This window comes from Oncorhynchus mykiss, chromosome 19, assembly GCF_057628025.1.
Source record: "Oncorhynchus mykiss isolate SJ-2025 chromosome 19, ASM5762802v1, whole genome shotgun sequence".
NCBI lineage: Eukaryota > Metazoa > Chordata > Actinopteri > Salmoniformes > Salmonidae > Oncorhynchus > Oncorhynchus mykiss.
Window position 1 is genome coordinate 55,581,279 of NC_143040.1, and position 121,896 is coordinate 55,703,174.

General features: G+C 44.5%; 1 protein-coding gene across 4 annotated transcripts; it reads left to right on the forward strand.

The window, feature by feature from the left end:
• Positions 1-28,129: 28,129 nt before the first annotated feature.
• Positions 28,130-112,902, forward strand: LOC110498012 (runt-related transcription factor 3). 4 transcript variants are annotated; one of them, XM_036954937.2, is made up of 8 exons: positions 28,130-28,833; positions 29,331-29,451; positions 66,310-66,551; positions 67,600-67,756; positions 69,051-69,155; positions 87,527-87,691; positions 97,824-97,895; positions 109,481-112,902. In XM_036954937.2, exons 2-8 carry the CDS (start codon positions 29,394-29,396, stop codon positions 109,987-109,989), a joined length of 1,308 nt encoding a protein of 435 aa, XP_036810832.1. In that variant the 5' UTR covers positions 28,130-28,833; positions 29,331-29,393; the 3' UTR covers positions 109,990-112,902. The 4 variants fall into 4 exon arrangements, with proteins under 4 accessions (XP_036810832.1, XP_036810831.1, XP_090067526.1 ...); XM_036954936.2 differs by having other exon boundaries at positions 28,141-28,833; positions 69,051-69,170; XM_090211400.1 differs by lacking the exon at positions 28,130-28,833 and having other exon boundaries at positions 29,186-29,451; positions 69,051-69,170.
• The last annotated feature ends 8,994 nt before the right edge of the window (positions 112,903-121,896 follow it).

Sequence of the window (121,896 nt, forward strand, 5' to 3'; positions counted from 1 at the left end):
GTATCACATCACAGAGTTTTGGAACGGGGTCAGTTTTTGGAATTAGCATAATGGAAACATACAGCTAACGACTGAGACATTCTGAAGATCACAAGTGTTGGATGCAGTCATTCATCATCTCTCTCTCTCATCTCGCTGTTGACCGTTTGGTCTTTCTAAGGTTATGTAAACCATGATTCATCCAGCTATACTGTAGTAAAAAGGCTTAAGATACAAGACATGATGGCCCAGTCATTTTTCTCTGGAGCCTCCCTAGTAGAAGAGTAAAGGCAGACTACAGTGTGTAATATGGCTGCTTCCTGTGAAAGTTGGACCTCATGATTGTGTGTTGGTCACCTACAGTAAGTAGTTGAATACCACAGGGAGAGGCACAGATAGAATACCTCTGGTGACAATCTTACTCAGGGAAGAGGTCAGTACTTCGTGGTGTGGTAAGCCCAGAAAGAGATTAGATGACCGAGAGCACAGCGAGAGCCTATTGATGGTCTGTGATTCCGTGTGACTGTGGATTCGTGTATGCACGTGTTTCTGTGTGTATGGACGTGTCAAAGAGAAGATTGGATGACTGTGAACTGGTAATGAGCAACACAATGTTTTGTGTCTGTTTTATACCAAAGTCAACCGATGAAAGCCATGTTGCAATACGTTTGATGCAACAGGCTGTATCATTATCATACCCACATGAATCACTGAGACTGATATATCTGTTGCAGTATAATGATTTGATTTTCCAATGGGTTTCACAGGGTATACTGTGGAAAGTTAGAGTGTGTGAACCAGAGTGTGTGTGAGTCTTTATGAGTGTGAGCAGGCTGAAGCACAGTGAGTCAGATAGTGAGCAGTGGTTTGTGTGGGGCTGAAGCCAGGCCTTTCAATGCGATTTCTACATGACTCATCGAAGCAGAATCTGGCCAGGACTTCTGGGTAACAGGGTTTCTAACGAACACTGTGTGAGGCTCATAATCTGCACTTCAGATAAATGTTGCCAAAATAGCATCCCACTGCAATTCTGATTCATATCATTGTGACGTAACAAAATCATCTTTCCATCATCATATTAGCCTCCAAGCTACTGTAACTACCCTTTTAATGGACCTACTATTGTTAATTCATGTCTTTTTATCTTGTGCCTTGGACAAACCCTACCTTGGCCCTGTTCTCATTCATCACTGGTATCTGTCACAATAAGTGGTGGCACACAGACTGGGTACCTTGAAACCTCCTATCTGTGGTTCACATTGTAGTGATTCTACAACAACAACAACAACAACAATAACAACAATGAAGCATCAATAATTCTATAGCAACAGAGTTCCAAGTGCTAAACCTCAGAGGCCCTTGAGTGTGTTTCTATTTTCTCCTATATGTAATGTCACTTGGCACATTTGGCTACATAATCAACAGCTCACATACCCACACATGCACGCACACACACATGCACACTCACACACATGCACGCAAACACACATGCACACTCACACACATGCACGCACACACACATGCACACTCACACACATGCACGCACACACACATGCACACTCACACACATGCACGCACACACACATGCACACTCACACACATGCACGCACACACACATGCACACTCACACACATGCACGCACACACACATGCACAAAAGCACCCACCCACGCACCAGTGGCGGAAACCAAACCTCTTGTCTGACAGTCAGGTGATGAAGAATGGAGTTTAGTGTACACTGCTAGCATTCTGTTACCGTCACACACACACACACACACACACACACACACACACACACACACACACACACACACACACACACACACACACACACACACACACACACACACACACACACAAAAGGTTAAGTAGAAAGACAAAAAGAGACGGTTCCCTCTGGGTTGTCTATAGAGCGGCTGAGCAGCCAGCAAGCCACCGACCGCAACTACAAAGCCCCAGAATGTCAGCAAGCACCTGGCTACAATTGCTCCCAAACAGACAGAAAAGCAACATACTGCACACAAGTTGCACATTTTTGCTCTTTCCTGAAATTGTGAGGAAGAAGATGCACCAAGTACCTGCTGCCATCAAGACAAGAGCATGAAGCATTTGAGGATAGAGTGTTGTAAGTGTCTGTGCTCAATGCTCCAGTTTCATGTGTGTGTGTGTGTATGTGTGAGTGTGTGTGTGTGTGTGTGTGTGTGTGTGTGTGTGTGTGTGTGTGTGTGTGTGTGTGTGTGTGTGTGTGTGTGTGTGTGTGTGTGTGTGTGTGTGTGCGTGTGTGTGTGCGTGTGTGTGTGTGTGTGTTTCAGTGGAACTCACAGGCTTGTAGGCATATTTAAAGAGGTGAGCGTGAGAAACTAACCCAAACGTGATGTTTGAAGTGAGAGAAGTGCTGTGAAGCACGTTACCCTGCATGCTCTGTTGCATAAATGTACATACAGTATATCTGTTCCTTCTCAAAGATTCGGTTTACATTTTAGGTGCTATTTTGATAAAAAGGTAATTAGAAAGAGAGAGAGACAGAGACAGAGACGGACAGAGACAGAGACAGAGACAGAGACAGAGACAGAGACAGACAGTGACAGAGACAGAGACACAAACAGAGACAGAGACAGAGACAGACAGAGACAGACAGAGACAGACAGAGACAGGCAGTGACAGAGACAGAGACAGACAGTGATAGAGACAGAGACAGACAGTGACAGAGACAGAGACAGAGACAGAGACAGATAGGCCCAGTGCCGTACAGGGGATATTAGAGAGGGGAGTCTGGGGAGTTGAAAGGCCTTAGAGAGCTGTTAGGGGCCAAGGAGCACCATCACCTCATAAACCATCCTAATGGATGCTGCTCCCATTTGTCAGAGAGAGAGACAAATAAAAGAGAGAGAGAGAGAATGAGGGAGAGAGAGAGGATGGGGTGAGAGAGAAAGTGAGAGAGAGAGAGAGAGAGAGAGAGAGAGAGAGAGAGAGAGGGAGGGAGGGAGGGAGGGAGGATGGGGTGAGAGAGAAAGTGAGAGAGAGAGAGAGGGAGGGAGGGAGGGAGGGAGGGAGGGAGGGAGGGAGGGAGGGAGGGAGGGAGGGAGGGAGGGAGGGAGGGAGGGAGGGAGGGAGGGAGGGAGGGAGGGAGGGAGAAAGTGAGAGAGAGAGAGAGAGAGAGAGAGAGAGAGAGAGAGAGAGAGAGAGAGGGAGGGAGGGAGGGAGGGAGGGAGAGAGAGAGGGAGGGAGGGAGGGAGGATGGGGTGAGAGAGAAAGTGAGAACGACATACAGATAAAAAGGGTGTGTGCTATTAACTAACTCTCTAATGGGACCTCGTCCCCTGATCTCAAGGCTCACACACTCTACCATACAACATACATTTTACCATATCATTTACACTTCATCATAGAACACACAGTCTACCATATAACATACATTTTTACCATATAACATACACTCTACCATATAACACACACTCTACCATATAACACACAGTCTACCATATAACATACATTTTTACCATATAACATACACTCTACCATATAACATACATTTTTACCATATAACATACACTCTACCATATAACACACACTCTACCATATAACACACAGTCTACCATATAACATACATTTTTACCATATAACATACACTCTACCATATAACACACACTCTACCATATAACATACACTCTACCATATAACACACACTCTACCATATAACATACACTCTACCATATAACACACACTCTACCATATAACACACACTCTACCATACAACATACATTTTACCATATAATTTACACTTCATCATATAACACACACTCTACCATATAACATACACTCTACCATATAACACACACTCTACCATATAACACACACTCTACCATATAACATACACTCTACCATATAACACACACTCTACCATATAACATACACTCTACCATAATAAACACACATTAACTTATAATATACACTCTACCATATATCATGCACTCTACCATATTACACACACTCTACCATATATCATGCACTCTACCATATAACACACACTCTACCATAATAAACACACATTACCATATAACATACACTTTACCATATAACATACACTTTACCATATAACACACACTCTACCATATAACATACACTCTACCATATAACACACACTCTACCATATAACACACACTCTACCATATAACATACACTCTACCATATAACACACACTCTACCATATAACACACACTCTACCATATAACATACACTCTACCATATAACACACACTCTACCATATAACATACACTCTACCATATAACATACACTCTACCATAATAAACACACATTAACTTATAATATACACTCTACCATATATCATGCACTCTACCATATTACACACACTCTACCATATATCATGCACTCTACCATATAACACACACTCTACCATAATAAACACACATTACCATATAACATACACTTTACCATATAACATACACTTTACCACAGAAAACACACTCTACCGTATAACACACACTTTATCAAACAATATACACTCTACCATATAACACACACTCAACCAAATAACACACACTTTACCATATAACACACACTCAACCAAATAACACACACTTTACCATATAACACACACTCAACCAAATAACATACACTCTACCATATAACACATTCTAGCGTAGAGTACACACTACCGTAGAACACACACTCTACAGTGGAAAACAGATCATCGCGCCCAACAACCTTCTCCGGCTGCCTCTGTGGTGAACACTGTGGTGACAGGATGATTCACAACTTTCTGACAAACAAAAACAAAAATACACTTTTAAAAATCGGAATTGTAATCTGTAAGACATACAGAGGGTAGCCTATGCTAAATGCAAGCAGTGACGTGACTTTCAAACTATTCCTACATAATATTACATTCTTCTGTGTGTCTGTCCTCCAAATCAAACCATATGCAGTGCAAGGCCGTTCAGGGCGGCTCAAGGCCGTTCAGGGCGGCTCAAGGCTGTTAAGGGAGGCTCAAGGCTGTTAAGGGAGGCTCAAGGCTTTTAAGGGAGGCTCAGGGCGGTTCAAGGGGGTTAAGGGAGGCTGATGGTGGTTCAGGGCAGTTCAAGGTGATTCAGGGCAGCTCAGGGGGGTCAAGGGCAGCTCAGGGAGGTTTAGGGCAGTTCAGGGCGGCTCAGGGCGGTCAGTGTTCCTGTAACAGAGAGACCGACATATGAATGAGCATTATTGTGCTTTGGAATCAGAACCATTATTTTAGTCCAGGAGTGGTGTTCATAGACTGGTCTCCATCTGCACATATTGAGTCAATAGTTTAAATGCATTTTGCTTTGTGAAAAAGTCCACTGTAAATGAGCTAATGGTTTGTCAGTATATGATGGAAAGCTGCTGTATACAATGTAGAAAGTCAAATGATGCCCCTGAACGATAATGGTGTTTGAGGTTTCAATACAAATGAGGATTCCCTGCAATAAAAGAGAAAAAGACAGAAGCCAACTGCCCCCACATGAAACAGGGAGAAGACACGGGTTTTCTCTAACACTCACAAACACACGCACAGTTGAGCAGTGTGTGCAGCCCTTGGCTAATAGCAACACGCAACGCCTCTGCAACAGTTTCCTGATGTTATCACCCTCTCCATCTCTCTCACAGAAGCTGGTGCGATGATCCACTGACACCCGCCTGTCTTCTTATCAGCCCTGCCTGAGTCTCAGCCACCATCAGATCTCTGCTCAGATAAACTGCCAACCAACTGCTTATGTTGTTTACACATGTTGTATAACTCACATCACATCTAATAAAGGAAATTGAGGCAGTAGCCTAATGTGATTCTGGAGTGGGCTGCAAGTTGTAAGAACAGCATGTTTTTGCCAGAGGGTATCACATTATCCGTTTTAGACTACACAGGTGTATATGAAAGTTAGTTTAGTGTGACTGCAGCTGAATGTCACAGAAGTCATATGTTGTCTCACACATCACTGTTGTGTAAATGGCAACAGGATATGCCATACATGTGAAAGATCATGGTATTCCCACGGTATGAACACAGTACACACACACGCACGCACACACACACACACACACGCACACACGCACGCACGCACACACACAGAGAGAGAGAGAGAGAGAGAGAGAGAGAGAGAGAGAGAGAGAGAGAGAGAGAGAGAGAGAGAGAGAGAGAGAGAGAGAGAGAAAGTAAGCCACCATGCGTCTGCCTGTGCTCTATTAGAGTAGCTAGAGGGGAGCAGCATCCTGCCCCACAGACAGAGTGTGATGCAGACCGGTCTATCACATCCAAACCTCTGTCTGAACCACAGGAAATACAGACACAGACACACAGTTGCTAACCGAATTCATTCAGACATTCAGGATTTCTTGTTTCTTGTTTTTTATGATTATTTGTGTACTTGTTTGTCATTTCTGCTGCGCTGTTAGAAGCTAGTAACACAAGCAGTTCACTGCTCCCGCTAAAATGTGTACCTGACCAATAAAAGTTGATTTGATTATTTGATTTTGACACACATCCACCCACACACACACACACACACACACACACACACACACACACACACACACACACACACAGGTAATTAAACATGGCAGGCCTAAATGACTTAGTAACTGTGTAAAGCAAATGCTCTGCCAAAACCTCCCTGCAAACAGACATAGAGTAAGCAATTAACATTATTTGCAGCCGCAAAGACAGAAACAACTATCATGAAGAAGAGGTGCTTTGATACAACATGCAAAATTGCAGTAACGTTTCCTCTGTTGTGAGTTTGGTGGAGAGCTGCTGGGTTGATAGTAGACGGTGTTCTGGTCTGGCTTAGGTCTGTTCTGGTCTGGGCTGGGCCCGGCCTGGTTGGGGGATTTATGCTGGGTGTTTGGAGTGTTTAAGGTCTCTGGGTTTCTGGTGGTTTTTGAGAGGCTCCAGTGTTTATCGACTGTGAGAGATGGAAACCCCACAAAAGGGAGCTCTACCCACTCAGTGCCCATCAATCACCGTTGCCACCAGTGAGGAGAAGCCTATGCTGACACACACAACCATTTGGTCTCCCACGTAAAGCTGAAGTGTTGCCATGAGCCCAGTAGTATGATACCACACGGTGTGTAACGATCCTCTTCATCTGAGGAACAGGAATATGAAAGATCGGACCAAACTGCAGCGTGGTTCGTGTCCATGTTAAATTATTTACAAAACTAAAATCGAAATAGTCCTTTCAGGTGACACAACACAAAACAGGAAACAACTACCCACAAACACAGGTGGGAACAGGCTACCTAAGTATGGTTCTCAATCAGAGACAACGATAGACAGCTGCCTCTGATAGGGAAACATACCAGGCCAAACTCAGAAATGCAAAACACAGAACAAAAACGTAGAATGCCCACCCCAACTCACGCTCTGACTAAACCAAAATAGAGACATAAAAAGGAACTAAGGTCAGGACGTGACAGTACCCCCTCCCCCCCAAAGGTGCGGACTCCGGCCGCAAAACCTGAGCCTATAGGGGAGGGTCTGGGTGGGCATTTCACCGCGGTGGCGGCTCTGATGCAGGATGTAGACCCCACTCCACCTTAGTCATGCCCTACCTCTGGAGTGGCAACCCTCGCCGCCGACCCCGGACCGGGGACCCTTACAGCGGGCCCCGAATAGGGGGGAGACACTGGCAGTGCCGGACAGGCGGGAGACTCCGGTCGCTCCGGAGTGAAGGGCGACTCCGGCGGCTCCGGTGTGAAGGGCAACTCCGGCGGCTCCGGTGTGAAGGGCAACTCCGGCGGGTCCGGAGTCAAGGGCGACTCTGGCGGCTCCGGAGTGAAGGGCAACTCTGGCGGCCCCAGACTGATGAGCGGCTCTGGCGGCTCAGCATAGACGGGCGGCTCTGGCAGCTCCGGATAGACGGGCGGCTCCGGACAGACGGGCGGTTCTGGCAGCTCCGGACAGACGGGCGGCTCTGGCAGCTCCGGACAGACGGGCTGCTCTGGCAGCTCCGGATAGAGGGGCGGCTCCGGACAGACGGGCAGTTCTGGCAGCTCCGGACAGACGGGCGGCTCTGGCAGCTCCGGACAGGCGGGCGGCTCTGGCAGCTCCGGACAGGCGGGCAGCTCAGGCAGCGCCGGACAGGCGGGAGAACCTGGAGGGAGGAGACAGAGAGACAGCCTGGTGCGTGGGGCTGCTACAGGACCCACCAGGCTGAGGAGACCTACAGGAGGCCTGGTGCGTGGAGGAGGCACCGGATAGACTGGGCTGTGGGGGAGATCTGGAGCTCTGGTGCGCAGCCTTGGCACCACTCCTCCAGGCTGGATGAACACTTTAGCCCGGACCCTCCAGAGTGCAGGCACAGGTTGAACCGAGCTGTGGGCGAGCACTGGAGATCTGGTGCATACCACTCTCACCTCTCCCTTAGGCTCACGGGCAGAGCGCAGGCATAGGGCGACCTGCACCCTTCCAGTGCTCCGGAGACACAGCACGCAGAGCCGGCGCAGGATACCCGGGGCCGAAACGGCGTACCGGAGACCAAACACGTTGAGTTGGCACAATACGCCCTGGCTGGATGCCCACTCTCGCATGGCACTTGCTGGGGGCTGGCCTATAGCGCACCGGGCTATGAGCGCGTACTGGCGACACCGTGCACTTGACCGCATAACACGGTGCCTGACCAGTACTACGCTTCTTCCGGTAAGCCCGGGGAGTTGGCTCAGGTCTATCGCCTGACTCCGCCAATCTCCCCGTGTGCCACCCCCCAAAAAATGTTGGGCTGCCTCTCGTGCCTGTTGCGCTGCCTTACCTCATATCGCCGCCACACAGCTTTCGCTGCCTCCAGTTCTGCCTTGGGGCTGCGATATTCCCCAGCCTGTGCCCAGGGTCCCTTGCCGTCCAATATCTCCTCCCAAGTCCAGGAGTCCTGAACCCTCTGCTCCCTGTTACCATGCTGCTTGGTCCGTTTGTGGGTAGTTCTGTAACGATCCTCTTCATCTGAGGAACAGGAATATGAAAGATTGGACCAAATTGCAGCGTGGTACATGTCCATGTTATATTATTTACAACTGAACACTGACTACAAAATAACAAAAGTGAAACAACGAAAATCAAAACAGTCCTATCAGGTGACACCACACAAAACAGGAAACAACTACCCACAAACACAGGTGGGAACAGGCTACCTAAGTATGGTTCTCAATCAGAGACAATGATAGACAGCTGCCTCTGATTGGGAACCATACCAGGCCAAACACAGAAATACAAAACATAGATCAAAAACATAGAATGCCCACCCCAACTCACGCCCTGACCAAACCAAAATAGAGACATAAAAAGGAACTAAGGTCAATATGTGACACGGTGTCCTTACCATCACACTGGTGACTGGTTCACACAGAGATCTATGGCAGGAGAAAAACTAAGACCGAGCCAAAACCAATCAAAAATAATTTCAAATACATGTGAGATAGCACAACATTATACAATGACAGCATTATCTTTTTTAAAGTCACAATCCAAAGTGTAAGCATACTGCAAATGCTTTGGTGGCTCATGAGACGCAGAGAGCTTAGTGTCTCGGTTGACACATGGTGTCTGAACAAGAGGAAGAGTTAGGGGCTAGGGAGGGGGGTGTATGCACCACAGAACCAGAAAATAGTGAAGAGATCTGTCTGCTTTACCAGAACTGGGTCACAAAGAGAACAAAGAAAACACAACTAATCTTCAAAACTCTGTTTCATAATCACCACTGTAGGTAATGTACAGTTCCGTACCTATTTTCAACATGAACAGTATCACCATGGAGCCTCTAAAGTTCACCTCTGCTAAGTCTTACTGCTCCACCACAACATAAAACCTGGCTTGTCTTTGAAGAGTTTCACCTTACATCCCTACAGTACGTTCCTCTGACAGTGGTCCCTGAGAGTTACATCACTACCTGCCTGGTCTGTTGTGTAGTGCAGGCCCAGCTGCCACAGTAGAGTGTGGCGACATAGAAGCCTGCTCTGCTCTCTGTGGCCTCACCACTGTCTCCATGTCTGCTAGAGCCAATAAATAAATAATGGGCAAAGTGATCACTTCCAACATTGATATTGTATACTCGGCCACTGCACTGCCTCTGGGAGTGCCTGGCATTCAACAACAACACAACAGGCCTGCAGGCCTAGGGATTCTGCTCAGTTTAGGATGGTCTACCTTCTTCAGTAATGAGGCTTCACAAGGCCCTCAGGAAATGAACAGCACGACAAGTTGGCTGTGTTTTTATAACACTGTTACTTTAGATGTGACAGGTCTGGAATTTTCACACATGTTATCGCTCATTTACACATGGTGACACACCAACTTTCCCCTGGTGAGGGTTTTGGAGGTGCTGCTGCTGTGCAAAGTGGAGAGAGAGACAGAGAGAGTATTTCCAGAAGAGAGTTCTTGGAATGAGTGTGTATCTTAGTAGGGGTGCCTACTTTACATAAGGACATGTGAGATCATGGAAATAACTGAATCTTTTATATTATATCAGCTCTAGTGGCAAAACATTTGAGCCAGATTCGATCTTGACAGCAGGCTGTATACAAAATGTACAGAAGTATTTAATTGTAAAAGTAACATCCGCTTATTTATTTTTCATAATTACAATTGGACAGTGTACATATAGCAACAGAAGACAAGGTGTTTATAAATAGTAAGTATACTAGACCTGTCTATTCCCCAAATCCAACCAATCCAAGCCCAGGACCAAAGGCAAAAGGGCGGCTCTTATCCTTGCCTTCCTGCCTGCGTTTGATGCAATGACGGCCTCCTCAAGTCCCACGCTGCATTCCACGTTTATGGGGAACATATGGGGAAGCCTGCAATTTTTAGACCACAAAATAAGACCCTTTGCAGCTGGACGCAGGACCGCACTCAGTCCTTTTTGCCTCCCGAGCCACACCCGAAAGGCGTAGGACCACTGACAGTGATTAAACCACCACAGTTTTCTCAGCAAAACAGGAGTTATATTGAGCTTAAATACAGGGGCTTGATAAACAAGGCATGGGCAGCAGAAAAAGAATCCAAAAGGCCACAATGATCTTCTGACTATTTCCCTCATGGTCATGGGCAGTGCAAGGGAGATGCATTTCAAAACATGAAGCAGATGTTTACCCTGACAAAGAGAAAATAAAGCAAGAGGAGGACAAAGAAAAGGCCTTGAATCCATTCAGTTAAATTCTATGACTTAAATAGGCCTAGATGGACAGATCCAATTCCCTTCATTGCTCTAGAACAATAACGGTCACATGATGTACAACTACAGAAACAGAAAGAATGGGGATGATACCATATTTGTTTTTGATTGTCTGTACTTAAATGTAATGGGATTGGATTGAGTAATGCAGGAGAGTGGATGGGGAGAGTAGAGAAGGAGAGTAGAGAAGGAGAGTAGATGAGGAGAGTAGAGGAGGAGAGTAGAGGAGAGTAGATGAGAGTAGAGGAGGAGGGTAGATGAGAGTAGAGGAGGAGAGTAGATGAGAGTAGAGGAGGAGAGTAGATGAGAGTAGAGGAGGAGAGTAGAGGAGGAGAGTAGATGAGAGTAGAATATGAGAGTAGAGGAGGAGAGTAGAGGAGGAGAGTAGATGAGAGGAGAAGATGGGAGTAGAGGAGGAGAGTAGAGGAGAGTAGATGAGAGTAGAGGCGGAGAGTAGAGAAGGAGAGTAGAGGAGGAGAGTAGTGGAGGAGAGCAGATGACGAGAGTCAAGGAAGAAAGTAAGAGAGGACAGCAGATAAGGAGAACAGTGGAGGAGAGTAGTGGAGGAGAGTACAGAAGGAGAATAGTGGAGGGGAGTAGAGAAGGAAAGTAGCTGAGAAGAGTAGTGGAGAGTAGTAGAGAGTAGTGGAGGAGAATAGAGGAGGAGAATAGAAGACAGAAGAGGAGGAGAGTAGAGGAGAGTAGAGGAGGAGAGTAGAGGAGAGTAGAGGAGGAGAGTATAAGAGAGTAGAGGAGGAGAGTAGAGGAGAGTAGATGAGAGTAGAGGAGGAGAGTAGAGGAGAGTAGATGAGAGTAGAATATGAGAGTAGAGGAGGAGAGTAGAGGAGGAGAGTAGATGAGAGTAGAAGATGGGAGTAGAGGAGGAGAGTAGAGGAGAAGAGTAGAGGAGAGTAGATGAGAGTAGAGGAGGAGAGTAGAGCAGGAGAGTAGAGGAGGAGAGTAGAGGAGGAGAGTAGAAGAGAGTAGATGAGAGAAGAGGAGAAGAGAAGAGGAGGAGAGTAGAGGAAGAGAGTAGAGGAGGAGAGTAGTGGAGGAGAGTAGAGGAGGACAGTAGTGGAGGACAGTATAGGAGGAGTGTAGTGGAGGAGAGTATGGGAGGAGAGTAGTGGAGGAGAGTAGAGGAGGAGAGTAGAGGAGGAGAGTAGAGGATGAGTGTAGAGGAGGAGTATAGAAGAGGAGAGTAGATGAGGACAGTAGAGGAGGAGTGTAGTGGAGGACAGTAGAGGAGGAGTGTAGTGGAGGAGAGTATGGGAGGAGAGTAGTGGAGGAGAGTAGAGGTGGAGAGTGGAGGAGAGTAGAGGATGGTAGAGGAGAAGAGTAAAGGAGGAGAACAGATGAGAAGAGTAGAGGGTAGAGGAGGAGAGTAAAGGAGGAGAGCAGACGAGGAGAGTAGATGAGGGTAGAGGAGGAGAGTAGAGGAGGAGAGTAGAGGAGGAGTGTAGAGGAGGAGAGTAGATGAGGAGAGTAGAGGAGGAGAGTATAAGAGGAGAGTAGTGGAGGAGAGTAGAGGAGGAGAGTAGAGGAGGAGAGTATAGGAGGAGTGTAGAGGAGGAGTATAGATGAGGAGAGTAGAGGAGGAGAGTAGAGGATGAGTGTAGAGGTGGGGAATAGAGGGGGATAGAGGTGGAGAGTAGCGGAGGAGTGGATATGAGAGTAGATGAGAGTAGAAGATGAGAGTAGAGGAGGAGAGTAGAAGAGGAGATTAGAGAAGGAGAGTAGAGGAGGAGAGTAGAGGCGGAGAGTAGAAGAGAGTAGATGAGAGTAGAGGAGGAGAGTAGAGGAGGAGAGTAGAGGAGGAGAGTAGTGGAGGAGAGTAGAGGAGGAGAGTAGTGGAGGACAGTAGAGGAGGAGTGTAGTGGAGGAGAGTATGGGAGGAGAGTAGTGGAGGAGAGTAGAGGTGGAGAGTGGAGGAGAGTAGAGGATGGTAGAGGAGAAGAGTAAAGGAGGAGAACAGATGAGAAGAGTAGAGGGTAGAGGAGGAGAGTAAAGGAGGAGAGCAGACGAGGAGAGTAGATGAGGGTAGAGGAGGAGAGTAGAGGAGGAGAGTAGAGGAGGAGTGTAGAGGAGGAGAGTAGAGGAGGAGAGTAGAGGAGGAGAGTATAGTAGGGTAGAGGAGGAGAGTAGAGGAGGAGAGTAGAGGAGGAGTGTAGAGGAGGAGAGTAGATGAGGAGAGTAGAGGAGGAGAGTATAGGAGGAGAGTAGAGGAGGAGAGTAGAGGAGGAGAGTAGAGGAGGAGTGTAGAGGAGGAGTATAGAAGAGGAGAGTAGATGAGGAGAGTATAGGAGGAGAGCAGACGAGGAGAGTAGATGAGGGTAGAGGAGGAGAGTAGAGGAGGAGAGTAGAGGAGGAGTGTAGAGGAGGAGAGTAGAGGAGGAGAGTAGAGGAGGAGAGTATAGTAGGGTAGAGGAGGAGAGTAGAGGAGGAGAGTAGAGGAGGAGTGTAGAGGAGGAGAGTAGATGAGGAGAGTAGAGGAGGAGAGTATAGGAGGAGAGTAGAGGAGGAGTGTAGAAGAGGAGAGTAGATGAGGAGAGTAGAGGAGGAGAGTAGAGGATGAGTGTAGAGGTGGGGAATAGAGGGGGATAGAGGTGGAGAGTAGAGGAGGAGAGGAAGAGTAGAGGAGGAGAGTAGAGGAGGAGAGCAGAGGGTGAGAGCAGTGGAGGAGAGCAGATGACGAGAGTCAAGGAAGAAAGTAAGAGAGGACAGCAGATAAGGAGAACAGTGGAGGAGAGTAGTGGAGGAGAGTACAGGAGGAGAATAGTGGAGTGGAGTAGAGAAGGAAAGTAGCTGAGAAGAGTAGTGGAGAGTAGTGGAGAGTAGTGGAGGAGAATAGAGGAGGAGAATAGAAGACAGAAGAGGAGGAGAGTAGAGGAGAGTAGAGGAGGAGAGGAGAGTAGAGGAGGAGAGTAGAGGAGAGTAGATGAGTGTAGAGGAGGAGAGTAGAGGAGAGTAGATGAGAGTAGAAGATGAGAGTAGAGGAGGAGAGTAGATGAGAGTAGAAGATGGGAGTAGAGGAGGAGAGTAGAGGAGAGTAGATGAGAGTAGAGGAGGAGAGTAGAGAAGGAGAGTAGAGGAGGAGAGTAGAGGAGGAGAGTAGAAGAGAGTAGATGAGAGAAGAGGAGGAGAGAAGAGGAGGAGAGTAGAGGAGGAGAGTAGAGGAGGGGAGTAGTGGAGGAGAGTAGAGGAGGAGAGTAGTGGAGGACAGTAGAGGAGGAGTGTAGTGGAGGAGTGTATGGGAGGAGAGTAGTGGAGGAGAGTAGAGGTGGAGAGTGGAGGAGAGTAGAGGAAGGAAGAGGAGAAGAGTAAAGGAGGAGAACAGATGAGAAGAGTAGAGGGTAGAGGAGGAGAGTAAAGGAGGAGAGCAGACGAGGAGAGTAGATGAGGGTAGAGGAGGAGAGTAGAGGAGGAGAGTAGAGGAGGAGTGTAGAGGAGGAGAGTAGATGAGGAGAGTAGAGGAGGAGAGTATAGGAGGAGAGTAGAGGAGGAGAGTATAGGAGGAGTGTAGAGGAGGAGTATAGAAGAGGAGAGTAGATGAGGAGAGTAGAGGAGGAGAGTAGAGGATGAGTGTAGAGGTGGGGAATATAGGGGGATAGAGGTGGAGAGTAGAGGAGGAGAGGATATGAGAGTAGATGAGAGTAGAAGATGAGAGTAGAGGAGGAGAGTAGAGGAGGAAATTAGAGAAGGAGAGTAGAGGAGGAGAGTAGAGGCGCAGAGTAGAAGAGAGTAGATGAGAGTAGAGGAGGAGAGTAGAGGAGGAGAGTAGAGGAGGAGAGTAGTGGAGGAGAGTAGAGGAGGAGAGTAGTGGAGGACAGTAGAGGAGGAGTGTAGTGTAGGAGAGTATGGGAGGAGAGTAGTGGAGGAGAGTAGAGGTGGAGAGTGGAGGAGAGTAGAGGATGGTAGAGGAGAAGAGTAAAGGAGGACAACAGATGAGAAGAGTTGAGGGTAGAGGAGGAGAGAGAGGAGGAGAGAATAGGAGGAGTGTAGAGGAGGAGAGTAGATGAGGAGAGTATAGGAGGAGAGTATAGGAGGAGAGTAGAGGAGGAGTGAGAAGAGGAGAGTAGATGAGGAGAGTAGAGGAGGAGAGTAGAGGATGAGTGTAAAGAGGGGAATAGAGGGGGATAGAGGTGGGGAGAGAGAGGAGGAGAGGAGAGGAGAGTAGATGAGAGTAGAAGATGAGAGTAGAGGAGGAGAGTAGAGGCGGAGAGTAGAAGAGAGTAGATGAGAGTAGAGGAGGAGAGTAGAGGAGGAGAGTAGAGGAGGAGAGTAGTGGAGGACAGAGAGGAGGACAGTAGAGGAGGAGTGTAGTGGAAGACAGTAGAGGAGGAGTGAGGTGGAGGAGAGTATGGGAGGAGAGTGGAGGAAGAGAGAGGTGGAGAGTGGGGAGGTAGAGAGAGGATGGTAGAGAGGAGAAGAGTAAAGGAGGAGAACAGATGAGAAGAGTTGAGGGTAGAGGAGGAGAAGAAGGAGGAGAGCAGACGAGGAGAGTAGATGAGGGTAGAGGAGGAGAGTAGAGGAGGGAGAGAGATAGGAGGAGTGTAGAGGAGGAGAGTAGATGAGGAGTAGTAGAGGAGGAGAGTATAGGAGGAGAGTAGAGGAGGAGAGTATAGGAGGAGTGTAGAGGAGGAGTATAGAAGAGGAGAGTAGATGAGGAGAGTAGAGGAGGAAGAGAGAGGATGAGTGTAGAGGTGGGGAATATAGGGGGATAGAGGTGAGAGAGAGGAGGGAGAGGATATGAGAGTAGATGAGAGAAGATGAGAGTAGAGGAGGAGAGTAGAGGAGGAAATTAGAGAAGGAAGAGTAGAGGAGGAAGAGAGGCGCAGAGTAGAAGAGAGTAGATGAGAAGTAGAGGAGGAGAGTAGAGGAGGAGAGTAGAGGAGGAGAGTAGTGGAGGAGAGTAGAGGAGGAGAGTAGTGGAGGACAGAGAGGAGGAGTGTAGTGTAGGAGACAATGGGAGGAGAGTAGTGGAGGAAGAGAGAGGTGGAGAGTGGGAGGAGAGTAGAGGATGGAAGAGGAGAAGAGAGAGAAAGGAGGACAACAGATGAGAAGAGTTGAGGGTAGAGGAGGAAGAGAGAGGAGGAGAGTAGAGGAGGAAGTGTGTGTAGAGGAGGGAAGTAGATGAGGAAGAGTATAGGAGGAGAGTATAGGAGGAGAGTAGAGGAGGAGTGTAGAAGAGGAGAGTAGATGAGGAGAGTAGAGGAGGAAGAAGAGAGGATGAGTGTAGAGGTGGCAGACAGGGGATAGAGGTGGGAGAGTAGAGGAGGAGAGGAGAGGAGAGTAGATGAGAGTAGAAGATGAGAGAAGAGGAGGAAGAAGCAGCGGAGAGAGAAGAGAGTAGATGAGAGTAGAGGAGGAGAGAGAAGAGGAGGAGAGTAGAGGAGGAGAGTAGTGGAGGACAGAAGAGGAGGACAGTAGGAAGGTAGTGTAGTGGAAGACAGTAGAGGAGGAGTGTAGTGGAGGAGAGTATGGGAGGAGAGTAGTGGAGGAGAGTAGAGGTGGAGAGTGGAGGAGAGTAGAGGATGGTAACAGGAAGAAGAGTAAAGGAGGAGAACAGATGAGAAGAGTTGAGGGTAGAGGAGGAGAGAAGAAGGAGGAGTGTAGAGGATGAGAGTAGATGAGGGGTAGAGGAGGAGAGAGAGGAGGGAGAGGAGAGGAGAGTAGATGAGAGAGTAGAAGATGAGAGAGATGAGGAGAGTATAGAAGGAGAGTATAGGAGGAGAGTAGAGGAGGAGTGTAGAAGAGGAGAGTAGATGAGGAGAGTAGAGGAGGAGAGGAGAGAGATGAGAGTAGAATATGAGAGTAGAGGAGGAAGAGAGAGGAGGAGAGGAGAGGAGAGTAGATGAGAGTAGAAGATGAGAGTAGAGGAGGAGAGTAGAGGAGGAGATTAGAGCAGGAGTCAATTAAGAACAAATTCTTATTGACAATGACGGCCTATCCAACCAACCAGGCTGACGCTTGGCCAATTGTGCTCCTGCCCTATGGGGATGAACAATCAAGACCCGATTTTTGATCGTAATCGGGGACTGAAGTGAACCGCCTCTGGCTGAGATGCAGTGCCTTAGACCGCTGCCTAACTCGGGAGCCCACGCGGAAGTAGAGGAGGAGAGCAGAGGGTGAGAGCAGTGGAGGAGAGCAGATGACGAGAGTCAAGGAAGAAAGTAAGAGAGGACAGCAGATAAGGAGAACAGTGGGAGGAGAGTAGTGGAGGAGAGTACAGGAGGAGAATAGAAGACAGAAGAGGAGGAAGAGAGAGGAGAGTAGTGGAGGAGAATAGAGGAGGAGAATAGAAGACAGAAGAGGAGGAGAGAGAGGAAGAGAGGAGGAGAGTAAGAAGAGGAGAGGAAATGAAAGGAGGAAAGAAGGAGATCAGAGGAGGAGAGTAGGTGAGAGTAGGGGGTGAGTAGTGTAGAGTGGTGGAGTAGAGAGAAAAGGATGATAGGAGAATAGAGTAGAAGAGGAAATTTGATGAGGAGAGGATAGGGAGGAGGAGAGAGAGAGTAGAGTAGAGTAGAGTAGAGTAGAGTAGAGAGAGAGAGGACAGGAGAGGACAGGAGAGGACAGGAGAGGAGAGGAGATTTGATGAGGAGAGGAGAGGAGGAGAGGGAGAGTAGAGTAGAGGAGGAGAATAGAGAGAGAGAGAGAGTAGAGTAGAGTAGAGTAGAGGAGAGGAGAGGAGAGGAGAGGAGAGGAGAGGAAGAGGAGAGGAGAGGAGAGGAGAGGAGAGGAGAGGAGAGGGAGAGGAGAGGAGAGGAGAGGACATTTGATGAGGAGAGTAGAGTAGAGTAGAGTTGAGTAGAGGAGGAGAGGAGAGGAGAGGAGAAGAGCAGATGAGGAGAGTAGATGAGAGAGAGGAGAGTGAAGTAGGAGAGTCGTGGAGGAGAGTAGGAGGAGAGTAGAGGAGGAGAGTGAAGTAGGAGAGAGTTGAGGAGAGTAGAGGAGGACAGAGAGGAGAGGAGAGTAGTGGAGGAGAGCAGAGGAGGAGAGTAGTGGAGGAGAGTAGAGGAGGAGAGTAGTGGAGGAGAGTAGGAGGGAGAGAGTAGTGGGGGAGAGTAGAGGAGGAGAGTAGAGGAGGACAGAGAGGGAGGAGAGTAGTGGAGGAGAGTAGAGGGGGAGAGTAGAGGAGGAGAGTAGAAGAGGAGAGTAGAGGAGGAGTGTAGTGGAGGAGAGAGTAGAGGAGGAGAGTAGTGGAGGAGAGTAGATGAGGAGATACAAGCAGGAGAGTAGAGGAGGATAAAAAGATGGAGAGAGAGGTGGATAAAGAGGTGGAGCGTAGAGGAGGGAATAGAGGGTGGAGAGTAGAGGAGGATAATAGAGGAGGAAGAGTAGAGGAGGATAGTAGGGGAGGAAAGAAGAAGAGGATAATAGAGGTGGAGAGTAGAGTAGGAGAGTAGAGGAGGAGAGTAGTGGAGGATAGTAGAGGAGGAGAGTAGTGGAGGACAGTCGAGGAGGAGTGTAGTGGAGGAAGAGTATAAGAGGAGAGTAGTGGAGGAGAGTAGAGGTGGAGAGTGGGGAGAGAGAGGATGGTAGAGGAAGAAGAGTAAAGGAGGAGAACAGATGAGAAGAGAGAGGGTAGAGGAGAAGAGTAAAGGAGGAGAGCAGACGAGGAGAGTAGATGAGGGTAGGGAGGAAGAGAAGAGGAGGAGAGAGAGGAGGAGTGTAGAGGAGGAGAGTAGAGGAGGAGAGTAGAGGAGGAAGAGAGAGGAGGTAGAGTATAGGAGGAGTGTAGAGGAGGAGTGTAGAAGAGGAGAGTATTTGAGGAGAGAGAGGAGAGGATGTGTGTACAGGTGGGGAATAGAGGGGGATAGAGGTGGGAGAGAGAGGAGGAGAGGAGAGGAGAGTAGATGAGAGTAGAAGATGAGAGTAGAGGAGGAAGAGAGAGGAGATTAGAGAAGGAGAGTAGAGGAGGAGAGTAGAGGAGAGTAGAAGAGAGTAGATGAGAGTAGAGGAGGAGAGAAGAGGAGGAGAGTAGAGGAGGAGAGTGGTGGAGGAGAGAGAGGAAGAGAGTAGTGGAGGACAGTAGAGGAGGAGTGTAGTGGAGGAGAGTATGGGAGGAGAGTAGTGGAGGAAGAGAGAGGTGGAGAGTGGAGGAGAGTAGAGGATGTTAGAGGAGAAGAGTAAAGGAGGAGAACAGATGAGAAGAGTAGAGGGAGAGGGAGGAGAGAAAGGAGGAGAGCAGACGAGGAGAGAGATGAGGGGTAGAGGAGGATAATAGAGGTGGGGAGTAGAGGAGGAATAGAGGAGGAGAGTAGAGGAAGACAGAGGTGGGGAGAGAGGAGGAGATTAGAGGAGGAGAGTAGAGGAGGAGATTAGAGGAGGAGAGTAGAGGAGGACAATAGAGGTGGAGAGTAGAGGAGGAGATTAGAGGTGGAGAGTAGAGGAGGAGATTAGAGGAGGAGAGTAGAGGAGGATAATAGGAGGAGAGTAGAGAGGAGGAGAGCAAAGGTGGAGAGTAGAGGAGGAGATTAGAGGAGAGTAGAGGAGGAGATTAGAGAGGGGAGTTGAGGATGAGACAGAGGTGGGGAGTAGAGGAGGATAATAGAGGAGGAGAGTATGATAATAGAGGTGGAGAGTAGAGGAGGATAATAGAGGGTGACTCTCCACCTCTATTATCCTCCTCTACTCTCCACCTAGAGGAGGAGATTAGAGGTGGAGAGTAGAGGAGGATAATAGAGGAGGAAAGTAGAGGAGGATAAAGATATGTTGAGTAGAGGAGGATAATAGAGGAGGAGATTAGAGGAGGAGATTAGAGGAGGAGAAGAGGAGGATAGAATAGGAGGAAGAGAGGAGGATAAAAATATGTTGAGTAGAGGAGGATAATAGAGGAGGAGAGTCGAGGAGGATAGAGAGGAAGTATAATAGAGGAGGAAGTAGAGGAAGGACAGAGGTGGATAGCAGAGGAGGATAAAGATATGTTGAGTAGAGGAGGAATAGAGGAGGAGATTAGAGGAGGAGATTAGAGGAGGAGAGAGAGGAGGATAATACAGGTGGAGAGTAGAGGAGGAGATTAGAGGTGGAGAGTAGAGGAGGATAATAGAGGAGGAAAGAGAGGAGGATAAAGATATGTTGAGTAGAGGAGGATAGAGAGGAGGAGAGTAGAGGAGGATAGTAGAGGAGTATAATAGAGGAGGAAAGAAGAGGAGGATAATAGGTGGATAGCAGAGGAGGATAAAGATATGTTGAGTAGAGGAGGATAATAGAGGAGGAGATTAGAGGAGGAGATTAGAGGAGGAGAGAGAGAGGAGGAGATAGGTGGAGAGTAGAGGAGGAGATTAGAGGAGGAGAGAGAGGAGGAGATTAGAGGAGGAAGAGTAGAGGAGGATAATAGAGGTGGGGAGTAGAGGAGGAGAGAGAGGAGGAGATTAGAGGAGGGAGAGTAGAGGAGATTAGAGGAGGAGAAGAGGGAGGATAATAGAGGGTGGAGAGAGAGGAGGAGATAGAGGTGGAGAGAGGAGGAGATTACAGGTGGAGAAGAGGAGGATAATAGAGGAGGAAAGTAGAGGAGGATAAAAGATATGTTGAGTAGAGGAGGATAATAGAGGAGGAAGAGAGAGGAGTATAATAGAGGAGGAAAGTAGAGGAGGATAATAGAGGTGGATAGCAGAGGAGGATAAAGATATGTTGAGTAGAGGAGGAGAGAGAGGAGGAGATTAGAGGAGATTAGAGGAGGAGAGAGAGGAGGATAATAGAGGTGGAGAGTAGAAGAGGAGATTAGAGGCTGAAGAGTAGAGGAGGATAGAATAGGAGGAAAGTAGAGGAGGGTATAAGAATATGTTGAGTAGAGGAGGATAATAGAGGAGGAGAGAATAGGTAGGAGAGCAGAGGTGGATAGAATAGGTAGGAGAGGTAGAGGTGCAGAGTAAAGGAGGAAAATAGAGGAGGAGAGTAGAGGAGGACAATAGAGGAGGAAGAGAGAGGAGGAAATAGAGGTGGAGAGTGGAGGAGGAGAGAAGAGGTGGAAGAGAGGAGGAGAGAGAGAGGCTGGAGAGAGAGGAGGAGATTAGAGGAGGAGAGAGAGGAGGAGATTAGAGGAGGAGAGAAGAGGAGGATAAGATAGGTGGGGAGTAGAGGAGGAGAGTAGAGGAGGAGATTAGAGGAGGAGAGTAGAGGAGGAGATTAGAGGAGGAGAGTAGAGGAGGATAGGTGGGAGAGTAGGAGGAGAGACAGGTGGAGAGTAGAGGAGGAGATTAGAGGTGGAGAGAAGAGGAGGATAATAGAGGAGGGGAGTAGAGGAGGATAAAGATATGTTGAGTAGAGGAGGATAGAGAGGAGGAGAGTAGAGGAGTATAGAGGAGGAAGAGAGGAGGATAATAGAGGTGGGATAGCAGAGGAGGATAAAGATATGTTGAGTAGAGGAGGAGAGGAGGAGATTAGAGGAGGAGATTAGAGGAGGAGAGTAGAGGAGGATAATAGAGGTGGAGAGAGAGGAGGAGATTAGAGGTGGAGAGTAGAGGAGGAGGAGGAAAGTAGAGGAGGATAAGATATGTTGAGTAGAGGAGGAGAGAGAGGAGGGAGAGAGAGGAGGATAATAGAGGTGGATAGGAGGAGAGTAGAGGAGGAGAGACAGAGGTGGATAGAGAGGTAGGAGAGTAGAGGGTGCAGAGTAAAGGAGGAAAATAGAGAGGAGAGTAGAGGAGGATAATAGAGGAGGAAGAGAAGAGGAGTATAATAGAGGAGGAAAGAGAGGAGGATAATAGAGGTGGAAAGTAGAGGAGGATAGTAGAGGAGGAGAGTAGAGGAGGATAATAGAGGGTGGAATAGAAGAGGTAGGTAGAGAGAGGTGCAGAGTAAAGGAGGAAAATAGAGGAGGAGAAGTAGAGGAGGAGAGAGAGGATGGAGGAGAGTAGAGGAGGAGAGTAGAGGAGGATAATAGAGGTGGAGAGTGGAGGAGGAGAGTAGAGGAGGAGTTGGATGAGGAGGGAGAGGATGAGAGGAGAGGAGGAGAGTGGAGGAGGATGAGATTAGAGGAGGAGAGTGGAGCAGGAGAGTGGAGGAGGGGAGTGGAACAGGGGAGTGGAGGAGGATAGTAGAGGAAGAGAGTGGAGGAGGAGTGTGGAGGATGAGAGGAGAGAAGGAGAGCAGAGGAAGATAATAGAGGTGCAGAGTTGGGGAGGATAATAGAGGTGGAGAGTTGGGGGGGAGAATAGTGGAGGATAGTAGAGGAGGATAATAGAAGTGGAGAGTTGGGGAGGATAATAGAGGTGGAGAGTAGAGGAGGATAATAGAGGTGGGGAGTAGAGGAGGATAATAGAGGTGGAGAGTAGAGGAGGATAATAGAGGAGGAGATTAGAGGAGGGGAGTAGAGGAGGATAAAAGAGGTGGAGAGTGGAGGATGATAATAGAGGTGTAGAGTAGAGGAGGAGAGTAGAGTAGGATAATAGAGGTGGAGTGTAGAGGAGGAGAGTAGTGGAGGATAATAGAGGTGGAGAGTAGAGTAGGATAATAGAGGTGGAGTGTAGAGGAGGAGAGTAGTGGAGGATAATAGAGGTGGAGAGCGGATGAGGATAATAGAGGTGGAGAGTAGAGGAGGAGAGTAGAGGAGCATAATAGAGGTGGAGAGTGGCTGAGGATAATTGAGGTGGAGAGTAGAGGAGGAGATTAGAGGAGGAGAGTAGAGGAGGATAATAGAGGTGGAGAATGGAGGAGGATAATAGAGGTGGAGAGTAGAGGAGGATAATAGAGGTGGAGAGTGGAGGAGGAGAGTAGATGAGGATAATAGAGGTGAAGAGTGGAGGAGGATAATAGAGGTGGAGAGTAGAGGAGGAGAGTAGAGGAGGAGAGTAGAGGAGGATAATAGAGGTGGAGAGTGGAGGAGGGTAATAGTTGTGGAGAGTAGAGGAGGAGAGTAGAGGAGGAGAGTAGAGGAGGATATAGAGGAGGAGTGTGGAGGAGGATGATAGAGGTGGAGAGTAGAGGAGGAGAGTAGAGGAGTATAATAGAGGTGGAGAGTAAAGGAGGATAATAGAGGAGGATAATAGAGGTGGAGAGTAGAAGAGGAGAGTAGAGGAGTATTATAGAGGTGGAGAGTAAAGGAGGATAATAGAGGAGGATAATAGAGGTGGAGAGTAGAAGAGGAGAGTAGAGGAGTATAATAGAGGTGGAGAGTAGAGGTGGATAATAGAGGAGGATAATAGAGGTGGAGAGTAGAAGAGGAGAGTAGAGGAGGTGAATAGAGGAGGATACATAAGGAGGAGAGTAGAGGAGGAGAGTAGATGAGGAGTGTCTTGGAGGAGAGTAGAGTAGGATTGTAAAGGAGGATTGTCTTGGAGGAGAGTAGGGGAGGAGTGTAGAGGAGGAGAGTAGAGGTGATTAGAGTAGGAGAGTAAAGGAGTAGTATATCAATCTAGACTGTAACTGGAAGTGGCACCACAACTCTGTGTTCTGGGCTGAGTAGAGGAGGAGAGTGGATGAGGAGATTAGAGGAGAAGAGTAGAGGAGGAGAGGAGAGAGGAGAGGAGAGGAGGAGATTAGATTAGGAGGGTATTGGAGGAGAGAAGAGGAGTGTAGAGGAGAGGAGAGGAGAGGAGAGGAGAGGAGAGGAGAGGAGAGGAGAGGAGGATTGTAGAGGAGGAGAGGAGAGGAGGAGACTATTGGAGGAGAGTAGAGGAGAAAGTGTAGAGGAGGAGAGGAGAGGAGGAGACTTTTGCAGGAGAGTAGAGGAGTAGAGGTCAGGAGGGTAGTGTAGGAGGAGATTAGAGTAGGTTAGTAGACGAGAAGAGGAAAGGATTAGAGTGGAGGAGGGTGGAGGGGGAAGAGTGGTGGAGGAGGGTAGAAGAGGAGGAGAGTGGAGGAGGATAATAGAGGTGGAGAGTAGCGGAGGAGAGTAGAGGAGGATAATAGAGGAGGAGAGTAGAGTGGTTGAGTAGAGGAGGATAATAGAGGTGGAGAGTAGAGGAGGATAATACAGGTGGAGAGTAGAGGAGGAGAGTGGAGAAGGATAATATAGGTGGAGAGTAGAGGAGGAGAATAGAGGAGGTGAATAGAGGAGAATAATAGAGGTGGGGAATAGAGGAGGATAATAGAGGTGGAGAGTAGAGGAGGATAATAGAGGTGGGGAGTAGAGGAGGAGAGAGAGGAGGATAATAGAGGTGGAGAGTAGAGGAGGATAATAGAGGTGGGGAGTAGAGGAGGAGAGTAGAGGAGGATAATAGAGGTGGAGAGTAGAGGAGGATAATAGAGGTGGGGAGTAGAGGAGGATAATAGAGGTGGAGAGTAGAGGAGGATAATAGAGGAGGAGAGTAGAGGAGGGGAGTAGATGAGGATAAAAGAGGTGGAGAGTGGAGGATGATAATAGAGGTGGAGAATAGAGGAGGAGAGGAGTAGAGTAGGATAATAGAGGTGGAGTGTAGAGGAGGAGAGTAGTGGAGGAGAGTAGTGGAGGATAATAGAGGTGGAGAATGGAGGAGGAGAGTAGAGGAGGATATTAGAGGAGGAGAGTAGAGGAGGATAATAGAGGTGAAGAGTGGAGGAGGATAATAGAGGTGGAGAGTAGAGGAGGAGAATGGAGGAGGATAATAGAGGTGGAGAGTAGAGGAGGATAATAGAGGTGGAGAGTGGAGGAGGTGAGTAGAGGTGGAGAGTGGAGGAGGAGAGTAGAGGAGGAGAGTGGAGGAGGATAATAGAGGTGGAGAGTAGAGGAGGAGATTAGAGGAGTATAATAGAGGTGGATAATAGAGGTGGAGAGTAGAGGAGGATAATAGAGGTGGAGAGTGGAGGAGGAGAGTAGAGGAGGATAATAGAGGTGAAGAGTGGAGGAGGATAATAGAGGTGGAGAATAGAGGAGGATAATAGAGGTGGAGAGTGGAGGAGGATAATAGAGGTGGGGAGTAGAGGAGGATAATAGAGGTGGAGAGTAGAGGAGGATAATAGAGGAGGAGTGTAGAGGAGGGGAGTAGAGGAGGATAAAAGAGGTGGAGAGTGGAGGATGATAATAGAGGTGGAGAGTAGAGGAGGAGAGTAGAGTAGGATAATAGAGGTGGAGTGTAGAGGAGGAGAGTAGTGGAGGAGAGTAGTGGAGGATAATAGAGGTGGAGAATGGAGGAGGATAATAGAGGTGGAGAGTAGAGGAGGAGAATGGAGGAGGATAATAGAGGTGGAGAGTAGAGGAGGATAATAGAGGTGAAGAGTGGAGGAGGATAATAGAGGTGGAGAGTAGAGGAGGAGAATGGAGGAGGATAATAGAGGTGGAGAGTAGAGGAGGATAATAGAGGTGGAGAGTGGAGGAGGTGAGTAGAGGTGGAGAGTGGAGGAGGATAATAGAGGTGGAGAGTAGAGGAGGAGAATGGAGGAGGATAATAGAGGTGGAGAGTAGAGGAGGATAATAGAGGTGGAGAGTGGAGGAGGAGAGTAGAGGAGGAGAATGGAGGAGGATAATAGAGGTGGAGAGTAGAGGAGGATAATAGAGGTGGAGAGTGGAGGAGGAGAGTAGAGGAGGATAATAGAGGTGAAGAGTGGAGGAGGATAATAGAGTTGGAGAATAGAGGAGGATAATAGAGGTGGAGAGTGGAGGAGGAGAGTAGAGGAGGATAATAGAGGTGGAGAATGGAGGAGGATAATAGAGGTGGAGAATAGAGGAGGATAATAGAGGTGGAGAGTGGAGGAGGAGAGTAGAGGAGGATAATAGAGGTGAAGAGTGGAGGAGGATAATAGAGGTGGAGAGTGGAGGAGGAGAGTAGAGGAGGATAATAGAGGTGGAGAGTGGAGGAGGGTAATAGTTGTGGAGAGTAGAGGAGGAGAGTAGAGGAGGAGAGTAGAGGAGGATAATAGAGGAGGAGTGTGGAGGAGGATAATAGAGGTGGGGAGTAGAGGAGGAGAGTAGAGGAGTATAATAGAGATGGAGAGTAAAGGAGGATAATAGAGGAGGATAATAGAGGTGGAGAGTAGAAGAGGAGAGTAGAGGAGTATAATAGAGGTTGAGAGTAGAGGTGGATAATAGAGGAGGAGAGTAGAGGAGGAGAGTAGATGAGGAGTGTCTTGGAGGAGAGTAGAGGAGGATTGTAAAGGAGGATTGTCTTGGAGGAGAGTAGGGGAGGAGTGTAGAGGAGGAGAGTAGAGGAGATTAGAGTAGGAGAGTAAAGGAGTAGTGTATCAATCTAGACTGTAAACTGGAAGTGGCACCACAACTCTGTGTTCTGGGCTGGTTAAAAACTCTTCACTAGAGTAACATCTCTACATATCAAACATGTCCCACTTCAACCCATGTTTTAACCAGGCTCTCTGGTACAGTAAATTATAGTTCCACTGAGAGCTGTCATCTCCTGGTCTCCTGGCGATGTGCGGGAAGCGCGGGCTGCGGAGGTGTGAACAGGGTGCTGTGAGTTGTGTGAGGTCAAGTCAGAGGCCTGTAGTGGCCCAGGAGATGGACTGATCAAAGCTTTGGGGACTGTTGTGACCTCAGCCTTTGGTCACACTCCCGATACCGTGTCTTCCCACGTCCCCACGTTGTCGCCTAACCAAAGGAAACTGCTATTTTACAGGCCAGTGTGGGCTCTGAGGCACACATACACACACACACAGACCAGAACATGGAGCACACAGTTCTGTCCAGCAATTAGCACACAAGCACGTGAGGGTCAGGAGTCACACGCTACACATACAGAAACACGTGTGAAAGGATAATAGATTTGCTAAAAGATACACAACAATATTCACAAATGCATAAAATTCCCAAGTAGCACACACATATACATGCATGCACACGCACACGCACACACACACACACACACACACACATACACATACAAACACGCACACGCACACGTGCACACACACACACACACACACACACACACACACACACACACACATACACACACGCACACGCACACGTGCACACACACACACACACACACACACACACACACACACACACACACACACACAGGTTGCCAAGGGTCACATGACTGTCCAGACAGTGGTTGTGGGTCGTGTTGTCCCATGGCCAGACATGGTTAGGATGACTGGGAGAGAGAGCGAGGAGACGGGGGACATTTGGCAGCTTGGCTGGCTAACCCACCCCCACCTACAGTATGACTCGCACATGCAGTGTCTAGTACCTCAGAGGGCAATGTCTGTCTGTCTATACTCTTAGAAAAAGGGTTGCAAAAGTTTTTGGTTCCAGGTAGAAAGCTTCAGGGTTCCATGTTGGGTTCTACCTGGAACCAAAAGGGGTTATTCAAAGGGTTCTCCTACAGTATGGGGGCAATCAGAAAAAACAAACATTTATGATCTAGGTAACACCTTTTTTTCTAAGAGTGTATTTGTCTGTCTCTCTGGTTTGCTTACATTTTTAAATGGTAAATTATAAATTATCATATGACTCTACAGAGCCCTGCCCAGAGTATGAGCTTTCTGAAAGTGTCAAAACCACAATCAGGTTAAGTCCGGTTTAGATATTTGAGGGGGGTGGGGGGAATTCACAGTCATGTTTTGCTCAAAATCATAATGCATTTTAGTAAATTATGTAGTAGTGGATCTATGTTTATACATTTTCTAAATATTTAATAAATTTGTTGATTTCTCCTTTGTCCTGTACTACAGGAAATAAATATCCCTAAATAATTATATTGTGTGACAGAAAGTAGAAAAGAATAGTGAAAGGGATAGTGTGAGAGAGAAATACTAATACCTGAGAGGAAAGGAGAGGAGAGGAGAGGAGAGGAGAGGAGAGGAGAGGAGAGGAGAGGAGAGGAGAGGAGAGGAGAGGAGAGGAGAGGAGAGGAGAGGAGAGGAGAGGAGAGGAGAGGAGAGGAGAGGAGAGGAGAGGAGACAATAACAACAAGGAGAGGGTAAACTGAAGTGCTGGAACTGCCTCTTCTAATGAGGCTAAGATTAGGATCCTATCAAGTGGTAAGTGAGGGTGGAGGGTTGGTTTTGTAGGCCCAAAACCACCAGTTCTTACAAACACAGATGTGCAGTGAGTCAGACATATATACAGAAACACACAGTCTCTCTCTGAAGGAGCTCAGAGACAGAACCCTCTCTGCTTTGCTCTGCTTCTTTCCTCTCTCCTTGCGGCAGCAAACCCCACTCATCTCCCTACACTATACAGCCCTCTCTCTCTCTCTCTTATGATCTCTGCCTCTCGCTAACGCTTTCTTATTTCTGTTTCTCTTAATGTGTGTTTAATGTTTTTCTGGTTGTTCACATTGGGTTTCGGCACCCTCTGATAAAGTGGCGTAGGCTGCTGCCTGGTTTGAACTTAAAAGAAAGTAGAACATTCCAAACTTGGCCAATCTTTGACCAATCAAAAGACAGAGAGAAATGATAGAGGGAAAGAGAGAGCTGTGGAAAGTAAAAGCAAAGAGGAAAAAAAGAAGCTACACAGAGTAAGAACGAAAATAAGAGAGAGAGGAGGGGAGGAGAGGCCCTGTGACCTCACGTGACATGTGACGCGGGCTCCACCACTCAAGGAGGGGAGCTGGAGGATGGCGAGGATACAGAGAGAGCTGTGGCTTTAGCCGGCGCTAGTAAACACTGACGCTCCAGTCAGGTCACCACCGTGGGACACCACGTCTCCTGACAGAGAGAGAGAACCTAGGTAACCTCAGAGCCACTGCCCACTGACGGACCGGACCAGCACCACACCACACCTCCCTGCCACCCTACCCCAAGCCGCTAACAGGACGTTCAGATCTGATACAGCAACGGTGAGTCCACTGGAAGGCCAGAGTCCTGGAGGGGGACGGTACCACTGCACCTCAGTATAGCCACACTCTCCCTCACTCTCCCAGACTATCATTCTCTCTCTCACTCTCACTCTCCCTCACCTTATCATTCTCTCTCCCTCTCTCTCTCTCTCACTCTCCCTCACCTTATCATTCTCTCTCCCTCTCTCTCTCTCTCACTCTCTCTCTCACTCTCCCTCACCTTATCATTCTCTCTCCCTCTCTCTCTCTCACTCTCTCCCTCTCACTCTCCCTCACCTTATCACTCTCTCTTCCTCTCTCTCTTTCTTAATGCCTTATACCCCTGGTGCAGCAAACATATGCTGCTCTCTTTGCAGGCTTGTGGCTAGGGATTCCTGCGGTAGTCACAAACCCCAAATTCTTGGTAGCAAACGGGCTCTGAGTTCCAGGATCTGTCCTCTCTTGCTCTCCTCTCTCTCACTCTTTCATTCTCTCTTTCAACCCCTGTGTCTCTCCAGGGTTGATCATTATCAACTGTAGAGGGCTGGCGACGACTCTGGCACCACTTCAGGCACGAGGACATGGCTTCTAACAGCATCTTTGATTCCTTCGGCAACTACGGCCCCACTCTACTGAGAGGTAAGAACTCTTTCCTTCTCTCTATTCTCTCTCTCTCTCTCTCCTCTGTCACGTCTGTGGCTTGAGGTGTCAGAGAGAGAATGATATTGGCGGCTCTGGCGGTCCCCTCGTTCCCAGTTGTTTAAAATGTCTGTTTGGCAGCAGAAGGAGTGTGAGGGTTTGTGTGTGTGTGTGTGTGTGTGTGTGTGCGTGCGTGCGTGCGTGCGTGTGCGCACGCGCGTGCGTGTGTGTGTGTGTGTGTGTGTGTGTGTGTGTGTGCGTGCGTGCGTGCGTGCATGCGTGCGTGCGTGCGTGCGTGTGTGTGTGTGTGTGTGTGTGTGTGTGTGTGTGTGCGAGTTTACTTCCAAAACAAAAAGGGACAGCAACACCTCTGAAAGAGAAACTTTATTTTGGTGTTTGAGTAGACCCTCTGTGGTATCCTTCCACCACACGAATGTCCTTAACGTTCCTATTTAATGGGATGAAAGGAGGCACGGGTCAGTACAGTAGCTGAGGCCGTTAGACAGGGTTGTTACAGCTTTGGGCCTCAGTGCTGTGTTTTATGTAGTCTTGATGGTGCACACCGTAATGGGCTTCTTACCACAGGCATCAAGTGAGAGATGTTCTAGCTCTCTGGGAGAGTAAGAGGAAGACTGACCGGCCTTTACTGGAACACAGCAATACAATAAAACAGAAAGAGAAGAAACATTGGTCTGTCTCCTACACTACTTACAAGAGGTACTCTTGGCCTGTGTGGTGAGGTGAGTGCATTACACTCATGCTGAAGACTGCTCTTAATGAAGGAGCCATTTGTTTCCATGGTTACCTCAATCCAGCAGCCCTTACTTGGAAGTACATCCTACCTTGACTTCAAGTTAAGAGAGAATTGTTCAGCTGTTATAATAAAACAATAAATTATAAGATTATTTGATAATAATGTAGTAAAATTATATTACATGTAGTGATAGATGATTCAATTAGGTTTTTAAGTGAGTGTTGTTGTGAGAGAACCTCAGCCAACACCTTGCACAGTTATTTCAAACACTCTCAACCTTTAGATTTAGACAAGTCAGATATTCTGCTATGACAACCATACACTCCCTTACTTGCACTCCCCTACATACACTACCCTAAATACACTCCCCTACATACACTCCCCTACATACACTCCCTTACTTGCACTCCCCTATTTGCATTCCCCTACATACACTCCCCTACATACACTCCCCTACGTGTATATTTGGACAGTGAAGCTAAAACTTTTAATTTGGTTCTATACTTCAGCATTTTAGATTTGAGATCAAATACTTTATATGAGGCAACAGTACAGAATGTCACCTTTTATTTCAGGATGTTTTAATACAACACTGTTTTACCATTTAGAAAGCACTTTGTGAATCTACTCCCTCCATTTGAAGGTGTCATAAGTATTGGGACAAATTCACTTATAGTGTATTACATTTAGTCAGAAGTTCAGTATTTGGTTGCACATTCCTAGCACGCAAAGTCTCTCACCATTACCAATAACAATGGAAGTTAGGGTTTTCTTGGGAGCATGGTAATTATGCATCTGTAACTTTCTCACTCATTATTATTCACGATTTATTCATGATTATCCATAATAATGGTAGCATTCACGTCAATGTAAAAGTATTCAGAAACATATTCTATTATTATTTACAATAAAAGTGACTCCAAAATGACATAATACATTATTTCCCATTAATTTCTATTGGGCACAAGATAAACTAAAACACAACCAAACAAACTGAAATTGCATCCAACAATTTTGTAAAGTCACAAGCTTAACCTTCATTGCATGCTAGGACAGGACAAAATGCACTGTACATTAATGCACTGTAAGTGAATTTGTCTAAATACTTATGACACTTTCAAATGGGGGGATGAGATACATAAAGTGCTTTCATTTCTAAACGGTAAAAAAACAGGTATAAAAATACCCTCAAATAAAAGGTGACATTCTGTACTGTCGCCTCACATAGAACTCTGCTCTACAATCCAAAATGCTTGAGTATAGAGCCAAATTAAAAGTTTTAGCTTCACTGTCCAAATAAATACAGTTGAAGTCGGAAGTTTACATACACTTAGGTTGGAGTCATTAAAACTCGTTTTTCAACCACTCCACAAATTTCTTGTTAACAAACTATAGTTTTGGCAAGTCGGTGCATGACACAAGGAATTTTGCCAACAATTGTTTACAGACAGATTATTTTACTTATAATTCACTGTATCACAATTCCAGTGGATCAGAAGTTTACATACACAAAGTTGAACATTCCATGGCTTTAGAAGCTTCTGATAGGCTAATTGACATCATTTGAGTCAATTGGAGGTGTACCTGTGGATATATTTCAAGGCCTACCTTTAAACGCAGTGCCTCTTTGCTTGACATCATGGGAAAATCAAAAGAAATCAGCCAAGACCTCAGAAAAACATTGTAGACCTCCACAGGTCTGGGTCATCCTTGGGAGCAATTTCCAAACACCTGAAGGTACCAAGTTAATCTGTACAAACAATAGTACGCAAGTATAAACACCATGGGACCACGCAGCCGCCATACCGCTCAGGAAGGAGATGTGTTCTGTATCCTAGAGATGAACGTAATTTGGAGCGAATAGTGCAAATCAATCCCAGAACAACAGCAAAGGACCTTGTGAAGATGCTGGAGGAAACAGGTACAAAAGTATCTATATCCACAGTAAAACGAGTCCTGTATCGACATAACCTGAAAGGCCACTCAGCAAGGAAGAAGCAACTGCTCCAAAACCTCCATAAAAAAGACAGACTATGGTTTGTAACTGCACATGGGGACAAAGATCATTGTTATGTTTGGAGGATAAAGAGGGATGCTTGCAAGCCAGAGAACACCATCCCATTTGTGAAGCACGGGGGTGGCAGCATCATGTTGTGGGGGTTCTTTGCTGCAGGAGGGACTGGTGCACTTCACAAAATAGATGGCATCATGAGGGAGGAAAATTATGTGGATATAGTGAATCAACATCTCAAGACATCAGTCAGGAAGTTAAAGCTTGGTCGCAAATGGGTCTTCCAAATGGATAATAACCCAAGCGTACTTCCAAAATTGTGGCAAAATGGCATAAGGACAACAAAGTCACGGTATTGGAGTGTCCATCAAAAAGCCCTGACCTCAATCCTATAGAAAATTTGTGGGCAGAACTGAAAAAGCGTGTGTGAGCAAGGAGGCCTACAAACCTGACTCAGTTACACCAGCTCTGTCAGGAGGAATGAGCCAAAATTCACCCAACTTATGGTGCGAAGCTTGTGAAAGGCTACCCGAAATGTTTGACCCAAGTTGAACAATTTAAAGGCAATGCTACCAAATACTAATTGAGTGTAACTTCTTACCCACTGGGAATGTGATGAAAGAAATAAAATTTGAAAGAAATAATTCTCTCTACTAGTATTCTGACATTTCACATTCGTAATATAAAGTGGTGATCCTAACTGACCTAAGACAGGGATTTTTAAATGTTTAAATGTTAAATGTTAGGCATTGTGAAAGAGTGAGTTTAAATGTATTTGGCTAAGATGTATGTAAACTTCCGACTTCAACTGTATGTAGGGGAGTGTAAGTAAGGGAGTGTAAGTGGGGGAATATAAGTAGGGGAGTGTAAGTAGGGAAATGTAAGTAGGGGAGTGTAAATAGGGGCTATGTAAGTAAGGGAGTGTAAATAGGGGCTATGTAAGTAGGGGAGTGTAAGCAGGGGAATGTAAGTAGGGGAATGTAAATATGGGCTATGTAAGTAAGGGAGTGTAAATAGGGGCTATGTAAGTAGGGGAGTGTAAATAGGGGCTATGTAAGTAGGGGAGTGTAAGCAGGGGAATGTAAGTAGGGGAATGTAAGTAGGGGAGTGTAAGTAGGGGAGTGTAAGTAGGGAGAATGTAAGTAGGGGAGTGTAAGTAGGGGCTATGTAAGTAAGGGAGTGTAAATAGGGGCTATGTAAGTAGGGGAGTGTAAATAGGGGCTATGTAAGTAGGGGAGTGTAAGCAGGGGAATGTAAGTAGGGGAATGTAAGTAGGGGAGTGTAAGCAGGGGAATGTAAGTAGGGGAGTGTAAATAGGGGCTATGTAAGTAGGGGAGTGTAAGTAGGGAGAATGTAAGTAGGGGAGTGAAAGTAGGGGCTATGTAAGCAGGGGAGTGTAAGTAGGGGCTATGTAAGCAGGGGAGTGTAAGTAGGGGAGTGTAAGTAGGGGAGTGTAAGTAGGGGCTATGTAAGTAGGGGAGTGTAAGTAGGGGCTATGTAAGCAGGGGAGTGTAAGTAGGGGAGTGTAAGTAGGGGCTATGTAAGTAGGGGAGTGTAAGTAGGGGCTATGTAAGTAGGGGAGTGTAAGTAGGGGCTATGTAAGTAGGGGAGTGTAAGTAGGAGCTATGTAAGTAGGGGAGTGTAAGTAGGGGCTATGTAAGTAGGGGAGTGTAAGTAGGGGAATGTAAGTAGGGGAGTGTAAGTAGGGGAGTGTAAGTAGGAGCTATGTAAGTAGGGGCTATGTAAGTAGGGGAGTGTAAGTAGGGGCTATGTAAGTAGGGAAGTGTAAGTAGGGGCTATGTAAGCAGGGGAGTGTAAGTAGGGGAGTGTAAGTATTACATAGTTTCCTCTCTTTCTAGCTGCTTCAAAATTTGATTCGTATTATTTTGCTATCAATCTAAAAAGTCCCTAACATGCCATTTTAACGAGAGCACGTCGCTGTGAGAGTCACTGAGCCATTAATCTGAGGAGGTCTGGGAGATTGGTTCCCACTGTTTCTGCTACAACAAAAAATGGCAAAAAAATCTCCACTTTATTGATGCCTGGTTGTTGTGTTAATTAGAGACAGCCACAGGAGAAGTACTACCAGCTCCTAATTGTTTGCAGAATATATCTTAACATTTCTGGAGCCCCGGTTCCCCCGCTACCCACACAAACTCACACACACACACACACACACATACACACATACACTCCCATCTGCCGCTCATATGAAAACAAGCCTCTGATATCCCAACTGGAACCACAGTACAGTGAGCAGAGTGACAGAGGATGGTGTTCTAGTGTTCTCACAGCTCAGACAGCTACTCAGTCATTTATAGTTTCCTCTTGACAAAGCCGCATCTCTGCACCATATCTTTCTCTCTCTCTCCTTCGTCCTCTTTCTCTGCATCACTAAGTATGCCTCTCTCTCTTATTCCTCCTCTCTCTCTCCATCCCTCTCATCTCTTCATTGTTGATTATCATGCAGTCGTGAGGTTGTAGTTGTTGGTTGATTATCCTCCATTCAAGTATTAGCATGTTACTCTCTAATGTCTGAATAAGATCTGACTTGGGATCAGATCTCATACTTAGTAGGGTTCTTTTGTAATGCGATTCGGATGCTTGATTTAGTTTTTCAGCAGTATTACTGTAGCGAGAAGGGAAACTGATGTGCATGCGAAAGATAGACTGGAAACAAAGAGAACATTTAAAGCTGTAATCGCCATTGGAAATCATTAGTGAATATGCAATATCCTTTTACAATTCGTTCAGTCTAGAAAATGAAACCAAACTGTAACAGAACAAAGGCCAAAAGTCATTAAATCCTCCAGTTCAATTTGAAAGCATTTCAAATAAAGACTACCTCATGTAAGCAAAATACTCTGGCGGTTAGTTTAACAACTTGCATTACACAGGCGTAGCGATTTGGCCAAGATCTTCTTTTTTCTGATTGAAATCAAACTGTAATTAGGAGGAACGGTTTAAAAAAAATCAAGGAGACTGCTTAATGTTTGTGGATAACTTCATGCTTCCAAGTCCTGACTTTAATCCTATGATACATGAATCCTAAATGGAAATGTGGCTGTACAGTGCATTCGGAAAGTATTCATACCCCTTCCCTTTTTCCATTTTTTTTTTTACGTTAAACCCTTATTCTAAAATGTATTAAATAAATGTTTTTTTTCTCATCAATCTACACACAAACCCCACAATGACAAAGCGAAAACAGGTTTTTAGACATTTTTGCAAATGCATTAAAAAAAAACTGAAATACCTTATTTACACAAGCATTCAGACCCTTTGCTATGAGACTCGAAATTGAGCTCAGGTGCATCCTGTTTCCATTGATCATCCTTGAGATGTTTCTACAACTTGATTGGAGTCCACCTGTGGTAAGTTCAATTGATTGGACATGATTTGACAAGGCACACACCAGTCTTTATAAGGTCCCACAGTTGACAGCGCATGTCAGAACAAAAACCAAGCCATGAGGTTGAAGGAATTGTCTGTAGAGCTCTGAGACACGATTGTGTCAATGCACAGATCTGGGGAAGGGTACCAAAAATGTCTGCAGCATTGAAGGTCCCCAAGAACCACAAAGACTCTACCTAGAGCTGGCCGCCCATCCAAGCCTAGCAATCGGGGGAGAAGGGCCTTGGTCACCTTTCCACAGAAGTGACCAAGAACCCGATGGTCACTCTGACAGAGCTCCAGAGTTCCTCTGTGGAGATGGAAGAACCTTCCAGAAGGACAACCATCTCTGCAGCACTCCACCAATCAGGCCTTTATGGTAGAGTGGCCAGACGGAAGCCACTCCTCAGTAAAAGGCACATGACAGCTCGCTTGGAGTTTGCCAAAAGGTACCCAAAGGACTCTCAGACCATGAGTTGAGTTGAGTTGAGTTTATTTTTATTTTTACAGGGACAGTGCACATTAATCAACATTTCAGTAAAAGTGCCAGTTTTAGCCACCCAGCTCATTTTCAACCGCAGTCCCTGGGCAGGTTATTCGAAATAATTACAATAACAATACAGACAATCAATGAGCAGTGAGCACAGTCAGAGCAACATAGGACAAGCAAGACGTAACATGCAGACAGAACAACATAGCACAAAAAGCAACAAGAAAAAATCCATAAAAGCAACAGTGTTTCCACACCTCACAAGCTACAGACAACAGACAACATGGAAAGCGGCAATACACAACTAGGGATTATGGCCTTTAGCCATGTTCATTTTTTTTGTGAAAGTGTGATCGGTGGTGCAGTTGTGTGTGTCTGATGGCAGTGTATTCCAAACATGGGAAGCTCTCATAGAGAAATCAGATTGACTAAAGGTGCTTTTCCTTAAGGGAACTATACCATGAGAAACGAGAGAAACAAGAGTCATTGGTACGAAACCTGACACCATCCCTACGGTGGGGGGTGGCAGCATCATGCTGTGGAGATGTTTTCCAGCGGCAGGGACTGGGAGACTAGTCAGGATCGAGGGAAAGATGAACGGAGCAAAGTACAAAGAGATCCTTGATGGAAAAGCTGCTTCAGAACACTCAGGACTTCAGACTGAGGCGAAGGTTCACCTTCCAACAGGAACTTGGCACACTACCAAGACAATGCAGGAGTGGCTTCGGGACAAGTCTCTAAATGTCCTTGAGGGGCCCAGCCAGAGCCCGGATTTGAACCCAATCGAATGTCTCTGGAGAGACCTCAAAATAACTCTGTAGCGATGCTCCCCATCCAACCTGACAGAGCTTGAGAGGATCTGCAGAGAAGAATGGGAGAAACTCCCCAAATATAGATGTGCCAAGCTTGTACTGTTATACCCAAGAAGACTCAAGGCTGTAATCGCTGCCAAAGTTACTTCAACAAAGTACTGAGTAAAGGGTCTGAATACTTATGCAAATGTGATTAAATTTTTTTTTTTTAAATACGTTAGCAAAAATGTCTAAATACCTGGGGTATTGTGTTTAGATTGATTGAAATATTTTATCAATTTTAGGCTGTAACATGTAACAAAAAGTCAAGGGGTCTGAATACTTTCCAAATGCACTGTATACATCTTATCAGAAGTCATTAACTTTTTAACTTGGCTAGTTCAGAAAATTGTCAACATCAAAAGTTCTTCAGAATTGTTTCAATATCTATCTCTATTGATTAGCAACTCAAGAGAGATCCTGTATAGCTTACACATTGATTAATGTGTTCAGGGATGTTCTGAATATATAAATAAAAGCACGCGCAGAAACCCTGTCCACAAGCAAGTATAGAATGATATTCTTAGTTCCATCACATTAAGCAGCAGCATATCTCAAGCTGAGACGTGAACACATATGAGCATGTGATGTGCAACATCTGATGCGCTTTGCGTGAGAAAAGAATGTGCTTCACCTCAAAAACCTCACTCCTGTAGCACAGAGAAGGGGAGAGAGAAAAGAGAAAGAAAAGAGCGAAGAGAAGTGAGAGAGGGACACTGAAGCTCTTACGGTATTTATAATACTAGGTCAGTTAGTACACTATGGCTGAGTGTAAGTGTGCGAGATGGAGAGGCTCTCTAAAGGCGCTAATCTGATACAGACGAACAGCTCGTGTCGTTCTCCGATAATAACCACAATGAGGTTACACCTGCTCCTCTCTCTGATCCTCTCTCACAACAGACCTGTTATCCAGAGACACACCAAGCATCCAACCATTACTGGAGATATAACCATCTGAGGTATGCTAAATACTCACAGAACTAACATTAATAGCTTGGTATCTCAAATTCTGGAAATCTTGTCAATACGAGTAGGGAAAAAAAGCCCACACTCACTTTCTTTATTGACTTTTATTGGGTTACAAACCTTCCACTTTGGCTGTATTCAGTGTTTGAGCCAGGTGATGTACCTAGTTTACAGTGAGTCGGATTGGGCATAGGCACTGGGTCATATACTTGGTTTGGTTCCCTGACTACTTTTCCTCCTAGTTGTTTTCCTCCTAGTTGGGAAGCTTGTTTTCCCAGCAGGCCCTTTAGACAGGAGGACGTTTAGACTGTAACGCCAGTTCCTTTGTGTCAGAAAAAAGGCCCCAGTTTATTAGGGTGGGAATGGTTTTATATGTTTGGCTTGTTGCACTGTATGAATGAAAGTTCATTTCTGTGTGAGAAAAAATGTACAATGCTTCGCCACGGTAGTAGTGGGGTTATTTTGGTGGATTCTGGGAGGTGGTCTGGTTAGTTCTACAACTCGGAAATTAAAAGCTGAAGGAGTCATGACTGTTAGAATTGTGTGAGAAACTTTGGGTAAAACCCTCAAATGAATTCTTTAACATTACGGAAAATCCTCAAGATGAATTTAACGTAAGGATCAGATCTTTGATGCCAAAAACATTACAACAAAGTTATTGTGGCAGTGTCATAAGTTACTAGACAGTAGCTTACTATCAAAAGTGTAGAAATCTGCAGTGAGGAAGAATGGCCCCCGGGGAATTTATTAATCACTTAGACATGTGGTGTGTTTTTTCCTCCCTCCTAAATGAATAATATACTTAATTGGAAGCCAGTCAAAGCCTTTCTGCCGAGCGTCAGGCCTTCAAAGCCAAAACATGGAGATTGGCTGAGTGAGCTGAAATCTGTAACCAGATATTAAGAGTTTCAATATTCGAAAGCTAGGCAAATAATGAAAAACTCACAACGGCCACCGAGTAGCGGAATCCTGTCTCCAATTTAGCCGAGTATAATATCTATTTATAAAACTCTGAGGGCATATTGGATGGGAGCAACGCTCTGGACTTGATTAGTGTTGTAAACGTTTGAGGTACTTATTTACTTTTTGGACTGTCTCATCGTTTTCACTGTCTGTCAATACCCATTGATGGGAAACGCCTTCAGGGATCGCCAACAAGATGGCTTCCAGGTAGAGGAAGGGAGGAGGCGTTTGCTGATTTTGTGGTCAATCAACCCCCAAACCCCATCTCCCCTAAATTGTTTGGCTGAGCATGTTAAACTATATAATGTTGGTCAAGGTTAAAGTTGTGCTAAGTGTTAACAATAACATTTTCTGGTGGTCAACTAGCAACCACAAGGCTCCAAGTTGAACCCTTTTGGGTTCTGTGGAAAGGGTTGTACATGGAACGCAATAGGGTTCTACCTTGGACCAAATAGGGTTCTTCAAAGGGTTCTCCAATGGGGACAGCTGAAGAATATTTTTTGTTTGGACAAGTAAGTATTTTGGAAAGGCGAACAACTTATATTTCCATCAACAAACATCACTGGAGGGGTGACCAACATGTTTCTGAAATGAATCTTGAAAACAAACTACAGATAGACTTTGCATTGCATGGCATGGCTGGTGTGTACTGTGAATATGATCTGATGCTGGTTCCCGGCCAGTGGGCCATTGTGACAGACTGGATGAGGAATGAAGAAAGCTGTATGTGGAGTCTCAGCCCCTTTAGCACAGTTCATCCAGAGTTAGACTGCACGTTACGAGCAGCTCTCTGATTGTCTATGGCAGTTCTGAGGAGACTGAACGCTGTGAATGTATGCTAAATACATTACCACACCACCCTCAGACGAACAAAAAGGAGAAAATATGTATTATACCCTTCCATAATAATTACAGAATGAAATAATTGGTATGGTGAGAGACACAAATGTTCAAGTCTGTCATGATACAATGCACTGGGATGTCAGCGCAATTTATAACGTCTAGACAAGTTATTTAAACTGGGACCCTTCGATGTGGAAAATAAATATCGGAACAGGAACACTAGCAAGCAGGCAGGAAATTATTCAGACGACGACAATATGTGGATAACTGGATAATGAGATAGAAATGATCACAATATAGTTTTTTATTTGATATTTTAAAGTCTCCCATCTACTACATATGGCTGCTATATTCAGACAAATCATTTCTTTAAGTTTAATCACCTTCTCTTATGAGCTGATAATATTTCATTAGGCCCTTATGATGCTGTTGGTTAAATCCACATCATTACTATCGTGCTCTTCATGACCTCATCCCTTTCGTCTGAGAGACAGTTGAATTATGAACAAACCCAGGCTGTTAATGTTTTATTTCACTTATTATGCAGTTGTATAACATATGCCCTAAGCTACAGCTGGTTTCATGCAATGAGGCAGCTGACATTTAGGGACAAGCAACAGTCTAATACCACCAGTGATTATGGTATAGTGACCTAAGTGTGGCAATAATTAAGTTACAGGAAGATGATATAAGTACTATTAAGTCTTAATTGCCATGTCATTAAGTGTGTATTACCGTGTAATTAACTATGATTTCAACATTTCCCAAACAAGTCCCTAGTTAGAAGTGTTGGGCTAGTGAAGGAGAAATTAGATCAGAACCAACAACTAATTTAAAGGAAGTTAAAGAGTGAAAATGAAGATACTTCTTGAATATGAATTCATTATATGTAGTTTGTAAGGCTATCTTGTGAACAAGTTTAAACAAACCTAGACAATAATTGGAGTCCATATGACCTGAATTTGAAACTTCGAGAGCATGTTGTTGATTTTCAGAAGGCATGACCCCTCCCTGCATGCTTAGTGAATACCGTGAAACAGATGGTTTGAAAAACATCCTATCTGTAGCCACAACATAAAGACAAATCAGCCCATTTCGGATAGTGTATGACAACTATTGCGGCTTTTAGTTTATTTTCACATTCAGCTCATTTCAGTTGCCTATGTACAGTATGACACATCTGGTCATCTGGTTTTAATGTGGAGACATGGAGCAATTCAACAGCAAAAACAGGTCAAACTGAACGTTAAGACTGAAGCCTTTTTTCCCTTCATTACAAGAAATCTTTAATCTTGCTCAAAACATCCATCGCCCATCCCTCTTCCCAAAAGCAATAAAAAAAAAAGTTAATTACGGAGGAGGAAAAATGCAGATAATGATAGGATATAGAAGCTGTAGGCTATGAAATTGTTTTTTATACTTTTTTCTCGGTTTTTCAAAGAAATATCTCAAGTTGTTTACGTTTAGTTAATTGTCTTTGGTGCAATAAAATGCATGATTTAGGGATGTGACAACCTGCCCAAAAAAGTATAAAAAGTTATTTCAAGAGACGAACATTTCAGAAATGGGAATTTTTACTTCTTGACTTTTTGGACACAATATTAGTCATAGTGAAACTACCCTCTGTGAACTGAACCTTCTTTAATGTTCTGTACTTTAAGACTTTACGTTATGTTTGGCAGATATAAGGGATTTGGCTTTTACATTAATGTCTTCAAGCAAATGCCAGTCAATTGAGTGTTGGTGGTCATAATGTATTTTACCGGTCATTCAGCTTTACCAGTCACAGGATTTGGGGAATTTCAACTTGTATAGTATGTAGATACCATAGCGAGGCGCAGTGTTTTGTCAAATGGGTAGCTAAAAATGAACAACGTTTGTATACTGAAACTCAATACTGAAAAGGTCATTCTACAACGGGTTAGTCAAAACTAACAGTGTGTTGAGACTCTAAGCCATACTTAAAATTCAGTTTAGCACAGGTAAGCCGATGACGGAAAAATGGGAATCTTGTTTTCTGTTCCATCTGAGGAATCCCTGCTCATTCACTGTCCCATCAGCCAAGCCAGCCAATTAATTTACTGGATCTCCACTGTGAAAGGCATCTAAACATTATTCCCCTTGCTTCTAGCCTAACATTTGCAACAATGGGGGTTTGTACAAACGTTTGCTGTCTGTCTCTCGATATTTGCAACATGGATTCAATTTTGGACATCTTTTCTCAGCCAGTCGAAATCATGAATCAGCATAATTTTTATGGATATATACAAAAAATTGTCAACTAGAAAAAAGTCTTAAAAAAACTAAATGAAATGCAGCTACTTTTCTGTTATTCTAGCTGCACGGTTTGACGCAACTGTGTTAGCAGTAGTTGGCTAGCTAGCAAGCAAGAGATAAGAATGTTGCCAGCCCGCATGGCAACGGAACATTTAGAATGAACGACTGGATATAGACTGGGTCGCATCTCTGGCAACCTAACTGATAGAATGAATGGCCAGTCAGCTTGACTAGCAAACAAACTGTAGGTAGATGTGTCGGGACTAGGCTGAGGAATGAAACAGTAGCCTATGAATACATTTATCAAAATAACGTTTAAAAAAAAATGTAGTAACCCTCAAGGTTGTGCAAAACGACAAAACAACTTGGCTGTGCTGATTTACGGTACCCAGTTCAGCCTCGTACCTACAGTATGAATGCAGCACAACCGTGCTAAAAAAGTTGTTTAGCTTGCCCTCTCGTGTACAATTGCTTTATTGATAGTGAACATGACAAGAATACTAAGAATGAAAAGAATGCTACAAAAAAACTATGTAAGAAGAAGTATTTTCCCCCTATGAGACTGACCTGAGGTAACCTTGGTGTGGATCTGTACCTTCTCTCCAGCTGCTCAGTTCTGTAATCCCTCAGCAGAAAGCCCTACACGGGGGAATACCCCCCCTAGCTATGGAGCAGAAGTGGTCCCTCTATCCCTTCCCATTCTCTCTCCCTTCTCTGTCTAGTGCTAGGTCACTCCATCTGGCTCTGAAACTCTTCTCACAGACAGGACACAGACAATCACGCACATCGCACACACCCATCACACACGGACGCTGCACACACACATCACACACGCAGCCCTCTCCACACACACACATACAGACACACACATGTCCAGACAGCTGACTGTGAGTATCTCTGTGTGCTGAGTCAGAGAGAAGTACTGTACAGTGTGTCAACATGATGACCATGTCATTCTCTCCCTCTCAATCCTGTCTGTCCTCAGTGTAATAGTCAGTAAGAGGTCACAGATGGCCTCCTGTTGATTTTATAACAGTCTAGGAAAACCCACATTTGGGGTAAACGCTGACTTGTCTAAAAATACTGTGTTGTAAACCATCCTCCCTGGCCGTGGTGATGAATCATTTATCCTCACCGTCTCCCCCATACTGTCAAACACCAACACACCATCAGCTGAAAGGTAAACCACTGTGATTAAAATCCTCACAAACCAGACTCCGCTCTTCGCGGCCACACAGCCTACACTGAACCTGAATGTTACCATCAACAAGAAACCTCTTATCTTCACACCATCTCATCCACCATCCCTTTGGCATTGAGACAGGATGTAGACTACAGGGCTACCGTTGCTAACGTAACCAACCAATAACCAAGCCAACAGAAAGACTTGTGTGTTACATGTAGCTAGGGGCCAACCAACGCTCCTTTAATCAGCATCATTTCACAGCAAACAGTCAGTCAGTCAGTAGACTAGAAGCCTGTTATGGGTTTGATCAGGCTAATCACCACACAACCAGCCAGACTCCATCCTCCTGATTGGATTTATAAACGCTTGTTTGTTGTCATCGTCGTTAGCCTGGCCCGCCCCGGCACTGAGGAGCCCGAGTGGCCGAACACAGCAATCAGAGGATTTCAGATGTAGGATCTTCATTTGAGCCAGTTTGCTACAACAGGAAAGTAATCCTGCAGCAACAGGACATATTAATTATTATGTGGGTTATAATGAATGGACATTTTTGTAGGGCTTGATACATTTTTCGTAAGGGAAAACATAGTTGGAAATGTCTAAGTGGAAATTGCAAACTTCAGAAGCCATTTTAAACCTCAATTACACTACAAGTTGTACATGTACTGCATTGCAGGAAGGTTCTCCCACAACAGGGTGATCAAATTAAGATCCTACATCTGTAGTGATCAGTTAGGTCTTCTCAGAGGCTCTGAGTCACAGAGAGAGAGGAAAGGTAAGTACGCTACACTACATGGGGCAAGATGCTAACTACGCATGGGCAATGCCACTAGGGATTAGTCACAAAGATTATGAGAGGAAACACTGCGTCACTACGGAGCTCATAGAGAGGCAGAGACAGAGAGAGATGCATGGAATGGAGAAAGAGAGTCTCCATCTGTCCGGACACTGTGAAAGTTCAGAGAAGAGACAAGAATTCAATGATAATCACAGCGATGATGCTGATGAGATCATGCTGATCCCTTCACTTATTATGATTGAATTCAAACTCAGTTGGGTTCAATTTGATGATTGACAGTAATAATTTTGTGCACAAAAGACAAGAGTAGTTTTATTGCAGGTGATAAAAGGATTTACTGTATGTCTGTGAGTCTCTTGAGCTCTTGAAACTCTCTGGCGGAGAGGAGGAGCCTCACCCTTCCTGCATCGGGATGAAAGCCTTCAGGCCCATTGCAGGAGCTCGCTGCTTCCAAGAGTTGTCTCACGTCTGCAATGGAAAGTGCCATGGACAGTTGTCAGGAAACAGGCCCTGGGTCACTGTTTGATTCTAGTCTTGCTCTGTGGTGAGCCAGACAGGGCCGGCGAGATTGAAGTACAGTGAAGATGGAAATAAATGGGATTTCAATATATGGAAATGCTTTTAGGCATCTTTACACTTGAAAGAGTGTGACAGAACCTGGGATGACCGTTGTTTAAATACCCAAACAAGGACGAAAGAAGTTTAACGGGGCAGGATAGCTGCATAGACAACAGATGAGATAGTGACTAAGTGAGTAAGTGTGTGTGTGTGTGTGTGTGTGTGTGTGTGTGTGTGTGTGTGTGTGTGTGTGTGTGTGTGTGTGTGTGTGTGTGTGTGTGTGTGTGTGTGTGTGTGTGTGTGTGTGTGTGTGTGTGTGTGTGTGTGTATGTGTGTGTGTGTGTGGCACATTGGCACAGTCAGGGATTAGGGATTGTTTGGTGAATTCCTTACCGGCTAGCCTTTTCTTCTTAGCAGTCATACCACTCATACGTGACATACCTTGTCTTGTTTCTTCATATTTCCAGAGGGAAGGGGCCCTATGCTCTACAAAAAAATAAAAACATGTGGCTTTTGTTGCAGGAAGGAATGAACAACAGCATTCCGTGAGCAACCACATGAAAGGTCCCTCTCGCCACGAGGCTAAACGAGGGCAGGCTCCCCTGCCTCCTTCTCCTGACGCGACTGTGACTAATTAACTAGAGAACAGAACTGACACTCCAGTCTATACATCTTCTCTTCTCCTCTCTCCTCTCTTCTACTCCAACTCTCTCCTCCCCTCTGTTTAGCTTTCCTCCTCTCTCTCCCTCTCCATTCTCTTCTCCTCTCTGCTGCTCTGCTCTGCTCTCTGCTCTCCTCATCCACACTGTTTAATTGTATAGGGCTCCACTCTGTGTTACGGCAGAGGGGACAGCCACACACGAGCACAAAGGGGCATTGTCTGCTGGTGAAAATGTGGTTTACAGGCCCAGCTATAATGGCTTGGCGGTTGCTGGCAGCCATGCGTGCTTCCTAATATTCGGTTCACATGCGATTTCATTTTGGGAAAACACTGAGTTATGGGGCTTTGCCTTTGTGCAAGAGGGACGCCTCGCCTCACAACTTATTTTTGGAGCCGGCGGGCTCGGGACTCAGCCAGCCTGGCCTCAAAGACTAGACGTAACATAGTAGACGTAAATCTCTGACAGACAGTTTAGGATGATATGTTATGTTTGGTATTGTTACATATGACAGAAGGTTAGGGGAGAGTGGAATAAGTTGAGCCAAAGAGTTAGTTGAGCCACCCATTGTTTCTAGGAAAGCATACACAAAACGAATCATGTGACCAAATATTTAAGAAGAGGTCATCATTTCAAAAGTTAGAAGAAAAAAAAAGGTTGATTGAATACCCCATGCAAATGATGATTACATTTTGTCAGTTTTATGCATAATATGCAGAGTATTTTTGCAATGTGTCATGCATATGAACTCAAGATGGAGCAGACATCATCATGCCCTGTATATACAAATGTAAAACAAGCACGGGTCTATCCCCTCTTGAGGTTCTTTAGTGAGCAACCAAGGAAGGGAGAGAAGGGGAGAAGTTCAGTAACAAGGGAGGAAATTGTTTTACCTTATGACACTTAAGAGGTATATTGACAAATAAGAAAACAAACGTGTATCTGTGTGAAAGAGAGGCTGTGACAGAGTAGCAGAGGAACACAAGGTCTCATCTGATGACATGGAGTCTGAGCTGTATAAAGAGAGGCTGTGACAGAGTAGCAGAGGAACACAAGGTCTCATCTGATGACATGGAGTCTGAGCTGTATAAAGAGAGGCTGTAACAGAGTAGCAGAGGAACACAAGGTCTCATCTGATGACATGGAGTCTGAGCTTGATAGAGGCAATGACAGAGTAGCAGAGGCACACAAGGTCTCATCTGATGACATGGAGTCTGAACTGTATAAAGAGAGGCTGTGACAGAGTAGCAGAGGAACACAAGGTCTCATCTGATGACATGGAGTCTGAGCTTGATAGAGGCGATGACAGAGTAGCAGAGGCACACAAGGTCTCATCTGATGACATGGAGTCTGAGCTTGATAGAGGCGATGACAGAGTAGCAGAGGCAAACAAGGTCTCATCTGATGACATGGAGTCTGAGCTGTATAAAGAGAGGCTGTGACAGAGTAGCAGAGGAACACAAGGTCTCATCTGATGACAGAGTAGCAGAGGAACACAAGGTCTCATCTGATGACATGGAGTCTGAACTTGCTAAACGTATCAAGAATCTCATGGACCAGTTTAATAGGCTTAGTAGCCTCAAATGCAGAGAATTTGCTCTACAATTTGACACATCAAAACAACATCTCTGGCCTAGAAAACTGGTGAAGAAATGGAAGGGTAAGTGATATTGTCGAATCAAATCAAAATGTATTTGTCACATGCTTCGTAAACAACAGGTGTAGACTAACTGTAAAAATGCCAATTTACGGGTCCTTATCCAACAATGCAGAGTTGGCTATATACAGGAATTATCAGTACTGAGTTGTTGTGCAGGGTACTAGGTAATAACATGGCTATATACAGGAAGTATCAGTACTGAGTCATTGTGCAGGGTACAGGTAATAACATGGCTATATACAGGAAGTATCCGTACTGAGTCATTGTGCATGGTACTAGGTAATAACATGGCTATATACAGGAAGTATCAGTACTGAGTCATTGTGCAGGGTACAGGTAATAACATGGCTATATTCAGGAAGTATCAATACTGAGTCATTGTGCAGGGTACTAGGTAATAACATGGCTATATACAGGAAGTATCAGTACTGAGTTGTTGTGCAGGGTACTAGGTAATAACATGGCTATATACAGGAAGTATCAGTACTGAGTTGTTGTGCAGGGTACTAGGTAATAACATGGCTATATACAGGAAGTATCAGTACTGAGTTGTTGTGCAGGGTACTAGGTAATAACATGGCTATATACAGGAAGTATCAGTACTGAGTCGTTGTGCAGGGTACTAGGTAATAACATGGCTATATACAGGAAGTATCAGTACTGAGTCGTTGTGCAGGGTACTAGGTAATAACATGGCTATATACAGGAAGTATCAGTACTGAGTCGTTGTGCAGGGTACTAGGTAATTAAAGTAGTTATGTACATATATAGTAGGGGTGAAGTGACTAGGCAACAGGATAGATAATAGACAGTAGTAGCAGTGTGTGAGGTGTGTGTGTGTGTGTGTGTGTGTGTGTGTGTGTGTGTGTGTGTGTGTGTGTGTGTGTGTGTGTGTGTGTGTGTGTGTGTGTGTGTGTGTGTGTGTGTGTGTGTGTGTGGCATCAGTATGCATGTGTGTGGGCCGCTCGTTCAGATTTCAAGCGTTCAGGTTTCAGGTGTTCAGGCTTCAAACATTGAAGTATATGTTTTCAAAATGTTTCAAACAATGAAGTATATGTTTTCAAAATGCTTCAAATAATTAAGTATATGTTTTCAAAATGTTTCAAACAATGAAGTATATGTTTTCAAAATGTTTCAAACAATGAAGTATATGTTTTCAAAATGCTTCAAATAATGAAGTATATGTTTTCAAAATGTTTCAAACAATTAAGTATATGTTTTCAAAATGTTTCAAATAATTAAGTATATGTTTTCAAAATGTTTCAAACAATTAAGTATATGTTTTCAAAATGCTTCAAATAATGAAGTATATGTTTTCAAAATGTTTCAAATAATTAAGTATATGTTTTCAAAATGTTTCAAACAATTAAGTATATGTTTTCAAAATGTTTCAAATAATTAAGTATATGTTTTCAAAATGTTTCAAACAATTAAGTATATGTTTTCAAAATGCTTCAAACAATTAAGTATATGTTTTCAAAATGTTTCAAACAATTAAGTATATGTTTTCAAAATGCATGCTGCCTCCAGCTCACGTTGCAAAGTGGTGTGTGACACGCTGATAGCCTGCCTACTGTTGCCTATGCACTTGAATGGCGAATGGGAGGGGCGCTTAAATTACCAGCTAAGAAATACACATATGAACTATTTTTTATCGTGCCAATCAAAATGGTTTGAACATGCAATTGCATTTAGAGCTGTTGAGCAAAATGACTGGGCTTATAACAGCATGTTTCACTCCAGCAGAAACAAGTTGAGGAGCTGCAGCAGCTCCACCGTTGTCTGGCAAGTGATATTCTGCTCCAAACAGGTTCTGTATTCTGTGCCCGTGTGATAGGATACATAACAACGCCCCAATTTAATTCCCACAAATGTAGCTAAATAATCTAGTGGGTGGATGTGTGTGTGTGTGTTAGTGCTGAGCAATTAACCACATTTTTTTTTAACCGAAATTGGTTAAATGATTTGAATTCCATTTTGTTACATTTTTTTTCTGCGAGCTTGATGTGCAGTTTCTGCAGAGATAAATTAGATCAAGTCTGAACTGTGCAATATATTAGTGAGTTGTCGTTTCCAACAGGCCAAAATACTGCATTGTTTATTGCAGAAAACGTGGTAATTACAATGACCATAATCCATTACACCCCCGCTTAAACTTATCCGGTCTGTGGACAGAGAGAAGAGAGAACATGCGATCGAGAGGGATAGAAGCAGTTGCTTTGCAAGCCTGAAAATACGTGATCTAAGTCATGATTCGTAGCTGGTATTCAGCAGTCATGAAGCCTTATTTACATTGAAGAACTACTAAAATTGTGATTTTGTCAGACAGCATAGGCAGCAACTCTATAGAGATGTGATAATGACTTGGAATTAAATAATAAAACAGATAAAACAAATATTTTGTTCAAGAAATGTGGATAAATTATGGTTAATTCATTTTGTGTTGATACGGCATTCAACCCACATAATGCATAGTGCATTTCATTTAAAAACCGAGATCTGTGATTATTTCATAATAATCTAACTGAAACCGAACCGACCTCAAAAAGCACTAATCCCTCAACACTATACTTACACCCCAACACACACACACACACACACACACACACACACACACACACACACACACATACACACACACACACACACACACACACACACACACACACACACACACACACACACACACACACACACACACACACACACACACACACATACAGACAGCATATGTGTGTGTGTGTGTGTGTGTGTGTTGGGGTGTAACTATAGTGTTGAGGGGTTAGTGCTTTCACCCCAACACACACACACACACACACACACACACACACATATGCTGTATGTATGCGTGTGTGTGTGTGTGTGTGTGTGTGTGTGTGTGTGTGTGTGTGTGTGTGTGTGTGTGTGTGTGTGTGTGTTTGTGTGTGTGTGTGGTGTCAGTATGCATGTATGTGTGTTTGGGTAGAGTCCAGTGTGTGCACATAGTAAGTGTAAGAAAGTTAGTGCAAAAAAGAGTCAATGCAGGTAGTCCAGGTAGCCATTTGATTAGCTATTCAGCAGTCTTATGGCTTGGTGGTAGAAGCTGTTCAGGGTCCTGTTGGTTCCAGACTATTACCGCTTGCCATGCTGTAGCAGAGAGAACAGACTATGGCTTAGGTGGGTGGAATCTTTGACAATTGTTTGGGCCTTCCTCTGACACCTTCTGGTATAGAGGGCCTGGATGGCAGGGAGCTTAGCCGCAATGATGTACTGATATAGAACAGAGAGATCTATATCTGAATGTAAGAATACAGTTCAGATAAGCAATATATCACACCCCTATTCCACCCATGCCTTTACTTTGCCCTGTGTTAAAGATTCTAGAGGAGCAGTGACATACATGTACACTCTAAAATGGTAAATCACATATTGGACTTTCATTGTCAGACCAACCCAAGCTGTACTGTGCAAGTAGGCTGATAGTAGGCCTACTATTGAAACAGATACATTTGTCTTTTTTAACATAAAAACAACACAATTGTATGTTCTAAGTCCATAGCAAACCACATCAGGAGACCACTTTTGATGTCTGGGAAAAATCTAAGAAATGTAGATGTTTAGTGTAGTTCAGGCGTGCAGGCACCTAGCACTGTTGTTTAGTTAGTGGTGTTTCTGTAGCACATGAGATGGAGTTTTCAAAAGAAATGGCCACTGATAGTCTGACAAATAGTCTGACAGGCTACTTTGTAGCTAGTTAACATTTTTTTGGAAAGACTTTTCATCTACCAGACAGTTAGGCCTATATCATTAGCATCGCTATATTTTTCATGCTCCTTCATTGTTTGAGGCCTGGACATTTTACTTCTCATTACAAGTCTCTCAAAGTAGCATATAGCCAAAATCCCACCATAGAAATGACTTCCTCATACAATTAATGACTTCCTCATATTTATGCCATCTTTCTTTCATTAAATAAGGGGGATACCTGGTCAGTTGTACAACTGAATGCCTTCAACTGAAATGTGTCTTCTGCATTTAACCCTCTGAATCAGAGAGGTGCTGCCTCAATCGTCATCCACGTCTTCAGCGCCCAGGGAACAGTGGGTTAACTGCCTTGCTCAGGACAACAGATGTTTACCTTGTCAGCTTTGGGATTCGATCCAGCAACCTGGCCCAACTCTCTAACCACTAGGCTACCTGCCGCCCCAACGTCTAGCAGCCAAAGGCATCATCCTAATAGCATTAGCAACCCATGACAGTTGTTGCATCTTTAAATCCCCCTCTTTCTAACAGATATTTCCATCTCTGTCCATGAAATCGCTCCCATGTGCGGTGCGCATTTTAGAACAGGGTTTTCCGCATTTTGGAACATTCAGGCATACTGCCATGTGTACACCGCTGCACCGAAAATGGGAAGAAATAAGAGTTTTAAGCTAAACATTCTGATCTGTTCCATCAGTCCTATTAATTGATATGGCGTATACCCCCACTACACTTCTTTGATACGTTTCAGTGGAGATTAAGAAGTGAGTATATGCAATGATCACTGAAAAATAAGTGGGTATAGAGCGAATAGCTGCGTATACCCTCCACTACGCCACTGCACAGGACACCATCATCCACAGGACACCATCATCCACAGGACACCATCATCCACGGGACACCATCATCCACAGGACACCATCATCCACTTACCCCAAGGCAGCTCAGCTTACCCTGTCCCTATGCTCAACTTACCCTGTCCCTATGCTCAACTTACCCTGTCCCTATGCTCAACTTACCCTGTCCCCATGCTCAACTTACCCTGTCCCCATGCTCAACTTACCCTGTCCCTAAGCTCAACTTACCCTGCCCCCATGCTCAACTTACCCTGTCCCTATGCTCAACTTACCCTGTCCCTATGCTCAACTTACCCTGTCCCTATGCTCAACTTACCCTGTCCCTATGCTCAATTTACCCTGTCCCCATGCTCAATTTACCCTGCCCCCATGCTCAACTTACCCTGTCCCTATGCTCAACTTACCCTGTCCCTATGCTCAATTTACCCTGTCCCCATGCTCAACTTACCCTGTCATACTAAATGGAGGGAGACAGATAAAGGTTTACTATGTTACGTCTATGCCAGAGTCCAGGTTGGCTCAGCCAAACCACCCCTTGCTGGGTCCCTCAATTCGGTTCTATATTTGTGTGAGATGTCGAGGGAGAGGATCACAGGCAGACTCCCATTTTGGCAGAGTGAAGGGAATGAGGATCTGTAAATGTCCCTGCCCACCGTAGGTGTGTGGTTACCCAGTGTGGAGTGTGCGGAAGTGCAACGTCAGTGAGCTAACATGTCTTGGGGCTGTGTTGGGCACAGGGGTGGTGATGCGGTGCGTAATGACTTCATAAACCTGCGCCACAGTCGAGCCACAGTTACACACTGAGAAGCTGTTTGTTGAAGTGGTGGAGTAGTGAAATGGTGGACGAGGACTTCATCAACTCACTCCACAGTTTGACCACAGTCTCACAGAACAGTGTGTCTGGGACATCGGGCGAATCGATTTGGGGACCTCATAACCATGTGCCACAATCACACATAGCAAACCAGTGTTAACGAGTGGTGGAGTGGTGGACAAAGGCTTAATAAACATGCATCAACAGTCCAGCCACAGACCGACACAGCAGCCTTACCTACCTTGAGCTGAGCTTCATTTAACCACATTCACAGAATTCCTCACCAGTGGCTCAATTATGTTGCCTGATGACTCAAACTTAATACTTCCGCTGCTCTATGTTTGCTACATAGAGTACTTCAGTGAGACTGCCATTGTTTAAGTCATTTGTGGTGATGTCAAAATGAGGGGTGTTGTACAAATCAGTCATCAGTGATTGGATCATCTCTAACCAATCAAGAGTATCAAAGCCAATGATGAATTTTCAAAACCCCTCTTTACCCACATGTGTTCTTGGCTCTGGCCCAACCCATTGGTTTCTGGGACCAATCAGAATGGTTAGAATGTGTTTGTGTTCTAGAAATTCTTGGGGAGGAACTCAGATCCAGACTCATTGCTGAGAAGAAACTAATGTCCGTGGGTGTGGCATAGCGTTTGGCTGGAACAAGGAGATTGGGTAGCCAGGCAATCAATTATTCCTAATAATAGTAATTTAGTAAATTTAATTTTACACAAGGAAAGTAACAAAAGGGAATTTGATCACAATTAATAATTGTTAAAGAAACAGAATATCGACCTAAAATTAACGTGTTTAGACAGCAACCCAATTCTGATATTAATTCCACTAATTGGTCTTTTGACAGGGCCCGTTTTCCCAAAAGCATCCTAAACATAGAATCACAGTGTTCATCCATCTCGCCTTGACCTCTGATCATTTCACAGCAAAGTTGACTACAAATACAAAGTTGACTACAAATACAAAGTTGACAACAAATACAAAGTTGACAACAAATACAAAGTTGACAACAAATACAAAGTTGACTACAAATACAAAGTTGACAACAAATACAAAGTTGACTACAAATACAAAGTTGACAACAAATGCAAAGTTGACTACAAATACAAAGTTGACAACAAATACAAAGTTGACTACAAATACAAAGTTGACTACAAATACAAAGTTGTCAATGTCTTTGCAGTTCTTACAAATAAGCAAAGGATAAAAAGATGCCTCAAATGACTGTATTAAAAAAGAAAAAGCCTACCTACAGTATGGCTATAGGTCTATATATTTCAATGATGTTGAAATCAATTTCATATTCATTCAATTGAGTTTTATTTGGCTATTTGGCTACTGTCTAATCTTTGCCTCAATTTTTTTATGATGTGTAGCCTGACGTGTGAAATTATGCCAAATTTAGATTTTGTGCATTATTTAGGGTAAGCATTAGCCACCTCCATATTTGCTGCCATACTGTAGGTGATAATATTTCTCTAGGAGCTGATCCTTCGTCAGTAATGTGGGATAATTACAACGTTAATGTAAGATTTGAATGGAGAAAGCTGACCCGAGAGCAGCGCTGTCAAAAATATACTGTACGTTCATAATACCGTTTAAGTCTAGTTGTGCAATGCATGACAGTAACAAAACATATTTTGAATGTGAATACTAGCTGTGACTAGCTGTAGCTGTGATCTGGCTCTGGCAGGGCTCTGAAGTGGTGTGGTACAGCAGTTAAACTGTCACTGGGGGGGAACTATAAATCTGCTGCTAAAGGTGAATGTAGCATGATGTTGCTGCTGCCACAGGTGTGTTGTCTGTCCATTAGTTCCTCTGTATTCTACAGCCGTCTGTCTACCGTATCTCACCCATCCAGAGGAGGCTGGGTCTACGACTCTTGTAGCCGGACACAGTTGGCTGAGGCTAGGCAGAGTGAGTCAGCCAGTCGGGGATGTGTGTGTGTCTGTGTGTTGGGGGTGGGGGTGCTGTCACTTTGGCAACGCCGAGGCACATATTGCAGCAATTACCACAGCGGAAAAATGTTTTTCTGCAACATGCAATTACTACAGATTAAAGATTGCCTTCCTAGCATCAGAAGAACTCGCCAGAGAGAGGAAAATGGGTCTGTGTGTGTGTGTGCGCGTGTGTGCGTGCGTGAGTGTGCGTGTGTGTGCGTGTGTGTGCGTGTGTGTGCGTGTGTGTGCGTGTGTGTGTGTGTGTGTGTGAGTGTGTGTGTGTGTGTGTGTGTGTGTGTGTGTGTGTGTGTGTCTGGGCATGTAGACTTGCCTGTGTGTGAGACATACAAAGAGACAAAGAAAGTAGATACATGATTATAAGTCATACTAAAAACCTCAAAGATGAATGAGTTGGTGCATTTATAAGGCCCAATAGAGACTAAGGTCATGGACAGTTATGTCCCTCTTCCTCACCATGAAGCTAAATATTCATATTAGACGATAAACAAGTCTCGTGTTAAAGTGTATGATTTACCAACAACTAATAACAATATGATGTCAATGTATATTGCCAAACAAGGTTCAAAGCCAAATCAGACATGGCAGTATAAGGGAGTTGATGAAGCAACCTTCAGGTCAGGTCAGTAGTCCTCAACAGGTCAGCAGCCCTCAACAATATATCATACTGGTTCCCCTAACTCTGCAAGACAGGACCCACAACACACACGCAACCAACTAGATCAGATCTCAACCAACTAGATCAGATCTCAACCAACTAGATCAGAACTCAACCAACTACATCAGAACTCAACCAACTACATCAGAACTCAACCAACTAGATCAGAACTCAACCAACTAGATCAGATCTCAACCAACTAGATCAGATCTCAATCAACTAGATCAGAACTCAACCAACTAGATCAGATCTCAACCAACTAGATCAGATCTCAACCAACTAGATCAGATCTCAACCAACTAGATCAGATCTCAACCAACTAGATAAGAACTCAACCAACTACATCAGAACTCAACCAACTACTTCAGAACTCAACCAACTACATCAGAACTCAACCAACTAGATCAGAACTCAACCAACTAGATTAGATCTCAACCAACTAGATCCGATCTCAACCAACTAGATCAGAACTCAACCAAATGTGCTCATATAATAACACAGCTCTGTTTGTGACTTTACCATCAATAGTACTCTTAGTGGCTTTCCAATGAATAAACACCACACACAACCACATCACAGCCTTCTGACTGTCATTGTGGGGCGAGCGTACCCGATAGATGATGTGAGGGCGGACCGATGGTGACATGGGAGTTCACAGAGAGAGACCCCAGGGCAGGCCCCGGAGGTGTCCCCTTGAACTGCAACTAAAAGACAGGGGTGACAGGGGTGGGGTCTGACCATGGGGTTAACCTTACACCCTGATCAGATCTAAAACTTTAAATCAAATTCATACGACTTTAAACTATTTCTTACACAACTATTTATTTGATCGGGTTTTGATATAGCATGTCAATGTGAGGTCACACTACAGAAAAGTCTATTGATCTTTGAATAAGTATAGTTTTCATATTTCATGTTTCATCTAATTTAATTGCATTATTATGCAATTATTCCTATGTAGTACTTCACATTGTCTGGTTTATAACAGCCTTTATAAGAGCCTGACACATACTAGGGAGTATCAGAAAGAGAGTATATGAGTGCTACTACAGAACATACAGCACAATCACCCCTAGTCCTGTCTGCAGCAGCCCCCTCTAGAGGAGAGGGACACATAACCCTCTCTCTCTCTCTCTCTCTCTCTCTCTCTCTCTGTCTGTCTCTCTGTGTCTGTCTGTCTGTCTGTCTGTCTGTCTGTCTGTCTGTCTGTCTGTCTCTCTCTCTCTGTCTCTGTCTGTCTCTCTCTCTCTGTCTCTGTCTGTCTGTCTGTCTCTCTCTCGGTCTGTCTATCTGTCTGTCTGTTTGTCTGTCTCACTCTCTCTCTCTCACTCTCTGTCTGTCTGTCTCTCTCGCGCTCTCTCGCTTTCTGTCTCTCCATCTGTCTCTATCTCTCTCTCTCTCACACACTTTCTCTCTCTCCGTCTGTCTCTCTCTCTTTCACTTACTGCCTCTATCTCTCTCTTCTTTTCTCTTTCTTCGTCTGTCTCTGTCTCTCTCTCTAGCTTTCTCTCTCTCCGTCTGTCTCTCTCTCTCTTTCTCTCTCTGTGTCTGTCTCTGCCTTTCTCTCTGTGTCTGTCTCTCTCTGTGGGTGTGTCTGTCTCTCTGTGTCTCTGTGTCTGTCTCTGTCTCTCGATCTCTCTCTCTCTCTGTGTCTCTCTCTCTGTCTCTCTCTATCTCTCCGCCTCTCTCTATCTCCGCCTCTCTCTGTCTCTCTATCTTTCTCTGAAACACAAAACGTGTGATCATAATCAGTATCTTCATGTACACACTGTACATTATTTGATACATGATGTGTAAAACAAGGGAAGGGGGACACGTTAATTGTCTCTGAGTGTGTTGATAACAGTGATAATAACAGTCATCTGACTTGAAGGCCTCTTCGTTATGACTAATGTCTTTACTCAGTTAGTTACTGTATAGCTAGCTGTCCTTTAGTGTGCATGAATAAAGTGTTGAGGCACCCAGAGACAAGACAGAGACATCCCCCAACAGCCATTATTTTACTCAATTGATTCAGAGGCCTTTAATAAGCCCTTGGCTACACTCTGCACCTTTTAAAACATGTAGGCTGTGGATTAAAGATGCATGAGCTGAATATGCTCATTGTCTGAGTCTACAACTGCACTATTTCACCTGATCACACTTACATAGTAATTAGCTGCTGGTTTTGGAGATGTTACAGATTCTTTCATCATTGTATGTGATATATATTTTATATCTGCTTATATTTATTTAACTTTAATTTAACCAAGGAGACACATTGAGACCTAGGTCTCATTCACAAGTGTGCCCTGGGAACAACAGTCATATCAGCACACACACAATTATATACAAAATGCACAAAATATACACAATATATACATACATGATACACTATAGCCATTATAATCTAATAAAACACATTCATCACTGTAAAAATCCTTAACCTGTTCCCTAAATTGACCCAGGGACACCAAATCATCCAAATGAAGTGCGAACTGGAGACTGTTCAACATATGATATGATATGAAATAACAGATCTCTCGAACTCTGTGGATAACGTGAAATTCTACATTTCAACAAAGATGTTAAGTATGTTGGAAGCTTGTGGAGTATATGGAGTATATGGAGTATATGGAGTATATGGAGTATATGGAGTATATGGAGTATATGGAGTATGTGGGGTATATGGAGTATGTGGGGTATATGGAGTATATGGAGTATATAGAGTATGTGGAGTATGTGGAGTATATGGAGTATATGGAGTATGTGGGGTATATGGAGTATATGGAGTATATAGAGTATGTGGAGTATGTGGAGTATATGGAGTATGTGGAGTATATGGAGTATGTGGAGTATATGGAGTATGTGGAGTATGTGGAGTATATGGAGTATGTGGAGTATATGGAGTATGTGGAGTATATGGAGTATATGGAGTATGTGGAGTATATGGAGTATGTGGAGTATATGGAGTATGTGGAGTATATGGAGTATGTGGAGTATATGGAGTATATGGAGTATGTGGGGTATATGGAGTATATGGAGTATATAGAGTATGTGGAGTATGTGGAGTATATGGAGTATATGGAGTATGTGGGGTATATGGAGTATATGGAGTATATAGAGTATGTGGAGTATGTGGAGTATATGGAGTATGTGGAGTATATGGAGTATGTGGAGTATGTGGAGTATATGGAGTATGTGGAGTATATGGAGTATGTGGAGTATATGGAGTATATGGAGTATGTGGAGTATGTGGAGTATATGGAGTATATGGAGTATGTGGGGTATATGGAGTATATGGAGTATATAGAGTATGTGGAGTATGTGGAGTATATGGAGTATGTGGAGTATATGGAGTATGTGGAGTATATGGAGTATGTGGAGTATGTGGAGTATATGGAGTATGTGGAGTATATGGAGTATGTGGAGTATATGGAGTATATGGAGTATGTGGAGTATATGGAGTATGTGGAGTATATGGAGTATGTGGAGTATGTGGAGTATATGGAGTATGTGGAGTATATGGAGTATGTGGAGTATATGGAGTATATGGAGTATGTGGAGTATATGGAGTATGTGGAGTATATGGAGTATGTGGAGTATATGGAGTATGTGGAGTATATGGAGTATATGGAGTATGTGGGGTATATGGAGTATATGGAGTATATAGAGTATATGGAGTATGTGGAGTATATGGAGTATATGGAGTATGTGGGGTATGTGGAGTATGTGGAGTATATGGAGTATATGGAGTATGTGGGGTATATGGAGTATATGGAGTATATAGAGTATGTGGAGTATGTGGAGTATATGGAGTATGTGGAGTATATGGAGTATGTGGAGTATATGGAGTATGTGGAGTATGTGGAGTATATGGAGTATGTGGAGTATATGGAGTATGTGGAGTATATGGAGTATATGGAGTATGTGGAGTATATGGAGTATGTGGAGTATATGGAGTATGTGGAGTATATGGAGTATGTGGAGTATATGGAGTATATGGAGTATGTGGGGTATATGGAGTATATGGAGTATATAGAGTATGTGGAGTATGTGGAGTATATGGAGTATATGGAGTATGTGGGGTATATGGAGTATATGGAGTATATAGAGTATGTGGAGTATGTGGAGTATATGGAGTATGTGGAGTATATGGAGTATGTGGAGTATATGGAGTATGTGGAGTATGTGGAGTATATGGAGTATGTGGAGTATATGGAGTATGTGGAGTATATGGAGTATATGGAGTATGTGGAGTATATGGAGTATGTGGAGTATATGGAGTATGTGGAGTATATGGAGTATGTGGAGTATATGGAGTATATGGAGTATGTGGGGTATATGGAGTATATGGAGTATATAGAGTATATGGAGTATGTGGAGTATATGGAGTATATGGAGTATGTGGGGTATATGGAGTATATGGAGTATATGGAGTATGTGGAGTATATGGAGTATATGGAGTATGTGGAGTATATGGAGTATGTGGAGTATATGGAGTATGTGGAGTATATGGAGTATATGGAGTATGTGGGGTATATGGAGTATATGGAGTATATAGAGTATGTGGAGTATGTGGAGTATATGGAGTATGTGGAGTATATGGAGTATGTGGAGTATATGGAGTATGTGGAGTATGTGGAGTATATGGAGTATGTGGAGTATATGGAGTATGTGGAGTATATGGAGTATATGGAGTATGTGGAGTATATGGAGTATATGGAGTATGTGGAGTATATGGAGTATGTGGAGTATATGGAGTATGTGGAGTATGTGGAGTATATGGAGTATGTGGAGTATATGGAGTATGTGGAGTATATGGAGTATGTGGAGTATATGGAGTATATGGAGTATGTGGAGTATATGGAGTATATGGAGTATGTGGAGTATATGGAGTATATGGAGTATGTGGAGTATATGGAGTATGTGGAGTATATGGAGTATGTGGAGTATGTGGAGTATATGGAGTATGTGGAGTATATGGAGTATATGGAGTATGTGGAGTATATGGATCCCAAACTTTCTCAAGAATCACAGGGACACACTGTTTTCATGCCACTTTGATACAGCTACGACCAGAAGTGATTTTCTTAGCAGGTTAGGAGAGCATTTTCTCTGATCATAACCCTTTTCCTAATCTTAACCTTATTCTCCTAACCTGCTACGTTAATTCTCCTAACCTACTATGGAAAAAGTCACGTCCGGTCATAGCTGTATCCCAAATTAGTTTTAAGTCTTTAAAAAAGAAAGATCAAAAGTTAAAGTGTTTAATCTCATTATTAAGCGAGTAGCCTGGTGCTCATATCTGAATCAGCTAACTGGAAGTTGATAAGATGAGGATTAATTGGCTTTAGATCAATTAAGGACACATAAATATGCTATGATAAAAACTGCCAATGTGGTTTTTCATGGTCTACATCAAAACGGACAACAATGACCACCAACTGCGATGTGCTGACACATTATGTAATCATGGTTTGAGAAAGCATCAGCAAACGGAGCTTAGAACCCCCATACAAAATGAAACAATCTTTACCCAGTCTCTCTGAAGCATTACTTTTCAAAGTCTCTCTATAGTCTGTGTGTAAACATCCAAATGCTAGAATATGATTTGGCTTTGGGACGAGGGACAGAATGCTTTGATGACTTACGTCATGCTTGGAATACTAACCACTGACACTCTTGTCATATCAAGCAGCAGAAGTCCATTTCATAGCAAACTGCATTTCAAAAAATATAGCAGCATTTTAAGTCCACCACAGAATTCACCATCGATAATGTACATAAAAAATATCCTGAGCACAGTTGCAAAGCTCGTTTAATCCAAGAGAAATAAAAGTCCATTTCATAGGAGTCTTCCATTCAGAACACTCATATTTCCACTGAGCAGAAAACCCCCGGCTGAAATAGGATTCGGAAGGAATGCGTTCGGTGGGTTGAGGGTCAGGCTTGTCCTGTAATTTGTGAATGTACAGAAATGTGCGACCGCCGCAGCCACTAAAGATAGAAATCTTTGTCTTATGTCATCGTTTAACCTCAAACTATTTCTGATTGCTCCATAGCCCCATTTTTCTAATGAAAAGCACCCCTCCAATGGCACACGTACACACGTCTGTAAATATCTCATGGGTTTATGGGGTTATTGGGGTTCATATTGAGAATTAACATTTCACATTTGTATCTCCTCACATATCTGAAAGTGTCTCCCCATCCATCAAAACCTGTTTGAAGTGACATTAGACATATGAAATATGATGGGTGGTGGGCATGGTGGGCATGGTGGGTATGGTGGGCATGGTGGAGTCAGGGGTAGGTTTACAACTAACAGGCTTGTTGTGGGTTTCTCAGCGAATGGGGATGATATTCTAACTATTAGCTTTTACATTCTGCTTCATTATCAGCCAAACCATATGAAAATGGAGAGGAAGAAAACGTTGATAGTCTCTTTGCTATGTCATGATTTGGGGTGTTGGTTGGCCTCTGCAAGGCAGAGGCTCATTTTAAACCAGGCCTCAAGTGGGAAAGAAAAGGCAAATGCTCTTTCTTTTGAAAACCTTTAGTTCTTCACGACAGAGAGATAGCATGGCTGGAGGTGTATATGCCAGCGCACAGGTCATAGTAAGAGTTAATGTGATTTTGAGAAGGAAACTTCTCATATTCATAAGGAATCTATTAATTTTGGTTGGAGCACTCTGTATCCTTTCTTACTCCAACCCTCCAAACTCTTTCCATACTGGAGGCCTGTAGTGTTTAGACTGGGCCTATAGAGACTATAGCTGAAACCTCTGTGTTTTAAAAGTAGAGGGTAAAACGTCTAGTACGTGAGGTTGGCCTGGGGTATCAGATATCCTCCTGGAGTTCTGCATTCGGTTGAGCTGAACCCACTCGAATCATTAAAAATCGTTCAGGGGCACGATGGGCTCCGTCCTTAGTCTCTGTGCGGCTGAAACCGTAGAAACTGTCTGTTGAAACGTAGGAGTCTAAATAAGACCGGCGCCCGAAGCGCGCATTACCGCTGCGCAGGGTTTTTTGTCGGTCATGTGGTCGGATATTAATAATGAACAGAGGCAGGAGGACGACTGAAAAATCCCCGATGTATTTGTCATACTCTAGTTGTTTCATTGTCTCAAAATAGCGGACAATGATAGGTGATACTTTTGAAGACATTAGGTCCTGAAAATGCGCCCTGCAGCTTCAGCTAACAGCATATACATTTTATGATAATTGCATTATTATAAGTTTACAACAGTTGGTTGAATAGTTACTCTCTAATTACTTAGATATAAACTCGGAAGATTTTAGGCATGGGAATTTATAATCAGAAGAACGATCTGTTTTAGACACATGTCCAGTGTTCTCCAAAAGGCACATGCCTTGATATTTGCGGTCATTCAGTGCGGTTGTAGCAATTAAGAATTTCACATTCTCTCCTCATAAAGAAACAGGCTTGCTGACAGCTCGCCTAGTTGAGGTCTCACCCCACCATGGAGTCTGCACTCTACAGACAAGAGCCTAGCAAATACACGTATAGACTATGGCTGTGATAATTGTTATCAATACGTTTGGCGCCAATTCGTGTTGTTAAAATATGATTTAAAATGGCTTCCCTCCTAACAGTCTCCGCAGGCGTGAAGAGTGTATAATCTTCTCATCCACTCTCCCCACAAGACTCTGGCTTAATCTGTCTGAACGACATCAGTATAATAAAGAAAATGAAGGGTAAATCTAAACCCACTCCCGTCCCTACCCTACCCACTCCCTTCCTATCTAAAATAAACAAAAGCACACGTACACACACACACTTTGCATATTCAGTAGAAATAGGGGGGAAATATATAAGGGTATTTTTTTTCCCCCAGGACCGTCGACTAATGATTGTCAATCAGGTATAATTAAATATCAAACACTTACCTAAATGAATAATCCCAATGGGCATTAACTTCAATAAGGCATTATAGACTTCGATAGCGCACCAATGCAATTTTGGGGAAAATTGAAGACAAATAAATAAGTACCCCACACGTAGGTAAGTTATAACATTTTACTTCAATGACTTTCAAGGCATTATACGATCCCATGATGTGTTTTATGTTATTAATTTCTGACAATAAGGTCTAATTCTGACGAGAGCGGTTTTTAATGGGCTTGTGCATCTCACCACAAAAAAAAAAAAAAAAAAATAACCCCAAGAATCAAATGCCTCTTGATTCAATAAACAAGTCATCCACAAATATTTGACATTTGAAACGTCCCCCCCCCCCCCCCCTCTTTTTTCCCCCACAATTAATATGTAGGCTAATCTATAACGAATGTGATTGTAGATAGCCTAATCTTCTAGATGATTTTCTGGGCCTTTACTTTTATATATTTACTAAATAACTGCTCTTCGATATATAGACGGGCTATCCAGTATGTCATGTATTTGTTTATTCAATAATTTATTGTGTGTTGGACAAAACAGCAAATATATAACAATAATAATAAATCATTTACATTTGTTAGGCGCTATTGTCACACCCAAGACGTGATGTAATGTCTCCATACAACTGTGGAAAAAAGATATATAAATGATTTCCTAATCGAGGCTATATAAGAGTAAAACAGTGCATGGTATATTTATTCGTAACTTGTTAAGCACCTAAAAGGTGGCATTAAACGAATACAAAATTGAGTGGTTTTTATTTTGCATTTTAAGCCTACTTCAATGCAGAAAATAATGGAACGGACGAGCAGAATTCCAGCACATGGGTCAATTGACTAAAAAACCTTTACGCTCGACACAGGTAGGCCTAATAATTGTCGTCTAGGACCCACGTTTTGTCGTCTTGGAGCAAGCTAGTATCTAGTATATATGTTACTTTTTCAGATTTTCCCTGATGGTACAAATGCCGTTTCTCCCTCCCATACCCCTTCTGTACTAAGGCAGGTCCATTTGGCAAAGACAAATGCGCCAACTAGCGTCTGTGGGCCCTCATTGCATGGGAACGAGTAAACGGGGTGTGCCGTTTCATGTGCAATACACTGACTAACCTATTAAATGATGGAATTCCAATTAATATTTGCCTGTGGTTAATGTATTTTGGCAAAATTGTAGTTGTTATGTAAGCCTACGGGGGCTTTAATTCGTTTTCATTTGGTCTGATCGAATCATGGTGATAGCACAATTATATATAATTATAAATATTAACTAATATGCACCAATGCATATTACGTCAAATGTATAGGCCTATATTATTAATGTATACGCATCCTTAGCCTAATTTATTCTATATCCTTGGATATAGGAACAAATAACATATTAAAAAGAAAATAAAAAATAAAAATAACAAAAGCATATTGCTAAATATGTATTCACATATTTTGTGAGTAGGTCTTTAACGCAGCAGCACTACAGTTAATGTAATGTAGCCTAAGCCTATTGGGCCTACTGTCAATTACGTGATACTAAACAACAACAACATCATCCGGTAGATGCCTTTGGCTTTGACGTTCTCTGAAAAGTCAAGGGTGAATTGCATATGGGACAATAATGGGAAAAATCATAATAAATTCACAACTCATATTGATAAATAAACCATAGTCATGTCATTTGAAAGGTGCATGAACCCCTAAAATGATCAATAGCTCATTACAGTTGATTGACAATTCTGCATTCAGAAATAGCCTATTGCTTTTAGTAAAAACAAATAGGCTAAGGGTATAGGCCCATAATAAGATCGTGTAGCTGCATTATATGACTGGCCTATTTTCCCTACAGACGTTGATCTCTTCTGCAGTCACCAAATACATGTGTATGCTTTGAATTATTGTTTATTTTCACTCTGTGTGTAAGCGCACTGCGGTGATGTACTAATATAGGCAGAATGTATTATGTGATTATTTTTCTTCAAAAAGTGGTTGCCTATATTAATTTGCTGATGTCATATAAAGAAGGAAGAGGGATCAGTCATAACACGAAATGTATTTTTTTTTTTATCTTCAATTAACAAATAACTTTTTGGGGGAATAATAACTGGTTCACCATTCAGGTGAGAACAGTTGCTATAACTTTAAGTATAAATATAGTCTAACTGTGCAAATCATTATAACATCTAAGCACATAATGTAGAAAAGCACAAATACATAGTATATTATTAATAATGTATCGTGTGTGTATGGCAGAATAAGCAGAGAGCGCTTTCACTTCGCCTATATTCCAAAGACTTTGATTGGTCTATGAAAGCCCAACCCAGGCGACTCATTGGTGGAAGTTATCGCCACACTCGAAACACTAAACACTAAAATGACTTGAGTAAATAATATCACAGCACTCTTCACTCTCGCACCACCACTCACTCAAGCGCTTCTTTGTTACCTTCAACTGCGTTAACCACAGCAAAAGGACTACATTTATACAGATATTCAAGATTATTTCAACGTAGAGACAGAATAGTTTCAAGAAAATAGTTTTTGGATCTCGACTTACTTTTTAGTTTCATTAAGGATAACCGGTGGCAGGACATGTGATACGGATGAACAAAAAACACTGAATATAAAGAAACTTTACATGAAACATCGGACTTCTGCGTCTTGTACTTCGCGTTGAGAACTGTGAATTGCCGAGTAGCCTCCATACTCTGATTATAGCTAGCCTACTTTGTTGAGTAGGCAACATCTTTCAGTGTGTGCGGTGAGGTCTGGCGAGATCCAAAAGCCCAATTCAATCGAAGGAGCTCATTCAGTCACCGAAGGTGAAACAAGATATTTGGACAATTCTGCTATAAAGTTGAAGCAAGCAAGGAGCACTCGACTCGTCAGCTTCCGTGAATATTGCAAAAAATATTGGATTTCATAGTTTTCCTTTTCACTGGACGTTATTAATAATTGTATATGTTAGTGTTTATCGATCAGTCGATAGATTGTTATTAATGTTTCTCACTGTATAGATATTTATTTTGTAATATGAGGCCAAAATCTTATTGCGGATGGGCATCGTATTAAATGCTGAATAGTGCAGATAGAATATAAGCCTTATAGGCAACCAGAACAGAGCACTGTGGAAAAGAGGTCAGATCTAAGTTTGTGGTTTCGTGGTTTTGCTGTAGTCAGTGAGAAGCAGAAATCAACTCGATGTTTCTCATGCAGCTACATCCTGAGCAGATGATATAACACGCAAACATTCAACTTTATCGTGTCTGCAAGATAAAAAAAAAAGTATCTTCACTCACTGGACAGTTCAGGATTTATTGTGATAGATTAACCGGGGGAGCTGCGTGCGCTCAGCTCCATCATCGCGTAAACCGCTGGACTTGACCGAGACCAAAGGAACAAGTGTCAGAGAGCGGGAAAATACATATATTCTCCAAAAAAAGAGCCCCGAACACTCGTCAAAACCCCTCGAGAAGTGGTCTTGACCAAAGCTGTTGTGATGCATATTCCCGTAGACCCTAACACCACCAGACGGTTCACACCGCCCTCCACGTCGTTCCCCTGCAGCAAGATTGGAGACGGCAGCGGGACCATGGGCACCCCTGGACCACTGAGGACACGACCCGAGGCCAGGAATGTGGTGGACGTCCTGTCAGACCACGCTGGCGAGCTGGTCCGTACAGACAGCCCAAACTTCCTCTGCTCGGTGCTGCCCTCACACTGGAGGTGCAACAAGACACTCCCTGTGGCTTTCAAGGTAAGGTAAATTATGCCTAATTACAAATGGGCACTTATGAACTAATGACCGACCTAATGATGTATTACTGTAGGCTACTGCAGAAAAAGCGTAAAATATATTTTTTAAAAGCTTTCTTGAGTAGGCTTCATTTCGCTAACAAGGCAGTTACTGACATTAGTATGTCTATTACAATTACTTTTACACAGAGCCCTTTTCTGTAATATAGGCCTAAATAATTGAATTAAATAAAGTTGTCAAAATTATAGTGGCCTGCCAAAGTGATAACTTGGCATAATTATCTTGTTTCTTTTTTGCATTGGACTTACTTGAATGTGAGATTTAGAAAAGTGGATTTGCATGAACTGCAATGACATACAATTAATCAACAATTAACCAACAATATAGGCCCTAATACAAATAATGATAATTTAATAACAATAATTCTAATGATAACATATATTATTATACCTGGTAAGCTAGTTATTTTTTAATTGCTATTTTGAAAGATTTTGCAATGCAGAAAAACATATTTAGGCCTATATTACGTAGCAATGAAATTATGCTACATTGAATGTTATCAATTATATGTATACACCAGGACGTGAATAGAATTTGTGGACTAAAAGTGTAATATTTAGAAAAATAGACAAGCCTATATCTATTTGATTTAAATCATATCCAAATGTTAAAAATGCTTGTTTAGATCGCATAGGCCTACTTATTTAATGAGGAGTATTTGCAAAAATTATTTGGGAGTGATTTGGATATAGGCCTATCAAATGTCAAAGTCATTTACATAGCTTTAAAATATTAGTGTTTGAATTGCAAGCTTGCTTCAAGAAAGCATCTTACCATGTAGTTGTAACCTAATAGCACAATAGGCCTATATATTTTGATCAAAATATTTGCTAACAATATCTAAAGGGCACTTTTTGGGGGGGGATTTTAAATCAGGTCTAATATTTATGTTTTATGGTGCGTTTTTTGATTCCACCGGATGCGGTTTGTTGCAGTCTGTATTTGGTTTAGCATGGTGACCCCGGTTGACCGCGTTGAGTTCTCACAGGTTGTTGCACTCGGTGATGTACCCGACGGGACTCTGGTCACTGTGATGGCGGGGAACGACGAGAACTTCTCTGCGGAGCTGAGGAACGCGTCTGCGGTGATGAAGAACCAGGTCGCCCGCTTCAACGACCTGCGGTTTGTGGGCAGAAGCGGACGAGGTGAGCAGAGGGAGTCACGCACTTATATCCTTAAACCATGAATAGTATTTGGCCTACTAAATGAAATCAATAACTAACATCGCATACAAAACACCTGCCTGCATGCGTCATAATTGCACTGATTTGCAAAACTTTAGCCTGAGTAGACCTACTTTTGGTAATCTATTTTTTAACAGATAAAATAAAAGTGTTAGGGAATGTGAGAATCAGATGAATTCATCTCCCGGGCCAATTATAGCTGCAAGACCGCACCAGCATTGCGCAGGTATAATTATGGGGATTATCAATGTTTATTGGAACAAAATAAAATCCCGAACACAATATGATTATTACATATTTTAAGATGTGGTTTGAACATTCTTTATCGACAAAGAGCAAAGCCCAATTTTAAATTATAGCCTAATGCTCAGCCAAGCATTGCCACAAGTTATTTTTATAGGACGAGTCCTAATTGACCATCACGCACGCCCCCTTCAAAAGATGATCCGGATAGTAGCAGCATCATATATTCTACGAACATTGCACCAGTGTCCAAATAAACAAATCGCCTGGATCAGAATATTCAGTTCAAGGCTTGGCATTTCTAAAAGCCTGCCTGTTTACACTTCTAAAAACTAGTTCTCACATAGCTGACATTCCACCAGAACCTTCTCGTATCCCTCTCCTTCCTCCTGGCCCTAGCGCTCACATATTTCCCTTAAATGTTACACTTTAAATAGTTGCAGACTGATGAATGGAAAACGCTCTAGTCTCTGAATTAAACGTACCTTTCATTTCTGTAGTCAATTACCCCACCCCAGGATTCCTTTCCCCCCACCGTCTCTTTAACAAGAGATGCCTTTTTTATGAAAGCGCTGCTTCATAGCCTGGGTCGAAAAACGGACCATTGCACGATCTCCCTCTCTCCTCTTTCATGCAGATGGCAGAGCTCGAGGAAGCTCGTGCAAGAATCTGCCTTGTTGAACAATAAACTGTCGCTGTAAGCCTTTTGGACAATCTGGAATAGATTCTCTCAATAATTCAAATCATGCCCACATTTCAGCCCATCAAAGTGGTGGTCCCTTTAATTTACAAACTTAAAAGGGAGCCATATCAGGAGGCAATTTTAATTCAGCAAGCTGACTGTGGTGGTTATGAACAAAGTGTGTATGTTCCACAAAAATCTGTTTATTTCCACAATGAATTAACCAAGCCAGGAAACCCTCACACATGCTCTGGTTTGATGTTCCTCCTCAAACTCTGTGTTACTGATGCCCTTCCCTAACCAATGCCTTCTGTATTCTGTCTACCCTAGGAAAGAGCTTCACTCTGACCATCACAGTCTTCTCTGGTCCCCCTCAGGTGGCCACCTACCACCGTGCCATTAAAGTGACAGTGGATGGGCCCAGGGAACCCAGACGTGAGTACTTACAGGGTACATGAGAATATTTGTCTTGTCTTGTCAGAAATCAAATGTACTGCTCTCATGAGCTGTGTGTAGAGGGATTCACAGAGAGAGAGAGAGAAAGAGAGCGAGAGAGAGAGAGGCTATTCTTGGCGTAGGGGGTGAGAGAAGGGGGTGCAACCATTGCAGACTAAAAGAGATACATGAGTCATATGCAGATGATACAAGAAAATGTAGCCGTGTGTGTTCATGAGTATGTGTGTGTACTGTCAGTGTATGTGGGCGGATCAACAACAGTTGACCAGCAATTGCAATCAATGGGAGACAATGTGGTATGTTTGGTGGTGCAGCAGTGTGTGTGTGGTATTAGGGGGTGGCGAGGGGCACTGTCAGAGGAAACTGTAAAGCGTATTAAGGCATAACCCGAGACCGCTAAGAGGAGCTGTGTCTCCAAGCCGCAAATACCAAACGCTTGTGGCCTCACCCTGCTGCCTCTGGTCAGAGGGTCGTACCTGGTTGACCACATAAGTGGATCGTTGACTTAACACTCTAAAGAGATGGTGAGCTGCCTGCTGTGAGCTGTGCCAGTGAGGTCCAATAGGCTAAAGCTGTTAGCTCCATCATTTGGGCAGTGATGCATATATTTGTGGTTTAATGTATGATCATGTGAAAGACTGTGGAGGATTGTGTTACAAGGATGAGTCAACCGCTACAGACTGCTTGTGTGTGTCTGCCCATGCTGGCTAGGAGCAGTCAGACCAGAGCATTGGGATTAATAGGGATTAATGATCACTCCTGTTGAGATATCATGTCCCCTATGGTTATACTGTGCAGGTTTATAGTGGCTGCCGTGGATGGCTTGATTGCTATGCTCTGTTCTCATGTCTCTTAAGTGTTTTATTTGGGATAGGGTGGATTTAGCCCAGTCAAAACAGACCAACTGGCCAATGCAGGTAGGCAGGGGGTTCAGGGTGCCACATGGAGGGGGTATGGGGTTCCTAGCGAGGGGCCGAAGGGCGAGGGCGAGGGGGCGAATGGCGAGGAGGCGAAGGGCGAGGAGGCGAAGGATGAGGAGGCGAAGGGTGGTGCATCGCCCCCCTGTGACGCTGGAGGCTATTTAAGGAGGTGTTGGAAATGGAGGAGAACAGTGTGGAAAATGGGAGGAATAGATCATAATATCCACTGTGTGTGTGTGTGTCTGCGCGTGCGTGTGCTTGTGCTTGTGCGTATGTGTGAAATGTGATAGAGTTGCTGGCTATGTCTATGTGTGTAGTAAAGGACATTTTGTCTGTGTCTGCATGCACTGCTGAAGAAAAATAGGCACTCAAGCTGTGTGTCTGTGTGTGTTCCTGAATGCATGCACAAGTCAGTGTGTTGGCTTCCTGTAGTTGGAAATAACCCTGCACATACCGTAAAGCTGTCTCCTCTCTGTCTCTGTCTACATGTCATGTCTGCACTGAAGGCGTCAGTGTGGCCACGCTTATTTAATATACACTCCGGTGGCCAGGCCCCATCCTGCTATAAAGAGACATTGTTTAATTTAGGGAAGGGGAATTTTGCTTTAAAAGAGTGGACTCTTAAATCGAGAACAGCACCACCACATTTGTACTTGATAATGAGAATCTTTATATTTTTTCCTCCTAAAGATTTGAGTATTTAAAAACACACAACACAGATTGCTTCCCGACGATATCCTCAGCTAAAGTACGCACTGCATGAGTTTAAGTGTACCATATGACTATCCCTCTATCCCATTGTGAGATGAGCGCCCCCACCTTGGTTGGCCTGCAAACGTTCACCTGTCAGCTGGCTGGCTGGCAGAGAGGAGTGGGCTGGGCTGCTCAGGGCTTTACTGTAGGGCCTGCATTTGCATGGCTGCCAGGAGAGAAGCTGGCAGAGCAGGAGGGAAGTGCTTTTTTAATGTTTAACCTGACGGACAGGACTGAATCTCCCCTGCGGCAAAGATCTGCCAAACACATAGCCCTCATCTCACTCACTGATGAAAAACACATTCACACGTATGCACTTCGTCCCAAACACTGCCCTTGTTGTACAATAGGCCTTCAAGCTAAATCGTACAACGTGAACCAGTCTCTTTGATTAGAGCTCACCACCCTGTGCTTTCTGAGAAGCAGCTTTGTGTACGTCAATGCTCTGCATCAGAGAGAGAGAGAGAGAGAGAGAGAAGACTGCATCAGAGAGAGAGAGAGAGAGAGAGAGAGAGAGAGAGAGAGAGAGAGAGAGAGAGAGAGAGAGAGAGAGAGAGAGAGAAAATCTACATGAGAGAAAGAAGACTGCATCAGAGAGAGAAGACTGCATCAGAGGGAGAGAGAAGACTGCATCAGTGAGAGAGAGAGAGAGAGAGAGAGAGAGAGAGAGACTACATCAGAGAGAGAGAAGACTGCATCAAAGAGAGAGAGAAGACTGCATCAGAGAGAGAGAGAAGACTACATCAAAGAGAGAGAAGACTGCATCAGAGAGAGAGAGAATACTGCATCAGAGAGAGCGAGAAGATTTGTGATAGAAAGAGAGCAAAAAGAGGAGATGACTGAAGTGTTGAGACCTGTCGCTGTCCCCCCACCCAACTCTCCCTCCCCCATCTCTCCCCTCTCCTCCCTGGGGATTTCAGCTGAATTCATCTCCTAACTGTATTTAGCGTCCATTGTCTCTGTCTCTGTGATGACATCACCAGTCACATATCCTCAGAGGGGGAGGGGCTGCTAGTATTTATCTCACCCAGAACGAATCCGTTCCTGAGAAAGATGAACTCACCAGATACAAGGCACACAGGGCTGGGCTGAGAACATACACGCCTGTGAAAAAACAGAGAAAAATGCCTGTTTGTTTGTAGCTCAACCCTAGGTGAAACTACTCCCCAACACTGTCAGTCATAGCAGGCCCTACTACTGCATATCCTGTCTTTGTGATACTATCACACTCTTTCCCACACTCAGTATTGTAGAACTTCTATGCTCTTAAAAAAGGGGTTCCAAAAGGGTTCTTTGGCTGTCCCCATATGAGAACCCTTTTAAGAACCCTTCTTGGTTGCAGGTAGAACCCTTTTGAGTTCCATGTAAAACCCTTTCTACAGAGGGTTCTACTGTACATGGAATCCAAAAGGGTTCTACCTAGAACCAAAAGGGTTATCCTATGGGCACAGCCGAATAACTCTTTTGGGACCCCTTTTTCGAAGAGTGTACAGAATCCACATGAGCATTATTGTGTTTTGTTGCCTATATTTACTCTGTTGGGGTTCAGAAGGTTGGGGGAGGGGTGTGGAGAGGGGGCGGGGAGAGGGGGTTTGATTTGGATGTGGCACGCAGACTGTACAAAGTATGCAAATAGACAAACAATGACATTGGCTGTGTTATTTTTCTTCATGGCGCAATCTCTCCTCATAGTAAACAAAGAGAGGTGTGTGTTAATGTATGTATGTGCACACAGCTGTTTGTGTGTGTGTGTGTGTGTGTGTGTGTGTGTGTGTGTGTGTGTGTGTGTGTGTGTGTGTGTGTGTGTGTGTGTGTGTGTGTGTGTGTGTGTGTGTGTGTGTGTGTGTGTGTGTGTGTGTGTGTGTGTGTGCACCTGCCAGGTGTGTCCATCCCTTAAGTCAGCAGCTCGGCCACGCCTATGCTCCACAAATCACATGAAAGGCACGCCCTCGATGCCAATTGCTCTCTCGAAGGCCACTTTGATGTTGAAACGGAGACGGGTGTTTTTGAAAAAGCCTACAGCGTATCAGTGCCAAAAAAGAAAAAAGTGTCACGTCTGCCTGACGTGGGGTGCTTTCCTGTCTAACCACCTAGCCAGCCCAGCCATCCATCCTCACTTCAACTCCCTGATGCATAACCTGCAGACATGGAGACATAGCAGCAGAGCTGATGTCAAAGAGGAAGACTTCAGAGAAAAACACCTAATTAAAGATGTGATGTGGAATTGGACATGAGCCGTTAAAAGATATAAAGGACGCATATTTATGAGGCAAATCGTGAGATCTTATGGTTTCCCAAAAATGTCACTATGTTGTTTGGATGACCTGAGGCGACGGCGAGGGTTCTCTCTGGGCTCAGTCTCTCCGTCACACTTGGCTTCTGCGATTAGAAACTGAGCAAATATTGTCTGACTGATAAATCCCCTGGAATGTGGTCTGTAAGTTGAATACGTTTGATTGGTTTCAGAGGAAACGTATGTTCTGGGATAAACATTCACATTAGTCTGACTAGGTATAGGAGTGTAGCAAGAGGGAGCTGTACTGCCATGTACACAGTGACTCTGCTATATTACTTCAGTCTGCTAGGGTCCTCAGTCATCCAGGTAGAGGTGAGCTGAGGTGAGGTGAGGCCTGTAGAGCCATGGCATGATTAGGACCTTCATTAGTGGAGAGGTAGGGCTGAGAAGGCAGAAGTGATTACTCTTTGACCCTGGCTGCTGTGACCCATAGCCCCATCAGCACCCTGTACAACGCCCTAAAGGGAAACACTAGGCCTCAGCTCCCCCCAAACCGCTCACCTACCCCAAATTCCTCAACTACCCCAAACCCCTCATCTACCCCAAACCCCTCACCTACCCCAAACCTCTCAACCTACCCCAAACCTCTCAGTTACCCCAAACCCCTCAGCTACCCAAACCCCTCAGCTATCCCCAAACCCCTCAACTACCCCAAACCCCTCAACTACCCCAAACCCCTCAACTCCCCAAACCCCTCAGCTATCCCCAAACCCCTCAGCTACCCCCAAACCCCTCAACTATCCCCAAACCCCTCAACTACCCATAAATCCTCAACTACCCCAAACCCCTCACCTACCCCAAACCCCTCACCTACCCCAAACCCCTCACCTACCCCAAACCTCTCAACCTACCCCAAACCTCTCAACCTACCCCAAACCCCTCAACTACCCCAACCTCCTAACTACCCCAAACCACTCAAATACCCCAACCTCCTAACTACCCCAAACCCCTCAGCTACCCACACACCCCCACACCCCTAACTACCCCAAACCCCTCAGCTACCCACAAACCCCTAACTACCCCAAACCCCTCAGCTATCCCCAAACCCCTCAGCTATCCCCAAACCCTCAACTACCCCAAACCCCTCAACTACCCCAAACCCCTCAGCTAGCCCCAAACACTAACTACCCCAAACCCCTCAGCTATCCCCAAACCCCTCAACTACCCCAAACCCCTCAACTACCCCAAACCCCTCACCTACCCCAAACCTCTCAACCTACCCCAAACCTCTCAACCTACCCCAAACCCCTCAACTACCCAAACCCCTCAGCTATCCCCAAACCCCTCAGCTATCCCCAAACCCCTCAACTACCCCAACCTCCTAACTACCCCAAACCACTCAACTACCCCAACCTCCTAACTACCCCAAACCCCTCAGCTACCCCCACACCCCTAATTACCCCAAACCCCTCAGGTACCCACAAACCCCTAACTACCCCAAACCCCTCAGCTATCCCCAAACCCCTCAGCTATCCCCAAACCCTCAATGACCCCAAACCCCTCAACTACCCCAAACCCCTCAGCTATCCCCAAACCCCTCAGCTATCCCATAACCCCTCAGCTACCCAAACCCCTCAGCTACCCCCAAACCCCTCAACTACCCCAAACCCCTCAACTACCCCAAACCCCTCAACTACCTCCAAACCCCTCAACTACCTCCAAACCCCTCAGCTACCCAAACCCCTCAGCTACCCCCAAACCCCTCAACTACCCCAAACCCCTCAACTACCTCCAAACCCCTCAACTACCTCCAAACCCCTCAACTACCTCCAAACCCCTCAACTACCTCCAAACCCCTCAGCTACCCAAACCCCTCAGCTACCCCCAAACCCCTCAACTACCCCAAACCCCTCAACTATCCCCAAACCGCTCAGCTATCCCCAAACCCCTCAGCTACCCAAACCCCTCAGCTACCCCCAAACCCCTCAACTACCCCAAACCCCTCAACTACCTCCAAACCCCTCAGCTACCCAAACCCCTCAACTACCCCAAACCCCTCAGCTACCCAAACCCCTCAGCTACCCCCAAACCCCTCAACTACCCCAAACCCCTCAGCTACCCAAACCCCTCAGCTACCCCCAAACCCCTCAACTACCCCAAACCCCTCAGCTACCCAAACCCCTCAGCTACCTCCAAACCCCTCAGCTATCCCCAAACCCCTCAGCTACCCAAACCCCTCAGCTACCCCCAAACCCCTCAACTACCCCAAACCCATAACCCCTCAGCTACCCAAACCCCTCAGCTACCTCCAAACCCCTCAGCTACCCCAAACCCCTCAACTACCTCCAAACCCCTCAGCTATCCCCAAACCCCTCAACTACCCCAAACCGCTCAGCTATCCCCAAACCCCTCAGCTACCCCAAACCCCTCAACTACCTCCAAACCCCTCAGCTATCCCCAAACCCCTCAACTACCCCAAACCGCTCAGCTATCCCCAAACCCCTCAGCTACCCCCAAACCCCTCAACTACCCCAAACCCATAACCCCTCAGCTACCCAAACCCCTCAGCTACCTCCAAACCCCTCAGCTACCCCAAACCCCTCAACTACCTCCAAACCCCTCAGCTATCCCCAAACCCCTCAACTACCCCAAACCGCTCAGCTATCCCCAAACCCCTCAGCTACCCAAACCCCTCAACTACCCCAAACCCCTCAGCTACCCAAACCCCTCAGCTACCCCCAAACCCCTCAACTACCCCAAACCCCTCAGCTACCCAAACCCCTCAGCTACCCCCAAACCCCTCAACTACCCCAAACCCCTCAGCTACCCAAACCCCTCAGCTACCTCCAAACCCCTCAGCTATCCCCAAACCCCTCAGCTACCCAAACCCCTCAGCTACCCCCAAACCCCTCAACTACCCCAAACCCATAACCCCTCAGCTACCCAAACCCCTCAGCTACCTCCAAACCCCTCAGCTACCCCAAACCCCTCAACTACCTCCAAACCCCTCAGCTATCCCCAAACCCCTCAACTACCCCAAACCGCTCAGCTATCCCCAAACCCCTCAGCTACCCCCAAACCCCTCAACTACCCCAAACCCATAACCCCTCAGCTACCCAAACCCCTCAGCTACCTCCAAACCCCTCAGCTACCCCAAACCCCTCAACTACCCCCAAACCCCTCAACTACCCCAAACCCCTCAACTATCCCCAAACCGCTCAGCTATCCCCAAACCCCTCAGCTACCCAAACCCCTCAGCTACCCCCAAACCCCTCAACTACCCCAAACCCCTCAACTACCTCCAAACCCCTCAGCTACCCAAACCCCTCAACTACCCCAAACCCCTCAGCTACCCAAACCCCTCAGCTACCCCCAAACCCCTCAACTACCCCAAACCCCTCAGCTACCCAAACCCCTCAGCTACCCCCAAACCCCTCAACTACCCCAAACCCCTCAGCTACCCAAACCCCTCAGCTACCTCCAAACCCCTCAGCTATCCCCAAACCCCTCAGCTACCCAAACCCCTCAGCTACCCCCAAACCCCTCAACTACCCCAAACCCATAACCCCTCAGCTACCCAAACCCCTCAGCTACCTCCAAACCCCTCAGCTACCCCAAACCCCTCAACTACCTCCAAACCCCTCAGCTATCCCCAAACCCCTCAACTACCCCAAACCGCTCAGCTATCCCCAAACCCCTCAGCTACCCCAAACCCCTCAACTACCTCCAAACCCCTCAGCTATCCCCAAACCCCTCAACTACCCCAAACCGCTCAGCTATCCCCAAACCCCTCAGCTACCCCCAAACCCCTCAACTACCCCAAACCCATAACCCCTCAGCTACCCAAACCCCTCAGCTACCTCCAAACCCCTCAGCTACCCCAAACCCCTCAACTACCTCCAAACCCCTCAGCTATCCCCAAACCCCTCAACTACCCCAAACCGCTCAGCTATCCCCAAACCCCTCAGCTACCCAAACCCCTCAACTACCCCAAACCCCTCAGCTACCCAAACCCCTCAGCTACCCCCAAACCCCTCAACTACCCCAAACCCCTCAGCTACCCAAACCCCTCAGCTACCCCCAAACCCCTCAACTACCCCAAACCCCTCAGCTACCCAAACCCCTCAGCTACCTCCAAACCCCTCAGCTATCCCCAAACCCCTCAGCTACCCAAACCCCTCAGCTACCCCCAAACCCCTCAACTACCCCAAACCCATAACCCCTCAGCTACCCAAACCCCTCAGCTACCTCCAAACCCCTCAGCTACCCCAAACCCCTCAACTACCTCCAAACCCCTCAGCTATCCCCAAACCCCTCAACTACCCCAAACCGCTCAGCTATCCCCAAACCCCTCAGCTACCCCCAAACCCCTCAACTACCCCAAACCCATAACCCCTCAGCTACCCAAACCCCTCAGCTACCTCCAAACCCCTCAGCTACCCCAAACCCCTCAACTACCTCCAAACCCCTCAGCTATCCCCAAACCCCTCAACTACCCCAAACCGCTCAGCTATCCCCAAACCCCTCAGCTACCTCCAAACCCCTCAACTACCCCAAACCCCTCAGCTACCCAAACCCCTCAGCTATCCCCAAACCCCTCAACTACCCGGTCCCATAGGATAACTGTTTTTGGTTCCAGGTAGAACCCTTTTTGGTTCCAGGTAGAACCCTTTTTGGTTCCATGTAGAACACGCTGTAGAAAGTGGAACCAAACTTGGGACCAAAAGGTTTCTACCTGCAACCAAAAAGGGTTCTTCAAAGCGATCTCCTATGGGGACAGCCGAAGAACCCTACAAGGTTCTAGATAGCACTAATTTTTCTATGAGTGAACTGTAGATAATGCCACTTAAGCCCAAGCACTGCAAATGAGCCTAAATACCGCAGACAAGGAATTTAGACAGAGAGGGAGAGAGAAAGAGCTAAACCATTCAGTTAGCCCATCACTTTTTCTTCTCATCACGGTTTACTGTGTCTCTGTTTGCTGTTCTGAAAGTCCTTGTGACATGAATGCAGAAGTTTCTATCAAGGAGGAAAAAAGGACGAGCATAGCATTGTCTACTGCTTTGTTGTGCCCCCTTTCTACTCCTCAGGTTAGTCATATAGGCTCCTGTCTGCTCCTGTCTGGTTGGACAAACACACACAAACATGCAGGGGGTGGAGGGGGGTGGGGGATAGAATGCGCTCAACAACATTTGAACTTGATATTCGCTGATGTCATACGCAGCAAGTGGACACACAAACAATTACAGAATTCTATAAAGAGACCTCAGCAAGTGCTTTTAATTCTCCCTGATGATGGAAGTGAGGCTGCCAGGGGACTTTTTCTCAGAAACACAGAAAAGCCAATTTCATACCCAAACTCAGCTCCCCTTCCTCCCCCAAACTCACAGCCCAAACGTCTTTCCTGTTTACCTACCAGTGGAGAGAAGTATAAGCCCACTCTATGTACTGCTTCTTCCTTATTTACTCTCACCCATACAAGAGGGAGCCATTACCACCTTTTAGACCTCATTTAATAAAGGTTCAGATCTCCATTTAGAAAAATAAATGTCCCATGAGTTGGAATATTTACTCCCTTACTGCATTATGACAATAAACCGTTTTTCTATGGCGAGGGGTGTTTGGGAGGGGGTGGATAGTGGGAAGAAGTATCTGTGGCTTACTGGAAACCCATGGGGTTGACATGTTTATTTTTCTGGGACTTCATATTAAGGAACAGGCAGCAAATAATAGGTGTTTGGAGATGTAATGTTGGTTCCAGAGCTGGAGGACTGAGTAATCCCATGGGCAAACATGGAGGAGAGAAGCTTCTTCAACCTGTGGTTCAAACATCAGTTTATACTAACCACTGAATTTGAATGTCTGGTCTGTACTATGAGAATGTGACCAGGGCTTCTTCCTGTGGCACTCTGCTGACCTTGATCATATTCAAGATTAAAGTGTACAACATCATTTCTATTTGTATTTATTAGGGATCCCCATGCTGCCAAGGCAGCAGCTACTCTTCCTGGCGTCCAAACCCATTAAGACACTTAGATATTGCAACAATAAAAATATATATTCTTGTACACATTCAGCGCTACCAGTCCCCTGTTTAAATGCTGTTTATGGACAGACCTTGGAACCCCATCACTGGAAACTGACATACATTTACACAGCAACCTCCTCATACACACACTTACCCACAAGAACACACACACTTTTACTTTTCCAGTTCTAATTTTGCCAGTCTGGCTAAACCTGTCTGGATGAGTCTGAATCACGAATGCAGACATCTTCCACTCTCCCCGCTAATCACTCACTCACACACACACACACACACACACACACACACACACACACACACACACACACACACACACACACACACACACACACACACACACACACACACACACACACACACACACACACACACACACAAATACAGAGGAAAAGTTACACCTGCCCATTGACACAGCCGGAGTCTTTCTTCCTGTCAGTTGTTACTCTGAGCGGTATGTGTGTGTGTGTGTGTGTGCCAAAATGGCCTTTGCATGCTCGTAGCTATACGTGCGTAGGTGTTTGTGTTTAAGTTTATGCGCACCGAGGTGTGAAACCTTTGACACGTCTGCTAGCGTTGCGTTGACACGTGACAACGATGGTTGCTTTCCTTTCCAACAGATCTGCGAGGACACCTCACTGCTTAGCACACCCTGGCTACCCCTGTACACACAGCCTTGCAACCCCTACAACCTCTCACCAGAGCTAAAACAACACTCTCAGAGCAGCTTGTTTCTTTAATATGATCTGTCACTGGGGTGAAAAAGGGCCCTCTCTGTTCAGCAGGCTGAGTCTGCAGCATGGGAAGGGTTGTGCTCAGGCAACCATCCAAAGAGGTGCTGAAAAACAACCTCCTTCACCCTGTACTCTCCTCACCGGCTACCTCACCCTCTCCTCACCCTCTCCCTCACCCTCTCCTCACCCCCTCCCTCACCCACCTTTACTGCCTCCCTCCTACTAACACACATCACCCCTCCCCTCCACCAGAGGAAATACATACATAGTATGGTGGAACAACAGAGAGATGATTGCTCAGTGCTACGGGCCTCTCTGTATTGTTAGTGGATGTGGGTGGGCCTGCACCCCTCCACTCATACTGCCTGCCCTGACCTGCCCCAGGCATAGCCCCTATTCCTTTCTAATCACACACACACACACACACACACACACACACACACACACACACACACACACACACACACACACACACACACACACACACACACACACACACACACACACACATCTAACTACACTCCTGCTACGCAGCCTTATCCCTTCATCAAGACAGGAAGGCTGGATCTGTGCTCACACACACAGTCTCACATTTTCTCCCCTGCTGTGAGTGGGTTTTCAGCCCTGCTGTAGACAGGGGGATTTCAGGCTGAGTATGGTCCCCAGGGGAAGCCTAGCTAACATCTGCCTCTGAGACAGACAGACATGCATGCATGCATACAGACAGGCAGCAGTAACAGGTTGGGGAGAGAGCCAGGCTTAGCTAAACCTCCCCTGATAGATTGGTGTAGGCTGTGGAAATCCCACCGGTACATTACCTATCAAAATATTACAGAGAGAAATAAAAAAGCACAGGCATCATCAAGCAGCAGTGTCCCACATTCAGGTTAAAAAAAACATGAGGGCAGTGTACTAGTCACAGCCACATAAGTATTATGGAATACTAAAGGTAGTCCGTCTCATGGTGATAGTTTACAGTGAAATACTGCATCCATTCAGTTCATGACATGGACATCAATATATAACAAGATACATTCATTGCATTGAAAGAGTTCATTGCTTGTGTGGTGTTTCTGTGTGTCTGTGTGTTTTTGAGACTAATTTAGAGCCAGACTATAAACAGACTAAACACAAACACTATTCAATAATAAAACCCACATCCTTCTGGGTCAGCCTCAAACTGATCTATGATTGGACAGCCTCTAAAGCCCAACTCTGTCATTGGTTGCATTGCTGTGGCAGTGTAATCGCTAATGCCTCAGGCATCTTGATGGTACCAGTGATAGTGAAAAGGGAAGTAAGAGAGGGTAGGGGAAAGGGGGAGGCAAAATAGTCAAGATAGGAGGAAGAGGAAGACAGGTGTGCAACGCTTCGCTCAACAGATGTTGAAACGTATTCGAGCTCCAATACAAAGCGGAAGTTTGCTAGCAACCCAGCCAACGCCACTACAACAAACTCTCAACTGTCGTTCTCAAGCAGGTTGACGTTTCTGACTGACGAAGAAACAGTTAAGAGAGCTTATAGTTCAGGATAGAAACAGTCAGAGAGTTTACAGTTCAGTATAGAAAGTATAGGGCCTATTGCCTTGAAATATTCCTCCCTAATACACACACTCACACACACGTCCCTCAACACACTCAACAGCAGCATGTTAGTCGAATGTGTTGTTTTTGTCAAGCTGTGAATCAGACAGGGAGAGGCTGGCATCAACATGTCCTAATAATAGAGCTAAACAAACCCAGAACTCTGCACTACAGCTATTGGTGTAGGACTGACACATAATCCCTCTCACTTACTATGTACACCTATTCTGTATACAGGCAGAGTGCACAGTCCTTATAGACGTGTTATAGTTTTCAGTCTGATACAGGCACTCAACCAATTCTAGTCTGTTATCAAGGGCCTACCAAGTCCATTTATACGACGAATACAAATATTTACACTTCAAATATATTCAGCACAGATCTGGGTCCGGGCCAAGGCACGTATTGCCATTTGCAGTCCAGATAGAGTTTCACTTTGCCCCTGAAAGCACGCCCAGCCCTTTACTAAAAAGAGCTTGTGTTTAATGTGTCTCTCATTGGAAGGGAACATATGTTTCTTTCTTTCAATGTTAGAAAAAAAGGAGCGGCACAGGGGTGAGGGAGGAAAGGGGCCATATCGGGTGATCATTCAGCTGGACCCGTCAGCGTTTAGGAGCTGTCATTAGCACCCTCTGAGCAAACACTGTCTCTGTGTTCCACTGATATGGGCTTTAGGGGGTTAGGGTGGGACTCGCTGAGATTGGCACGTCTGGTCTGAAGGGGTTGGTCAGCTCTTGGTAAGAGTTGCCCGTTGGCACAGGTCTACGTTCCATAAGTACTAACCTTAATCATTCTGCTCCTTGTGGCTCAATGTCATTTTGTAGGCGATCAGGGTTGATCATTTTGCTCTTCAGTGTTTCAATTCAAAGGGACCAGTCACATGGTCAGTTTCCCACACGGATGTATCTTATCTGTTACACTTGAACCTATCTACATATTCTGAAGAGCACAAAAAAACATGGGGGGCATCAAGGCCCTCTGTCTTCAGTTAATCTGCTGATAAATGGTATTGTATTGGCCAAAGAAAACAGAAACGGTGGGTGGGAAAAGCACAGCCATTATTCCTACAGAGATTTTCAGTGAAATGGATTTTCAGTACATCATTAATACCAGACATTTTATATCAACCTTTTTATTTGGTCCTCACAGTCCTTATAATGCTGTAAGATGATGCAACAGCCATCTAGAGAGGAAGCTAGTAAATCTACAGCTTCTGGCATCCATTTTACCTCTTCCATGTATTGAGCGCTGGTGTTTGAACCACATCATCCCTGCCTCCCTGTTGGCCTCCATCTCCCAGCTCTATCTTGTGGTTATGATATCATAGAGAAACAACTGGGCATTCTTTCCTAAGTGCACCCTGACACATAAAATATTCATCCACCACAGAATCCCCTCCGAAATGGGTCCGTGGTGCACAGAGAACCCTGGTCGAGACCCTACAGAGTGGGAGTCAACCTCTGGCGTTCTACCAGACACATGGATGAGCGGGGTCAGGCCTAAAAAGATGTTTAAACACTGCATTGAACAGCATCAGGCAAAGGGCTCTGTCTGTCTCTTAACCTAGAGTCGATATACGTGCCCCTGTGGGAATCTAATTAGCATAATACAAAAATCCCCATAAAAATCTTTCTGTTTAAACTCAAGATATGTTTTTTTAATTTGCATTGGATGTGTCTCAATTCACTGCATCCACCTATGTAACACTGACACATCCCGAAAATCTGTCTTCCCACAGAATTGTCTGTAGCGTCCGAATGGCCTAAACTAAATGAGACTCTCACGACCATGTCGGTTGTATTTCTCTACAAGACCCGCCACCATTGCACCAATCCATTTCCTCTCTATGAGGCTTAGAAGGGTGATGTCTAAGAGAAGACAAGAGGAGGAAGGTTGTATATACTGTAAATGCTGTATGTTAGCTTCCACATGGAAAACTGTTGAAGTCTTCTCTTATATATAAAAAAGGGAGGGACAGAGAGGGAAGGGGAGAAAGACGGGGGAGAGAGAGAGAGAGAAGGGGGTAAAGAGGGGGGAGAGAGAGAGAGAAGGGGGTAAAGAGGGGGGAGAGAGGAGAGCTATAGTCAACCATGTGAGTTGACTTGTAGTGTTAACAGTAACTGTGGGGTTTGGGGTAATGAGCACCAGGCCGGATCCTAATGAAGCCTCTGTCTGCTCTGCTCCTATGGTTCTCTCTCATGGTAACATTGGCTGGCCAACCCCTACTGGAAGTACAGAACAGTGTGTCATCACCACACTCCCTGCCAGCTGGACCTGAGCTACTGCTGTGTGTGTGTGTGTGTGTGTGTGTGTGTGTGTGTGTGTGTGTGTGTGTGTGTGTGTGTGTGTGTGTGTGTGTGTGTGTGTGTGTGTGTGTGTGTGTGTGTGTGTGTGCGTGCGTGCGTGCGTGCGTGCGTGCGTGCGCGTGCATTTGTGTGTGTGTGTGTGCGTGTACACACGTGGGTGATCAAGCGGTATGATCTCTTTCATCACCAAAGCACCAGCCAGTTCATCCCAGACCAACACAGGCCACAGAAAAAAGTTAACAATGATTCATTTTTCCCCTGGTTGTTTTTGCCTGGTTGTTGTCTTCTTCCACAGAGCTGTGGGATGTATCATTTTCCTGACCTGGTGTTCACCTCTTAATAACTGCACTAGGGGACACACATGGGTCTATATTTGGAGGGCCGTTTCCCCCAGACTGTGTCCCTGTGTCATAGTGAGATGGTTGGTTTATAGGTGGGGTCACTCACTATTACTACATCCTTCTGCGTTTTTTACGTCTGACTCCCAACACAGACAGCTGGACATGTTGAGCAGTCAAACAGCCCACATTCAGACATTACTTATATATACACACACACACACACACACACACGCACGCAGCAACACACACACACACACACACACACACACACACACACACACACACACACACACACACACACACACACACACACACACACACACACGCATGCAGCAACACACACACACACACACACACACGCATGCAGCAACACACACACACACACACACACACACACACACACACACACACACACACACACACACACACGCATGCAGCAACACACACACACACACACACACACACACACACACACACACACACACACACACACACACACACACACACACACACACACACACACACACACACACACACACACACACAAACCGTCACACTCCTATACTCACATACTCACACTGAGAGGGTGTTGATCCCAGTGTGAGTATTCATGTGTTTGGTGTGTTTGTTACTGGTCATGTGGTGGTGTGTTTGTTACTGGTCATGTGGTGGTGTGTTTGTTACTGGTCATGTGGTGTGTTTGTTACTGGTCATGTGGTCGTGTGTTTGTTACTGGTCATGTGGTGTGTTTGATGGGCCTGTGTTGGTGTGTTTGTTACTGGTCATGTGGTGTGTTTGAGGGGCCTATGTTGGTGTGTTTGAGGGGCCTGTGTTGGTGTGTTTGTTACTGGTCATGTGGTGGTGTGTTTGTTACTGGTCATGTGGTGTGTTTGATGGGCCTGTGTTGGTGTGTTTGTTACTGGTCATGTGGTGTGTTTGTTACTGGTCATGTGGTGGTGTGTTTGTTACTGGTCATGTGGTGGTGTGTTTGTTACTGGTCATGTGGTGTGTTTGATGGGCCTGTGTTGGTGTGTTTGTTACTGGTCATTTGGTGTGTTTGAGGGGCCTATGTTGGTGTGTTTGAGGGGCCTGTGTTGGTGTGTTTGTTACTGGTCATGTGGTGTGTTTGAGGGGCCTGTGTTGGTGTGTTTGTTACTGGTCATGTGGTGTGTTTGTTACTGGTCATGTGGTGTGTTTGTTACTGGTCATGTGGTGTGTTTGAGGGGCCGATGTTGTAGTTTGGGTGATGGTTATTTATCTACAGTATGTTTGCATTTGAGAGCGATGACTTGAATGTGTCTGTGTCTAGTCGTGGCACCATTGTAATGTAGACTATTCTACTTGGGAGTCAAGCTCAATCCACATAATTGTTATGTGTATGTCTGTGTGTGAAAGGGTGTGTGTTGGGGGGGGGGATAGAGAATACTACATTTTATGTAAAGAGAGGGAGTGATCTCTACCAAATGGACAGAGCGGTAAACGGCAGGATATATTACCCATGGGTCAAGTCGCAGGAGGGAAGATATATTGCCCATGGGTCAGTCTGGAGAGAGGGCGGGCAAAATCCATATCAGTCCGTCTGCTGGCCCCCTTTATATAGTGATAAAATATTCAAATCTAGCCATTACTTCACATTAGAGATGCCAGGGAGAAAACCACAGAATGTATACATGTTCTTTCAGACATGTGTTTGTTGCATTGATAGTTACATTAAAAGCCCTTCCTCCATTAGAGGAGTCCCTCATCCGGACTCACGTATGGCATTTAGGTGTGTGTGTGTGTGTGTGTGTGTGTGTGTGTGTGTGTGTGTGTGTGTGTGTGTGTGTGTGTGTGTGTGTGTGTGTGACATCACATGTTAAATATGATTGAGAAAGATTGCATTGAATTAGCCTTGTACTGTAAGTATGCCTTTTATGGAAAGCTTTTCAGTGGAAGAGATATTAAAGTGATAAGGGTTTGCTTGTAGAATTTGGTCTTTCTGCGTCGTCTTCAGATCGGATGTATGCGAGGTGTCAAATATGCTTTAATTCATACATTCCAATCTTTCTCATCACACACACCTCCACGAACATGCACACATGTGCAACACGTCCACACAGTGTGTTCCAGTATGAGTGCTATAGTCTAGGAGGGATGTCTGGGTGTTTCCCTCACTGAGTGACTGCTTTGTCAGCCCTGAGTCGCTGTGAGACGTACAGTATAGTCACTATTTGGACAAGTAGACCCAGTCTGTGGTGTTGTACTGGGGTTATACTGAGGTTGTACTGAGGTTATACTGGGTTTATACTGAGGTTGTACTGGCGTTATACTGAGGTTGTACTGGCATTATACTGAGGTTGTACTGGGGTTATACTGCCGTTATACTGGGGTTGTACTGGGGTTATACTGCCGTTATACTGGGGTTGTACTGGCTTTATACTGGGGTTGTACTGGTGTTATACTGAGGTTGTACTGGGGTTATACTGGCGTTATACTGGGGTTGTACTCGGGTTATACTGGCGTTATACTGAGGTTGTACTGAGGTTATACTGGGGTTGTACTGGCGTTATACTGGGGTTGTACTGAGGTTATACTGGGGTTGTACTGTGGTTATACTGTGGTTGTAATGGGGTTGTACTGGGGTTGTGCTGGGGCTGTGCTGGGTTATACCGGGGTTATACTGGGGTTGTACTGGGGTTATACTGGGGATGTTTTGGGGTTGTATTGAGTTATACTGGGGTTGTAATGGGGTTGTACTGGGGTTGTGCTGGGGCTGTGCTGGGTTATACCGGGGTTATACTGGGGTTGTACTGGGGTTGTACTGGGGTTGTACTGTTGAGTCGACAAGTTAGGGGATAAGGGGATAGATTCGCAGTATTTTCTGTTGCTGTAATTATAACCTATTTCATACTATCCTTATCATGTAATTATTGTATTATTAAGCTAGTACTATTGTTATACACTAGATAGAGTATTAGTGGTATTCCATGTATCTGATTATAACACAAAGGCAGGTGCAGGTTTAGCCCAACCACAACACCACTGCCTGTCAACATTCTATTCATATGTTTCTATTTCTAAGTAAACTTGGCTACTGTTCTTTTCTATAATCCGATTTAAATAGATTAGTTGGTGGAGAACAGAGGGCTTTATTCATATAATATGATTATGTCACTGTACTATCCCCTATCGCCAATATATACCCTCCCACTTCAAAACAGACTCACAAGGCCTAGTAAACTGTTGGTGCCATGGAGAGATCTGAGGAAAGAAAAACTGAAATATTACAGCAGACATAACATTTGGATGTACTGTTGTTTTTTCTATTTTTGACTATTTACTACCGCTGTGGAAAATGAATAAAGTGCCATGATTTCCCGGCTGTGTAGGTGGTAACTTGGGTCTCCTCTCTCTCTCATTTTCTCTCTCTGTGTCCTTCTCTCATCCTCCCTCAGGACACAGGGTGAAGCTAGAGGATCCCCAGAAGATGCAGTTCTCTGATAGGCTGACAGAGATTGAGCGCTACCAGCGGGCCAGCCTGAGGATGGGGCCTGGTAACCCCCAGCCCCGGCCCATGCACCAGAGCCACCTGGGGCCCTCCACCCAGTCCCAGATACAAGGTAGGACCACTGACCACACAGGAACCCCTATCACACTGACTCTTTCACTCTGTCTGTCCCAATTCAGAGCTGCTCACTCATCACAAACACTCCACGTTCTGCTACAGTACTGTATAGAGGTTTGGTCTACAAATGCCTCTCCCTAACTGTGACACATAATGAACTGACAGTGTTGCTCTAACTTTATCTCTATGGGCTGAGTTAGTCTGTATGTGGCAGGCTGAGGCCCCAGGTTGAGTTAGTCTGTATGTGGCAGGCTGAGGCCCCAGGTTGAGTTAGTCTGTATGTGGCAGGCTGAGGCCCCAGGTTGAGTTAGTTTTATGTGGCAGGCTGAGGCCCCATGTTGAGTTAGTCTGTATTTGGCAGGCTGAGGCCCCATGTTGAGTTAGTCTGTATGTGGCAGGCTGAGGCCCCATGTTGAGTTAGTCTGTAAGTGGCAGGCTGAGGCCCCCATGTTGAGTTAGTCTGTATGTGGCAGGCTGAGGCCCCAGGTTGAGTTAGTCTGTATGTGGCATGCTGAGGCCCCAGGTTGAGTTAGTCTGTACGTGGCAGGATGAGGCCTCAGGTTGAGTTAGTTTTATGTGGCAGGCTGAGGCCCCGGGTTGAGTTAGTCTGTACGTGGCAGGCTGAGGCCTCAGGTTGAGTTAGTTTTATGTGGCAGGCTGAGGCCCCAGGTTGAGTTAGTCTGTACGTGGCAGGCTGAGGCCTCAGGTTGAGTTAGTTTTATGTGGCAGGCTGAGGCCCCAGGTTGAGTTAGTTTTATGTGGCAGGCTGAGGCCCAAGGTTGAGTTAGTTTTATGTGGCAGGCTGAGGCCCAAGGTTGAGTGCAACCCTCCCTGCTGATATGAGAGCCCAGACCTGGGGGAGGGTCCAGTACATTTACTGGCAGGGGCCGCTCACTCACGCCAGCTCTGTCCCCGGATGCCCTGCGTCGGTGAGGCCCGGGGCCGCAGAGAGCAGGACGCAGGGTCTAGTCTGGGGCTAGGTGGAACCCTGATCCCTGCCAAACAGCCTGACTGGAGCACTGGGGCTGGTTCACCATGTCACACTACAGCCTCAGGAATCTCACAGCCACCTGGTACCTCTGCAATCACGTCAGTCTCAGGCTGACTGGCTTAACAGGGCAGATCTGCAGTTGAGACAGTGTGGAGGAGGGGAATGTGTGTGTGTGTGTGTGTGTGTGTGTGTGTGTGTGTGTGTGTGTGTGTGTGTGTGTGTGTGTGTGTGTGTGTGTGTGTGTGTGTGTGTGTGTGTGTGTGTGTGTGTGTGTGTGTGTGTGTGTGTGTGTGTGTGTGTGTGTGTGTGTGTGTGTGTCTAATGGGAAAGGGGGTACGTGGGTGGAGGTTTGCTCACAGACATATGTCAGAGCTTCTGAACATGATGGCATGTCTGGAAGTGTGCAGACAAAACACTAATATGCACACGCATATGCACACAGACACACACACAGACACTGTCCTCTCTCACCCACTCCCTAGTTCTCATGCAGGGGGTTAAGGCTGACAGACAGAGTGAGGCTCCTTCCCAGTTAATGAGCCTATATCAGTGTGTTGTAAAGGTGTTTAGGAGTGTTTTGCTCTCTGTTGGTGGAAGTGTATATCTCGGTACATGGGGTTTAGCCTTGTACTCCTGACTCACCACTGTAACCTAGATACACTATATATACAAAAGTATTTGGACACCCCTTCAAATGACTGGATTCTACATCTCCACAGACACACATTGGCAGTAGAATGGCCTTACTGAAGAGCTCAGTGACTTTCAATGTGGCACTGTCATAGGATGCCACCTTTCCAACAAATCAGTTCATCAAATTTCTGCCCTGCTAGAGCTGCCCCGGTCATCTGTAAGTTCTGAAACGTCTAGGAGCAACAACGGCTAAGCCATGAAGTGAAGCCACACATGCTCACAGAACGGGACCGCTGAATGCTGAAGTGCATAGCGCGTAAAAATCGTCTGTCATCGTTTGTAACACTCACTACCGAGTTCCAAACTGCCTCTTGAATCAAGGTCGGCACAATAACTGTTCGCCAGGAGCTTCATGAATTGGGTTTCCATGGTGTCGGCTGGAGTGGTGTAAAAATCGCTGCCATTGGACTCTGGAGCAGTGGAAACACGTTCTCTTGAGTGATGAATAACGCTTCACCATATGGCAGGCTGATGGACGAATCTGGGTTTGGCTACCTGCCCCTATAAAGGTTGGTGGAGGAGGAATAACGGTCTGGGGCTGTTTTTCATGGTTTGGGCTAGGCCCCTTAGTTCCAGTGAAGGGAAATCTTAATGCTACATTATACAATGGCATTCTGAACGATTCTGTGCTTCCAACTTTGTGGCAACAGTTTGGGGAAGGCCTTTTCCTGTTTCGGCATGACAATGCCTCCAGTGAAAAAAGCTAGGTCCATACAGAAATGGTTTGTCGAGATCAGTATGGAAGAACTTGACTGGCTTGCACAGAGCCCTGACCTCAACCCCATTGAACACCTTTGGGATGAATTGGAATGTCGACTGCGAGCCAGGCCTAATCGCCCAACATCAGTGCCAACCTCACTAATGTCTTTGTGGCTGAATGGAAGCAAGTCCCAGCAGCAATGTTCCAACATCTAGTGGAAAGCCTTCTCAGAAGAGTGGAGGCTGTTATAGCAGCAAAGTGGGGACCAACTCCATATAGATGCCAATGATTTTGGAATGAGATGTTCAACGAGCAGGTGTCCACATACCTTTGGTTATGTAGTGTAGCTGAGCTTAAACAACTCTGTTAATCAGCCAGTGCCATGGACCAGCAGGACCATGAGTAGTTAGCATCTATACAACTAAAGACAGTCCTACTGTTACACATTTCTTGATGGTTTAAAGTTTGTGTTCTGCACGTGAATGCGTGTTGTCTGTCATTGGAACGGCCCTGGCAGGTAAGCTTATCCAGATGGACTTACAATGCTGTTAAAAAGTATTTGCTCCCTTTTTGATTTTCTCTATTTTTGCATATTTTTTATACTGAATGATATCAGATCTTCAATCAAAACCTAATATTAGATCAGTGGTGGAAAAAGTACTTAGGTAAAAGTAAAGATACCTTACTAGAAAATGATTCAAGTAAAAGTGACCCAGTCACCCAGTAAAATACTACTTGAGTAAAAGTCTAAAAGTATTTGATTTTTAATATACTTAAGTATCAAAAATCCTTGTCCCATCGCGCTCTATTGAGTCCTTCTGGCAGGCCGGATGCACGCTGACTCGTGTCGCCAGTTGTACGGTGTTTCCTCCAACACATTGGTGCGGTTGGCTTCCGGGTTAAATGAGCAGTGTGTCAAGAAGCAGTGCGGCTTGGCAGGGTCTTGTTTCAGAGGACGCATGGCTCTCGACCTACGTCTCTCTCGACCTTCGCCAACTCTCGACCTTTGCCAGTTGCAGCGATGGGACAAGACTGAAACTACCAATTGGATATCACAAAAAAGGGGTAAAAAGTAAATGTAATTTCTCAAATATACTGAAATATCAAAAGTAATAGTAAAAATCCTTTCAAATTCCTTGTATAAAGCAAACCAGAGGGCACAATTCCATGGGGCACACTCTAACATTCACTAGGCAGGTAGCCTAGTGGTTAGAGTGTTGGACTTGTAACCGAAAGGTTGGAAGATCGAATCCTCTGAGCTGACAAGGTAAAAAATCTGCCGTTCTGCCCCTGAACAAGGCAGTTACACTGTTCCTAGGCTGTCATTGAATATAAGGATTTGTTCCTAACTGACTTGCCTAGTTAAATATAGGCAAAACAAGCAAAGAAAACATTTGTGTTTATTGAGTCCTCCAGATCAGAGGCAAGTTCATTGGACCACTTTCCTGTCCTGCTAAGCATTCAAAATGTAATGAGTACTTCTGGGTGTCAGGGAAAATGTACGGAGTAAAAAGTACATGATTTTTGTTAGGAATATAGTGAAGTAAAAGTAAAAGTTGTCAAAAAATAATAATAGTTAAGTACAAATACAAAAAAAACGACTTAACTAGTACTTTAAGTATTCTTACTTAAGTACTTTACACAACTGTATTAGATGAAGGGAACATGAGTTTACAAATAACAAAAGAACATTCTATTTATTTTATTAATTTAATGAAATAAGTTTGTAATTGTTGTGTTTTTTGTTCACTCAGGTTCCCTTTATCTAATATTAGGTTTTGGTTGAAGATCTGATAACATTTTGTGTAAAAAAAATATGCAAAAGTAGAGAAAATTATAAAGGGGGCAAATACTTTTTCACGGCACAGTATCCATAAGGGCTTGCTAAATATCTCCAAATTCTTCCTGTCTAGCAGGGCAGCAGTGAGATGGCAAGTGAAGAAAGGCTCTGTGCTCTGCACTCGTCTGCCTAGCTGCAGGGGGATCAGTGCAGATCTTTATAAGCATGTCAGATCTCAAAGGCCTGCACCAATACAACACACACACACTGGGTGCACACACTCCTTCAGCACAGACACACCACATTCATGCGGCTCAGAGCTGCCAGGGATGAGATGCATAGAGCTCCAAACTGATTCCACACAACACCCGCCAGAGGCTAGAGGCCCTCTCTGAAGTGTGTGTGTTCGTGTGCGTGTGCGTGCGTTCGTGTGTGTGTAGACACAAGGAGGGGAGGACTGTACAATCACACACACCTTAATCTCTGGTATTACCACCATGACTGTGTAGCTCAGGGCTAATGCTAAAATAATCAAATAACAGTGGAGAGATGTTTTCCCTCCCCTTTCTACCTAGGCTTATATGTACCTTACATTTACACTTTTTGTTCATTTAGCAGACGCTCTTATACAGAGCGACATACAGGAGTAATTAGTGTTAAGTGCCTTGCTCATGGGCACATCGGCATATTTTTCACTTAGTCGGCTCGGGGATTCAAACCAGCAACCTTTCGATTACTAGCCACTAGGCTACCTGCCGCCAATGTACTGTACACTTTGACACAGATCACTGGGCATGGCCATGTACAGAATTTATAGTAGTCATGCTTAGACAACACACTAATACAAACCTAGCTCAAACTAAAATAGTCCCTTGGTAATACAGGGATGTATTTACATATAAACACGACACACACCTCTGCTTTTGGCAGCCATCGCAGAAAGAGTTGTATCTTGCAGATACATTTAGTCCTGGATCTGTTTGTTTGAGAATCACTGGGTAATAGATGAGCCGTCAACACTTTAGAATGAAATGGATTCTCATCTTCTGATTGCTAAATATGTTTTATATTATCTACACAGAAACCCAGAGTTTACAGCCGACAACAACAGGAAAAGATACAATGTAATCTCCTGCTAAAGCCCATTGCTTCATATAGATTTCTGAGCCAGGAAATAGTGTCTGAGTTTTGTCGTCAACATAACACTTTTGAGATGTCTGCTAAACGCTGCCCTGGTTCCTCAGACGTACACACACATACAGAATACACACACACAGACACACACACACAAAGTTACGTGCCAATGTTGCAAGCTCTGCTAGTGCTCCAGACAGACGGGATCATTAAGAGCTCATTACAGCACATGCAGTGACAGGATTCCAGCGCTCGGCTCACCACTTGTTTTTGTTCAGCCGTGGCCACAGGTGAGCCTGCTAGATGTGAAGAATTATCCTACGGGAGGGCATGTGGGAAGCTGTGTGTGTGTGTGGCTCTGCCAGAGCAGTAAAGCAAATCCCACACTCAGACAATCGGATACCATACCATTTTATTCTGGTTTTCTAAATGTGTATGTGTGTGTTCTAATGATATTCAGAGAATGCTGTCCATCTCCTTAAAGCACCCTGTGTATATTGTCTACAGTTTTTACCAGTCAAACCACGCAGACAAAGAGGCAAAGATGTTGAAGATGTTAAGATTAAATGGAAAGAAAATTAGATTTCAGGGAGACACTGCAAAAATAATCCTAGAAATTCCAGTTTTCCTCATTCTCTTTTCTAAAGGAGGCACACTTAACCAGCCTCAGACTGCTTTAACAAGGTCTCCAGACCAGAGCTGTTCTTTTAACTTAAATGTTTTTAGAAGAAAAAAAAGACAGTGTCAATTTAATCGTTGAATACAAAGTATTTTGCCTTTTGAGGTGGTATCATTTAACATGCTATTTGTTCCAACACCTGCGTTCCTAACTGGATGAATATCAGATACTAGCATAACTTTCCGCCATCTAGTCAATTGCTCGCTGCTTTGATGAGGGCCCAAGAAACGCTTTGCTGAGGAGGTGTGTGTGTGTGTGTGGGTGTGTGATGGCTGTGAGTGATAAAACACACTCTGGTTGTATTAATGCTCTCACCCCGATGAGGGATCTAGTCTTAATGATTCTAGCAGAGCAGGAAACAAAGGACCACCTCCTTGCTGCCCAGGACGATCCCATCTCAGCACCCTGTTAAGACCCCTCTAAAGACTGGCATGTCAGCATATGCCAGGAGACTGTAGTTCTGGGGTTATGGTAACCTCATCGCACATTAAATCAAGGCTAAGATAATACAAGAAGCTTCTCATTATGCTTCATAGAATGTACAGTATGATTCACAAGTTGGCATGCTAAGCCACTACACCTGGGAGATGTATATATGTGATATGTTACATGAAAACCATTTACTGGTGGTTACAGGACATGCTGTGAAGTACTCCTCCAATACATCAAAACTGTTCCAATGGCAAATATCTGCAGCCATTCTACTGTGGTGAAATGTCAAACAGCTGAATCTATCCTGGATTCTCTCTGGTTGTGAAAATCCTGCTAGCTATAGTGAGGCCCTACCCCTCCTCCCTTGTCCACAGGGACCACACTGTTTACTCCACATAAACAAGATGGCTGGCCCCCTAAGCAAACGCCTGCGCCAGTCTCTATCACTAACAGCCCTGATCAGACCCAGAGCCCTTAACCGCTGGTCCAGTGTCAGATTTGATTTAATCCTCCTAATGGTAAATGTTAGGATGTGGAGTTGGGTAATCTGGATCTGTGTCTAGCTCAAGCCTCAAACCCACTCTAACAGCCAGCAGGACATGATCAACCAATTATAACCAACAAAGAGTCACTGTGAGACACAACAAGCATGCCAGTCCCTGGAGCAGGCAACCAGGCACATTGCACATGCTTATAGATGGCAAGGCCATGTCTCTGTTTGGAAGTAGCAGATGTGGTTACTGGGTAGTTGTGTTGGTCTGTGGGTCGTTGACTATATGTCAGGACAAGACCAGAGAGAGGTGACCATGATGTGAGCCTGGTAGAAAGGCTGTTGGCTACAAGCTCCATTTGGGCATCAATGCATGCTGGTCCGTGCCAAACCCGTACAGGAAAGGAGCTCTATGGCCAAACGCAACCAAAACTAGCGGGAATCCAGACCAGCGACTAGTGATTCCGTTTTACTTTTACAGGGCTGTATTTACATAATATGTCAAAGGCAACCATGGAGTTTATTTGTTATGGTGCCTAAGAGCTGCACTTGTGGTCACTCTATTTTTTTGACCTTAGGATGAATTACTCAAACTGAAAATGTTTTTGTTCACCAATAAAAAAAATATTCTCTTTTGAAGCCATCTCTCCACAGTCAAAAGAAAAAGAGAAGGGAAAGCAAGTTTTTTACCAGACTCAACTGTTTGTGTTAGTTATAATTTAACATCAGAGCCGGGTCCAGTATTACATTTCAGCAATTACAGCCACTACATGTGTGCATGAGCAGTCTCTATTGACTCTGAGGAGAGGGGAAAGGGAAGGAGGGAGGGTGCGGGGCTCTCAAATAGAACGTAGGATTTTTCAGCCAATGTGTTTGTTTTTATTCATGTTAAAAGTGAGGGCTCAAAAGACATATAAAATGTCCCACATAGCTGAGCCAAGGCCATGTTCCTCCCCTCTCTCTCTCTCTCTCTCTCTCTCTCTCTCTCTCTCTCTCTCTCTCTCTCTCACTCTCTCTCTCTCTCACTCTCTCTCTCTCTCTCTCTCTGTCTCTCTCTCTCTCTCTCTCTCTCTCACTCTCTCCTTCTCTGTCTCTCTCTCTTTCTCTCTTTCTCACTCTTTCCGTCTCTCTCTCTCTCCTTCTCTGTCTCTCTCTCTCTCTCTACTTCTCTGTCTCTCTCTCTCTCCTTCTGTCTCTCTCTCTCTCTCTCCTCTGTCTCTCTGTCTCACTCTCTTTCTCTCTCTCTCTCTCTCTCTGTCTCTCTCTCTCTCTCTCTCTCCTCTGTCTCTCTCTGTCTCTCTCTCGACTCTCACATTTTCTTTCTTCGTAGCGACGCCTAGGGCCTAAGTGAAACAGGAAGCCAGCACAAGCCCGGCATTCACTGTGTTTCAATGACACGCTTCATTGCGCCAGGCGCATTACATGTCTCTGAGGCGCTGCCGGATCCGGAGTCACGAGGAAGAACGCCATCTTGGTTTGAAATGTCTCAGCAGACGCCCTTTCATCTCCAACTGCACTTCAACTGCAGATTGTGTGTTTATTTGTGTCCTCCCAGCCATCAGTGGCGCCGCCCCAAAAACGTTAATATTTGTGACGCAGCCGTTGTCTCCTACCAATCCTGCACCTACCCCTTACCCCCTAATCTCTGGCCCCGCCCGGGGGCCGAGCCTCTTATTAACAGGGGTAATCTGTGCCGCTGGTATTGACGTTGTCCACAGGCCAATCAAAATATTTTTAAAAAATGTTTATTTTCTTGAGCGAATTGCACCAGCTGCTTCGAAGCCTTTCTGAATAACCCCATTTATGTGTAAGAATTTCCCATTGTGGGGCGAAGCTCGGAACCTCTCAGTGGCTGAGTGCTGATCTGGGCCTTTGGAGAGGAAGTAGAGTAGCTCCGAGGGTGAGAGAGCTTTTACACACCTCAGCCCCAGCCAGCCTGGGCCCAGTGTGGGCATAGGTGAACGACCCCTCCCTCCCTGTTCCTGGCCCCTCTCAAGGTCAGGATCACCACTGCTAATATAGCGGTTAGGATGTTGTTCCTCACCTCATACTGTAGCGTAGTGTTACTGTAGCAGGATGAGGGCCAGGGACATGACCAGAGTACTCTCCAGGCCTTAGTTAATGTATGTTAATGGAAAACTGCCATGCAAATATGTATGCCTATGAATCTGTATGTGTACTAGTGTTTATGAGAATGTTTGTGCGCGTGTGTGTGTGTGTGTGTGTGTGTGTGTGTGTGTGTGTGTGTGTGTGTGTGTGTGTGTGTGTGTGTGTGTGTGTGTGTGTGTGTGTGTGTGTGTGTGTGTGTGTGTGTGTGTCTGTGTTAACTGTCTGAGACAAGAGGCATGAAAAATACAGAGAGAGGATAATTGAGGAGGCTTGGACTACATATACATATCACCTGAGACTATTCACACTATATAACATCTTCAAGAACAGCTAAGGACAACATTTGACACATTCTGTTTCATAATTGTACATTAATAGATAAAACTGTCATACAAATATATTAACAGGAGATATATGACAGTGTCTCTATGAATCTGTATGTGTACTAGGGTTTGTATGAGAATGTTTGTGCATGTGTGTGTGTACAAGCATGGGTGTTTGAGGTCCATGGTTCGTGCAGGTTGGCTTGTAACAACTGCCCCATCTCAGACCGAGAGCAAACAGACACTATTTGCATGTCAAATTGTCAGCCTCCTGCGGTGTGGCCGTTGAGTGTGAACCAGGGTCCCACGCGCTGCGCCAGTAGGGATTCTTCTCTCCCTGACAGGCTGACTGGACAGGCCAACAAAGGCCTCACACCTCCGCTCACCAGCCCCTTGAGAGACCAAAATATTCTTGTTAGCTCCAACAACCCATCAGCCCTGCTTTCCCAGGCCCTCTCTCCAGTCTCACTCCAGTGAGAGCTCCCCCTCTGCCCTTCTCTCTGCTCAGTCAGCACAGACAGACCTGTCACAGGTAGACAGTTCCCCAAACATGTTGCAAGCTTTTTTTAGGGCATTGAGGAGACTCATTAAGTGCACATAACTACAGAATCATAACCTGAAACAATTATCTCTAAATACCTTGTACTTGTACTGTGCACCAGAATTAGAAACACTCATGTTATGAGGTTTTTGTCATACCGCACAGATTCAGTACCTGCCCAGGCTACAGTATTAGCAGGCTAGTGTCATGTCTAAATTCTCCTTAATTAACACATAATATCTGTGTTCATTGCAGCCCTGTGGTCTGACCAGATTGACCCACCAGCTCTGAAGACATGCAAAGTGGAGGACGACCTCAGATGGTCAAGTAAGAGAGATATAATATATACTCTGCCCTGGGTCCTATCCTCCAAAACTCATCTGAATCGTCTTTCTTCTCACTTGTGCTTTCTCTCCATTATTTTATAATTATCTCTCTCTCTCTCTCTCTCTCTCTCTCTCTCTCTCTCTCTCTCTCTCTCTCTCTCTCTCTCTCTCTCTCTCTCTCTCTCTCTCTCTCTCTCTCTCTCTCTCTCTCTCTCTCTCTCTCTCTCTCTCTCTCTCTCTCTCTCTCTCTCTCTCTCTCTCTCTCTCTCTCTCTCTCTCTCTCTCTCTCTCTCTCTCTCTCTCTCTCTCTCTCTCTCTCTCAACAGTACGAAGTAAACACAACAAACATTCTGCTCTCCTTAGATGACCCCAAATTTTTTGCGTGTGTGTGCAGGCCAGTATGGCAAGATGTTTGCAAGTGTTGTTTGTTGGTTTCTGAGGCTCAATCATAACATGCCAGGCCCAATCATGGCACAGTATAAGAGGTGTGGCGAGCAATAAGAGATTACCATAATTACCAGTCTTGGACTACATATACATATCACCCAAGACAATTCACACAATATAACCTCATCAAGAGGAGCTAAGGACACAAATTGAGAAATTCTGCATCATAATTGTACATCAATAGTTAATCAAACATTTTTCTGACACAGTGCAATGAATATAGAGATATTGGAAAAGCTCGAACTATGGGTATGGCAATGGGTGTTCCACTCGTTGTGACATTTTTGGGAATGTGTTTCGGTTTGCCCTCAGGGCTCTGGATCCCAGAACATTCCAGAACACCCCGTAGCTCCCCTCTCCCTCCCTCCCTGCTTCCCTCCATCATGGTGTTTTGGCACTCTTCTTCTCCTGCCTCACAGCCACTCAGCCACCCACCCGTCCTCTTCCCAGAAACCACCGCACCAGACCTGCTGAGTCATCTGCTCACACACCCTTCCATGTTACTCCTAGATGCTCCTTGTACTCACACACCCTTCTGTAGGACTGATCAGTTGGGCTTGCTGGAAGTTTTCAATATGTTTGATGAGGAAAGCCCCTGGGGTAAAACAGTATTTTAGGTGTGACTGTCAGTGATTTCCAAAAACAACAGAGCAGTTTCATAATTTTCCCCTGATTTAGAATGAGGAGATGGAATGTATAGATTGGCAAATTCCCTTGCCAGATATTCATTTCAGAGCAAGATATTCACTAAGTTGTGAAAAGTAGAATTGACGTTTGATGGGGACTATTGTTATTGAGGTTGAGGTCCCAATGTCTAATCATGAAATTCCAACCCAATTCCAAAGAGACTGAAATAGAAATAAATTAGTATGACAATAAATAATACATAGGAGTGTACATGCCACCTGGCCAGATCTTGCAAACTCTTTAGCAATAACAAATATTAATAGAACCCATCCAGGTAATTTAGTTATCCAAACTCCTAAATCATATCTGGTTCGTTGATACATTAGGAAAATCTCTGTGTTTTATCATCACAAACTCCCTAATGCCTCGATCGTGTTGCTAGTGATAAATAGGGCCATGCAAAACTTGCTTGGCTCACATGTTACAGTGGCTACCATGGATAGGTCTTTGGGGTTGTTGACGTGTTATTCTATTTGCATCAGATGCGAAGCTCTGACCCCAAGGCCTAAGCGCTTATACAAACATCTACAGATCATTTGTGTTCATTTGTGTCTCCTATTCTTTGGCTTGTGGACCAACATGATTTGCCTGGCTTTGTATTGCTTGGCCATACTGATGTCAACTGTGACCATCCTTGTAGCATTTGGTCAATAATAAAAACTATAAAAACTCTCATCACATCTCAAATCAGTGATGGTCTGGGAAGCATGGGACAGTCACTTGTCTCTGGCTGCGGTCTGTGGGGGAGATGAAAGGAGAATAGATATATCTCTCCATCTATCTCTCTCTGGGCCAGCCTGATCTGAGGTTTTCTTCCTCTCTTTCCCACCTCTCCGCTCATTTGCCTGAGACACCATTCCCTGGGTGCTATTTGTCGACGTTTGCATTCAGAGTAAACATTTCACAGGTGAGCACCTGGATTTGCATCCCTTCACCCCTCCACACACACCTCGCTGGCGGCCTCTGCTCGTCCTTATGTTAACAACCAAAATCAGTTTCTCCCATAAGCAAATGAGGCAAACCTCCCTCCGTATCTGGGTTACACGCTTGACTGTGGACTAGTGGACCTCAAAGAGAGAGAGTGTGACAGCGAGAGAGAGAGAGAGAGAGAGAGAGAGAGAGAGAGAGAGAGAGAGAGAGAGAGAGAGAGAGAGAGAGAGAGAGAGAGAGAGAGAGAGAGAGAGAGAGAGAGAGAGAGAGAGAGAGAGAGAGAGAGAGAGAGAGAGAGAGAGAGAGAGAGAGAGAGAGAGAGAGAGAGAGAGAGAGAGAGAGAGAGAGAGAGAGAGAGAGAGAGAGAGAGAGAGAGAGAGAGAGAGAGAGAGAGAGAGATTTCCCCCGCCCTGCTGTGTGGCAGAACTCAATATGGGAGCACGCACACAAGCAAGGGAGTGAGGGAAAGGGAGGAACGCACTAGAACACTGTGTTCTCTTAAAAAAAACTTGATTCCAAGCCACCACTTTTAGAGTGGGAACATCACAGACGGTGGGCCGCGCCAGCCAGCCCTCTGGGGTTCATCCCCTCTCATGTCCCTGCAATTTAGTCAACACGTTTCAGCTGAGCCTAATGGAGATCATGTGTTGGGTGGGCCCCTGCTACCAGCTAGGCCCCGTCAGGACCCTGTGCCATAGATCCACCACTCCTCCTCCCCAGTCCTGCGGCAGAGCCTAGGGCCTAGGTCTATACCTAGCTGGCAGAGAGAGGAGGAGGTGGCTGTGTGTGGATCAGGGTAGCAAACAGGGTGAATAGAAAAAGAAGATTGCAAAACTGTGGTTATGTTTGTGAGTATGGCGTTATTTATCTAACCCACTCCTCTAGGGGGAGCCGCTGAACTGCTGAGAGGGGAACGGTTGTGGTGGGTGCTCTCTGGCTGGCTGACCGCCAAGGTTGTGACACAACACAACCCCATTAAGGTGTTTTGATAAGTGTCCAGTTGAGTTTCCCCTGACGAAATACAGGAGCCTGTCCCCGCCACAATTTAGTCAACACGATTCAACTGGCGACAATTAAATAGAGATCATGTGTGGGGTGGGCCACAGCCACCAGAGCCATCAAGTCCCCGTGCCACAAATCCCAGCTCTACCCTAAAGCATATATTCAGCAGGAAGAGACAGAGAGAGAGAGACAGGGGGGGCTGACTCCACTTCTCCCGAATCGACAGCAGCTGAAGGTTTGGATTTTCCTTGCGTGAAATCAGATATGGGGCCCGACTCCGGGGCCTGCTAGACTCTGGAAAAAGAAACAGACCCCTAACCCTCCTCATGCACCCCCCTTATCCGGAAAATAAGAGAATTTCAACTGCAGAAAATAAACGTGTCCCTGTAAAAAATGAAGCAGAAGCCGTGGAAATTACAAAGGAACAGATTTTTTTTGTTGCTGAAAATATACCCAGTTCTCCAGACGTAGGGGAAAGACATTTCAACAAGACTGTGGCACGCAAGTTCAGCATCCTACCCCCTCAGGGCTGTGGCGTGCAAGCGCTTGCTGTTTCACAAATACAGAATGTCTTGGGAGAGGTTGAAGGTAGCTGAAGGATGGGACTAAAAACAAACAAAAGAGAACTATTGTAAAATATACTGTGTCAGTAAAATGTGTACAGTATGTGTAAGCTGGAAGTAGAAGCCTAAGTGTTGTTGTCTATGGGGAAATTATAAAGGAAGATATATTAAAAATATACTTTACATACAGTGGATTCGGAAGGTTTTCAGACCCCTTGACTTTTTCCACATTTTGTTACGTTACAGCAGTATTCTAAAATTGATTCAATAGTTTTTTTCCCCCAAATCAATCTTCACACAATACCCCAGAATGACAAAGCAAAAACAGGTTATAATTTTTTGCAAATGTACTAAAAATAAAAAATATCACATTTCCATAAGTATTCAGACCATTTACTCTGTACTTTGTTGAAGCACCGATTACAGCCTCAAGTCTTCTTGGGTATGACGCTACAATCTAGGCATACCTGTATTCTTCTCTGCACGTCCTCTCAAGCTCTGTCAGGTTGGATGGGAAATGTCGCTGTCTCTCCAGAGATGTTCAATCAGGTTCAAGTCCGGGCTCTGGATGGGCCACTCAAGGAAACTCGAAGCCACTCCTGCATTGTCTTGGCTGTGTGCTTAGGGTTGGTGTCCTGTTGGAAGGTTAACCTTTGCCCCAGTCTGAGTTCCTGAGTGCTCTGGAGAAAGTTTTCATCAAGGATCTCTCTGTACTTTCCTCCGTTCATCTTTCCCTCGATCCTGACTAATCTCCCAGTCCCTGCTGCAGAAAAACATCCCCACAACATCATGCTGCCACCACCATTCTTTACCGTAGGCTTGCTGCCTCCAGATGTGATCCTTGGCATTCTGGCCAAAGAGTTCAATCTTGGTTTCATCAGACCAGAGAATCTTGCTTCTCATGGTCTCAGAGTCTTTAGGTGCCTTTTGGCAAACTCCAAGCGGGCTGTCATGTGCCTTTTACTGATGAGTGTCTTCTGTCTGGCCACTCTACCATAAAGGCATAATTGGCTAAAGTGCTGCAGAGATGGTTGTCCTCCTGGAAGGTTCTCCCATCTCCACAGAGGAACTCTGGAGCTCCGTCAGAGTGACCATCGGGTTCTTGGTCATCTCCCTGACCAAGGCCCTTCTCCCCCAATTGCTCAGTTTGGCCGGGCGGCCAGCTCTAGGAAGAGTCTTGATGGTTCCAAAATTCTTCCATTTAAGAAAGATGGAGGCCACTGTGTTATTGGGGACCTTCAATGCTGCAGACATGTTTTGGTACCCTTCCTCGACACAATCCTGTCTCAGAGCTCTACGGAAAATTCCTTCGAACTCATGGCTTGGTTTTTGCTCTGACATGCACTGTCAACTGCAGGACCTTATGACCACATGTGTGTGCCTTTCCAAATCATGTCCATTGAATCATGTCCATTGAATTTACCACAGGTGGACTCCATTAAAGTTGTATTTTAGAAACATCTCAAGGATGATCAATGGAAACAGGATGCACCTGAGCTCAATTTCAAGTCTCATAGCAAAGGGTTTGAAAACATATTTTAATAAGGTATTTCTATTTTCCCTTTGTCATTATGGGGTATTGTGTGTAGATTGATGAGGAACATTTTTAATTTAATCAATTTTAGAATATAGCTTTAACGTTTTTAAAAAATGGCAAAATGGAAGGGGTCTGAATACTTTCCGAATGCACTATATATACAGTTGAAGTTGGAAGTTTACATGCACCTTAGCCAAATACATTTCAACTCAGTTTTTCACAATTCCTGACATGTAATCCTTGTAAAAAATTCCCTGTCTTAGGTCAGTTAGGATCACCACTTTATTTTAAGAACGTGAAATGTCAGAATAATAGTAGAGAGAATTATTTATTTCAGCTTTTATTTCTTTCATCACATTACCAGTGGGTAAGAAGTTAACATACTCTCAATTAGTATTTGGTAGCATTGCCTTTCAATTGATTAACTTGGGTCAAACGTTTCGGGAAGCCTTCCACAAGCTTCCCACAATAAGTTATGTGAATTTTGGCCCATTCCTCCTGACAGAGCTGGTGTAACTAAGTCAGGTTTGTAGGCCTCCTTGCTCGCACACGCTTTTTCAGTTCTGCCCACAAACTTTCTATAGGACTACGGTCAGGGCTTTGTGATGGCCACTCCATTACCTTGACTTTGTTGTCCTTAAGCCATTTTGCCACAATTTTGAAAGTATACTTTGGGTCATTGTCCATTTGGAAGACCCATTTGCGACCAAGCTTTAACTTCCTGACTGATGTCTTGAGATGTTGCTTCAATATATCCACATAATTTTCCCCCCTTATGATGCCATCTATTTTGTGAAGTGCACCAGTCCCTCCTGCAGCAAGCACCCCCACAACATGATGCTGCCACCCCCGTGCTTCACGGTTGGGATGATGTTCTTCGGCTTACAAGCCTCCCCCTTTTTCCTCCAAACATAACGATGGTCATTATGGCCAAACAGTTCTATGTTTGTTTCATCAGACCAGAGGACATTTCTCCAACAAGTACAATCTTTGTCCCCATGTGCAGTTGCAAACCATAGCCTGGCTTTGTTATGGCAGTTTTGGAGCAGTGGCTTCTTCCTTGCTGAGTAGCCTTTCAGGTTATGTCGATATAGGACTAATTTTACTGTGGATATAGATACTTTTGTACCTGTTTCCTCCAGCATCTTCACAAGGGCCTTTACTGTTGTTCTGGGATTGATTTGCACTTTTCGACACCAAAGTACGTTCATCTCTAGGAGACAGAACGCGTCTCCTTTGAGCAGTATGAGGCTGCGTGGTCCCATGGTGTTTATACTTGTGTACTATTGTTTGTACAGCTTATCATGGTACCTTCAGGCATTTGGAAATTGCTCCCAATGATGAACCAGACTTGTGGAGGTCAACAAATGTTTTTCTGAGGTCTTGGCTGATTTCTTTTGATTTTCCCATGATGTCAAGCAAAGAGTCACTGGGTTTGAAGGTAGGCCTTGAAATACATCCACAGGTACACCTCCAATTGACTCAAATGATGTCAACTAGCCTATCAGAAGCTTCTAAAGCCATGACATAATTTTCTGGAATATTCCAAGCTGTTTAAAGGCACAGTCAACTTCGTGTACGTAAACTTCTGACCCACTGGAATTGAGATACAGTGAATTATAAATTAAATAATCTGTCTGTAAACAATTGTTGGAAAAATGACTTGTGTCATGCACAAAGTAGATGTCCTAACCGACTTGCCAAAACTATAGTTTGTTAAAAATACATTTGTGGAGTGGTTGAAAAACAAGTTTTAATGACTCCAACCCTGTATATACAGTACCAGTCAAAAGTTGGGACAAACCTACTCATTCAAGGGTTTTTCTTTATTTGTACTATTTTCAAATGAGTTGGTTTGTCCAAACTTTTGACTTGTACTGTGTAGTTTCTATGCCATCCAAATCCACATTTTACACTGAACCCATCAACACCAAATCAAGTGGAATCAGACTGTGTGTGTGTGTGTGTGTGTGTGTGTGTGTGTGTGTGTGTGTGTGTGTGTGTGTGTGTGTGTGTGTGTGTGTGTGTGTGTGTGTGTGTGTGTGTGTGTGTGTGTGTGTGTGTGTGTGTGTGTGTGTGTGTGTGTGTGTGTGTGTGTGTGTGTGTGTGTGTGTGTGGTTGGCAAGTAACTGCGTCACACCTGTTGTATTCACAATGTCTCTTTTAAGCCACTGAAGCTCAGGACAAGGAAGTCAAAGTCAAACAAATTCTAGAGCATACATTGCATACCTACATTCCCACCTTACCCAGTATCAAACTGCCACTACTGCTTATGTACAAAAAATCAGCTACAAATAGACAGAACATTATGCAGCCCATTAGCCTATGTACAGTTCATCTAGATAAAATGTATGCCACTAAACTACAGGAGGTTGGTGGCACCTTAATTGGGGTGGACGGGCTTGTGCTAATGGCTGGAGCGGAATTAGTGGAATGGTATCAGCTACATCAAACACATGGTTTGATGCCGTTCCATTTGCTTGATGAAAGCCATTATTATGAGCCGTCCTCCCCTCAGCAGCCTCCACTGCACTAAACCGTGTGCAATTGCATATAGAGAATTGAAGGGATGACTTACTGTATATAGTTGCAAGATAGCAAGATGGGGAGACTTACGGCACTTCACAATAACTGGCACACCTGCATGTTGCATGCCTCGTTAACCGAAGGCCACGTGTCTGGTTTCCGTGGGGTTCATTATTAATTGCTGCATGACAAATTTAAGATTATAAAAAGTATAGGCAAACAATCATATTTTTCAATCCTTGCAGTTTACAGTAACGACAGTTGGCCTACTTAATGAAACATAGCTTTGGCAGGATGCTATTAGGCTACAATGCAAATTGCGCCCGTCTTGTAAAATCTTGGCCAACTATAACTGTTTTAGGTAGTAATGTAACCCTAATTTATTGACTTAATTATCTATCACTTTCTGTGAGGGCCCATTGCTAAAGAATCGAGTTACAATGACGTTCCTTTCTATATAGTTTAATTCGAATAGTAGCTGTAGTAGCTGTAGTAGCTGTAGCACATAATTGACTCAGGTGAATCCCCCGCGCAGGTGAGCATGGGGAAAGGTATTGTCAGAATAAAAGTCCCTGACATAAAGTCTAAATGGTGACACTATAATAAAAGTCTCAGAATTCTGATTATAAAACATATTTCTTATTCCAAAACCCTGGCTACAGTAACAACAAACCAGTCAGACAGTACTCAGAGATGAGTGACAGTTATCAGGTGTTCTATGGCTCCCATTGGCCTACTCCCGTTGGCCTCCAATAGGTGATTGACTGCCGCACCCTGAGCAAACCTTCATTCTTGACTGCCTGCCAAAGAGAAATTAAACTGATCAAGAGAGCGATATTAAACTGCCGTTTATTGGTTTATGGAAGCCTACATCACACAAAAAAAACTAATCAAATGTTTGTCTGTCACATTAATCAGCTGATGCTGTCACTATTGTCAATATTGGTAATTGTAAGTGGAGCCCCACTGGGCATAAACTGGTTGAGTCAATGTTGTTTCCACATCATTTCAACCCCCCAAAATCTATGTGATGTGGATTTGCAAAAAAAGTCATCAACATAAGGGAATTTCATGTTTTTTTCATCCAACTTTTAACCTAAATCCAATGACATGGCGATATTTTTTGTTGATTTCACGTTGACAACTCAACCAACTGTAAATCAAAACTAGACGTTTGACTGACATCTGTGCCCAGTGGGTCCTTTATGGGTTAACTATGTCTGATTCAACAGGTAGACTAGCTGAAGGCCTAGGTGCATACATTAAATGCATGGTGTGTGCAGTCATGTCCTCATCTGTCCTTGTATGCGCCTATCAAACCCAGATACTACAGTACAGTAGGTGGCAGCAGATGAATGAGAAGACTGAGACACATATACACACACAGCTCATGTTGTGTTTGGAAAGAACTGCCAGATCAGCCTAACCCTGCAGTCATGCCTTGGTTTTTGTGGGGCAGTATGGTGTTGTGCTTAAGGAAATAAACTGGTGACAGGAGCTGCTCCAAATCCCAGCGAGGAAAACTGCAGCGTCAAACACTTGAGCATGATCTGAATTTCCTCTGTCAGTTGAATAAATTAGGGAATGCGTGGAAATTTGACTCAAAACAGCTGGCTTTTGTGTAATGTGTTACCTATGCGACTACACTTCAGGATAGTTTAGCACTGACTGGTCTGTGACATTGATCCGGTTTGGTTACTTTTACAAAATACACAAATACATAGAACACACACATTCTCTCTCTGACTCTCTCTCTCTTTCTCTTTCTTTCTCTTTCTCTCTCTCTACCACTCTTTTTCACCAACTTGGTCTCAGAGCATTTCATATTATTCTGTACATAAATCCGAGACACTCCATATCATAGGTTGGAACCTACATAATTTTCCAATCATTGCATTCTGAACAGAATGACAATTTGTTTTTGTTTGGTTCCACTGTTCCAACCAGCCAAATAAAGTTCTGAACCGGTTCGAACCCCCAAAAAAGTTCCCGGTTTATATCGCATCTTTCTGTTTCTTTTTGAACCTGTGAAATCAACCTTTTTTTTACATTTAGCTCATTGAATTACTTCACCAATCAGTACGGATAGAGTAGGCTAGTTGTTTACACGGTGATGGACAGTGTAGCCTATGGCACAACATGCAACTGAAATTTTGCGGGTGGGTAGAGAGCGAGAGAGAGTTGAGGAGGAGGCTTGAAGCACTGGGCATCTTGTTATGACATGCATTATCTGAATTAGGTCCACATAATTATACCTAGGAGGAGTGGTTTCTATGGGGGTACTTTGAATGTCCTTTGAGCTAGCTAGCTAACAAGTTGTGTGTGTGTAGAGCGGTAGCAGAATTAAAACACATCTAACCTTTTTGTAGTTAATAAATCCAACTTGAAACGTGATAACTAGGCCTCCTTAACTAGCATTGAAAGAGTTAATCCATTATTTTCTAGCTAATTAAAAAAGCCTATGCTTCGGAGGGGGGAGGAGAGGTAGCCTAAACACGCACACACACAGGCAAATATTTTTAGCTTGCAGAGAGACACTGGAACAAGTTTCTGAGTGACAGAGTGAAGACAATGCATAGGCACTTTTTTGTGCTTTGTTGTGGAACTAGAAAAAAAAACTGGAACTTAAAAGAACATTATTAACCGTTTCCCATGCTTTTAAAATAACTGTTCTCTTCTGGAACAGTATGGAACAGTATGTTCCAGGTTCTGTTTCTGTTACTTGAAAATCTTTGTTACTTTATGCTTTTCGGTTTCCTGAACCAGTTCCAACCCCTGGTATGTATTAATTTCTGGATGTCCATCCTCCATTTAGTATGATATGTTATAAATTGCAATTCGTATGATATGTTAAGAATTACAATTCGTACAATATATTACGAATTAGCAATACGTATGATATGATACGAATTCCAATTTGTTGTGGCTAGTTTTAGCTAGGTGGCTAATGCTAACATTAGCTAGGTGGCTAACGTTAGCTAGGGTTAAGGTTAGAGTTAAGATTAGAGTTAGAAGTTAGGTTAAAGCGTTAAAGTTAGGAGTTAGGTTCAATGGTTAATGTTAGGGCAAGGGTTAGCTAACATGCTAAGTAGTTGCAAAGTAGCTAAAAAGTAGTAAGTAGTTGCAAAGTTGCTAATTAGCTAAAGTTGTCCATGACGAGATTCGAACATGCAACCTATGGGTTGCTAGATGTTCGCGTTATACGCTTACGCATCCAGCCCGACCAATCACCCTCCTTTCATTTTTGACTTAAGTAATCTTCTGTCTTATGTAACCATACCAAACGTAACATATTACACTCATTTGAATGTCTTGGATTTACATATACTATGTAACATCTAGTCTATGAGACCGGGCTGCTCTCTCCCTCCCTCCCTCCCCCTATTTGTGTCTGAATGTGACGGTTATCTCTGTAGTTTCCTGTTCCCTCTCTTCAGTGTGATTTATGTAGAATTACACAACAGCCCACAATGCACAACAAGCTCTCAGTGTTAGCTCCTTTTAATTATTTGAAATAACAGAGAATGATGTTACTGTAGGTTCCTCTGGTTTAGCTGGAATGGTTGTGTAGGAGGACTGGGAGTATTCTGAGGTTGAGGACTCTCTCATAACTTCACAGATTTATTTGCTGATGTGCTATCACAGCTTCATGACTGTTACTGACCTGTTACTGTCAGTTCATTACTTCTAACTAGATAGTGTTTGTAGGGTTGTAGATCTACACTGTCAGTTGGGGACGTGGTACTTTACTACAGCTTCCTGTCAGTGGAATGAATTCTGACTCTCCCTATCTCACTTTGACTCTGAAACATTTTCATGGGCAGGTCATGTATGACATCTATGTGCACCAGGAGTCTCTAAACCAAATGTGTTGTTTCTCTCTCCCTCTCTCAGGTCCCACCGCTGATCTCTTCCCCCAGAGGACCTCCTTCCCCTCTCTGTCCCCGCTGACTGACCCCCGTTTCTCAGACCCACGTATGCACTACCCAGGAGCCTTCACCTACTCAGCCAACCCCTCCAGCACGGGCATCGGAGGCCTCAGTGTGACGGGAATGTCTGCCTCCTCCCGCTACCACACCTACCTGCCCCCGCCCTACCCAGGCAACCAGAACCAGGGAAGCCACTTCCAGTCCAATTCCTCCCCCTACCACCTGTACTACGGCACCGGGTCCGGCTCCTACCAGTTCTCCATGGTGGGCCCAGGTGGGACCGGGGGTGAGCGCTCCCCCAGCCGCCTGCTGCCCTGCTCGGGGGCCTCAGCCTCTGGAGTTGGCAACAGCCTGATAATCCAGGGCCTGAGCAACCAGAGCGAGGGGGTGGAGGCGGATGGAAGCCACAGCAACTCCCCTACGACCATGAGCGGGTCTGGACGCATGGACGAATCTGTCTGGAGGCCCTACTGACTGTTAGACAACTAGAGGATATGTAGGACAGAGAAGAGAGAGAGAAAGCAAAAGTCAAGAAGTTATATGAAACAAAAAAAGATGAATCCTTCCCCCAAAAATAAATGTTGCATGTTTGTCTTTTATTTATCCCGCACTCGCTTCGTACCCTTTTCCTAGTTGACCAAAGACATTCAATGTCTGTCAGAATGCCATGGCCAGAGGTGGCCTTTATGAAGGCCATGGGTACACCCTGCACTGTGACAGGGACTATTCTCTGAGACTCTGAAAGCCATACAAATCTCATTATTTTCAATTGATGAGTAAGAACTGCAAAATAACTGCAAATAGATGTTATCGTGTTAGAACAAATAAGCCATAGTAATATACTGTATCGGGTTCTTCTGAAAAACAGGTACAACATGCATACCATAGAGTATGAAAAGGCAAAACTTTCACATCCATTCATTCTATGCAGCTGATGAACGGTAAAAATGCAAGTGCTATTGTGGCTGATCAGCCAACGAGACCAAAACTATCCTTATCCCTCAGATAAGGGATACCTTTCTTGGCGTTACGAGCTAAACATCCAGAACAGTGACTGTACTGCCTCAACGGCCTTTGACTGTTATGTGAAAACAGAAGTCAAACAGGATGTTTGCTTCACATGACTCAGAAACTGCCCTAGATGACTTGTGGCTGTATTGCTAATGTATACATGTCAATTGATCCTGAAGCTTTTATTTTGTGAGCGGTTTGGAGATTCATCCATCAGTCCATGAAAGATCATCAAGAACAATCCATCGTCTCAAAGTAGTTATGCATTGCTTGAAAATTGCATTTATTATCTATACTAGGATGGATCAGTCCTTGGAGGTACAGTAAGCAATGCTTATTCAAAATGAACAACATTATGTATTTGAGTGAAACTCCCCTGTAAAGTCGTTAATGTATTGATCATCTATGTAGCAGAACAATAGCTGATATTCTGAGGACTGTCCAGGACTTTAGCAGAGAAGTGGTTTTTTGAAGCAGGAATTTTATGGATTCCTGTCTTTTTAGTTTCTTGGACTGTTTTCTTTATTTTTACTCATGGTAGGCCTATATATTTCTTCATTGTGTCTGCAAACTGTTCTAGTGTAGTATGTCTGAACTAGATAATACAGTTGACCTTTTTTATATTTATTTGAGCCAAATTTGAGAAAATGTTCACTTATGCCCAAAAACATTTAGCATTTCTCTCTACCTTATCTTTTTTATATAAATATTTTGTTTATTTGTTGTTTAATATAAAATTTGAATTTGTGTAATATATTTCTTCTAAATTATGAAAAAAACTAAACTTTTAATGTTATTTTGTATTTCAATGTAGCTTCGATGCACTAAAAACATTCATGATATTCAACCATTAGAAGCACAGATCCCAACATTAAATCCAACAATCACTTTATTTACAAGATCCCCCCTTAAACAGTCGCCCAATCACCAACCCCCAGCCTCCTTGAGTTCACATTTTTCCACTCTTTTAAAGAAGAAAATAAATACTTAAGACACACAACCCACATTATGTGGCTATGCAGATCTTGTTTCTTTGTTTATCACTGAAACCTCAGACTATGATTGGCTTAATCTCAAACCACATTGGCATGTCTGAAGTGGCTAACTAAACAGTAGAGATGGAGTGGGCTGATTTTCACACGTAAGCACACACACACACACACACACACACACACACACACACACACACACACACACACACACACTTTCTGTGCTACAGGTGTGATTGTGCACATTCTCACAGACCCAATGGCCTTTCCCACCCCAGGGGGACACAGAGGGTAGGGATGAAGATAGAGGGGGTTCAAAGTGGGATCCTCTTACCAACACCAAGGGCAATCCTAACTAAAAACAAGCCCTTGTTGTGCACAGGTCCCTTTGTTCTGCATGAGCTGTGAGTCCTTTGAAGCCTTTCTGACCATGTTTTCTCTCCTTCCTATTGTAATTTATTGATCATTAGTGCCTGCAGCTCAGGGCACTGCACAGGATTCAGATGTCAGGACAGAGCAACTTTTTTTGTATGAGCTGTGCTGAGCCACTTAATTAATTGTGTCAGGTGTGCCATGTTAAGAAATTGAGGTGTTTTGGTGAAAAGGAGGAGGAGAGTTGTTGTGGCTTCTTAAGAGCAGATATTATACCAATTAGAGTTGGTTTAGCGACCCCCAATCTTTGAGCGCATACATTAAAAAACAAAAAATATTGCTAGCATTTGTAGCTCAGAAAAAAAGTTAAGCTAACTCTATTGACAAATCTACTACCTTATGCCTTATTTTTGTTTAAGACAATCAATTATATAAAGATGCATTCCTAACTCTTGGGGAGTAGAGGGAAAGAATAGCATGTTCTTATAATCACTGTGTTCCTACCCATCCCTTTGGGTTTGAAGGCCTAACTTTAGATTGGGCAAAATTCATGCAGCTATGAGAAATCAAAGATGTACCTGATATCATATGGTTATATCAAAACCAAAGAAAGGCCTGTAATATTGTTACATTAAGGGGTTTGGATTTGTTGTTTTACACAAAATGTCTCGGTTGGTTTCCATTATCTGTTGATAAAATGTCCATAACTCTTAAGAAAGAGGTGTGTATATCATGAGGCATTTGCAAAACAGGGAGGTTAAATTGTAGAATTACATTTTATTTTATGTTGGATAGAAAAGCACAAAGCTTTTGTTTTGTTTAATGTTTATTTTAAACAACCTCTCCATTTTGTTTTACCATAATGTTAATTCATTTTGCTCAAAGCATGTATGTCTGAAGCTATGTTAATTTAATTTTCATCCATGTAATATCCTTAAAGACTCTGTATTAAGTGCTTGTAAAGTGTGCAGATAGTGTAGTTTTTAATCATTTTAATTAAAAAACATCAATTTCAGATTTTTCTCAGGATCGTTTGTATTCCAATTATAATATGACAAAATGATGCATGTATATCAGTTCCCCTTAATGAGGAGAAAATCTAGGCTATGTCAACACAAGTAATAAAACTCTATAGCATTATAGATCCATTGAGCTATATATTACGGGTCTCAAAAATATTTCCGCCCACATCCTTCACAAAAAGCTCTCACAGTCTCACATCAGAATAGTTTCTCAAACGCCACATTTCTAAGTTGTTCCAAACGTCAAATTTCAAAGTGTTTAAGGTTAAGTCTAGGCATTAGCTCTGCATTTTTAAAGGTTAGTGTATTGAACATGAGGGGAGACAGAGAGCTGGTTTCAAACGCAGGGCGCAGCAGGTGTTTAATTGTAAAAGACCACAGGAGGAGGCAGGTAGCTGGGTCCAGGGGCAGGCAGAAGGTCATATACATATAAGTGTTAAGTTTAGGCATTAACTGCAATTCTGACATTCAATATTGAAAAGTCTCAATTGTAAATACCTCTATGATTAGCAAGAGAGAAGGTATTGAAAGTGAAGAATGTAAACAAGTAGGCACATGCTATAATTCACCTCTAGAAATACAAACAGGATCACCTCAGCAGACTAATGGGTACAGTATAAGGGAACAAATGTTCAATCAAACCCACTCCATTCCAATTTATTCCGTTCCAGCAAATTCCATTCTCATCCAATACTCTCTTAGGCTCAGAGCCGTAAATACCATAGACTGTGTACCATGTCCCTACAATCTCTATATATCTCTCTATATCTCTCTCTCTCTAAGTGGTGGTTACCCAAGCCTTCCCTCTTCATTATCCCCCAGTCTCCCATCAGTATGCCACTCAATGGCAAATTACCCACACTTCTCAGTGCCTCGCAAAACGCCACATCTGTCAACACGGCTGTACCCAAGGCATAAATAGAGCACGTCCCAGGAATCCGATACCACCCTGGCATCCTCCGCGCAAAACACATCAGCAAGTTGTCACTTGTTAAAAAACAAAAGAGCAAAAATTAGGAATGTCAGCATTGTTTTCCACTGTAATATTGGGTGTTAATTTATGCATTGCTGATGGCATCTATTTAGCTCATTTGAGGTCTGCCCACAGGATTAAACACTTGAGATCTCTCTCTCGTAGGGTGGTCTGATATCAAATGAGTTCAGTGGTTAACCTGAAATACAATACCCACAATCCCTCACTCTTAAACTAATCCCACCTGTTGAGATTCCATGAAAAGGTTTGTTGCTTCCCCCACTCCATCGTTCCTTTCTCCCTCCCTCCTATGCTACTTTCTCTCTATTCCTTTTTACCTCTTTCCTCTCCTGCCCACCTACCCTCTCATCTCCTTTCTTCTCCTCTTCTATTCTCTCCTTCATGAGTCTCAGCATCGGGCCTTCTGTGGGGTCAGTCTTGGCAAGGCAACAAAGCCTCAGGACGCACACACGCAGGCATGAGACACACTGCATTCAATTAACTCAGAACACTCAAAGCATCTCTACACACACACACTCAGAATCCCCGCTGACAGATCTCACACCGGTTGGATTCTCACACAGAGAACCTGAGCTCCACTTCACAGTGTATGACAGATCTGTGCTGTCTTAAACATTACCATCCATTTCCTTTAGTCTCATCACAGAGCCAGTGTCCTTCCACACCGCTCCCCCACGGCTCAGAAAATACAAAGAGAAGACGATAAGCTTTCAATTAGCCAGAGCTCTGGGGAATTTTCCAGCTGTATTCACACACTCTGTGAGATTGACTCTGTGCTTCACATGTGGGGACCAGAGGAACTCCCATCTGGGTTTGGCTTTGTCGTAGACATACAAGAAGAGTTTTTTTTGCTGCCCTCTTCCTAAAACTGTAGCTCTCCGGGAAGACGGGAAACACACTCAAAGTTTAATGGATGTGATGGAAGTCGAAGATGGCTTGATGAATGGTCTTACAGTATGAGGAGAGTGGGAGATGTATTCTTCAGTAAGCAATCAAACACACCGGTACGCAAACAACAAAATGCAGGCGTGCACAAAAACAATCTAAGCCATTGGGAACATCAGTTAATATAGACATTACATTCATATGTTTCGTAAAACCGACATGACCTTGTAGTACATGGTTTCATCCTGCCTTTGCAGTATTTACGTTTTTTCCACATCTCCTTTTTCCACTCTGTTCAAACTCATCATCAGCTCATCATCAGCTCATCAGCTAGTTGACAGTAATACAACACAAACAAGACTGTTTCTCAGTTAGAGAAGAGAAACACTATTTATAAATAGATATAAACTGGGAAAAGTAGGGAGAAATGTTGTTTCTCTTTTTTTGGAAAGAGTACATCATTAAAGCCCTCTCATTTCTCATGAACTCAATATCCCATGCTGCAGCGGACACAGCGGTACCTGCATTCAAAACCCATTAGAGCTTATTCTGGAGCTGCTGACCTCTACTCCCAGAAGTCGTGAGAAGTGGCAAGCGGGCTAGAACCAGTTTGATTTGGGTGCTTAGTACGACCGGGCCTATTTTCTAACTGGACTGGTGGTGGGAAAAGCGGCTGCCGTCCAAAATCAAGGTTCCCACAGATCGACCAAGAACGATAAGGGCCTAGGGTTCTGGCGAGAGTCGTGATGTATCCCTTCTCACACTGAGGACCATGATTAACTCAATGACAAAGAGGGACAGAGTGAGAGAGGGGGGAGACAGATATCTAGGAGAGAAAAATAGGGAGAGAGAGAGAGAGATGGAAGAGAGAGATATGGAAGTGAGATGGGAAAAGAAAGATGTGATGGAGAGAGAGAAAGAGAGTGAGAGAGGAAGGGAAGGGAAGAAGGAGAGGCAGAAGAAAAGTGAGTGAGAGTCTCCCAGTTAAGGTAGTTTCTCATACAGTGTAACTCTTCAGAGACTGTTCTCTGTTTCTCCACACACCATCCAGTTCCCACAGCGGAGGAACTCTCTGTGGAGCCAAACCTCTGTTACGACAGAGACCCATGAGAATCAGTGACGAAGGACCGACTCAGAAAATACTCATAGAAACACTCACTCTATCAGATAACTATATAACTATCAGATATCTAGATAACTTTTTTGGGGAACAATATGTTTTTGATTGTTTTTCTACAGAACTTTAAGTTTAATCTCACACAGTGTCAATATACACCACAGATCCACATACATTCATTCTCACAGAGGGATCCACGAACAAAACACTAAGACAAAAAATCGATCCAAAACAATATGACAGTCACAAACAAACAAAAAATGATTGTAATTGATTGAATGACACTAGAGATCCATCCTAGTAGACATGTTCAAAATTCATGATGCCACTTTGGAACCACGACTTAAAGATGTTATCAAACGTTGGAGGTAAGGTGGGGTTATTCCTGGTGATATTGGTTCTTTCCACCTCATGAATTTAAAATACAAATACAAATGGAATTGAGAATCATTGGATTGTCCGTTTTTTTCTTCAATGCCTTGGACCTGAAGTAGTGAATATATTGTAGATTATACAGTATTACATTTGTGGCTTTGATAGTCCTCCATGCAGTTGTGCAGCCCAGTAATACATCTTCATATGAGGTAGTCCAAGACCTCCAGCTCTATAGGGTAGTCATCTAGACACATACACTTAATGCCCTTGTGCGGAGAGACCAAGTATAAGTGCTTAGTTTGAAACAAAATGCTTGGAATTGCATGGAAATCCTGCTCTCATCTTTGAACGGACATTCAGGTGAATAATTATGTTTGGTAATTGCATGCACTTCTCAATTTAGAACTTTTATATTGAAGCACTCTACTTCACACTACGTGTGTCATCAACTGCACAACTGAGTCAGGATCACATAGGCTTAAATTAATTTGAGTTGAGGAGAAACAGAAATTAGTAAACCAAGAAAGATGTTAATAAGTTAATTAGAAGCAGCACTATTTTATGGACAAAAAGAGCTTCTCCCTTACCAGCAAGACTACTGCAGGACAGACAGGACAGACTACTGCAGGACAGACAGGACAGACTACTGCAGGACAGACAGGACAGACTACTGCAGGACAGACAGGACAGACTACTGCAGGACAGACAGGACAGACTACTGCAGGACAGACAGGACAGACTACTGCAGGACAGACAGTCAGACCGTAAGTTTCATAACCAAGACCACGGTCATGGGGTTTACTGACCAAGACCACGGTCATGGGGTTTACTGACCAAGACCACAACAACATCTAAACTCTTCATTCTGACCATTAAATGGGTTGGAGTTGATCTTTGTGGATTATTTCGTTACATCATGTCCACATAGCTTCATATTTTCTTACCAAATTACCCTTAATTTGATTAGGCCACTTTCATTGAGAAATTTCAGAAAATAGAACATTTGAAACAGAGTGAAAAGCACATCTGTGTCAGTGCATTTCACAACACAACACTGACACACTGTATTAGGTTCTTGCATGAGTTTGATGTTTGATTCTTTATTTTTCAACTTGATATATTTGTGCATAATCGGTGACACGGGACATTAACTGAATAGAGACGAAGAGAAAGAAAAGGTTTCCCAGAAATGTATTGGGGAAAAAAACGTCCACACGATGGAATAGTTTTTTTTCCTGAGAACCGATACACGACACTGTCCTCTTTCTCACACAGTAAACTCTGAATAACAATCACATGTCCATGATCACTGTCCATGATCACATGTCCATGATCACTGTCCATGATCACATGTCCATGCGAAAAACTAGTGCTCCCTTCATAATACAGGAAATGAACACACACTCCTAGTCTGTGCCAGGCTCTTCTCGGGCCTCCCTCCCTCCATTACCCTGGAGTCTAGAGTAGAGTGGGGGCAAATGAGGCAAAAAGGGGAAACGGGGATCCCTACGGATCAGGTCTCTTTTCACTTCCTGCATGAGAATTGAACATGCTCTCTCTTTAGTTCACATACACAACCTCTCTTTCTTTTTCTTTCTTTCTTCTTTCTTTCTTTCTTTTTACATCTGTGTGCACAGGCAGTGAGTACAATTATGATGTCTGTTTTGAGTCACATGGGAAGACAAAGGCTTGTTAAAACTGGATCTTTCCTCCTTTCAATAATGCTTCCCAGTGGAACTGCTATACAAAGGCCATTTCAAATTCAAATATCGTACTGTATGTTTACTGTTTATTGTGCATAACCGTTTCGTAGTTGTCTATTTACCACTAAAAAAACAATTCTGGTACAAAGACTGCACTCAACGAACTGTATAGGGCCATAAGCCAACAAGAAAATGCACATCCAGAGGCGGTGCTTCTTGTGTCCGGTGATTTTAATGCAAGGAAACTGAAATCCATTTAACATCATTTTAACCAGCATGTCACCTGTGCATTAGAGGCAACAAAACTCTAGGTTACCTTTACTCCACACACAGAAACGCAAGGCTCTCCCTCGCCCTTCCTTTGGCAAATCTGACAATAACTCTATCCTTCCACCGACTTCGTTAATAAGTGCATTGACGACGTCGTCCCCACAGTTACCGTACGTACATATCCCAACCAGAAGCCACTGATTACAGGCAATATCCACACTAAGCTAAAGGCTAGTGCTGCCGCTTTCAATCCAGATGTTTATAAGAAATCCCGTTACGTCTTCTGACAAGCCATCAAACAAGCAAAGCATCAATGCAGGACTAAAATCGAATCCTACTACGCAGGCTCTAAAACTATCCCGGATTATAAAGGGAAAACAACTGTGAGCTACCCAGTGATGCAAGCCTACTAGGCGAGCTAAATGCCTTCTATGCTCGCTTCAACACTGAACCATACATGAGGGCACCAGCTGTTCCGGACGACTGTGTGATCTCGCTCTCTGTAGTTGTTGTCAGACCTTTAAACAGATAAACATTCAGAAGCCTGCGGGGCCAGAAGGATTAACATGACGCATACTCAGAGCTTGCGTTGACCAGCCGGCAAGTGTCTTAACAACTTCAACCTCTCTCTGACCCAGTCTGTATATTACCTATCTGTTTCAAGCAGACCACCATAGTCCCTGTGTCCAAGAACGGCAAGATAACCTGTGTAGGTAGCACTTTCCTGCAGTCAATGGCCAAAAGCAAATGTTATTAATATTTTTCAGAATTTCATAACAGTGTTGTTATATTTCAGTGGTGAGTAGTAGTGTAAGATTAGTGTAAAATTGGGATGCAAACTGAATTTAATAAATGTAAACTCTATGCCTGACATGTTTCAGATGTCTTCGTTTTTAAGCCCATAACCATGTGTGTGAGGTGTATACTTTTGTTTCAAAGTAGATTTGTTTAACACTACCAAGAATTACTCGCCCCTTTGCACTCACACCTATAGCCTTGAAATGCTTTGAAATGCTGGTAATGGCTCAAATCAACACCATCATCCCAGACACCCTGGACCCACTCCAATTCACATACCGTCCCAACAGATCCACAAATGACGCACTCTCTATTGAACCCCACACTGCCCTCTCCCACCTGGACAAGAGGAAAACCTATGTGAGAATGCTGTTCATTGACTGCAGCTCAGAATTCATCACCATTGTGCCCTCCAAGCTCATCACTAAGCTCAGGACCCTGGGACTGAACACCTGCCTTTGCAACTGAACCATTGACTTTCTGAAGGACTGCCCCCAGGTGGTGAGGGTAGGCAACAACACATCTGCCACGCTGACACTCAACACAGGTGCCCCTCAGAGGTGCGTGCTTAGTCCTCTCCTGTACTCCCTGTTCACCCACGACTGCGTAGCCACGCAAGATTCCAACACCAGTTTGCTGATGACCAGTGGTGTGAAATACTTAAGTAAAAATACTTTAAAGTACTACTTAAGTAGTTTTGGGGGGTATCTGTACTTTTACTGTTTATATTTTTGACAACTTTTACTTCACTACATTCCTAGAGAAAATATTGTTATTTTAACTCCATACATTTTCCATGACAACCAAAGTACTCTTTGAATGCTTAGCAGGACAGGAAAATAGTCAAATTCACGCACTTATCAAGAGAACAAGTAGTCATCCCTACAGCCTCTGTTCTGGCAGACTCAGTAAACACAAATGCATCTTTTGTAAATAATGTCTGAGTGTTGCCCCTGGCTATCAGAACATTTTAAAAACAAGACAATTGTGATGTCTGCTTTGCTAAATAATAGGAATTTGAAATGATTTATACTTTTATTTTTAGCAATTATATTTACTTTTGATACTTAACTATATTTAAAACCAAATCATTTTGGAATTTAACTCAAGCAGTATTTTACTGGCTGACTTTCACTTTTACTTGAACAGCTTTCTATTAAGGTATCTGTATTTTTACTCAAGTATGACAATTGGGTACTTGCTCCACCACTGCTGATGACACAACGGTGGTAGGCCTGATCACCGACAACAAAGAGACAGCTTATAGGGAGGAGGTCAGTGACCTGGCAGTGTGTTGCCAGGACAACAACCTCTCCCTCAATGTCAGCAAGAGAAAGGAGTTGATCGTGGACTACAGGAAAAGGGGGGCCGAGCACGTCCCTATCCACATAGACGGAGCTGTAGTGGTACGGGTCGAGAACTCCAAGTTCCTCTGTGTCCATATCACTAAAGAATTAACATGGTCCACACACACCAACACAGTCGTGATGAAGGCACGACAACCCCTTTTCACCCTGAGAAGGCTGAAAAGATTTCCATGGGCCCTCAGATCCTCATAAAGTTCTACAACTGCACCATTGAGAGCATCTTGACTGGCTGCATCATCGCTTGGTATAGCAACTGCATGGCATCCGACTGCAAGCAGCTAGTGCATGCAGCCCAGTACATCACTGGGGCCTGACTCCCAGCCATCCAGTACATCTATACCTTCAGAGGAAGGTGCAAAAAATTGTCAAAGAGTTCAGCCACCCAAGTCCTAGACTGTTCTCTCTGCTATCGAGTGGAAAGCGGTACTGATGCACCATATCTGGAACCAACAGACCCTGAACAGCTTCTAGCCCCAAGCCATCAGACTGCTAAATAGTTAACCAAATACCTACCCGGAGTATCTGCATTGACCTTTTTTTGCTCTAACTCTTTTGACTCATCACCTACGCAGCTGCTACTTTACCCCTACCTACTGTATATGTACAGATCTACAGTGCCTTGCGAAAGTATTCGGCCCCCTTGAACTTTGCGACCTTTTGCCACATTTCAGGCTTCAAACATAAAGATATAAAACTGTATTTTTTTGTGAAGAATCAACAACAAGTGGGACACAATCATGAAGTGGAACGACATTTATTGGATATTTCAAACTTTTTTAACAAATCAAAAACTGAAAAATTGAGGGTGTGCAAAATTATTCAGCCCCCTTAAGTTAATACTTTGTAGCGCCACCTTTTGCTGCGATTACAGCTGTAAGTCGCTTGGGGTATGTCTCTATCAGTTTTGCACATCGAGAGACTGACATTTTTTCCCATTCCTCCTTGCAAAACAGCTCGAGCTCAGTGAGGTTGGATGGAGAGCATTTGTGAACAGCAGTTTTCAGTTCTTTCCACAGATTCTCGATTGGATTCAGGTCTGGACTTTGACTTGGCCATTCTAACACCTGGATATGTTTATTTTTGAACCATTCCATTGTAGATTTTGCTTTATGTTTTGGATCATTGTCTTGTTGGAAGACAAATCTCCGTCCCAGTCTCAGGTCTTTTGCAGACTCCATCAGGTTTTCTTCCAGAATGGTCCTGTATTTGGCTCCATCCATCTTCCCATCAATTTTAACCATCTTCCCTGTCCCTGCTGAAGAAAAGCAGGCCCAAACCATGATGCTGCCACCACCATGTTTGACAGTGGGGATGGTGTGGTCAGGGTGATGGGCTGTGTTGCTTTTACGCCAAACATAACGTTTTGCATTGTTGCCAAAAAGTTCCATTTTGGTTTCATCTGACCAGAGCACCTTCTTCCACATGTTTGGTGTGTCTCCCAGGTGGCTTGTGGCAAACTTTAAACGACACTTTTTATG

Bases quoted from the DNA above. Each gene is read 5' to 3' on its own strand.
- LOC110498012 (XM_036954936.2), top strand. From the start codon at position 29,394: ATGGCTTCTAACAGCATCTTTGATTCCTTCGGCAACTACGGCCCCACT. The intron at 29,452-66,309 runs GTAAGAACTCTT...ATATTCCCGTAG, and splicing joins CGGCCCCACTCTACTGAGAG to ACCCTAACACCACCAGACGG. The intron at 87,692-97,823 runs GTAGGACCACTG...TGTTCATTGCAG, and splicing joins CACCCAGTCCCAGATACAAG to CCCTGTGGTCTGACCAGATT.